The sequence below is a fragment of the Leuciscus leuciscus genome, assembly GCF_965113295.1.
Source record: "Leuciscus leuciscus genome assembly, chromosome: 19".
NCBI classification, from domain to species: domain Eukaryota; kingdom Metazoa; phylum Chordata; class Actinopteri; order Cypriniformes; family Leuciscidae; genus Leuciscus; species Leuciscus leuciscus.
Genome location: NC_138743.1, coordinates 10561140 through 10683035, shown reverse-complemented (window position 1 = coordinate 10683035; position 121896 = coordinate 10561140). Strand labels below are relative to the sequence as shown.

At 36.8% G+C, this 121896-nt stretch overlaps 7 protein-coding genes and 1 long non-coding RNA gene across 16 annotated transcripts in view; 3 read left to right on the top strand and 5 right to left on the bottom strand.

Annotated features, from left to right (window-relative positions):
- Positions 1 to 952: 952 nt before the first annotated feature.
- On the bottom strand, positions 953 to 15684 carry slc30a2 (solute carrier family 30 member 2). The gene is made up of 8 exons (XM_082147618.1): positions 15077 to 15684; positions 11591 to 11799; positions 10658 to 10804; positions 7098 to 7251; positions 6226 to 6445; positions 4986 to 5091; positions 3535 to 3669; positions 953 to 2527 (listed from the first exon to the last, which is right to left on the bottom strand). The coding sequence occupies exons 1-8, from the start codon at positions 15154 to 15156 to the stop codon at positions 2382 to 2384; spliced, it is 1197 nt and encodes a 398-aa protein (XP_082003744.1). The 5' UTR covers positions 15157 to 15684; the 3' UTR covers positions 953 to 2381.
- Positions 15685 to 16482: 798 nt separating this feature from the next.
- On the top strand, positions 16483 to 42328 carry LOC309482717 (uridine-cytidine kinase-like 1). 2 transcript variants are annotated; one of them, XM_082148248.1, is made up of 15 exons: positions 16483 to 16614; positions 19007 to 19203; positions 22247 to 22353; positions 22996 to 23166; positions 24832 to 24903; positions 29405 to 29594; positions 30133 to 30194; positions 31731 to 31747; positions 34218 to 34316; positions 35185 to 35278; positions 35491 to 35553; positions 37730 to 37852; positions 39210 to 39317; positions 40226 to 40382; positions 40464 to 42328. In XM_082148248.1, exons 1-15 carry the CDS (start codon positions 16496 to 16498, stop codon positions 40538 to 40540), a joined length of 1656 nt encoding a protein of 551 aa, XP_082004374.1. In that variant the 5' UTR covers positions 16483 to 16495; the 3' UTR covers positions 40541 to 42328. The 2 variants fall into 2 exon arrangements, with proteins under 2 accessions (XP_082004374.1, XP_082004373.1); XM_082148247.1 differs by having other exon boundaries at positions 16490 to 16614; positions 18977 to 19203.
- LOC309482796 lies at positions 42220 to 42594 on the bottom strand. Its single transcript, XR_014200376.1, has 2 exons — positions 42459 to 42594; positions 42220 to 42427 (listed from the first exon to the last, which is right to left on the bottom strand). It is a non-coding gene; the product is annotated as an uncharacterized lncRNA (long non-coding RNA).
- A 55-nt stretch (positions 42595 to 42649) lies between these two features.
- Positions 42650 to 63349, top strand: mpv17 (mitochondrial inner membrane protein MPV17). Its single transcript, XM_082148333.1, has 8 exons — positions 42650 to 42909; positions 43903 to 43985; positions 53216 to 53331; positions 54839 to 54931; positions 57344 to 57439; positions 62124 to 62156; positions 62250 to 62302; positions 62754 to 63349. Exons 2-8 carry the CDS (start codon positions 43913 to 43915, stop codon positions 62821 to 62823), a joined length of 534 nt encoding a protein of 177 aa, XP_082004459.1. The 5' UTR covers positions 42650 to 42909; positions 43903 to 43912; the 3' UTR covers positions 62824 to 63349.
- Positions 63350 to 64611: 1262 nt separating this feature from the next.
- uts1 (urotensin 1) lies at positions 64612 to 66458 on the top strand (the record flags this gene model as incomplete). The annotated part of the gene is made up of 2 exons (XM_082148336.1): positions 64612 to 65193; positions 66008 to 66458. Exon 2 carries the CDS (start codon positions 66030 to 66032, stop codon positions 66456 to 66458), a length of 429 nt encoding a protein of 142 aa, XP_082004462.1. The 5' UTR covers positions 64612 to 65193; positions 66008 to 66029.
- A 1664-nt stretch (positions 66459 to 68122) lies between these two features.
- trim54 (tripartite motif containing 54) lies at positions 68123 to 91010 on the bottom strand. Of its 3 annotated transcripts, XR_014200364.1 has the most exons (10): positions 90595 to 91010; positions 82771 to 82943; positions 79739 to 79913; positions 77932 to 78027; positions 77320 to 77553; positions 74855 to 74877; positions 72870 to 72994; positions 72652 to 72755; positions 71389 to 71461; positions 68123 to 68250 (listed from the first exon to the last, which is right to left on the bottom strand). XR_014200364.1 is itself a non-coding variant. In XM_082148271.1 (9 exons), exons 1-8 carry the CDS (start codon positions 90760 to 90762, stop codon positions 72670 to 72672), a joined length of 1080 nt encoding a protein of 359 aa, XP_082004397.1. In that variant the 5' UTR covers positions 90763 to 91010; the 3' UTR covers positions 68125 to 68250; positions 72652 to 72669. The 3 variants fall into 3 exon arrangements, 2 of the variants coding, with proteins under 2 accessions (XP_082004397.1, XP_082004396.1); XM_082148271.1 differs by lacking the exon at positions 71389 to 71461 and having other exon boundaries at positions 68125 to 68250; XM_082148270.1 differs by lacking the exon at positions 68123 to 68250 and having other exon boundaries at positions 71255 to 71461; positions 90595 to 91009.
- Positions 91011 to 92889: 1879 nt separating this feature from the next.
- Positions 92890 to 108715, bottom strand: dnajc5ga (DnaJ (Hsp40) homolog, subfamily C, member 5 gamma a). 3 transcript variants are annotated; one of them, XM_082148331.1, is made up of 7 exons: positions 108557 to 108715; positions 104054 to 104187; positions 100619 to 100832; positions 99712 to 99874; positions 97729 to 97811; positions 95542 to 95580; positions 92890 to 94952 (listed from the first exon to the last, which is right to left on the bottom strand). In XM_082148331.1, exons 2-5 carry the CDS (start codon positions 104176 to 104178, stop codon positions 97732 to 97734), a joined length of 582 nt encoding a protein of 193 aa, XP_082004457.1. In that variant the 5' UTR covers positions 104179 to 104187; positions 108557 to 108715; the 3' UTR covers positions 92890 to 94952; positions 95542 to 95580; positions 97729 to 97731. The 3 variants fall into 3 exon arrangements, with proteins under 3 accessions (XP_082004457.1, XP_082004458.1, XP_082004456.1); XM_082148332.1 differs by lacking the exon at positions 95542 to 95580; XM_082148330.1 differs by lacking the exons at positions 95542 to 95580; positions 97729 to 97811.
- An 856-nt stretch (positions 108716 to 109571) lies between these two features.
- Positions 109572 to 121896, bottom strand: part of cad (carbamoyl-phosphate synthetase 2, aspartate transcarbamylase, and dihydroorotase) — a 26782-nt gene continuing 14457 nt past the window's right edge. The window contains exons 25-45 of one of the 4 annotated variants that reach the window (XM_082148138.1): positions 119150 to 119254; positions 118784 to 119026; positions 118570 to 118651; positions 118294 to 118460; positions 118032 to 118196; positions 117591 to 117722; positions 117259 to 117460; positions 116337 to 116527; positions 116105 to 116245; positions 115388 to 115477; positions 115125 to 115281; positions 114804 to 114842; positions 113952 to 113990; positions 113484 to 113650; positions 113295 to 113369; positions 111883 to 112095; positions 111093 to 111218; positions 110731 to 110886; positions 110530 to 110631; positions 110346 to 110440; positions 109572 to 110203 (exon numbers count right to left, since the gene is read on the bottom strand). In XM_082148138.1, the coding sequence (XP_082004264.1) occupies positions 110104 to 110203; positions 110346 to 110440; positions 110530 to 110631; positions 110731 to 110886; positions 111093 to 111218; positions 111883 to 112095; positions 113295 to 113369; positions 113484 to 113650; positions 113952 to 113990; positions 114804 to 114842; positions 115125 to 115281; positions 115388 to 115477; positions 116105 to 116245; positions 116337 to 116527; positions 117259 to 117460; positions 117591 to 117722; positions 118032 to 118196; positions 118294 to 118460; positions 118570 to 118651; positions 118784 to 119026; positions 119150 to 119254 (2787 nt within the window). In that variant the 3' untranslated portion in view covers positions 109572 to 110103. The remainder of the gene's footprint in view (positions 110204 to 110345; positions 110441 to 110529; positions 110632 to 110730; positions 110887 to 111092; positions 111219 to 111882; positions 112096 to 113294; positions 113370 to 113483; positions 113651 to 113951; positions 113991 to 114803; positions 114843 to 115124; positions 115282 to 115387; positions 115478 to 116104; positions 116246 to 116336; positions 116528 to 117258; positions 117461 to 117590; positions 117723 to 118031; positions 118197 to 118293; positions 118461 to 118569; positions 118652 to 118783; positions 119027 to 119149; positions 119255 to 121896) is intronic. The other 3 variants (XM_082148140.1, XM_082148139.1, XM_082148141.1) reach the window with 3 other exon arrangements.

Below are 121896 nucleotides of genomic sequence, written 5' to 3'. Positions count from 1 at the left end.
TGAAAATTGGTACCAAAATAATAATTTTCAAAATCCATTTAGACGAAAACTGCAGTGAAAATGGAAACCATGTGTTTTGTTATTGGATGTTACTGAAACGTGTTGCACCACTTGCTGGAATGTCTTAGAGTCATTGCGGCAGTGTGGCGGCACCGAGAGATCAGAGATGGAAATCCTGTGCAAAAAGTGTGTGTGTGTGTCTAGAGGCTATTCCCTATACCTCAGCACAGAGCCAGAAGACATAAGCATATGGACGATGTACTATAGACTGTAGCATGAATGACTTTGACAAACCAGAGTGACCCACAACAGCATCCTAACAAGGTGAAGTGTGTAATTTCAGTGCCACTATACTAGCGCCATCCAATGCAACTGCTAAATTAATTTCCCCTTCATTATCAATCATTGTTCAAACAAATTAGTCACTTGCTATGTATGGAATAGCAGCTTATTGAATACTGTGTGTGCAGTGTGTACTGAATATACTACTGGTTTTCCTTTTTTAATCAATTTGTGTGTAATAATGTCTTCACTTTTGGCAGTTTGGCAACTATACACACAGATATTTGCAGTCCCGTCCCAATGTCACACAATTGGTTGGTTCAGAAGACCACTCAAAAAAAGCACTTGTTGGGATATTAACCCACAAATGTTTTACTTGTACTGGGGCTTCATTTATAAAATGTTGCATAGAAACCGTCCTACATCATTTTTCAAATATGCGTATGTGTGAAAGAAAAAAAGTGCGAACACCTCTCTTCCTCTCTTCAATTATCTTGAAATTGTACGCAGCTGAATGGTTTCAGATCTCCACCAGAAATGGTCTTATTATTGGGAGATATGAGGGTATCCGTGGGTCTACCATTGGAAAAAGCGTGACGGCTAACTTGGATCACGTGTGCCTTGATAACCAATCACATTACAGCCTTCCGAATTTCGTTCAGAGTATGCGTATGTGTGATTCAGAGAACAAAAAAACAAACCAAAAAAGTGCGAACACCTCTCTTCCTCTCTTCAATTATCTTGAAATTGTACGCAGCTGAATGGTTTCAGATCTCCACCAGAAATGGTCTTATTATTGGGAGATATGAGGGTATCCGTGGCTCTACCATTGGAAAAAGCGTAACGGCTAACTTGGATCACGTGTGCCTTGATAACCAATCACATTACAGCCTTCCGAATTTCGTTCAGAGTTGTGCGACAGTCAATCACTGTTTGCGGATACCACAGAAATGAATGAGAAGTGCCGTAAACTGAATACCTGTCGCACAATTGTTCGTGACTTCTCTTATAAAACAACATTTTTTTTAGGTGTAAACTCTAAAACTAGATTAATCCAAAACGAATGTTTAAGAGCAAACATGTTGGAAGATTAGCCAATGGGCTGTCAGTTCATTAAATGATAAGATATTTCCTCACAAAAGTGGTTTATTCAGTCATATTTTTTGAAATATGAACCATGGCGTGGATTTTCGCGCTCACTTTTAAGTTCAAATCTGTGCATACGCACATTTTATAAATGAGGCCCCTGGTTTCTGCTCATGAAACTGGGATAGAGAAAGTATTTAAAATTACACACTTCACCTTTAATATCATTCATCTGTCATTTTGTCTCTGCCGTTCTTTCAAAGCCGCATGAAGCCACGCTTAAAAACAACAACAGATCCTTAACTATCGCAACCAGTGAGGAAGAACAGAGTTAATCACCCACTTGCTTTTGCAGATAGTATTGTACCGTGAGACAAGACATTAGTGAGAGATCTCCAACAAAATCCATAATTACACTTGAGCAGAATCTCTTTTTAAGCCCTACAACAACACCATGCCGTAGTTTGCCGAACATTCACATTGATTACAGAACCGTGCTGACAGCAGACGCCAGGCTGGATGGGGCATAATAAACCCCATTCTAATTGTTTTTAGGGTAGTCACGTCAATACCCATCTTTTACCCTCCCAAGACCACGGACAGGTAATTACAGTACACTCCTGCAATAATGTACAATGCCAGCCATCCAAGCAAAACCTTGCAAAGTCACAATAAAAAGGCTCACAGTGATGCCTCCAGGCCTCATATTTATGTTCTGCCGCTCGGTTCACTTCATCTTTGCATACAGTATGTGAAGCTAAACCTCGCCACTTCATGTTAAAGCTATTCCTCCCATAAACCAATGCACTTTTAAGATGGCACAGTGTAAAATCTCTTTTTTTTATTTCCTTGGTAATCGATAGAAATGCATTTGGCATGTACATATTCATTATGATATGTAGATGATACATTTGCACAGTGTTTCCATTTCTGGCTTGGACCCTCAATGAAGCTTAATATGTGTGCATACATTTTATACAGGCAGCCTCCCCTCACCGGTCCACTCGGAGAACTTAGTCCGTAGGGTCCTGGCACTGGACGCAGTAGATCATGTCCTCACAGTAAGGCTCCACTTGAATGGTTGTGCTGTAAAAGCCAAATTTGGTCTGAAGGAGTTCAGTGGCTTCCTTTAAGACACTCTGAGGGTCAGCATTCTCCTCTAAAATGAGAGAGAAAGAAAAATTGTTTCGTAGATGACGCTGTGCTTTTAAGTAAAGCATGAAATGCAGAAGGATTTATTGTCATTCTTAGATGCCATTTGTTGCTAGAAATTTTTATAAGTTTGGAATTCAGATACATATATCTTATGCGTCAACTGTTTTCTGTATCTTTGACCCCCTTCCCACCAAAAAATAAATAAAAATCTTGATTGTGATTTAAAACAGTTGAAATACTGACCTTAAGGGGAGTAATATGTGACCCTGGACCACAAATTTTTTATTTTTTTGAGATTTATACATCATATAAAAGCTGAATAAATAAGCTTTCCATTGATGTATGGTTTGTTAGGATAGGAGATACAACTATTTGAAAATCTGGAATCTGAGGGTGCAAAAAAAAAAAATCGAAACATTGAGAAAATCGCCTTTAAAATTGTGCATTTATGTTCGCGATTGTGCTGCATTCACTCACAAAAATAAATGTTTTATATATTTACGGTAGGAAATTTACAAAATATCTTCATGGAACATGATGTTTATTTAATATCCTAATGATTTTTGGCATAAAAGAAAAAATGATATTTTTGACCCATATAATGTATTGTTGGCTATTGCCACGAATATACCTGTGCGACTTATGACTGGTTTTGTGATCCAGGGTCACATATAAGTCTAACAATAAACAATAAAGATTCATTTCCAATATAATTGTAAAAGCATGTTATTTAATAACAGCGAAATGTAGCTAAATTGATAAATGGCTAATGCAAATTGCTATTTGACTAATATTCTTATAAAAACAATCGTTTAAAAAGAAAAAGAAAAATATTTTATTAAAAAAATAGTTGCATTGTGCCCTAAAATAAAATAATTGATGTACCAAATGACATGTTCAACAGATTTAGATAAATAATATGAATAATTTGCATAAACCACAAGACAAATGAACATTAAAACAATAACAATATAACTGAGCTGTAAAACAAGTGTTATTTAATGCACTTACCAATAGCTATGTGAACAGACAGCAGACTCTGGCCTATGGTGAGAGCCCACAGGTGTAAGCTATGCATGCCCTTCACTGCCTTCAGAGACAGCAGCACCTCCTTCACTGAATTAAACTCTATTCCTTTGGGTACCCCTGAACACAGACACATGACACTGAATTTACAAAGCATAGCAGGAAACCTTCTGCAGAATTCATAGGTTGCATTTAAAGCTGATGTGTGTCATTTTCAGGCTTGGGAGGGTTACTTTAAAAAATGTATTCCGTTACAGTTACAAATTACTTCATAAAAAAAAGTATTCAGTAACGTAATCCAAGTACTATAATATGAAAGTAATGTAACTGATTACTTTTGGATTACTTCAAGGTCACGTATATAAATAAAGTCAAGCAAGAATAAATATTATTAAAAAAATATAAATAAACTTATTTATTAAGAATTTGGTCTAGTATACAATATTTGCAAAATATACACACAGGCCTGAATATATATTTATGTAAAGGGCTATACAGACATCTAGTGGCTAATGTATGGTATTACAGATTATTTTGTTTTATTTTTAACTAATTTTTTACAAAAAAATAAAAACACAACATTTAACATTTTTACACAATCTACATATTAGTTTATTTTAAAATAGGCCAACATGTTGACTAAAGCCGTGATCTTTCTTAATTTGCCTGACTGAACTTGGGGCGTTGGCAGTGGGAGTTCCCCTACGTTACCTAGACAGCGAACATCCCGTTACGCGAGAAAAGATTAAGAAAGGACATTTTGGGTACTAAAAAAGCTACTCTCCTAATTTCTACAAAATAGCAGCAGAATTTCCATGAATTAAAAGCAATTTTACCCCCAGGCAGCATCGTTTCTACTAGCAGCAGTGATTCAATCTGCGTCTAAGGAGATTGTAGAAAGCTGTTATTTGCGCATGCACCAGCGGGTGGCACACGTGAGTCATTACTGGCAACAGAACCAGGAACTACTGTATAATCAAGCAGCGCTTAATATAGTGTTATTATGCCAAAATACTTATTTATTTAGTTTTAAATGAAACTATTGTAATCCTGAAAGTATTTCCCCTTTTTTCAAAATGTAACTATAATCTGATTACTACGTTTTTTGACGTAACTGTAACGGATTACAGATACTGGATTTTTGTATCCTGATTACATAACGCCGTTACATGTATTCCGTTACTCCCCAACCCTGGTCATTTTCTTTTGTGGGACTGGATTGTGTTTGGGAAATTTGTTTGGAAACAGTCATTATTTCTGCAATTCCCTTTGGTGTCACTAGGGGTGCAGACATTACACACTTCACCTTTAAATAGAGATTTTTTAAATATGTGTACTATGCAGCTAAAACAAATACTGACATTGCATGCATATTTTAAGTTATTGAGAATAATGCAACTAATTTAATAGAGTCAATTATTGAATGTGAAAATTACCCTCCATGAGAATGCGGAAGACATCTCTTAGAATGGTAATGGTGGTTCCCAGGACGAACACAGAGAAGAGGAAAGTGCAAATGGGATCAGCTATTTTGTATTCTGGCTGTGTTAGAAGTTGGGTAGAGAACAGGAGGAACTGATGCATTAAAGAACAGAGTCAGATGGTTCTTTGCAAAGTGTCAAATTGAATTAGACTACAGATGTCAGAAGAAACAATCTCCACTGAGGTGCTTTCAAGAGTCAGGGAAAGAAATTAGTGTCCAATTCCTTATCATGGTGATTTGATAACTTAAAAAAAAAATTTGGGGTCAGTAGGATTTTTCCCATGTTTTTTAAAAACAGGAATCTTATGAAAAAAAGTTTCTTACAGGATAAAAAAAAAAATATTATAACGATTTAAAATAACTGTTTTCTATTTTAATAGAAATTAAATAATTTTAATTAAATAATTTTAATTTATTTCTGTGATGACAAAGCTGAATTTTCAGCATCATTACTCCAGTCTTCAGTGTCACGTGACTCAGTTCTGCATTTTATTATACTTTTTATTAGGATTCTTTCACTGTAAAAAAAAAATTACATCCCCAAGTCAAAAATTTCAAGTGACCGATAACATCTACATTTTTCAATTAGTCTGACGTATTATTTCTCATTGAGCCAATGTTAACAGACTATTGCAACAAGAATTTCACTTGGGCCAATTGAAAAATGTAGATGTTATCGGTCACTTGAAATTTTTGATTTGGGAGGGTTAGAAATTTTTTACAGTGTTGATGGATAAAAAGTTCAAATGAATAGCATATCAATATTTTAAATAGAAATCTTTTGTAATATTATATCTATATTATCTGATTGTTCTGAATAGTATTATTCTGAATAAAAAGTCTCCCATTAATATATCTTTCTTTAAAAAAAAAAATCTTACTGACCCCAAACTTTTGAACGGTAGCCTACTGAAAATAATTATTTCATAATTACTTTCTTAAAATAACAAATACATATATCATTCATTAACCTTTTGTTATGCCATTAAATAAAACAAAATATTTAAAGACAATATAATTGACCCCTTTTGCTTATACAAATATCCCTGGACCTTACTATTGCCTCTATAATATTTCTGATTCATAAGCAAATGGAAGTTAATTACACTGTAAATGCCATTTTATATTGTCTTTAAGGGCTTGACGGAGGTGAGACGTTTTTAAGGTGATTCTTGATGTTAGTGTTCATTTACCCTGAAGAAGATGATAATGGCGGCCACCATGACTCCAAAGCTCTGTAAGAGATCCCCCAAAACATGAATAAATGCTGCTCTGACACTGGTGTTCCCATGATTACCCAGGAGGCTGTGGGAGTGGCCATGGCCCACGGGGCTCATCCCATTCTCGTCAATCTTGTGGTAACCTGAACCGTGACTGTGGAAGGTCGTGGAATGGTGTAGAATATAGGCCATTCTGAAATATAAACAATAATGCAAACAAAAGCATATCAATTTATCGAAATTCTAGTCCTTAATGTTTAATAAAAAATAAATATATATATATATATATATATATATATATATATATATATATATATATAGCCTCTTGAACAGAATAGAAAATACAATCTTATTGTACAGTATCTGTACATTCCTTAATTGATACTTAAAGACTTTATTTCTAATAACTGAGATTTCATATCAAAATTATACAAAAAGTATTGCTACTTTAGCTTCTTGTAATTCCAATGTTAAAGTCACCAATTATACAACATTGACAATTCATATTTTTTTTATAGAATATTGCAGTATTTATTCTAAATTATTTATCCGTGCAGATCATTATATTTTTTTCATGTGCACTCGTAATCTTTAATAAAAATAACTTCTCGTGTTTACTGGCGCCAGGGCGGGACAACCTGTCACTCACATGACATCATAGCAATAGCAAACCACAACCATCCAATCAATTCCCGATGGACAAAATCAAGTCCCGCCCTACATTTTTTCTTGTTTGAGAAGCATTCAGTTACACTTGGATATACATCACAATAGGGGGAAAACGCTAAAAGACTTCTGTTTCATGCCAACTTTAATTAATTTCTTAGGAATGTCTGTCTACTCACACGATGTTGACCACGACTGCACAACCGGAGGTGACGAGCATCACACTGCCTTCGATTTCATAATCATTTTTTACTATCCTCTCAATGGCAAGGTAGACCAACACCCCAGTCACGATCCAGATGGACATTACAGATACCAGGGCTCCCAGAATCTCTGTGAGACGTTTATGTGAAACAAATAGGGTTTGGCATCATAGCTGGATATTGCAAAGTCTTCAAATCTGCTTTAAAGGAATAGTTCATGCAAAAAATAATGACTTAAATTTAGCTATCTTATAACCTCAGATGATGAAGAATATAGCACATCAATTGTATGGATTTCTTTTGTGATATTTGTGTTGTTTTTAGAGCTTGACAGACAGATGTGGTCACTATGAATTAATATTGTACGGAAAAAGTTTTTCAATTTCTCCTTCGCTACATGCATGCACTGTAAAAACAAACCTATAGAATCTACCCAATAAAATTGAGGTAACAATTTGCACTCACTTTGTTTGGGTAGATTTCATCCCATATTTTTGAATAGAGAGTACCTACATTTAATGGCTATGACATACTAAACAAAATTAGGTAAAGTCTACCTAATATTTCTCAATACATTACACAACTAATTACTAAGTAATAATTACTCTATTGTTAGCAGGCAAAAGTCCATCTATTTAATTTTTATTAATAATAATAAGTCAATAGAAATAATTAAAAATTACTTATTCAGAGATGGTTAAATTTACCTAAAAATGGCCAGACACAGGATATTTCATCTATATTACTTTTTTATTGACCAAAAAAACAAACATTTCAAACTAACAAAGGAACTACAAAAGAGCCCTCTTACATTCATATAACATAAAACTTCTTCAAAACATTCAATTTAAAAATAATGGGAAGTCAGAATATACATTAAAAGCAACAGTCTTAAATCTCTCTCACATTTTGTTATTTCAAACAGATCTCATTTACCTTAATGGACTGACATGTAATATGGATACAAACAAACATTACATTTGTTATAAACTTAACACAAATTAATGTAGGTAAAAAATAACCATTATTCAACATCCAATTTTAAGCGACATACAACTTCATTTCACTCACGTGATAACACTTTACAATAAGGTTTCATTAGTTAACATTAGTTAAATGGTTATTCACCCAAAACTTTAAATTCTGTCATCATTTAGGCTACTCACCCTCATGTCGTTCCAAACCCATAAGACTTACGTTCACAAATTAAGATCTTTTTGATGAAATCTGAGAGATTTCTGTCCCTCCATTTGCAGTCTACACAACTTTGAAGCTTCAAAAAGTTCATAAAGAGATCGTAAAACTAATCCTTATGAATTAAGTGGTTTAGCGCAAATGTTCTGAAGAAAGGCAATCACTTTATATGATGAACAGATTAAATGTAGGCTTTTATTCACATATAAACATTCATCAACTCAACATCAGTTGTGGTAAACGGAAGCTCAAACATGTTCCCTTGATGTGCGAGAACCAATGAGGTTCATTCTCGTGTTACGCAGCACGTTTGAGCTTCCGCAAGAACCAATGAGCTTCTATTTGTCCGCTGAACAATGTTTATGTGAATAAAAGCCTAAATTGAATATGTTTATCATAAAAAGGGATCGTCTCTCTTCAGAAAATTTGAACTTAACCACTTAATTCATATGGATTTGTTTAACAATCTCTTCATGAACTTTTTGAAGAGTCAATGGGTTAGTTGTAGACTGTCAATGGAGGGAGAGAAATCTCTCAGATTTCATTAAAAATATCTTTATTTGTGTTCTGAAGATAAAAGAAGGTCTTACAGGTTTGAAACGACATGAAGGTGAGTAATTAATGACATAACTTAAATTTTTGGGTGAACTAGGCTATCACTTTAACTACTTTGAATGAACAACACTTCTACAGCATTTATTAATCTTAGTTCATGTTAATTTCAGCATTTATCAATTAATTATTATAATAAAAAGTTGTTAACATTATAATGCACTGTGAACTATTTATGAACAATGAACGACTGTAAATCTTAGTAAAGATTAATATTGTATTGCTCATTAATAGTCCATCTTAATTAATGCATTAACTAATGTTAACAAATGAAACCTTATTGTAAAGTTTTACCACTTACGTTATAAAACTTCTTCAACACTTCCCATTCAAAATAAACACCTTCATGGGATGAAACAGTCTGTGGCTGAACTTATAATATTCTTCTTGCACGGTCTTCAAATGTTTTCATAAAGATCTTTCTGTGGAAGAAAAAGAAAGTAAGAAATGTTTTAATTATAAATTTTTTATTATAGATTTAATCAAGACATAAATTAACTGCATTTAGGCTTAAATCACTGTAAGCTGCATCTTGCTTAAAAAACAACAACACTGCTATTGCATGATGCATAATTACATCTGCATGATGCAAAATCAAAAGAGGAGAGCAGCAGTTAAAGCTAGGTGATATGCTAGCATTATATGTCAACAATTTTGTGTACGTTAAATGAGGATATGGATAACGAATTAATCACATCGCGAACCCAAGTGAAAACATGCACAAGTTGCCCAAATATATTAACATAACTAAGCTACCGTTTTTGACATACATTAAGATTTAGATTAAGATTAAGATTACTTTATGATTTGATGCCTTTTAACACAGAGATCATCATATAAATGCAAGGAAACCTTAAAAATAATTATCCAGCAAACCACAAACAGTTTTACTCTGCCTTGATCGCCTAACGTTACCCTGTCCTAAGGACGTCAACAGTCTCTCTCTGTCAAACACACAGATGCAATGTGCGCTGCTCTTTGTTCACTTATTTCAGCCATGTACATAACACTAATATTTTACTCATGAATGTAGATTTTTACTCGCATTTTGCAGGTGTATATGACCCTGGAACTACGCGAAATCGACCATCCTCAGCTATGGTTGTGTCGCCGCGCCCATACTGTCTATGGCCGCGCCGACACAGAAGCGAGCACATTACACAAATCTTTTGGTACACTAAATCTTACCATTAAATAAGTTAACATATGCGTTATGTTATATCAACACGATAAACAACAACAATAACAAACAAAACAAAACTTACCTTGAGCTCAAAGCTTCGTGGTCTCGCTATAAGACGTTGCATTTGAATTCCGTGATTCCCGCCTGGACGTTGAAGTTGGCGCATGTGCAATTTGCGACCACTGAACTAATAAATTGGGGGTATGTTTTACTCATTATTTTAAGGTTGCCGATATTACTGATAAAAAATAGGTAGTGTAGTTAGAATGTACCCATTTTAATATATTTTTCTTGCTAACTAATATACTTAAGTAAATGAAAACTAATTTACACAGGTTGAATTTAACACCCTCCTGCATCATTTTTTACAGTGTGGGAAAAAACAGCATATGGGTTTGGAACAACATGAAGGTGAGTAAAAACGTCTTAGTTTTTATTTTTGGGTGACATATCTCTTTCATTTATAGGCATGATTTAGATTTAACATTTTCAACATCAACCATGTTTGTAAAATTAATTTGTCAGGATTGAGATGGGATGGACTCACCTGATCTGTGCCAGCCAAAGTTCATTCTCTTGGTGGGTGGTCTTGAGGAGATCCACAAGGAAAAAATACTGACCATCATACTGCCAAAATCCGTCAGAAGGTGAGCTGCATCGGTCATAATGGCCAGACTGTGTGCTAGATAACCACCTGCAAGAGCAGCAGAGAAGAAGAAGAAAGAGAGGTACACTCCTAAAAAAAAAGGTTTTTGCCATAGAAGAACCATTTTTGGCTCCCCAAAGAACCTTTCAGTGAACGGTTCCTTTTTTTCTTAGTGTGAATAATATATTTTAAAAATCTAAAGAACTCTTTTCCACTATAAAGCACCTTTTGTGAAATGTAAAGGTTCCATGGGTGTTAAGGGTTCTGCATAGAACCATAGATCCAGCATAATGGAGCATTCACCATAAATGTTATTCATTCTGACATTATTTTATTATACTCTGAAAACATTACACAACGCTTTGTAAAGTGATTAAGGTGCAAATAGATTGGGAGAAAGCTTAAACATCAGCATAAATCTCTTGTTGTTTAAAAGAAAGAATGATATTTTAAAGTATTGCACTTGTGAATGCTGACATCAAAAAAAAGTGCTGTACAGGCTGAACCTAGAAAAGCCTTCTTATCACATTTAACGGATGAGGTTGTGTGATCCAGCATTTTTCCAAGTAATTTTGTGCTACAATGACAAATTGCTTACCGGTAATTCATCATTTTCTTCGTTTGGAAATGCAATCAGAGCATTTATCGTGAGAAGAACAACTTTGCACTCAAAGACAAAGCTTAATCGCATGGCTGATGTTTTTTATATGCAGTAGTTTAACTCAGTGGTAAGTCTTTGCCACAACTTAAAATGTGATTTAGCCTATTGTATACAATATATATGAGAAGTAATGTTACATTTATGCCAGTTCTTAATATACACTGTGTTCTTACCTATAACTTCTCCAATCATGAAAACCAGACAGACTATGGAGGCGATGTACAGTTTCTTCTTTGCTAGGAGTTTCTCACGGCTCTCATCGCATGCTGCTTTTTTTCCATGGCAATGAGTTCCAACGGGCCTCTTCAGCTCGATGGCACCAGCCATATCCCCATTTCCCAAAGGCAGGTCTGGACAACCTTCTTTGGAACCTGAGAATTCACTGTAAGAATAATCCATGATGTGCAATGAGACCATTTCAATGACTTTTAAAACTCTCACATGTAAATCAGCCTTCACACACATACTGCAATAACCCTTGGCTACTATCAGGCAGTTATGTAAAGTATATAATGCAAATTTGACAACATCATCAAATAAAAATCACCTGTGGCCAGCAGAAGCTCTAGCATCTCTGCACAACCCAAAACAGTTTGGAGGATGGATGGATGGATGGATTTCATGAAAGTTACATGATATCAATTCAGGCACACTAATAATAATATATAAATTATATATATATATATATATATATATTTATATATTATTATTAGTGTGCCTGAATTGATATCATGTAACTTTCATGAAATCCATCAGTATTATGTTTTAAAACTCAGTATAGTATATGTTTTATATTAAAATATGTATATTACAAGTGCTTTGTGGGGGGAAATACAGTGCATGACATGAACACCCAGATCAGCCTGAGTTTAAATCTGCTGACATTGTCGTTTTCGTCCCTTCTGTCTTATGTGTTGATGAGAGAGACGCAATGATGGAGCTAATGGGGCGGAAAGCGCAATGTCGGTGCGCATGAGATAACCAGAGTAGGCTACTGCATCACACGCGCGCGCGCGCACACACACACACGCGCGCGCACGAGCGCTGCTGAAAGGAGGCAGTCGAGTGGAACACGGCGTCTGTTTAATCACCCCACTGGGACACACAGACATGATACACTGGATAATTTTTATTTTATTTTATTTTTTTAGTCCAGCATAGTGCATACATCGACCAACAATATTCAGAAAACACATATTTTCTGATCTCCTGATATTGTATGAACTTTGGCCATATTCTACTTATTGACTTTTAAATCAGTAATAATTTGCAGCGTTGACCATTATTAAAATAGGCCTACAATAGAAATATAAGCGTGTTAAAATTAGGATGTGTCTAGGTTTATTTTTTTGTGTGCAAATTTTAAGATTTGGATCAATTTAGCTTACGGTTTTTGGGGTTTTTTTTTTTTAAATAGCGTAGGCCTATATGCTATGTAAAAATATAGAATATATAAAATAAATTATTTTATAATTTACTTTTACTGTAAACTATTGTTAAAATCCTGTTTAAGTAAAAACGCAAGGCACCTTATAATTTACGGTGCAAAAGTTTGTTCCCAGAAGCATCACATGATTTGATTATACTTTAATTTTAATCTTATGCACATTAGTTTGTTTTATGTTGTTTAATGCTTAATTAGTAGCCTATTAATACCACATCGGTGACATGTAGGCTACAGCTACCAAAATGAGTTACATTTTTTTACAGTGAATTTTTGGCACTGCTGGCATTTGAATGGGCTATGTTTAGATGATACAATTCACATTCCTCCTCTAACAATATCTCATCTGTTCGTATTGTATTAAATGCATGAATTAGCCCCTTTCGTGGTTAAGGTGCATATGGCGATGTTTCCAGTTTGGCAGGAGGTTTCCGCTCTGGCTGAAACATGCTGTCGATCCTGTGGCAATGCAAAGCATGACATCAGGGTCCTGCTTCTGAGAACTTTAATATCATTAGCTTACACCCCACTGGATCAAGACTGTAGAATGTGTTGTGCAGTGATTTTCTGTAATTGATATAAATGACGAGCATTTTGATATTTGAATATCAAAATTTGTATTTTTATTTCTTAAAAATAACACGTTTAAAATCGTTCTGCAGTTTAATTAACATTACATTTTTTAACATATGAGTGTTGATAAATACAATATTAATAATAGTTTAAAAAAGAATGTTTTCACGTGCATTTCTCCCTTTTCTTCTCTCTTAAAGACAGAAAGAGCAAGCTGGGAAGATTTTCAATTTGAGAAAATATAATAGAATATCCGCACGGGTGGAGTAACAACATCCAGTTCTACACAACACAATCTTCTCAGCTGCTTTGTTTCATGTCCTTCGACATTTGTTCAGGTGACCTGTTGATACAGCAATACCATGATGTACCATTCTCGAAATACCGTTTTTGTTAATGTAATGCAGGCTATAAGTGAGATTTTCTTTGTTTCGGCATGCTTAAAAAAAATGCTTCTGCCACATTCATCTAAATATTTCCCATTTCTTCAAGACCACAATCTAACTAATGCAAACAGCAGGATATTCATCTAAATTCACTGCAAACAGCTGGAAAACGACTTCCAAGGAAATATTACTTGCACAAACGTTTGTGGTATATCTCCTGCTGGACTCACTAATATTGTCGCAGACAGTTTTCTACGCGGTTGAAAAATCATTGTTCTGTTCCTCGATATCATCCTAAATGTCACAAAAATGTATAGGCTAAGCTACTTTATACAGCTTTGGTTTGTGAAAATTGTCAATGTTTTAAGAGTAATTTTACTCATACCTTTGTGTAATTTTATGTCCATCATTGTGTAATTTTATGTCCAGCGCAAATTGTGATGTTTTCGTATTATTCATGATAAATACAGACGGATTTTCGTTACGTACAGTGCAATATTTAAATGACACACTATTTATACATTATGAATAATGATGGGTTATCATTTCTGAGCACACGTTAAATTGTATTGCTCTTTTTCATATTGACAACTCAAGTGCGTCTGCCCATGGTGCTGAAACTCTTCTTTCAGCTTGCTTTAGTAGGGCGTTAAGGGAAAGGGGGCTATGAAGATTTTGATGCAATATGGTTTTATCTGATTTTATTGCTTCAAAGAAACATGATGAAAAGCTTACATCGTGTGTAATCTCCATATGGAAGTCATAAAATGTCGATTTTGCTCACTAAAGTTCCCTGAGGCTATTGCTCAAAAAGGCTACTGTCCAAAATCAACTCAAGCATGAAACTAATCTCTTCGTTAAAACTCTAAGCATCCCACGCACTGTATACTTAACACATTTAAATTATGGACTGTGTTAAGAATACACGTGAATGGCTTTCGTAAGGCAAGGGAACTAAATTTGGCGCATATATTGTTTTCGAATTAGTCACAATGTGGAAATATCAGACCCCATCTGCTCGCTACAACAGGTCATGTTGTAAGGGATTTTGAGAATTTAGTCGGAAAATATCAAAAGATTTATATGTTTTCAATAAGAACTAAATATTTTAAATTTTTTTAATTAAAAATGTTATTGTGCAAATTTCCAGACCATGTATTTTCGAATCACACTAATATCTCCAATGCAAAAATGATAATAACAATAATAATAATAATAAATAGGTCTACATTAAATAGATGAATACATAATTTTACCTGTTAAATTTTAAGGAGTATATTTTGGCATTTCTTTCGTTGATGAGATGCGATTTCTCTGAAGTCGGTGGAGGATCCATGGTCCCTGTGCAGCTTCAGTGGCCAGTAAAAAAAAAACAAAAAAAAAACGAATTGCGACCGAAATTTTAAATATGCGTTTTAATTTAGACGGCAAAATAAAAATTCTTCCAGGTCATTTCCGGAGGATTCAAAAAAATGAGTGAAAGCACTCATTGCATCAGGTCCACAGAAAGGAGAGAACAGGATTGCGGTCAGTAATTCCGATGCTGTTTGCGGAGCTGGCAAACTTGGCTGTGGAGGAGATCGGATGGATGTGGTGCAGAAGATTCAGCAGCAGTCCAGTAAACTCATTTACGAATCTTACTATGGCGAAGGCATGGCTATATTCATGAGCTAAAGCCGGAGAGCAACGTCATCATTACAAACGTGATATTCACAAGCCAGTCGTTCGCCATTGGAAAGCTTCCAAGCAACGTCACCAGGGCGTAATAAGTAATTAAGGGCTAAAAACCTCAGCTATAGTAGTATCCACAAAAGGAGGCAAAGCTTGGTTTTACGTGAATAAAGTCTGCGTCTGTTGGGAATTAACGAGTCAGTGGTTTTCAATCCTGGTCATGGGGACCCACAGCTCTGCAGTTTGTATGTCTCCCTCCCTCACTTAACACACCTGATTCAGATCATCAGCTCGTTAGGAAAGAGCTCTATATGAACTGAACTGGGTCTGGGTGTGTCAGATAAAGGAGACACATAAAATGTGCAGAGCTGTGGTCCCCAGGACCAGAATGTGCTGCGCAATTCTGGCTGCAGTGCAAAGGGGTGCACGTGTCTGTTAGACGGAAATGGACACGTTCTTTTCAATTCGAGGCGATTTGTAAATAAGCATACACAGATTTAGAAAGAGCCCCATGACGCAACCAGTCCACACAGAACGTCTCACATAGGCCTAAGCACTGTTAACATTTTTGTAAGCATACTGAGAGTATTAAAACTAATTTTGCAGAAGTTTTATTTTACTACATGTATTCCTGTAGACCAGGGGTGTCAAAACTTAGTCAGAGTTTAGATCCAACCTGCCTGGAAGTTTCTAGTAAGACCTTGATTGGCTGGTTCAGGTGTGTTGGATCTAAACTTTGTTTTATACAGATGAGCAGGATTGGACACCCTTGCTGCTGTAGATCTATCTACAAAATGGAAATCAACTTTTTCATTTTTTTCTGAACAAAACATATACTATAAAATATATAATTGATTTATTCAAATAATAAACAAATAAAATAATAGGATTGTAATCTATAGTATTATATATATAAAGTAATACAATAAAATTAAGTCGATTGAAAAAAGAAGCGTCAAGCGTTTCCTATGCGCCACCAGCGTGACGTAAACGCACTTCCGGACATGCGTTTCCGCGCGTTCGCGGCACAAAACATGGCGATGACAACGAGCCAAAACGATGTCCAGGTGCAACAGAAAGAAGAAGGAGAGGAGGATGATCAGTCGATGTCTAGATCTGACAGGTTAGTAGACCAAGTGCCTGTCGAGCTCAGGTAATGTGATCAGTAACTGATCCGGTTGACAAATAAAGGACAGTGTTGTTTTGATCAGTGGCAACAGTATATCAAGGGACACAAGTTACACAGTGTAACGTTACCTGCTGGTTTGCTATTAATTTTTTGTCTGTTTGAGATTTAGAACTTTCAGAATGAGCTGCTTCTTTTTTTCTGGAGCTGCTGGCGTGGCAGATCTGAGTCGAATGAAGAGGGCTGTGTTGCAGTTAAATTTAAAGCAACATGCAGAATTAACATATGTAAACCCAGGCATTACATTTATTTTGAATGCTAATAGTCGATATTATCCACTTTTATTTGTCAAAGGCAAAAATACAATAAAATTAAAAATAAATAAATTTGGGGTGTGTTTACATTAAAAGATGACGATAAAGATATAGTTCTAAAAAATCGTTCTCAACATTAAAGAATAGCGGAGTCCACAACACAGCTATAACGATAATGGCACAGAGAAACGATTTCTTTGGAATCAGTTTCAGAACGATTTTATCCAGTTTATGAGCAATAGAAACATTGACAGCCAATCAGAATCCATCCTGCTGGAACGAGCTCGCGCATTTAAAGTGACAGACAAGCATAGAATTAACAGAACGATATTGTCCGCTGGTGTGAAAGCTAATATAGTTATCTTTATAGTTATCAATCTTTGAAGTGAACGGGTAAGGTAATTGAGCATAACATTCCCGTTAGAGTTTCATGTGTATATAAAACCTGATATTGAGAAAATATGGATATTTATAAACTTATAATGCATATTTCCATTATCTTATCACAATTTTTAATCGCCTTTTAGCCTTCTTTGTATCAACAAGAGCTTAATGTGACACACATTCCTTGTATTCCTTCCAAAAAAATCCAAAGAATCAGCAAATGCACAACATGTACAGCAGCACAGACAATAGAATTTCATGTCAACTACCCTTAATCCACATAAGCCTAGTCTTTCAAAGCAAACATCCTGACCTTTTCAGCACTGCCATTGTGTAATGGACTGTACTTCAATTTAATGATTCATTAGCGCCAGTGAGTGTCCAGTGTCTGTCCATGTGATGAGAGTCTTACTCAAATGAGGCTCCAGGTTTGGCTGAGCAGATGTGTGGTTTCCTGGACAGGATATGAAGAAAGCTCCTAGTCCCTCTACCACACTAACAGAAATGATCATGTGAGCAGCTTTTTCTGAGGGCATCTCTAAGACCTAGATTTCCTCAAGCTCTCTATGAAACAGTGTCCAATAGCTACGCTCAGGTCAAATGGGGCCGTTCATGATTATAAAGGCATGTCTGATGGCGACGTGGACACTCACACTTACTTCTTTGCTCTGTTCAATGATAAAATGTATCAGTTATTGAAGATTGTTAAAGCTGCAGTCCGTAACTTTTTTTGGGTTAAAAATGATCCAAAATAAATTTGAGCAAGTACATAACCAGCCAGTGTTCAAAACTATCTGCTTGCCTTGGCTCGATTCAAAACGGTAAGCTTGTAATAATGTTTTTGTTTCCAGTGGTACTGGTGGATTTCCACGGGAAATTCGAGCATGTCTTTGCGTCATTACGTCACATCTGTACACATAACGGAGTCTCGGCTAGTAGGCTATGTTGCATGTGAGGATGTTGGAGGTGGAGATTTATAGCCTTTTCTCACAGCACTTGATATAATTAAACTTATCAATTTGATGGCGGATCCAGAAAGGTTCAAACGACAATCACCAGTGACAACTGGAGATTCACCCGTTGTAAAATGCAAAAGACTTCGGACTTCGGAGTGGCTACAGAAAAAAGAGACTGCAACCGGCCCATGCGAAAACAAGGATAAATATCGGAAGGACATTAAATGTTGTCACGCAATGCTGATGTTGTTAACATTAACATTAACAATTTGAGAACAAAGTATAATTTGCGCGGTTTGACGTGATATGATAAGCGATCGTTAGATTTAATCAGTGCGATTTACAGCAATGCTTTTTTTCCCTTAGTTGGTCAGAACAAAAGTGGATGTTATTTGTTCAGACGACATTTTCCGGTGAAAATTCTTATATTGGTCATACTTCCAAAAAGTAGAATTTGTGATTGCGAATGACAGTATCCACACCGGCGCGGTGACGGAGAGACACACATTCTCCTCAAAACATTGGATTCATCCGCGCTGTGCCGTGCCGAGGCACAACCCACGTAAAAGTTTATAATTCTGCGAATAACTGCAATAGCAGATTTCGAACAGAGATGGCGACAAAGAGGAAAAACTACGGACTGCAGCTTTAAGTGACACAAATTTTTTCCCATTGTCCTACTTTATAAAACATAATGTTTTGCAGTTTGATTTGTTTGTCCTTAATTCGTGGTAGTGGCGAGGATTCTCTCGATGGCCTCATGAGACCCAGATGTCCCCTTACCCCTTCGCTGTCCCCACGGAAACGGACCACCAGCCAAAGCAAAACTGAGCCTCCACTTCTAAGGACAAATAAGAGGACCATTTACACTGCAGGGCGACCACCCTGGTACAACGTTACTGGGACCACCTTTAAAGAAGCCTTTGTCATAGGTACGACACGCATGCATACCTTTATTACATTTGATTACCACAAATCAGTCTTATTATGTAAAGTGCAATGAATTATCACATTTGACAAAAGATTATAAAAACATTGCACAATACGTCATTTTCATTTATTGAGAAAATTAAATGGGTCTAATTTAGGTTGAATATTTTATTAATACTTTATTAAACTCATAAGGGACTCAGAGATTAGCAAGTATTAAATAAAAAAGCACAAATGTAAAATGGAGCATAAATAACAACTCGTAAGGCTAATACAGAATTAATGTTTTTGTTTTTTCTTGTTTGGAGAATATAGACATTGCTTGCTCTAAAAATGAGACATGAAATATACACTATCGTTCTAAAATTTGGGCTCAGTAAGATTTCTTATGGTCACTATTGCTGCATTTATTTGATCAAAATACATAAAACAGTCATATTTTTGAAATTCATATTATTTCCATTTGAAATAACTGTTGTCTGTTTTTAATGTATTTTAAAATGTAATTTATTCCTGTTATGGCAAAGCTGTCTTCAGTGTCACATGATCCTTCAGAAATCATTCTAATATGCTGATTTGGTGCTCAGGAAACATTCCTGATTATTATCAATGTTGAAAACAGTTTTGCTGCTTATTAATTTTGTGGAAGCTGTAATACAGTTATCTTAGGATTCTTTGACAAATAGAAAGTTCAAAAGAACATCATGTGATCTTTTTGACATTACAAATGTCTTTTCTGTCCCTTTTGTTTAATTTAATGCATCCTTGCTGAATAAAAGTATCAATTTCTTGGGGGGAAAAAAATCATATATATCTTAAAGCGTGTTTACATTTTTTTTGTGTGGAACTTTCCCAGAAAACATTAGTATTGCAGGGTTTATACTTTTGTGGTGTGAATCTGGTCTGAGAACATGAGCTCTCTCAGGACTGAGCTCTGAGGTCATTAGTATGCAGTCCATTACTCACAAAGAGCCTGTCGTATGGCTTACAATTTCACACTTGGATGTGCTCCAGTCAATTATTCCTGAAAAAAAAAAAGAAGTCGTCTGGTGTGACTGTCATCCCTGCTCGCTCGGTCAGAGAGAAACTAATAAATCCACCCAAGTGGAATGATCTTCCTTTAACCAAAGGTCAGACAAACAGGGGGTGGAGAGAGGACATGAGAACACTAAAGCAGTTTTAAGTAACTTTACTCCATGGGACAACAAGAAGCTTTTTGTTATTCCCACTGGTGGTGTATCTTTTTTTTCTTTTTTCTTTTGCGTTTTCTTAATGGCCTTTTATTCTAGAGATCTATCTGATACTTAAAACTTTAGTATCTGAAATTGTAGTGGTCAGCATAATGTCTTGCGTGACTGGCTTTTGTATAATGTTGTCAGATGAGTTGTGTAATCCAAGCAGATTTTTTTTTTTAAATTGGGGGGATTTACTTCACAGCCATTTTTGCAGTAAAAAGTTACCTTGATAATTATAAAGTAGCTGCAAAATTAATATTTATATATCATGATTGTTGTGACAAGTAAATGTTTGCATCATAGTGGATGGTGGAAAATAACCAGATTTGCAATTGCAACTTCAAGAATTATACAAGTAAAGCTGGGTGACAAGAAAGATACATATATATTTATTTGCATTGTGGCACATTAATCATATAATATAATATAATATAATATAATAATGATAAAAGTAATTTATATATATACACTACTGGTCAAAAGTTTGAGATGTTTCATGTTTTTAAAAGAAGTCTCTTCTGCTGCATTTATTTGATAAAAAACAAACAAACAAACAAAAAACAGTAATATTGTGAAATATTATGACAATTTAAAATGACTATTTTCTATTTTAATATATTTTAAAATGTAATTTATTTCTCTGATGAATTTTCAGCATCATTACTCCAGTCTTCAGTGTCACATGATCCTTCAGAAATCATTCTAATATGCTGATTTTATGCTGACCCCAATTTTTTATGGTAGGTTAACTAGGTTTATTTTAACGGATAGAGACAGGATATCAACCAAAAACATTTTTTTGTTGTAAATTGATTAGCATTTGATCAAGTGAAATAAGTATCTGATCCCCTACCAACCAGCAAGAATTCTGCCTCCCACAGATTGGTTATGTGCCCATGTGAAACACAGATTAGTCCTGTCACTTTAAGAAAGTACTCCTAATGTCAGTGGACACCTGTCCACAGATTCTGTATCCTCCATTCCAACCTCTCCACCACCATGGGCAAGACCAAAGAGCTGTCAAACGTCAGGGACCAGATTGTAGACTTGCAAAAGGAAGAAGCACATTAAGGTCATGGAGTGGCCTAGCCAGTCTCCAGACCATAATCCTTTAGAAAATCTGTGGAGGGAGCTGAAACTTCGAGTTGCAAAGCGACAGCCAAGAAACCTTAAGGATTTAGAGAGTATCTGTAAAGAGTAGTGGACCAAAATCCCTCCTGAGATGTGTGCAAACCTGGTGACCAACTACAAGAAACGTCTTGCCTCTGTGCTTGCCAACAAAGGTTTCTCCACCAAGTACTACTAAGTCATGTTTTGCATGGGGATCAAATACTTATTTCACTCACTGAAATGCAAATGAATTTAACCTTTATTTAATGTGGTTTTTTTCTGGATTTTTTGGTTGATTTTCTGTCTCTATCTGTTAAAATAAACCTACCATAAAAATTATAGACCCTTCATTTCTTTGTGAGCGGGCGAACTCACAAAATCAGCTGGGGATCAAATAATTATTTCCCCCACTGTAAGCTGTCATATTATTTATTATTGTAAAGCACAATGAATCTAAAAGCATGTTGTTGTTTTTTGGGAACCTCAATAAAAATTAATTCAAGGTGTCTTGTATTGGTATAAGTTTCTCGAACATGCTTTTGATAAGGGGGTTTGCTTGACAGCCCTTTTTGAATTCAGATGTTCCCTTAATAACTGCAGCCAAATTCATGGTTGTGCCATGATTGTGGTCAAATAATGTTTGCATTAAATATTTGCTCTTTGTGCATTTGAACAAGCTGTCTTCTGGTGTGTCCTGCAGGTCTGTGTGGAGGGAGTGCCTCTGGGAAAACCACCGTGGCCAATAAGATCATAGAGGCTCTTGATGTTCCTTGGGTTGTTCTGCTTTCTATGGACTCTTTCTACAAGGTACTTTTTAAGACCCAGAATACATCTGCTTTGCACTTCCTGTCTTTTTAAGTGAGCAACTATTGTTTCTAGTTGCATTTGCAGACCGCCGTGCCTTTTAAAGTGCTCTAAATGGAACTACTTCATGTGTTGAAACTATTGAAGCATTAATATAATTTGGTCCTGCCCCTGTTGGATGTGCTGAAACACTATAAGGTCTATTCATTAATCCTTATTTGATTTAATGGCATGTCCTTCAGCCTATTAGTGGTCTAATTAAGTGGTTCAATCAGTCAATCTGTTTCTTTATGGTGGGAATTGTACAGGACACTTTCCTTGAATATATCCTTTTTTGTTATTGTCAACCTCACAACATTTCTGCGCCACCATCATTTTTTTTTTGTTTAATCTTTAAGGCCCGGGTATACTTCTTTTAATTTCTGCATTCCACTTATTCACTCAACTGTGTGTGAGACTTTCAAAGTATATTCCTTTAAGCCATGAGGACTTTTTCAAGTCACTCGCACAAGCGCTGTTGTACACTCTCCGTCCATGTGGACTAAAAAATTAGGCTGCACGCAGACAGAGATGACACAAATTTTTCTTCTTTTTTTTTCTTCTTTTTCTTCTTTAAAAAAACTTCTTTTTCTTGCTGACTTGCAGGTTTTGAGTAAAGAGGAGCAGGAGTTGGCAGCCAGAAACGAGTACAACTTTGATCATCCTGATGCCTTTGATTTTGAGCTGCTGGTAACTGTGTTGAGAAAACTGAAAAAGGGCAAAAGCATCAAAGTGCCTGTGTATGACTTCACCACCCATAACCGTCGCAAGGAGTGGGTAAGCATGTGTGTGATTGCCCGGTTAGTATGCATGAGCCTATATAGACTCATGCATGCTAGTGATTACTTTGTTTTCCCCTACAAAATATAGCTGTGTAGTTTCTGCATCACCCAGTAGAATTACCCAGTAGGGGGGGGGGGGCCTACAAACAGTTTACTTGCATTTGCCTTTGTGTATTAATCTGGGATAGAATAATGTTTTTAGCATAGACGAAATTACTAGTGCTTTATTGCTTTAAGTGTGATGCAACAATGCAATGTAATTGTTCTATTAGTATATGTTCTAGTTCTATGATGCCTTAAGTTGCCACATTGTGGCAGAAGAACATTACCATAACATGAATAACTTATATTTTTCCTGCATATTGATGTTAATTTATATGGATTTACTGTCTAAAACCGATTATTATGATTATTATCTCTGTATTGATTTAATTTGACTCATATACTTTTATTTTAACACAAAACAAAACCAAAAACTCAAATCATTGAAGTGTCAACTACTTGGTACAATGTTGGTTGGATTTTTTTCTTTAGGCAACTTGCATTTTCATGCCTGATAGAAATAAAGCAGTACCAGTTAAACCACAGCACTATAATTACGTCAGTTCAGACATGATTATTTATGGACTATGCTGCCTTTGTCTTCCTAAAATTTAAGGTTTCATTTCTCCTTAAATTGATCGTAACGTTGATGAGTGATAAAGGGAGATTTCTGGTTCTGTGGCATATACAGGCCATGTGTGCTGATCAATACAGAATGATTGGCCATTGACGGGAAGCCTCATGGTAGTGCATCTGTCTTAATGGGATCATGACACCATCAGGGTTCCCCTCATTCTGAAGCAGGGAAGCATGGAGGAAATGCATCACTGCACACTTCCACAGTCTCTCCCTGCACTGCCTCAGTTTATTAACATCATATTTGAAGTGAAAAATAGTTGTAGTCCAGAAAAAGGCATTTTTCTTGGTGCTTTGTGTACCTTATTTTTGGATAATTTGATCAGTTAGAGTATAAATCAGTTTTTATATTAAAAAGCTAAATATAATTGATTTAATTATTATTGAAGATTTTATCAATGCATTATTATATTATTTTATATCAGGGCTCAACAATAAGGACTGCACAATGGAAAACGCTCGGGACAGTTGATGGAATTCTCACTTTCCCAGTCGGGCCAGTGCTGTGTTGTCGCAGAAGTTTATCATTTGCTCATGCTTTTAAGTCTGGTCAATTTAAACATTCTAGTGATTTTTAACCGTTCAGATTTAAGTGCAAAAATACACAAAAGAGAACTAATTTTAGTACTCGCATGCTGTTTTATGTGCGCTCGTGCACAGAGAGCCGAGTCTGAAGACATGTTGAACTTTATATCAGTTAGGCTAGGAGTTTTTGCTGGGGTATCGAAATTGGAATCAATCGAGAATTGTGAAATTTCACTGGTATCTAAAATTTTGGTGGCTTATTTATTAGAATATAATGTTACATGGGTCAAAACAACAAAACGTTATTTATTTATTCATTCATTCATTTGGTGGGGCCAGTGAAAATTTTGGCAGGGAAAAAAATCCTTAGAGTTGAGCCCTGTATATTTTATTATATTGTGTTATATGCTATGTTATTACTGGTCATCTGATATTCTGTTTATGATCCTCTGTGCAGAAAACCGTCTATGGGGCCAACGTTGTGATATTTGAGGGAATCTTGGCTTTTGCCAACAAGGAGCTTTTGAAGGTAAGCCTCATATTAAACTTGTCGCACTGGACATTATATGAAAGAGGGGAAGAATTACGGAAAGTTTCATAGCCTGATATATAGAAGAGCATCAAGGGAGTCATAAAGCAGAGAGTGAAAAATGGAGGTGTAGTAAAAGATAAGGTCAAATGAAAAGGGAGATGTGTAATGATAGGAAGAGACGAGAGTGAGTATTATGTATTATATATTCCCACAGGTTAGTCATGGATGCCGAATGACCATAAGACCTTTTTTTTCTTCTTAAAGGACAAGTTCGGTATTTTACACTTAAAGCCCTGTTTTCAGATCGTTTCTGATGAAATAGAACGGTCAAGATTGAAATTTGGACACATGCTGCTGGCCCGAGAATTTTCGGTTTCTGTGGTAGCACCCCCCCACCTCCACAATGGCTGCATAGGTGCACTGTAACAATCCTTCCTAAAACGCATTAAACTTTCGTTTACAACGACGTGAAACTCACCGAGTGGTCAGGGGTGTTCACTGATATGCTCACACAAAAATCGCTGCAAAAGATGCTTTCCAACAGGTGTTTTACCATTCGTTGTAAAACTGTGGACTTATTTTTCCAAACGCCTCACACCCGTACATTCTTCCGTTGAGAGCTTGAATAATAGACACTCCAGCCCGGCGGCGGAGTAATGCCGTACCTCACAGCACATCCAATACAAGTCAATGGAGTTGGACAAAAACTACGATAAAACCTGTTGGAAAGCATCTTTTGCAGCGATTGTTGTGTGAGCATATCAGTGAACACCCCTGACCACTCGGTGAGTTTCACGTCTTTGTAAACAAAAGTTTAATGCGTTTTAGGAAGGATTGTTCCAGTGCACATATACAACCATTGTGGAGGTGAGGGGGTGCTACCACAGAAACCGAAAATTCTCGGGCCAGCAGCATGTGTCCAAATTTCAATCTTAACCGTTCTATTTCATCAGAAACGATCTGAAAACAGGGCTTTAAGTGTAAAATACCGAACTTGTCCTTTAAAAGTACTGCGTCCATGCTGATGACATTGATTTCCCCAACATGCAAAATATATATTTTTTCTTTTCATTAAGAAATTCTACAGTAGCCTAATGCATGTAAAACCCTATAAAAAATGACATATTTAAATTATAAATGGCAATTTAAACTATGCATGATGGTTTTGATCTTGCCTTTTATTTATGCAGTTTTTTTTTTTAAATGGCCTGTGTATGATGGTTGTATTACAAGTCATGAGAATGAGATGTTTTATAGATAGATAGCCATGGAAAAGTTTTGGGTTGTTAAGATTTTTTTAATGTTTTTAAAAGAACTCTCTTATGCTCATCAGGGCTATATTTATTCCATCAAAAATATATATTTGGGGGTTCTTTTATGAATAAAAAGTTCAAAAGAACAGCAGTTATTTGAAAAATCTTTTTGTAACATAAATGCCTTTGCTGTCGTTTTTGATCAGTTTAACGCTTCCTTACTAAATAAAAGTATACATTTCTCTACTGACTCTAAACTTTTGAATAGTAGTGTATAACATTTATGAGAATTATTAGTTTTTTTTTATTATTGGTGTAATGAAAATGTGCTTGTGGTCATGAAAATATTGCAATGCAAAAAAAATCTTTATGGTCTTAAAAGCAGGCTTCATTATCGCTATGTAAATTATAATGTCTTAATTTTTAGAGCATGAGCACAATGGTGCGAGGACCCTCTTGGAATTGCTCTGATTATTTCTTTTTGAATTTGGGGTGAAATGATCCTGAAAATTTCACCCAGACTGGTGTGTCTCTGCCTCTGAGTAAAAGACCTCATTGCCACAACAACCCAACCAGGAAGATGAGATTCCCTCTCTGCAATACCATCTCTGGCTCTTTGCAGCCCTGAATATACATGAATACTGGTTAATGGTTAGATAATGAGTCCTAGTTGTCTCTTCAATCCTTTAGGGGAGAAACTGCATCTCTGGTTCAAGAATAGATTTATAAAATCACGGTACTAAAGCCTGGTCCTATTAAAACTGCACAAGGACTGTCCTCGCTTGTTCGGTTTCCTCTCCTTGTGTTCTATTCCTCTTGCATCTTGTTGTTTTCCTCACACAATGAAGATGACTGATTCTTTTCTCTCTTTAATGGTGAAGGTAAGGACTGGCTACAGGAAGTGAATAGGCGGCGTTTATTTACACCAGCGTTGACTGTTCCCATTGCCGGGTTTCGATTCTTCCCTGTGCAAAGTTTCCGGAAATCTATACAAATTAAAATTGGGAGTTATTGTGTACGCATTGGCAAAGCAGTTCATCCTGATGTGATTTATGAGCACCTTGCAGCAGACGTGCCGCAGAATGAATGAAACTCAACAAACGGTAGACACTTTTATATCTGTCGGCTAGAATAGATCAGGGTTTTCTCGTGGCAGGTCTTTGTGAATACAGTGACGGCTCACATTCATTCTTTTATTTGAGAAATTCGTCAGGAAGGATGAGAAATGACTTCCTGTCCTGTACAAGTTGATATACACTCGACCCTTTACCCCATTCTTATGCTATTCTTGCATGCCTGCACACAGTCCTATAAGTTATATTTCACCGTGTTGGCAGGGCTGCTTGCACTGCTGTTTAAGATTGTTGGATTGTTTATCGTTACCCTGAAATGTAATGCTTTTGCCGTATTTTGTCGGCTCACTGAATGATATTCATTTTCAGTGTCAGTGTCAGCACCAGCGGTATGTCTTGGCTAGTTGCCGTCACACTGCACTAATGTTTTGATTGATCCTGACTTCTACTTTGCTGAGCCGCTTTTTAAAACATCCCATCACTTCGCTCCTTTGAAAGATCTTGCGCATGTTTTCAGTAACAAGAACCGTCGAGGAGAGACAGTAGTAGTTCCTGGACAGATTGTGACTGCCTTGCAAAATTTCATCACTTTGGACTGGAGGAAAATGAGGTTTTACCTGATGAGCCAAAACATTATGACCACCTGCCTAATATGCCATTGGTCCTCCGCGTGCTGCCAAAACAGTGCCGACCCGTCAAGCCATGGACTCTACAAGACCCCTGAAGTTGTTGTATCTGGCAAAAAAATTTTTTTTAGATCCTTTCTTGTAGTTTGTGAATAACCACTGTGGATCGAACTTGTTGGTCCAGCACATCCTACAGACACTCAGTTGGATTGAGATCTGGAGAATTTGGAGGCCAGGGCAACACCTTGAACACTTCATCATGTTCCTCAACCATTCCTGGACAATATGTGTCAGGGTACTCAGAAAACTGGACTCATCGGACCAGGCAACCTTTATTTCTGTGATGGCAAAACTGAATTTCATCATCATTACTCCAGTCTTCAGTGTCACATGATTCTGCAGAAATTATTGTAATATGCTGATTTGCTGCTTAAGAAACATTTCTTATTATAATCGATGTTGAGCAATTGTGCTTAAGATTTTTGAGGAAACCATGATATTGTTTTCAGGATTTTTTTGATGAATAGAAAGTTTTAAAGACATTTTTTGAAATCGATATCTTTTGTAACATTATAAATGTCTTTACTGTCACTTTTGATCAATTTAATTAATCTTAAAAAATGGCGAAAAAATGCTTACGTTTATCCGAAGCACAGGAAGACTTAAAAGTCAGTTTTGCGGTGCACAATGCTCTCACACATCTGGACAGGAAAAACACCTACGTGAGAATGCTGTTCATCGATTACAGCTACGCATTTAAAACAATCATCCCGGCCAACTTATCGTAAAGCTTGAAGCGTAAAGCTTGAAGACTTAGGCAACTATGCAACTGGATTTGGGATATTCTGACGAACAGACCCCAAGTGGTGAGAATTGGAAACTGGCTCTCTTCCACGCTGACCCTGAGCACGGGTGCTCCACAGGGTTGCATTCTCAGCCCCTTACTGTACTCCATGTTCACGCACGACTGTTGCTAAACACAGCACCAACATCATCTTTAAGTTCGCTGATGAAACCGCGGTACTATCGTCAGCGACTACTTCCAAAGGAGGCTCAAGAAGTTTGGCCTCTCCCCCCAAAATCCTCACAAACATCTACAGATGCACCATTGAGAGTATCCTGACAGGGTGCCTGATCGTCTGGTATGGAAGCTGTGCTGTCAGCGATCGCAAGGTCCTTCAGAGAGTTGTGAGAGCAGCTGAAATTATTATAGGCACCAAACTCCCTACCTTACAGGACATCATCCACACGCGATGTCTGAAGAAGGCTCGCAAAATCATTGCACTACTTCAATGTATATATTGCACTACTGTTGAATGCCTGAGCCTCAACCAAATGCATTTCAGTGTACAAATTGTCTTTTGATATGTATATATGACAAATAAATAAACTTGACTTGATTAAACCCTTAAAAGTGCATCAGAAGGCACATAGCTGTGGCCTGTCAAAGTATTTGTTTGTTGCAGTCCTAACTGTTTGTCTCTCTCAGACATGTTGTCAGTTTTTGACATTGTGTATTGTATTTCTGTCTCTGTGTGCCCTTCAGCTGCTAGACATGAAGGTGTTTGTAGACACCGACTCTGATATCCGACTGGTCAGGCGTCTGAAAAGGGACATCACGGATCGAGGGCGTGACATTACAGGCGTCATTAAACAGTACAACAAATTTGTCAAGCCAGCGTTTGAACAGTACATCGAACCCACTGTGCAGGTTGCAGATATTGTGGTCCCAAGGGGTAGGTGAATTTGGAAATTGTCAAAACTGCAAAACACCCACCAGTATTGACTATTAAACATATTTTAGTGAAATGTTACTTGGCAATGTTTTTATTCAGTAATGTAATTAATAGATAATAAAAAATAAAAAAGTATCTTATAAATAATTTTTAAAAACCTTATATAGTTGTAATTGTGTTGTTATAAGAAGTCAAACCAAAAATGATTCAGACATCAGATATCATTTTTGATATTTTTTTACTAATGGGTGCAGTTGACAGCTATTCAACATAATTCATTTGTGAGACAGTCTAACAGAAGGATGACCAAAACCAGTGAAATATCAACTGATTTGATAACTCAAATATTGAAGGTGTCTGAATAAATTTTGGTTTGACTATATATGCGCAATGAATATAGCTTTTGATGGTGATATGGCAATTAAATGCATAAAATAACTGTAAAATATCCCTAGTTTATTTCAGTATAATATGCATTTGAATTCATTAAGTTATTATATACATTAAAAAAGGTTGCCCCTTTCCATTGTTGCCCCAGGTGGAGAAAACTTTGTAGCGTTGGATCTGATTGTTCAGCACGTCCACAGTCAACTGGAAAAGGTACGTAATAAAAATGGCTTTTCTTATTCTCTTCTGTTTAACATTGAGTGAAAATTGTTAGTTGGTCTGTGCATATTAAAGTGCTGAGAATGGTCAGCATGCATGTTGTTATCCCTGCTAAGTGATCCAAGTGCTCCTAATACACACACTCAAATGTTGCATGCATGTGCATATGAATCCCATGCCATGGTATAAGTATAGTTTGCCCTCTGGTGGCCATACTGTACCTGTTATAAAATATATATTGTTCTAAATAGTGTGGGCATTGGTTAAAACAAGAAAAGGTCAGGCCAGTTATCTAGATCTTCATTTTACAGTCCGTCTTCCCCGTTATAGTCCCTTTTAATTAGTTTTCTGGACAACAAGAATCATTAGGATTAATTTCTCATAGTTTAGGACCATATAGAGTAGTGTTTTTTTTCTTTCTTTTTTTTCTAATTATTATCCATGAAACATCAACATAAAATTTCATTTGCAACCTGTAAAATTCTGAATGGTCATTTCTAACACTAAAAAAAAAAAAAAAAGGAATGCTGAAATGATGACCTTATTGTATCCAAAAGTGGACATTTTGTTCCAGCATAAAGCCTGGCCTGATTGTGAATTTGTTAAAATTGTGTCTAAATGGCTATGTGGTTATTGGTTAACATTATCCACTTTTTACATGCTCTGATGAATCATTCAGGCAATATTCTGCGAAACCAGGAGACGTGGATTAGGAAAGCAAATGTAAAGTCAATTTTGATTTCATGTTTACTTTAGATGTCTACCAAAGTAATTATTAGTAAGACAAAGATGTTAACACTAATGAACGTTTGGTGAGTGATGTTCATGTGCATGTATTGATGACAGATGTATTCTACAAAATGGGTTAAGAGCCTCTTTGAAATGTAATCCTTTTCTTGTCTGGCAGGCTGAATAAAGTCATGAATTATCCTGAGATGGAAAATGCTTTTCTCTTCTTCACTCGATCAGTCACAGTGAGGAATGATCTTTAAGACTAATGAACCATGTGCTTTTGTACAAAATATATCATGCTCTAAAGCCACAGTGCCGCATTGTGGTTCTCATCCTATAGGGGTCAGATTTGAGGAACTTGACGGTGTGGGTTTTTAATATTGTGCATGATGGTAATGATGGTGGTATTGACATTTTTTACTTTGAGAGAAAATATTAGATGAACCTTAGACTTGCTAACATGAGTGGGCAGTCTACTGTACATGCCCGCACTGATAAAGACTGGTATATCAGCCTGAGACATTTTATTTGCAGTGATGTAAATATGAGAAACATAAATGTAAGAATGTGATTTATACCAGGTTAAATGTAGGGTTCAAGAATAGCTGATATGGCCATGAAATATTTTCCAGTATACCATGGAGAGGGGCTGACTGTTTGGAATGGCTTTTTCTGAGTGAATATCTCATTTCATGAGTTTGTCTTTTTTTCCTTTCTTTTTTTTATTCTTCTCCTCCTTGTGTGTGTTTGTAACGAAATACTTGCTAAAACCTCAACCGATTGCTCTAACCATCCCAGCGTGAAATCACAGTGAGGTATGGCTGCTTTTCCCCTCAGTCCCTTCCATTTATCTTTTCTTCATTCTTTAAACTTGTGCTTCATCTGTCCTTTCCTTTTTTTCTCTCTCTCAAGCCTGCAGAGATGCAAATAGAGACAAAAGGAATAGCCCAGCTCTGGCTATGGTGTTGGAAACACGACTACGCTAAACAAATTAAATGTCGAAGTGTTGTCGAGGCCGCCGTATAAACGGATACACAGCCCCGCCCACTTTGTAATCTCATTGGTCTAAAGTCTTGGCTGTTCCAAATTCAAACAGCTAATACATTTCAAAAGTTTGTGGCTGGTTTTTTAATTAACTGTTTTTAATGTTTTTAAAAGAAGTCTATTATGCTTGCCATGGCTGCATTTATTTGATCAAAAATACAGTTAAGTGAAATATAATTACAATTTAAAATAACTGTTGTCTATGGCAAAGCTGAGTTACTCCAGTCACATGATCCTTCAGAAATCATTCTAATAGGCTGATTTGGTGCCTAAGAATCATTTCTTATTATTATCTATGTTAAAAAAAACAACTGTGCTGCTTATCATTTTTGTGATGTATTTTTCAGGATTCTTTGATTAAATAGAAAAGGTCTGTCACTTTTGAACAATTTCATGCATCCTTCCTGATAACAAAAAGTGGAGACTGTTTGTTAAGGACCTGAATGAATTGCACAAAATTGACGTGAAGACAAAAAAATAGTTTTGCAGGGCAAAAACACACCATAGCTTCACGGTGTACCTTTTGTCTCCACCTCCACTGTTATTTTGATGCTGTTGCTAACACTGGGATGGGCCTATTTCAGTGGTTTTTCTCTTCAGGTACTGTGCAGCGTGCAAATCCCATCAATACATTGTCTCTATTGAGACGTGTGCTGTCCTTTTATCACTTTATTCAGGCCAGCAGCATCATTTCTGCTGAAAACCACTGACATACTGCCCAGACCTGAGCTCATCTTGGCTGTGATCTGTCCCATCTGTTCCATATAGACTTTAATCAAGTCTTGTTCTTTTCTCCCCCTCCCTCTCTCTTTTCTCTGTCCCTATCTCGTCGTCATTGTCTCCCAATGATCATTTATTCCCTTCTTCAGAGGAAACTCCGCTGGGATATGTGAGGATAAATTCTTGCATCCTCTCGTCTTTTCTTTTTTCTGTTTCCTTCATTTTATTTGTTTTTTTATCCATCCTCTGCATTCCTTCCAACCATGTTCTGCTCCTTTAGTAACAATCAGCTTTTTTTTACTATTATTGTTTGACTTTTTTTCAACTTGCTTGTGTATGTTTAACTCAACTTCATCTTTTCAGAATGGTCAAATAACATTCACACTGTCAATCTGTCAGTGTCCTAACCAGTCTTAACAGCGACAGGACATTCTGTCTCTTGTTTTTCAATTTTTGTGACATTTCGCCTATATAGCCACACCCACAATGAAATCTCATTGGTTCAAAATCCTGCTCCTCAAAACTTCTGATTGGCTATCATTGCATCACGCTGCTCAGCAGTTTAGTGTTCAGTGTAGACAAGTTTTTGTCGCTGAACACATTTCACATCACTCCTGGTTAGGACATGGTGTCTTTCTTTATGGGATTGTTGGCTGAGGTTTGGTGAAACTGGCAGCCACAATGAAGAAAATTTAGCAGCTAAATATATTTCCTAATATATTAGCTAAATAAAAATGTCTCTCTTATGTGATTATTGTAGGCTGTAGAGAGCAGTGGTGGCTCTCTCAGTCCTTGCTTAGTTTTTCCACATTTCCAATATTGTAATTTTAAACAAATCAATTAAACACAGTGATTTAGTATAGGTTCAGCCCTAAACCATCTTGTTGGTTTTATTTAATATCACATTATTTCACTGTTTTAAAAAGTAGTTTACCCTAAAATTCAAACTGTCATTTACTCTCCCTCAAGTATGACTTTCTTCTCCTTTGTGAAGAAAGTTAGTCATGTGTTTGGAAAGAAATGAGAGTGAGTAAATGTAGTTTTTAGGTGAACTGTTCCTTTAATGCTTGTACATCAGATCTTTGGTTGCAATACCCTCACTTCTGCCTACTTCTAATTTAAAGGCCCATTCACACCAAGTCTGACTTATACTTATACTTATCACACTGCTCCTTGTACTTAGAAACCAGCCAACACATAACCCAAGTTAATATCTTATTGATCAGTGAAGTTTCTTTTTTGAGTGAGGGCGATTAATTTGTGTAAATTATGCCTTTGTTTCATTTTAAAAATGTATTCATAATGGAAATTCTGACTTGAAGTGAATCGGCCTTAACTCTACCTTGACCTGCTACCATAACACGTCAGGCTCGCTTTTCAAACCATATTTGCACTGGGGAAAAAAGTCAAATATTATCATATTTGTCTCTTTTCCATTGACAAACTGTGTTGTGTGTTAGTTTTTGTTTGCAACCCATGGAAAAAAGGAATGTTTACATCTCATATCCATGTGCCATATAGATCAGCCCTGGCATCTGCCCATCAGGGTCAACCTCTACCCAAGACTCTGAGCGTCATGGAGAGCACACCACAGGTCAGAGGAATGCACACTATAATCAGGTACGACCTCTCTGTTCTGGTGAATACTCAAGTACTTATTTAACATTACTTAAGAACTTTTATTGTTCATTTACACTACCATTCAAAAGTTTGGGTCAGTAATATTTTTTTTTAAGAAATTAATACTTCAGCAAGTAAGGACACATTAAATTGATAAAAGGTGTGAAAAACTATTTTGAACAGCTTTTAGTGTGTCAGATGTTGGTTCAGTAACCACTCTGACAGATTCAGTTCATTCAGTGATGGATTCATCTGACTGATTCTGAGTCTTTTTGAGTGATTCATTAAAAGAACCGGCTCACAAGAATCATTTGTTTGTGAACCATACTGTGCTAGTTGTGCTGCAAGTTTGTTTTTGCATGCACCTAGCAAAGCCAACATAATAATAGAAAGACTTGTTGGCGTTACTTCATGGTGCACATCTCATCACATGAACAAACTGATAGCTCGCAGCTCAGATAAAAAGAAATATATTTTACCGTGATGCTGTAGATTTAGAAAATGCTACTGTAGAATCATTCAAAATGGTGTGGATGTATGGTTTTATAACTTCAAACCCAGCCAGAATCATCACCATTGTACTCTTTAGGTGTACACCTTGGGTTACTCCAGTATAAGTATAGTGTAAATAAAGAGCAAAATTTATCATCGTGAGTTGGACTTGAGCAGGCCGGCAGCAGCTTGATTTGTATTTGTATGTTTTTGGCCACTGATGTTTTGTAATTGGGTAATTAAAATAAAATAAGGATTGTTTTCTCACTTTATCTAAACTCTCAGACCTGTGTTTCATGTTTACAGTATCATACTCTCCTCCTCAACGCACATCATCTCTGTTGTGTATTATTGATTGTGTCCCCTGTGCCCCCAGGAATAAAGAAACCAGTCGGGATGAATTTATTTTCTATTCAAAGAGATTAATGAGGCTTCTCATAGAGCACGCCCTGTCCTTCCTGCCGCTGAAGGTGAGTGGACCGTCATTATTAATGACCAACTACCAAATTTTAAACCTGATGTTATGAGCTCTGGATATTGGTCATAATACAGTGATGCATACCTGTGCCTAGCAGCGCCCTCACGGACAAATAAAATTGTTATGGTGTGAAGTGAAGCAAGTCTTCATTGATTATTGCACTAGTTAGTTCCATCACTGATTCTTATGTCCTCTTCTCTCTAGCCGGTGTCTGTTGAAACTCCTCAAGGAACTGTATATGAAGGGAAGAGGCTGAGCGGGAAAAGGGTTTGTTTATTTGAAGATTAAAATGTGTACATGCTTTGCTGAAAAAAAACAAAATGACTAGATCAAATCAGGGTTATTATCGTTAAAGGTAGGGTAGGTAATCCTGTTCAGAAACACTTTTTTTTATACTGGGTGAAATGGTCCTTCCATCCTGATAGTAGTCAATACATTATGTGTTTAGAAAAAGGAATGAAAAAAATCAGACCTCTGTAGCAGCTGCAGGACAGTAAAAACTCTGACCAATCACTGCCATTCGGTGCGAATGTAAAGAACCAATCAGATGCCTTCATGTCTCGTGCCCGCCCCGAGCCCCACTGCGCGCGCTGCCCGGCGTGCACTCATCACATGTCACCGTTCCCGGAAATATTCAGCTCAAAGCACCTGCATATGCAGTCAGCGAAGGCAAACAAGGCAAAAACTACTTCCTCGGACCCTGCCCGCACTCTTGAACGACCTCCTCTGCTTCGCCCTCGACCCCGGACCTGTCCTCGAACCGACGATGCGGTACTTTTCTCCGGACTCGGAGTGTACGTTAGTCTTCATTAGAGTCAACAATGTTTTCATCATGGAAACTCTTACATGCAAAACACCGTATATGTTATGAATCTTACACGAAATTCATCTTCATCACAGTGTAACTGATGGTAATGGAAAAACGTGTATCAATGCAACCTGTTTTTAGTTTTGCCTTATAAATATAGCTCGTTACCAAATGAAACTTTACCATTATCGATATGCTAGCTTGATAGTGAGTACTAAAAGAAATCTTATTTGTTTATATTCATAGTGATAAAGTTAGGTATTTTATCACATGTGATTCTGACATGATGTCACTGTATGTACTGCGCTCCTTCCTCTCCACTCGTCTCAGGTAATAAATGCGTCTTGTTCCAGCCTGAGCGTTTGGCGTCGCGCGTTCATGTGTTTTGGGGGCGTGGCTTTGGAAGGAGCTCAGAAGGGAGGGGGTGGAGTGAATGGAAATAATGAGCTGTGTTTATTGCAGATTAAAAGGTCTACAGTCACTCGATTTTTAAATTTTCTTTTTCAGAGTACTTACATTTTAATTATGTATTGGTATATAAAGACAGTTTAAACAAATTTGGAATGTTTTTTTTTTAGAAAAATGATTACCTACCCTACCTTTAACTAATGGTGTATTCACACTTGGCATGTTTGGTTTGATTAAAACGAACCCTGGTGCGATTGCTCTGTTAGTGCGGTTCATTTAAATAAATGTGACCGCTTTTAAACGAACTCTGGTGCAGTTCAAATGAAATATGAACGCAACACTGACCAAAGACATGTAAACGAACCAAAAACAGGACATGATGTCACAAGATGCGACCCTAAAAAAAACCAGAATGCTCAAGCATACCTGTTTTTTCTTGTCATAGTCACAATGTTGCCCATCACAGTTCGGTACAGGCATCAGAACCGCATCTCCTCGCAGCAGATCTTCGTTTGTGTGTGTGACGGAGGGTTTCCGGCCCAGTTTTGACTCATTTACACATTTTATAAGCTCTTCAGGATTTGTAAGCACCAGCATTTGTAATGTTACGCACATACAGCTAGCGCATACAGCTAGCACACAGCATTGTTTTGGATGTTCTGTCGCAAAAATATGTCATAAAAGTTTTTTTTTCTTTTCACACTGTCATTTTTAACACTGATCCTAAGCGAAACAGGACTAAAAGTATTGTTTTCTTTTTTTGGTCCGGACCAAAAGAGCCAAGAGAACCGAACTATAAGTGTGAACACACCCTGAAACTAAAGCTATGAAAAACTTTTCTGTTGATTGAAATAAAGCGGTAATAAAATATAAATATTAGTTAAACTTATTTCAGTTTATTGCAACATTTCAGTTTAAGTTGAAGCACTAAAATTATTACCTAAAAATAAATAACTAAAACTGAAATAAAAATAAATTAAGACCAAAAAAAAAAGACATAAGCACATAAAGAAATCACTAAAAATTAAACAAAAAACTTTAAATAAAAGCTTATTAAAAATATTTATTGAACTGTAATAAAACTACGATAAAATGACTAAAAAGAACAACTAAAATAACGATGGATCAAATTAGTTAGCATGTCTATATATTTGTCACATTAGTTGGTATTGCTATTATCTATATGGCAGGACTTTATACCTGTGTTCTTGTTTATTCGTTTGATAGATCACTGGTGTGTCCATTCTACGGGCAGGAGAGACCATGGAACAGGCCTTGATGGCTGTTTGTAAGGACATTCGCCTCGGAAAGATCCTCATCCAGACCAATCACGACACAGGAGAGCCTGAGGTATCACATCTTCACCCATCCAACTGACACGCATGTCTATAAACAAGCTGTGATCAAGAAATGTCCGTGTTATCGTGTGCCCTTGTGTTCTCAGCCTTGGTAAGACAGAGCGTATGAATTACTCATACCCTACTGTTCAGGTCACGGTCTGTTTCACTTCAGTGGTTTGTCAGATTTGATATCTATGCCTTGGATTCAACCTGATGTATAACATGTGTCGTGATATACATGATAAACTCAACAACTGTGCTGACGCTGATGGATTGTTTTGTAAATGTATGATGCACAGCTCCCTCTAGTTGTACTTTCATTTTGCATTTGGTATACTACTTATGACTTATTTTAGCATAATTTATATACTATTATGGTATTTATTCATATTTTGGATTAGCTTATCATTATTTTTACATTTTTTAGTTTTAATTTTAGTTTGAATAATTTTAATGTGCTTGTCATTTTTTTTTTTTTTTTTTTTAAATGTCTATTTAGCTTTTTTTTTTATAGTAATTTTAGTATTTAAACTTTTGTTTAAGTCAGTTATACAACATTTGTAGTTTCCGTCGACATACACATATATATATATATATATATATTTTTTTTTTTTTTTTTTTTTACTTCATCTTTATTTCAATTAATGAAAAAGAGTTTCGTTAACAGCACTGCTTATGATTTGACAGTTATAGGATATTCCTGATATACTTGTAGTGATAAAATTACACATTTAGAATATCATTGATTTTGAATGCGCTTTTTGTTTGGCCAATAATTGAGAGTTGGTAAGTTTAGTTCATTTCATTCACAGGAATCAGTTCAAATTGTCCTTTTCATTTAACTGATTCAGACCTGAATCCAAAAAATTAGTTTGCACCATCACTCAATTTTTTCCCAACATTTTTATGTTGTTGTGAGAAACTGCAATGTTTAACTATTTATTTACTCTGTATCGTTATATTAGAGAATACAAATATCAATATAACTTAAAATGATTGTATAATTCTTATGTTCATTTAGTGAAAAAGTATTTGGAAAAAATGCCTTATTTCAAGATTTTTACTGATCAATATGAATACACATAATCAATATTTACATGTAGCAAAACGGCTTAAAAATATATATTTTTTGTAACTTTTTAGCTTTATCACCCATCTCCAAATCTGTAGCATCTCATTTGCATTTCTTTGAACTTCAAGTTCATCTGATGTCCTTTTTAAATATAGAACGAAGTCTCAGTTCAAAACCACTCTAAAATTCCTTGAGGTCTCCATCTGTTTTGCATGTTTAGTGTACTACCTAATGGCACATAAAGCTCTGCTCAGTCTAAAAGCTGAGTCTTATTACGGTCTAATCTCCTCTGCAGCTCCATTACCTGCGTCTGCCCAAGGACCTCAGTGAGGACTATGTCATCCTGATGGACAGCACCGTGTCAACAGGGGCGGCAGCTCTCATGGCTGTCAGAGTCTTACTTGTAAGTCACTTTCGCAGACACAAAGGTCATAGTGCATTTTAATTTTTATTTCCCAAATGAGTACAGCTATTGATAGGATTTTAATTATTTATTTTTTATTACATTTTCAGTGCATTGTAGAGTAGTTTATGCCTTTTTAAGCCTTACTTTTAAGATGTACAAGATAAATGTCAACATCTCACTATGCTGAATGTTGTGATAAGTGATGTTAATCCTAAAACTAATTTTTGATCTGTTCGGACTGATCTGTTTCAATGGACACCCCACATTCCTTTCTGAATGAGCTTTGACCTCTCTCTTGCATTCAAAACAAACAATCCTGGTCAAATTTCTACATTTTGTGGGTACAAAGTTCACATAGGATATGGGTGTTTAAAAAGTTCTGTCTGGCCTATGTTCAATACTTCTGTTATCAACGGGGGAACTTGGGAATATGTTGCACATTTATAAAAGATAGGTAGGGGATGGATGGATAGATAGATGTGTTGCACCAGGTGTTTAGCCTATTTATATATATGTATATGTGTATATATATGTGTATATATGTGTATGTGTTATATCAACTGTTCTATAATCTGCTCTAGATATAGATAATAGATATAGATAATATAATCAAATTTAATTTAATAAAATGTATTCCTGAAATATAAAAAAACATGTATGTGTGCATGTATATGTATGTATGTATGTATGTTTTTTATTTTTATTTTATTTCAGGAATACATTTTATTATATTAAATTGTTATATTCTCTCTCTCTCTCTCTCTCTCTCTCTCTCTCTCTCTCTCTCTCTCTCTCTCTCTCTCTCTCTTTTCTTTCTTTTTTCTTTTTTTTTAACAGACCTTGAAATCTACATTAGCACAGTAACTGGTTTAAATAAGAGTGATTTACAAACTCATCTGTTACAGGATCATGATGTCCAGGAGGATAAGATCTTCCTGCTCTCTCTGCTCATGGCGGAGATGGGGGTTCACTCAGTGGCCTACGCCTTTCCCAAGGTGCGCATCATCACCACTGCCGTGGACAAGAATGTCAATGATGAGTTCCACATCATTCCAGGGATTGGTAAGATTTCTTTGATTGACAAAAACAAAGGGAAAAGTGGAACATTCAGTATCTTGTAATCCAAAGCAATTGTTTTTGCAGGTAATTTTGGGGACCGTTACTTTGGGACAGATGCTCCTTCAGACTGTTATGAAAGCGATGATGGGATGGACTACTGAATTTAATCGAGACGTGTATGTGAGCAACTCTGTCTGTATGCATTGGAGAAGGGAACATTTAAGCACTTATCTCATATGATTGTGGACCCAATGCCCTGCCCTATTTTAGCTTAAGCCTTAGCCGTCTTTTGCTACTGGTTCTTGCAATACTATGTGCTACACGTGTGCCCATGCTCAATACAGGTCAAAGCATCAACGGACCCCCAAACATGGGAGATTACTGCTCATTAGCTTACCTCAAAGTGCCCACATGACCATCACAATTTGCAGATTTTCATTACTACCTGAAATGATGGAGATTAATAATAAGGACACAACACAGTTTGTTCATGGGTTTGTTTGAAATGGCATACTACCAAACTACTTGTACTATTTTTCAGTAGTATGAGTATACAGTAAATACTGTGTAGAACACAGTATGTATAATTGATTGCAAATGCAGCACGTACTCACCAATGTTTGTTAGCTGTTTTCATGTTGTCTTGACTTTCCTTTGTATGTATATATGGCATACATGTGCATTTGAAGTGCTTGACCAAATCGACATCTTATCCTGTTCATACGCCCGCATTTTTTCAGCTTCGATTTAACCTGCCTTTAATATAGCAGCTTTGCTAAAACTGTGCAGAAATGTTACTACCTCGAATAGTAGCCCATGGACAAAGTAGAAAATTTGAAGATTTGGTTCGGACATCATTGTTTACTACAATGTTGCAATCCTACTCATAAACAATACGTTTATTGTTTAATTACTTTGTTGAAGGCCGATAAAGATGCTAAGTGCCAATCAATATATCAGTCTACTTGGTGGTGTTTGTGTGGATGTAAAAATGTGGGAAATTAATAAAATATTGAAAAATAACTTTTAATTTATAGGAAATTAAATTTGAACAAAAAAGGAGTCATTTCCATCTCATCTTTGGTTTTAGTATTTAGCACCACAGTGTCACAGAGGGCAACAAAATCAGGGTTATAGTTTGTTGCTGCCATTTTCTGTTATGTACTTGAATTTTAAAGATAATGTAGATGATGTATATTTATTTTTCATCAGTTTACTTTTCATGCCTGATTGATAAGAGGCAGTGACTGATTGCTTTGCAATTTCAAAAGTTGAGAAAGAATTATTGGAGAACATGTTGGAGGTATTTTTAGCAGCAATTAAACCAAGAGAGAGCAAAACATGTGCTTCTGAAGTTTCACTGTTACATGTCATCTTTTTTTTTTTTAAAGCCTGATTATAGTAATAGTGCCAATATGCACATACAGCAGCCTCTGATGCACTTAGATTAGTCACACTTATACCCATTGGTGAGTGAAGCACATTATTTAAATTTAATTTAATGAAAAATGAATTTGTCTATTTGGTCCCACTTGACAAAATGTACTTGAAATTGACGTCTTTGTCTCAGGACCCTCCATGTAATATATCTTATTTTTCGTTGTGTGTTTGTCTCCTATTTGGAACTGCCTTTTGGTTTTTGTTTTGTATACAGAGATTGTATGGCTTGGTTATGCGTTATTCTTCTAAATAAAGCATAACCAAATATCATTATTGAATTTCAGACTTCACTACATTGTCAACATTGTTATATGGAAAATATATATTTCTCTCCCCTTTTCTCTCTCCAGAGATGTGTACTGTACTTGCTGATTTTGTTGTACTTGTATGAATATCATAGTTTATCTGTTTACATGCTTCAAACTGACCTCCAGTGCTGTAAGCCATTCCACTTATGTTGAACATTTTTGTGTCTATATAAAAAGCGCAATAAAATATCTTGTGCCTAATGCTATTTTTTTCTTTAATAATATATCTATTTTTTAAAGTATTTAATGTTTTCATGAAAAATGTGTGCCCTGTCCATAAACCGTCTTAATTGGTAGTAGCTCTTTATTTAAAAAAAAAAAATGCAAGTACTCTTTGCTGTACATCATTATTTTTATTTATTTATCATTATTTTTCATGGTCCTTTTAATTCAAATTTTTATTTTAATTTAAGACTTTTAAACAGTGTTTTAAAAACGGCACACAAAACCGTAATATTTCAATGGTCATTAGACTTTTATTTTGAAAATCTTGTTGCCTTAGCTTGAACCTTTAGCTTGCTTCACACAGACTGCACGCTCAAGCATCACGCTAAATTGTTGACTATGGTGTAAAATTGTATTGTCAACCACTTATCAAGTTGTCCTGATGCAAGACTGAATTAATTCAGCGTGTGTGTTTAAACTGCAGCCACATCTTCTGATCTGAAGTCACTTTCTGTCCTCTTTTGACTTAGTCTTTTAAAGCAGCAGTCATACCGCTTTAATTTCAGCAACGCCAACATCTCGGACACTCATTGTACCACTTCTGTTTACGTGACAAGGTAGGACTAAACTTCTAACATAAGCCACAATACCGGTCAAAACTTTCTGTGCAGGAGTCGGAAAATAAATTACATACAATTACGAAAGATTGGTTACGTGATAGTGTCTGCACGTGTAACGTTACAACGGATAGTAACTTACATCATTAGTTTTATGTGTCACTAAAGTAAGAAAAAGATTTACCCTTATCCGACTGAGTAAAACATAAATTATCGTTTGGTTTTGAAGTTTGGAAATTCATTATGATTTTTTGCACGCGCTTTTGATCAGCCAGAGCGCGCCCCTTTCCTCACTGTACGGATGCGACGGGACTTTTATAAAATCAGTTCCGTTAAAAGTTCTCGAAAATACGTTTTACCGCTCTAAAATACTTTGACATAGATTCCTACATTTATAGCGAGAATGTCTATAGTCCGAATGAATGACTATTTTGAGCCGATTCTTTTCATTGAATCAAAAATGTACAATGCGACATTGTAGTCCAGTTTCCAAATGAAAGACTGTTAGTGGTTGGAGATAAACTCTGCAGGAAAGTTGATCTCAAGGGCCAGAGTTGTTTTATGATTATGCCTTAACTTACCTTTACTTGTAGAGCTATTGTATTATTTTATGCTTTATGCTTTAGAATTCTTAATAATAATAATAATAATAATTATTATTATTTTATTTTTATTCATTTCGCACTGTTCTAAATGTGCAATTTTAACTGGACGCAACAATCGCTGCAAATGCTTTGGCAATAGGAATGTAAAAATATTTGTCATAGCAATAAAGCACGTGTTGCATAAATCTGCATAAAATTACATGTTGCATTACGTGTTTCATAAATTTACAAAGAGATATTTGTTTGAATGTTTTTCTCTAATTAACTGAATACCATGACATGACGTTGATATTATTCTGGCCAGCCACATACTAATATTAAATAGCTTTAAATTGTCAGCAATTTTTCTGCTTCATTGTAGCAATTTCAGTGGTCTTGTTTTTCTTAGACTTTGTCCCATGGCGGGTCTTTGGAGATCTTATCAGCTGCTGATAGCCAAACGTCCATGGACAGTACAGATTATAACTGCGGGTAAGAGCAGTATTCTTCCCTTTTTCACCACCTTTTCTTTCTTTTTTTGTAGTCCTATGGTTGATGTTCCCAATTCCCTTTAGGTCAACTCCATCTCAGATGCTATTGATTAAATATTTATCTTTCCTGTTTGCACTATCACTTCTAAACAGCAGGATTGTTTTTGAGCGTCAATAATAGATCAGCCATATAAACAACGGAAAGCCTTTCTCAGCAACAGTCTGCTTAGCTGTTTGCTTGAACTTTGTCACTGTGGGTTTTACAGGGTGGGAGTATAGATTAGGGGGGGAGGGTCTATTTTAACTTTTGTTTTCAGTTTAAATGCTATTAAATATCAAAAAAATTGAAACAGGAATGTTTACATTATCTATCACCTTTTGCATCCAAGACATTTGTCCCCGGTTTCACAGGCCAGGCTTAAGCCTAGTCCCAGACTAAAATGCATGTTTGAGCTGTTTTAATGGAAAGCAACTTGCACTGACATATTTTCAAATATGTTACTGCCATTGTTTTGTCTCAAGATGCACAAGATGTTTTTTTGTTTTTTTTTAAAGGCACGTTTATGAAAGCTACTTAAAGGGATACTCCACTTTAAAATGAAAATTCTGTCATATACTCACCCTCATGTTGTTTCAAACCTGTATGAATTTCTTTCTTCTGCTGAACAGAAAGGAAGATATTTAGAAGAATATCAGTAACCAGACAGTTTCTGGTACCATTGACTTCCATAGTATATTTTTTTCCTACTATGGAAGTCAATGAGAACAGAAACTGTCTGGTTACTGACTTTCTTCTAAATATATTCCTTTCTGTTCAGCAGAATAAATACATTCATAAAGGTTTGAAACAACATGAGGGTGAGTATATGATGACAGAATTTTCATTTTAAAGTGGAGTATCCCTTTAAATGTCCTAATCGAACTAAGGCCTAATCCTGGCTTAATCTAAGCCTTGTCTGTGAAACCGGGCCTTGAGACAAAACTATGGCAATGACATATTTTAAGACATGTCAGTGCAAGTTGCTTTAAGTGGAAACAGCTCAAACATGCATTTTAGTCTGGGACTTGGCTTAAGCCTTGTCTGTGAAACACGGGGTAAGAATTGTATTTTCGCTGCAATTACACCATTGTGCCAGAAGATGACAGCACAAAACAACATATTTAATGAATGGTTAAAGTCCGAGTTGTTCTGCTGGAGACTTTCTTTTTGGCTGAACACAGATGCTGATGTCTAGATTAAAACATTCAGGTGATGAGGAATCAAAATTTCCTTTGCCTTTTGAGATCAGAGTTCAATGTACTATGGAAACATATCAACACTTTCAGAACTTAAGTGCAGTTTAAAAAGGCTATTTATTTTATTGAAGCCAAGCGATTGGGGGAAATGTCTTGTTCGAAAAGTCTTCTGAATGATTTTACATTATTTTTGTCAGGTAAGACTGATCAATTGACCGTTTTTCAGAACAATGGCAGACGCAGGGAGTGTAAAGTTTATTTGAAAACAATCACTTGCATTTTGGTTTGGTGTCACCGTAGGGCTGAAATGACACACCCCTATGCTTTAATTTCATGTGTGATTACTGTGCATTAACTAATCAGTTTGACAGGAATCTGTTCACCTTGTTTAACAAAATGAGTGAATGAGAATACATCTTATTGTTAATCAATGAGCCTGCTTAAACAAGCTGTTGGGTGCATAATGAGTCATTCAAACTGTAGCATTAGGATTAATTAGTGCTTGGCTAGACTGCCACTGACAACTTGGCCAACATGCTTAAAATCACCAGTGGCCTCGTGCCGCAGAGCGATTGAGTTTTATGTAATCAAGATTACAGACAAGAGCTATGATTCATCGCCTTTGTTTTCCACATCAGGGAGTGCTCGAGTATTTATAGAAACTTTAGCCTTATGTGGGTATAGGTTTAATATTAGACAGCAAGATGCTTTAAATGAGATGGAAGCGGGGTTATTTCAAAATTAGATAATAACTGGATGTTTTCACAGACGTGTGGACCAGCGCTTATTCAGAGACCAAGGGACGTGATCTTCCCTTCAAATAAATCGAATGCAATAAAACTTGGCATTCTCGGGCAAGGTGAACAACTTGAGTGAGTTGGAAGTTCAAGGGTTATGTTTTTAGGTTAAAATAGACCTAGTTTTTCATAAGCCAGTTAAATATACAGTCAACTATTTGTAGGTTGTTTGAGCATCCCGTTCAGCCCAACCAGTGACACGAGTTTAGACATGAGCGATGCCATTAGTCTGACCAATGGCAGACGGGGAGTTTGAAAAGAGACATTATTTTAATTGTCATTTTTTTCATTAATATAGTCGGAAAATAAATCTGATTTAGTCACATTAGATTTATACACTACTGTTCAAAAGTATTTTTAATGTTTTTGAAATAAGTCTCTTATGTGCACCAGTGCTGCATGTATCTTATCAAAAATACAGGAAAACAGTAATACTGTGATAAATTAAAATAATAAATAATACAATGATTGTTTTCTATTTTAATATATGTCTGTGATGGCAAAGCTAGTTTGTCAGCAGTCTTCCGTGTCACATGATCCTTCCGAAATCATTTTAGTATGCTTTTTTGGTGCTCAAGAAACATTTCCTATTATTATCACAATTAAAAACAGTTGTGCTGTTATACATTTTTATGGAAATAAAATTTTTATACAAATACAAATTTTCAGTATTCTTTGATGAATAGAAAGTTCAAAAGAACAACATTTATTTAAAATGTATTCACTTTACTGACTTCAAACTGTCTATTATGTAGTGTATTACCTTATGGAACCCATAACCATGATAGCTGCATTAAAAATGTTTGCATCCTGCACACTTTATATCCTCGAATAACTGCATGCAAACTGGGACTAATTAAACACATTCATTCCACTGCATTTATTTTAGTCAAACTCTATTACATTGATGTTCACTTGGACTGATTCTCACTTAAGATAGCTGAACACCCTGTGAAGTCCTCCGCAGGGCACTACAGGCTGATGGGAATATACCCATTGTTATTGCAATTCCGTTTATTTGCCACTAGTGGCACAGAGATTTCACACTTCAGCTTTAACCGATGCACTTGGTTGAAGTGACAAATGGATTTATTTATAACAGGTACAGATGTTAAGAGGAAGAGATTAATGAGCGAATGAATAAATGAATGAATAGAGGGGATGAAGGCGCTACATTTCCGTTTTTCAAGTCATTAGCGATGCATTAACCCCATAATCTGTGCTAAATGTAGAACTGAAAAAATCAATGTCATCCAAAGAGGGCAAATCTGAATGAATGGGGCTTGTAAATGTTTACTGTAGCCCAGGTAAGCCATGTCACACTGGTCTCATCAGCTAAATGGGTAGGGTTGCCGTAGCCTGCCGCTGGTCCCCATGGAGAATGTGCAGATCCCTGCCAAATTGATCACAGATAATTTCACTAAGCACAAGATGCGTCAATCAGGGCTGTTCTTCCCCTGAGACTCTCCCTCAAGGACAGACGGTGGGAAGTGTTGAGCTGACTTCAGCATATTTCGAGATGCATTTAGCATAGATGAGTGCCATACTCCAGTTGGCACGAGGTACGGGGCAGATTGCACCTGAGTGTGTGGTAAATTGCATTTTATTTGGCACAGCGTAATGACAAGCAACCATGTTTTTGTTTGGTTGGGGTCGTCGTCTTTGCTAATTTAGATAAATGGACATTGTTTTCCTCTGAAATTGGTGTTTTTTTGTAATCAGAGACCCGGAATATAACTTTTAAGCCCCTGTTTTTCATGGTGCAAATGAGAAAAAGTCCCTACCAGGACAGGCTATTCTTAACAGATGTTTTTAGAGTTTAGTCTTCAATGCTTCTCAACCTGTTAACGTCAAGTTGAACCAAGAAGTGGAAAACATAAGTGTTTATTATCACTTCACAACATGCTGTTAGCTCTCACTCCGCCTCTGCCCTCCTGTCCGCCTGGTTCTGCCTACCATGATCAATAAGCTGGTGCTGTTTTGATAAGATGACCCAGTAAAAGCATGGCAAAGGTTTCTGGCTCTTTTCAGTCTGCTATACTGGATTATTAGTCTTTCCTTGACATTTTACGAAAAGGTTAGGTCACTTAAAAGGGGCTACGTTGCCTCGCTTGGCTCTGTTGTTAAGGCAGAATGTCCTTTGTAAACCATGATATTTGGGCAAGTGTGAGGAAGCAGCTGTCCGCTAAATTTAAAGGCAGTTGCATTTTTTTTTATGTGTTGCTCCATTTCTCTTCCCTGGCAGTTCTGTATTTGGCTGCAGAATAATTTTTTTAAGGATCCTGCAAATTAGCTTGTCAAGGTGAAACGTAATGAGTGTTTAGAGATCGGGGGTGTTGATGTGGAAACATTGTTGTCATTGTAAACAGCTTGACTTTATATAGATGTTTTTTCATTAGGCATGCACCAATATATGCTATGTATTTATGTTATGGCTGATAATCGAGATGATGGTCGATATTAGGCTATAGGTCTGTCTTATTTTTTTTAAACAGTAGCAGTCTAATCAGTGATACTTATAATACTTTTATATATAATGTTAGTATATTATATATAACTGCTATTTCATTTATACTAATATTTAAAAGTTTAGGTTAAATTTTGTTTTTATCATCTTGGATGCAATGAATTTATCAAAAGTGACAGTAAAGGCATTTATAATGTTACAAAAGATTTATATTTTTAAAAAAGCTGTTCTTTTGAACTTTCTATTTTTCAAAGAATCCTGGAAAAAAATGGATCATGGTTTCCACAAAAAATTTTTTAAAGCATAATATTCTCTGCTGAAAATTCAGTTTTGCCTTTACAGGAATAAATTACATTTTAAAATATACCGGTATACTAAAATGGAAAACATTTATTTTAAATGGAAACATTTATTTTTACTGTATTTTTAATCAAATAAATGCAGCTTTGGTGAGCATAAGATACTTCTTCCAAAAACAAAATCATACCGACCCCAAACCTTTGAATGTTATAGATTTAGGTTTTGCATATATTCCCTGTTTTTGCTGTTATGTACTGTTAGAATTGCGAAAAATAAGTGGCAATATTATCTGCTTCCAACAGAAGTCTAATACTAATGCCTATAATAAAAAAAAGCAATGGATGTTGTATAATTTATTTTTGCTATTATAAGCTTTAAATAGTGACCGAATCACAGATAATTATTTGTTACAGCATATACCCGATATGGTGTTTAAAAGGTCTATACTATTTTGCCTTTTTTTTTTTTTTTGGCACAAAAAAAAAGTCTTCTTCCAAGGACTGAATCCTCCCAATACATATAATACTAATTTAAAACCCTGTTAAACTTAACTTCAAAGGTTTGTGAACTTGCGGCTTACTCAGGGCTTTCTGTGAACTCAATGGTATTTCTGAAGAAAGAGATAATCTAGAAGCAGTGTTAGTGTCACAAACCCACTGCTGGTACCATCAGTCCAGTGCCTGTGTACAATTAGTCATGTCATAACACTGAGTCATTATGTCAGGGTTTGCAGTGCTTGTAAAATGCAATCGGAGAGTCCAGAGTGTTTCTCTCACAGATCAGAAAAGGCTTTGCCTGCTGTGTTTGTGTGGGGTTGAGTGAGAGCATGACACAGTCTTTCTGTTGGTGGATCACCCCGCTGTGCCGTTAACAACCTGCTGGAGAGAGACCAGAGTTCCCAGCATTCTCCTCTCTAAGGCATTTCAACTCTCACCACCCTCCTGCTGCTATGGCATGCTGCGTACTATAGCGGCTTCTCTCCAGCTCGCCATGTGTTTTGAACAGTGACCTCACTTAACAGAAGTGAATCCACCTGATTCAGGTTATATTGCATCAGAATAGTTGAAGATATGTTGTGTAGTGTGTGCTTTTTTTTAACTTCATGTGTTAATGCAGCTTTTGTCCTAGAGACACTTGCGAATCATTTTTTAGGCAGGTTTCTTCAAGTGACCTGGAGACGTTGCCATAGTTCTTCTGGATTTAGTCTGTCTCATTTTTTTCTTTTGTACACAGATTAAATCCAGAAGAACTGTGGCAACATCTCCAAGACACTTGAAAAAAAACCTTCCTCCAAAGCTCCTTGAAAAACTATGTGCAAGTGTACCTGGACAAAAGATGTTTTAAGCGCAAAGGGTGGTCACACCAAAAATGTATTTCATTTAGTTAATAGAAGTTAATGGATGAATAAAATCTATTTATTTTTCAAGGCATCCTCACTTTACAGCATTTTTTACGCAAGTGCATAAAACTTTTCACAGTACTAGTAGCTTTTCAGGTAGGATTCTTCAGGCGCCTTGGAGACGTTGCCGCGGTTCTTCTGGATTTAGTCTGTCTCCGTTTTTTTTGTTTCTTCATGTAATCCCAGATGGACTCTGATGATGAGATCAGATCTCCGTGTGGAGCACGCCGGCTGTCATCAGACTTCTTTTGTATAGAAAAATGTCACCGGATCATTACAAGTAATGGCAAAAGGAATGTTTGGAAATGTAAACTGATATTTCCTTTAGACACACTACAGCAAATTATATAAATAACTAGCTTAAAACCATTTTTTTGGGGTGAAAATGCTTAAGACTTTTGCACAGTTATATTAATTTAATTAAATGGTCTCGGTGTGACAATCCACACAGTGTTTTTTTATGTGAAAAAAAAGGTAAGAAATCTCCTTTTTGATGGTCTCTATTGGTTTTATTTCTTTTGTTGAGGTTTGTATTCTTTTTGGGTTTGCGATACATGTCAATATCCAGTGAGGTCTCTGTTTATGTACACATGCATAATGCATGGCTCTATTTGCTGCCCTCACGGCTTTGACTGCAGACGATCGAAGTGTGTGTGTGTAGAGAAAGGAGACCTGTGACATTTCCAGCAGTTAGGAGGAAACCGCTCTGTCAATGTGATTGGCACACAGTTTGTGTGAAAATGGGGAGAATGTGATGAGCTGCAGTCTATCTAAAGCTTTCAATCACTCACATTCAACAGCTTTTGTTCATTCAGTGATTCCTCAAGGATGAATGGATGAACGCACACATACAGTAGTGGCCAAAAGTGAGGTCTGGAGGGCTTCTATGCTTTTAATGACATTTCAGGTTCTAAACAATCAGAACATGAAGAGTACAAGAATACAATAAACTTGGTTAATGACAAAATTATTTGGCAAGTAAGGCAAACTCCAGCATACAATTAAATATGGTTTTGTATTATGCAACAACAAAAAAATCTCACTAGAAATAAAGCATGCATTTACCACAGTGTAATCAGGTATTAATATTTTATTGGTTCTCCCTTGTTTTTGACATCTGACTCACTAAACTTTGCGCATGTGTCATGCTTAACTTCTTTCCAATCCTCCTTAAGTTCTTCCCAAAGTTAAGTTTCATTGGAAGACCTGCACCTGATTCATCGTATCACAATTTAGGTTTATCATTTCCCTAAGGTTTTCAATGGCCTTAAGGTCAAGGGACTGAAGAGACCACTTGAAGACTTCAAAATGCTAAGCATGAACACTTTCATTGTGCGCAACTTTGTTGCGTTCACGGTGTGTTTGGGATCGTTATCATGTTGGAAAATACACATCTGCTCTCCAAACAGATCCTCCATTCTTGGCTACATTGTGTTCAGCAGGATTCCCAAGTATTGGTCCATTTTCAAAGTGGATGCAACTTTGTAGCTCCTTCCAACACTTGCTGCAGACATGCATCCCCATTACCAATATGTTTCCCTTGCCGTGCTTAATGGCACCATGTGTTCATTTGGTATTAAAACACTTCATTCATCTTCTACGAACATACCTGACACCATCCAATGATAGGTTGTTAAATTTGACTTGTCAGACTGCAGAATACCCCCCCAATCTTCCACTCTCCAGTCCTTGTTTTCTTTGGCAGATATTTTTTGCAGTAGATAAAACTAATAAATGGTTTCTTTACTTGTACACAACCTACCAATCCAGCCTCTCAAAGCCATTGGCTTACAGTTCAAGATGAAATTGGAGGTTTGAGTTCTCATCCAGGTCTTTAGAAGCTGTTTTGAGGTGGTCCCACATTCAGTTGATTTTTATCCTCCTGTCAAAATGCTCACTAGTCTTCCTTGACCAGCCACAGCACTTTACATTCTAGTTGTCTCACTGTGGTTTGAAATAATTCTGTGGACATTGTGACCATTCACATCCAGAACATGAGCAATATCCAAAACCGATTGACCATGGGCATACAAAATATTTAATTATTATTTAAAAGTTTGAATAAAGTGCGAAGGAGCCAATTTTCCTTGTTTTGACATCACTTTTGGCCACTACTGTACTAACGTTTAAAGGTGTCTCTTGGTTTAGTTGCTTAAACACTTTGAGATGAATTTATTCATGCATCCAATACCGGTAATAGTGCAAATGGACAGTACTAAAAAAGACGGAAGACTTTTCAAGTTGGTCTGTTAGAGGAAAAGTTGTCAAATATATCTTGCATCAGGTCACATTGTGGAGCTTTTGAAACATTTTGATGAATAAATTAGAGTTTGGTATTACTTTCTGCAATGGATTAAAATGTTTCCGGAGTGTTTTCAGAAATTTGTTGCATGGCTTATTTGACTAATGGTGTTTTACAGGATAACATCTGTCCCTGCTATTAGAAAACAACCTCCCATGGTGTTCCAAAGGGGGTCTCGATGCAACGTGAAGTTTACAATGTGACATTTAAAGGTCATTGTGGAGTGACTGGATGGATTTCTTGAAGTCTTTGCGTCTTTGTTTTACTATAGTTATGATCTCTGTTATTTTGAGTTGTCTACTGTTATTTTTATACAATTACTAAATAATACGTTTTTGAATCATAGTAGAAGTATAAATGTAATTAAGTCAGTACATGGTAGAATAAAAAAAAAGAAAAAAAAAGATTGTAATATTATGTACACTACTCAACTATATTACTAATTATTTTATTTTTTAAATACTGACCCCAAACTTTGGAACGGTAGTGTGAATGATAGTCTAAAGGTCAAAAAGTCAGCATTTGTTATCCTTTACAACTTCTTTCTGTTATCCTTTAGCCTCGCTCTCTTCTCTCAGTCAGTATGGAGTGAATGGGGCAGCAAAAATCTTGAAAGAGTCTTTCCTGTCAATTCTCTTTTGGCATGATTACCTGAGTGCGAGCCTTCACGCTGGGCAGTGGGGGCAAACAGATGCCTGACTGGCACCCCCTCTTTCTCCCTCTCTTCCAGGCTCTCTGGTGGGTGTGGGTGATGTCATCTCCCAGCAGCTGATTGAGCGTCGTGGACTGGCCAATCACAGCATGAGACGTACCGCCAAGATGATGAGCATTGGCTTCTTCTTCGTCGTAAGTCTCCTGTGATTCTGTTTCATTTGCATGTGGTTCATTGCATCTTGAGATCCTCCAGCTTTGGAACTTTGGATTGATGTTAATCCATTATAATTGATGTTATTTTTGCAGAAACCATGATACATTTATTTGAAATAGAAATCTTTTGAAAGATTATAAATGTCTTTACTCACAAATCTGATACATTTAATCCATCCTCACTGAATAAAATAAATTTCTTTAAAAAAAAAAAAAAAGTACGGTAGTGTATACCAAACTCTTCCTTTTTTTACAATACATTTCAAACGATTGCATGACTGTTAAAGATTTGAAGCCACATAATCCTTGCAAAATCTTTATTGATTTTTTTATTCATTCTCAAAAGCACTCGCTGTTTTAACCTGGAAATAAAAACAACTATTTCCAGGTCAGAATTAGTTTTACATTAGATGATAACAATACAATTTCACAAAGACAAAAAAGAATAATGATATGTTGCAAAATGTCAGTTGTGTTATGACTGTTGTGTTATGGCCATTACAGATCATGTGTAGGGTGTCATTTGTTGGAACAGGCGATGAAGTTGCATAACTGCACACAGTGATTGACATATTGATCATCCTGCTCTTCCCTTCCTTCCTCTCTCTCACAAACACAAAGCACTAATGCACTTGTTCTGTTCAAATGACTTGAGGACTAATCTGCAAATGGCCTGTATGATTTAAAGCTTTTACAAGTCTGAGTGTTTTAAACATCAGTCCTCAGTCGTTATTATTAGTGCAGTAAGAACTGCGTTTAGAACAAAAGTGCGAACCATAGGTCAGAAGGTAAAATTTGTCCTGTATCTCCTGTGGAAATTTTCTGTCCATTGAGCTGTAATTATATTGCATTTCTGACGTGCTTATTTTCTGTTGCCGGTTTATGGTTATAGGCTGTGTACTTATTGCCCAATCAACCGAATTAAGCAGAAGCTCAGTATTAATCATTTAATGTGTCGTATGACATCCTTTATTTTGCAAAAAGGACAGGAAACAGAAAAAAATGCAGAAAGATGGCATAAAACTGCTATATATCATCACTGCTTATAAAAATGACAAACGTCTTCTCAAACAAGTGCACAGCTGTTTGTTAAAGACACCCATATGCATAATTAAGCATTGGTGGGTGATTTTACATCGATACTGCTGAACCACAAATTATAATTGCATTAAAAGAAAGATTAACCAAAGAATTCAGTTGTCATCGTTGACTGAAACACCCCCGGTGGACACTGTTTGACACATTTATTGATCAGTTTACTAATCAGGCCCAGACTGAAACCACACTGGGAAATGAAAAGAAAGCTCATTAATTCACAGAGGATTGGAGCTAATTACAGCCCGCTGTTTTCAAAATCACGTCATAAACAAATTAAACCACTGGCACGACCTCAATGTTCTGAGCTTGTGTTCATGATTGTTTACTGAAGTGTTTGAATTTTACTGAAGTGCTTCACATATTTAATTATGTTTCCTGTGTTTTGAAGGGTCCATTGGTCGGTGGATGGTACAAGGTGCTGGATAAACTTGTTACTGGTGGTACTAAAAGTGCAGCTCTGAAGAAAATGCTGGTTGACCAGGTGAGCAATGTATTGCAGTAATTTTGTGTGTGTGTGAGATCTACATGGTATTAATATCTTCAGTATTAATACACATTTGTGATGTGTGTGTATATTATATATGTATGTGTATGTGTACCGGTATGTACTGTATATACAGTGGGGAGAACAAGTATTTGATACACTGCCGATTTTGCAGGTTTTCCTACTTACAAAGCATGTAGAAATCTGTAATTTTTATCATAGGTACACTTCAACTGTGAGTGACGGAATCTAAAACAAAAATCCAGAAAATCACGTTGTATGATTTTTAAATAATTAATTTGCATTTTATTGCATGACATAAGTATTTGATCACCTACCAACCAGTAAGAATTCCGGCTCTCACAGACCTGTTAGTTTTTATCTAAGAAGCCCTCCTGTTCTCCACTCATTACCTGTATTAAAGGGATACTCCACTTTAAAATGAAAATTCTGTCAAATACTATCAAATACTTGTCATGCAATGAAATGCAAATTAATTACTTAAAAATCATACAATGTGATTTTCTGGAGTTTTGTTTTAGATTCCGTCACTCACAGTTGAAGTGTACCTATAATAAAAATGACTGACTTCTACATGCTTTGTAAGTGGGAAAACCTACAAAATTGGCAGTGTATCAAATACTTGACAAATACTCCCCACTATATATACATACATATGCAGGGTTTGAAACTAACTTTTTTCACCCGCCGGCCAATTTGGCTACAAAATTAAGTTACCGGCCATTCAGAACTTCTACTAGCCAAAAAAGAAGAAATAAACCAGATTATATATAGAGACACACACACATAATATATGTATATTTGTTTGCGTAGTGACGTGTGTTCAAGTAAGCCAGATATGTGTAGATTCTGCGCAATATGCTGTTTTTAATATATCCTGATGACTCACGAGTTGAGTATTTGCACTAAATCTGCGCAGATTTGTCTTGCATGAACTTCCCCAGCAAAGTGAGTAAACACAACGCGCCAACTTGGCTAGTGATTTGAAAGCGTTACCCGGTGTTCATTTCAAACCCTGTGTGTGTGTGTGTGTGTGTGTATGTGTATATATATATATATATATATATATATATATATATATATATATATATATATGAAAGTGTTACAATATATTATTATTATTATTATTATTAATAATATATAATACTTTTAAATAAGAGATTGATGAACATTGTCGATACTCATTCAGATGATCTGCATTCAAAGATGAATATTCCCCCATGCTGTCCTCCCTCTTCTCCCCTCCGTATTAATAAAAGCAATACAACAGACCAACAATAAAATCAGATCTCAACATTCGGTATGTTTCAAAATGTCTTTTCTGTCTTAGTTATAAATAGACCCATGGAAAGTTGTCCTTGGAGCTGACTGTTGTCTTTTTTGGGGAGTCTGCAGACACATTTAAAATGCTTAGAAGCTGCTATTTATTTTGAGATTTATAGTTGGCTCTGCTACGTACTTTATCCCTTTTGGGTATCCCATCTGAGCTCTCCCTTCATGCATGTCAAGTAATCCATCTCCTGATAGGCAGTCAAACAAATGAGTGTTTGCATAAGTCATTGTTTACATGATTGGTGGAATGAATATACAGGATGAAGCGGACAAAGGCACGCAAGACAGGCCCTCTCCCCATCACCGGATTACACCCAAACAACAGCGCTTGCAACGCCAGCCTGCTCTCCCACATTTATTCAGAAAAGAGATTCTAAGGCTATTTTTAGAGACCCACTTTCTAAATTTCTGTGTAAACCTTAAGGAAAAGAGGTCCACAGATGTTGAAGTCATTTGATATTTCAATTGTCCATTTTGTAAAATATTATGAATCAAATTTGGCTTAATAGCTAAAGATTCCAACAGTCAGTAGCAGGTAATGCCAGCATGTCCATAGCTTACATCACTTTACATGCCCTGTAAAAGGCCTAAATAAAAATTTAAAAACATGTCTCTTGGCATTTAAAAATTATAAAGGATAAAACATTGTGGAATTTCTACCCTAAAGTCAAAGGAGAAGCAAATGGGCTGGTTTTAGTTTGTGTTTGACAATTTTTTTTATGATGATATCTGTAACAAATCTGCTTGGGATGTCCTTTGGAAAACCACACATGAAGGAATTCCAGTGATCTAGTGTGCTAATAATAAATGGATGCATCAGTCTGTCATTGTCTCCTTGATAGCTTTCAATATGCGCATCGCATGCATATTTCATCAGATGTGAAAATGTGCACCAGTAGTCTATAAATTAACAATTAGGCTGGATTAGCTGTATAATGGTATTTATTATGAACACTGAACTTGATTGATCATGTACATTTATATGTCATCTATAAATGAACAGTTACAGTTACAGTAGGTGCTCTCTGATCTAATCAGGTCTTTGTATATCCACAGGTGTGCTTTGCGCCGTGTTTCTTGGGTGCTTTCCTGGGAATATCTGGAGCGCTCAATGGACTGACTGTGGAGGAGAATGTGGCCAAACTCAAGAGGGTCAGTTTTCATCACAAGCCTGGATTAAAAATTAGCATTGAAACAAAACAAATGACTAGTATTATTCTAGTGGCGCAAAGAACTGAGCAGATTTGGCAGAAACTGAAACCCCCAAAAATTGGATACACTGGAATGTAATGAAAACCGAATGGAATGGAACCGAAAATGATCATGTAGCCGTGTATTGGAACATTTTATGTAATGTAAGTAATATTATAAGTTATTTTTTTCAGCATTAATATAAAATAATTGATATAATAATTAATAAAAACAAAAACAATATACAAATAAAATATATTCTACCATTCAAAAGTTTGGGGTTGGTAAGATTTTAAATGTTTTTGAAAGAAGTCTCTTATGCTGACCAAGGCTGGATTGATTTGATCACAAATATAGTAAAAAACTGTAATATAGTGATATAGTAACTTTTTAAAATGTAATTTATTCCTGTAAAGGCAACGCTGAATTTTCAGCATCATTACTCCAGTCTAATATGCCGATTTTCTGCTCAAGAAATATTTCTAATTATTATATATGTTAAAAACAGTTGTGCCGCTTAATATTTTTGTGGGAATCATGATAAAAAAATGTATTATCATGCCTAAGACTTTTGCACAGTACTGTATTTCCGGGGATGGAGGGATGAAGGGACGGAGGGCTGGACCAGCGAGGAGTGACTCATGGGCTTGTAGGAACAACGCTTGACGCAGCAGTGTCTCTGAGTGTGGCCATCAATTATTTATGTAGGGAAGGTGGCGGAGTTAAAATGAGACTGAAAGGTCAGTCACCTAAATGCCAGAAAAGACAGAAAGCTAATGATAAATGCTCTCATTAACCCAAACAGCCAATGTGAGCTGAAAGCCAATCACTAACTTTGGCGATGCTACTCCGCGACTCGATTTAAAGAATATCACTCTGATCCATTAAAACACATTTTGTACCTGCTAGTTATTAGTAGGGCTGTTTTTGTTTTAAACGGGACCCCTGATGCTGATTAAAACCCATGGCTTGTTGTGGACGGCGTCTACCTTTGTTTATAATGGCTATAGGTCAGGCAATTTGGTGATACAAGAGTGACAAGAGGGCAGTTCAGATGCTGCTCGCAGAAGTGCCCTTTAAAGCAGAGCTACTGTTCTTAACCCAGAGGAGATCTCCAGGGAAACTGGGCTTCAGTTAGTCAACTCTGTGTCGCTTTAGGACAAATGCAACTGCTAAATAAGTGGAAAGAATCCTTAACCTGATCTTCTCTTCTCTTCTCTTCTCTTCTCTTCTCTTCTCTTCTCTTCTCTTCTCTTCTCTTCTCTTCTCTTCTCTTCTCTTCTCTTCTCTTCTCTTCTCTTCTCTTCTCTTCTCCTTTTTTTAGAAAAGAAAATTCTGTCTTTTCTTTTGTATTTTTCTGTCTTTTTCTTTTGTTTGTCCTTTTCTTGCTTCTTTTCTTTTTACTTATTGATAATTAATAACTGTTGTTTATATTAATATTATAATTACGATTAAATACCTCCTAAACTGATTTAAGTCACATGCTGATTTAAGTCACTGATTTAAGTCACATCTCTTCTCTTCTTCTCCTCTCTTCATCTCTTCTCATTTTCTCTTTTTCTTCATCCTTTTTTCTATCTGTCTTTTTCTTTTGTTTCTTTTTTATTCTTTATTTTATTTTACTTGAGTTTTTCTTTTTTTCTTTTTCTTTTTCCTTTTCTTTTTTATTCTTTCTTTCCTTTTCTTTTTATTCCTTTCTTTTTTGTACTTCTTTTGCTTTTCTTTGTATTTTCTTTTTTCCTTTTCTTTTGTTCTTTCTTTCAAATCAGGGGTTCTTAGGAAAACTCAGAGGATAAGCAAACATATTTTACTATAAATCTAAAAATTATGACTAAACATATTTGTCTTGTCGATGTCATTAAGAACGAACCAGGCACCGTTAATATAATTAATATTTAATATATAGTTAATTAAAAAGTTCCTTTTTAAAGGTAAAGTGTGTAATTTCTGTGCCAATAATGGCACCAAATTGAACTGCAAAAAAATATGTTTTCAAGCTAATTTAAGTAATATTTTATATATGTAATAATTTATATAATTATATTTCTTAAAAATGCACAGCTAATCTGAAGTAAATCAACATAACTTTGGCAAAGACATACAATTGCTGAAACAATTAGAGTTGCCTACATAATCTGTCAAGTCAAGGTAAATGCCATCTCCCCAATGACTACTTTCTCTAACTTTACCAAATGACAGCAAGTGCAAACATCATCATCAAGTGTGAGTCTAGAGAGTTGCGCAGCTTTTGATGTTATATTGAAAGGTTAAGTGCACATTAGCTCGCTGAAAATCCAAGATTAGAACCAACAACTCATCCGCTCATTATTGTTTTCATCATGAGCCGTTTGACGCTTTATGACCTGGTGCTATAATAGATCAATATCAGAATGAATTGACAAGAACACGGCACATTCAACTCTTCGGGGTTGTTCTGAACCTCTGGTTTGATCATTGTTAACAGTTGCTTACTGCTTGTGGGGTTTTTCTAGGGCATTCAGGATTTGGCTGGTTTTTGATGTTGCTCACTTCTGAAGATGTAGAATATTAGCATCCCTCTTGTGTTCTCTTTCTTTGTGTATTCAAAACGGTCCAAAAAATGAAACGCTCTCTCAGTGCCTCTGGGGCTAAATTCCTGTGACGTCAAATTCAGCGGGAACAATATAATGACGTCTCGGGGCCCGCGGTGGTTTCACCCCAGGTGGCTGATGCCTTGTTCGTTCTTAATTAGAAACCGTTAAGGCGAAGAGTACAAACAGAAAGAGCACAAGTTTCTAATACGGGCTTCTTTTTACACACTCAATCTCACTAAGATGACCTTTCAAAAGATGACACTAGCAGAGAAAAGGGCCTTCATGTTCCAGATGACTTGATTTTTATATGGCACCAGGGATAGGAGGGTGTTGACTTGTGGTTGATGCGGTGGGACGTAGTTGTGGAGCTCTTATAGCACTTAAAGGGAACCGTGGCCACTCTCTGCCTCAGTGGAGACCCTCAGGCTGGGTTTAAGAACCAGCGTCATTACATGATGAAAGCATGAAAGAACAGGTAACAGGTAAAAAAGAAAAGGAATTATAACCAGTGAATTTCTACTTCTACCACAGGATAACTTCAGGGGTCTTGTAGAGACCATTCCTCATGCCTCAACGGGTCGTTCTGTTTTGGCAGCACGCGGAGGACCAACAGCATATTAGGCGGGCGGTCATAATGTTTTGACTCATCTGGAGCAAGCAGAATAATATCTAAATGTTATTGTGTATTCACTGCTGTTCTAGTTGGATCTGTAAAAGCAGCTGCCATGGTTCTCTGATTAGGTCTTTGCAACAGCATGATTATTTTTAATTACATGAAAATTGATATTAATCAAAAATTTGTATTAAGGTTCTCACATAGTCCTTCAGCTTATGCTTGAAGAAATGTCAATGAGCTCAAAACATTGCTGGGAATATTAGATGGGAACAAGCAGGGTCAGAAACACTTCATATTTCATTATATTCTATTCTAAGCCTAGTTATGATCCGTTGCCTGAAAATAATGAATTAAAACTAAGCTTTTTTCCCCCCAGTTTTCTCAATTAAATTGTGTGTGTGTGGAAGGCCACAGTGGGTGTTGTGAGTGGTTTCTAGGGCTTTGCTATGGTTGTTAAGATGCTCAACGTGTCTTTTATGCCCGGTGCACATTGTGCGATTTCGGGCTGTCCCAGGCGAAAGATGACCAATCGTGGAGATTTCTGTGGTCATGGCTCCTAAACGGTGGTCCTACGTCGTACAGTGAGAGAGGTTCAAAGTCGACTGTGGTCACGGTCCTGCGCCCAAAGACAGCCTGTGATGATTTTCTGACAGTGTCATGAATGTAGCATGATCATCTCACAGTGTTTGCTGCTACGACCTACGTCTACGTCTACTGACTAGCCAATAAAAATGCAACATGAAATGGTGTATTGATCAATGCGACATGGTGTAAAACTACTTACCTCAAACTCCATCTGCAAAATGCATGCCAAGTTGGCCTCTTTTTCCTAGCCATGACGCGTCCATATTCTCCTCTTTTTTTCAGCGCACATAAAAAACACAATTGCCAAAGTGTGATTCATCTTTCTCTATTTGTTTACCACTAGCACATGCTGATGACGTTTTGTGTTCTATACTAACTTGCGTCATAGCCTACGATTCAATAGGTTTCATCATCGCACAGTTTACATACATGTCATACCCAAGTTTATTAGATCCATGTCGTACAGTGTGATTTGTAATGATCTTATAGGATTGGTGAAATCGCAGAGTCTGTGATTGCTAGTGCAGTTTCTATGGTGTTCTACATGGTTAAGTGTTTGCCTACTGGCCCAAGTAAAAAGTGCCAATGACCTCTATGATGCTCTATGATGACATGCTCCTTCCTCAAGTAGAATTTGGGTTTTTATGTATTTTATCGTCCAGTAAGTTAAAAAAAAGTCTGATTGCTTAGAAATGTAATGGCACACCTCTCCTCAACGAGCCACATTTCTTTTTTCCCCCACCAAAGTTTAATACTTCAGGTTTAGGGTACTTGGGTTTGGTCACATCTTTAACCTGAACTATGAGCAATAATATTAAACAGCATTTTTGTCAGATCATATATTTACTCTGCATTTTTCATATCCCAATAGGACTACATGGATGCCTTGATCTCCAATTACTATGTAAGTGGCGTACCTGACACCCTTTTTTGTTTTTGTTTTTTTCTCAATTCATTGTTCAGTTCTATTTAATGCAACATGTCTTCATTTTTCCAGCTTTGGCCTCCAGTGCAGATAGCCAATTTTTATTTCATCCCTCTCCACCACAGGTAAAGCTCTTTTTTTTAATGTATTTTTTATATATATATATATATATAAATATGAGCCTTTTTAGCCTCATAAGTCAAGTGATTGATGTCCATTGCAGCAGGGCACTAATCCAACAGTGCTGGAGATTTAAGGGCATCACTGGGAAAAGAACGTTCACGACGTGCCTCAGAAACCCCGTGTGCAGCACAGCATTATGAAAGGAGTTTAAAGCTGGGAAACTTTAATTAGGCTCTTATTTTTATTTTGAATGTTGGGATTTTTGATGCGTGCATTGTTTGATGTTACTTCTTTCTGGCACCTTTATTTCCCCACTGGGTTTAACAACTAGAGTCAGCTGGTCTGTTTTACCTGGATTTAGATCATGCTTTTTGTATTATTCTTTTAAGGCATGTATATGTAACACATATATGAGTTCTACTAGAGTAATTTGTTCATGCTTGTGTTTTTCAGATTAGCTGTTGTTCAGATCGTGGCTGTTGCCTGGAACTCTTACCTGTCCTGGAAAGCCAATAAGATGTAACGAGATGTTTCAGATCTTCCACTACCTCGCATATGGGATTATTATTTTATTTTTTTTAGGTTTTTTAGCAGTTTATCTTTTACAAGTAAATACAGTAACATACTCATTCAGTTTACATTGTAGCATAAAGCTTACAGATGTAGTTTGCACAACAAAGGTCAAAGTTGACAATAATGTAATTCAGACTTTTTATTAACAAAATTAATGCTATGTAATATTTGTGATTATAGATTATGTAAAGAATGTATATTAATTCTATACAGTTGATGTATAGGTCTATTTTACCAAAGTTTTGATGGTGAATTATGCTTTATCAAAGGCCATAATCAATAAGAACAGCAGGACTGTATGTTACAAAATGTGTCTCCATTTTGAGTTTTTTTCTTTTCTTTTTTCTTCTTCTGTGAACTCACGGATGTGACGTCATCTACTGGGGCATTGAATAGCATGTCAATACACTAATGTGAATAAAATACATCTTTTACAATTGCCAGAACATTATTCATAAAGTCACTCACACCCTGAATGTCTGATTTTTTTTTTTTTTTTTGCAAAGTGTATGACAAATTCAGACAGTAAAAAACAAAAGTATGTTTGTTTTTTTGTTCAATTCCTTTATCTGAACCTTGTAAACCCATTATTAACTAATCCTTGCGTCATGTATCGCGTTTATGAACTCTGGTGAAATTGGTGCTGTAGAATAGATAGTCCATATTTCAAAGGAAACAGCTGACACTGAAAACATGCTGAATTTACTGTTTTCCTAGCACAATGTTGAACTAATAGACCCTGTTCTTTGCTGCCCTTGCCAATAGGATGTAGGGCGGCTGTTCCTCAGCTTGACTGCAATTCACAGCTTCAGTCTGCAGATCAGATTTTTAAATTGTGAACAAAGCTGTCACTGGATAACCAGTGTATCTGCTAATTGTCATGCTTCCAAAAACATTAAATCACATTAAGAAATATAACGGCTTTATTATTTGGCCCTTCACACTGATGAGGAAGTTAAAGCCATGTTTAGGAATTTCCTTTAGAGAGAGTGTCAGGCTTATATAATATAAATATCTTTGTTCAGTTAATGCTGCGTCACTGGGGAATTGACGGCTAGCCAGAAACAATACTCAACAGTGACTAAACCTCTGCATCTGGCTATTGGAAACATTTTTCTCAGCCACGCTTTCAAATGTTATCTTTTGACAGTCACAAAACATTTTAATTCATGACCATGTGGTGTATTTTTACTATTATTATTATTGTCAGTATTATTATTTACAGAGCTTAACTTGAATTATATGGTAAAGTTCTCAAATGTTGGTTATTTATACTGTTACTATGGCTTATGTAGCCTACAATTACTCTAGAGCTTGTTCTTACAATGTTTATAAATCCTCATAACTTTATAGGCTATTTGAAAAATTTCATTTTTTTCCAATTTCAAACAATATTTTGTATGTGTACTGAAACAGCCATATTGCCACTGTATATGTGTAATTTATTACAATGTTTACAGTTTCTCCGTTACTGTTGCTATATATATATATATATATATATATACAACACTTAAAGGGAACCGTGGCCACTCTCTGCCTCAGTGGAGACCCTCAGGCTGGGTTTAAGAACCAGCGTCATGACATGATGAAAGCATGAAATAACAGGTAACAGGTTAAAAAAAAAAGGAAGAAAAGGAATTATAACCAGTGAATTTCTACTTCTACTTACTAATCTTATTAGTAATTGTTAGTAATATATATAAAACAAACAAACAAACGTAGAAACACCTCACCCAGTATAGAAATATGCAAAGAAATGGTTTTATTGTAATATAATGAAGCAGTGAGGTCTGGCTGCGTCTTGAAGGATTTCAGCACCTTGGACAGAGTCTCGTGTCCCCGTCGCGCGCTTCTGCTCTCCTTCTGACCACAAATGACCATCCATGCAGAAATCCATCACGACAGCAGCTCCTCAGCTCACTTTGCTCAGGTGCATTTCAAACACAAGTCTTTTGATTGATTGTCAAAGTATCACCATCCACTGATCACCTGTCTGTTCCAACTTCGGATGCATTTTCTTTGAAACTAAAGTTCATGACTTTGCAACGGCATCAAGATCATCTTTGCTGATTGAAAACTTTGGAGAGACCAAATATAAATAAATAAAACGCCTCAGCTTGTCCTTCGGATCTACAGCACCTTTACTCCACTCTTCCTTCCAGTTCAGAATTGCCTCATTTACAAGCAGTTTATGCAGCTCCACTGACGTCAATGGAGCGGTGTGTGATGTATATAACCATTGAGCTACAGGAGCTCCACTCCAGTCTGTCAGCAAACACTCTTCCTTACAAGTACTTTTGAAGCAACAGAAGACGATCGAGTAAGTTACCTTCAACTTCTTGACTGAGGCCATTCAAGCTTAGGTTCGAGAATGAGATCTTAGTGTTTATATTGTACAGGACTGTCATTATTGTTCATTCATTGAGCTGATTGTTTGGATTTCTTCAAGATTCGGTTTATCTGTCTATCAGAGTAGATTAGGTATTATTGTTAGTTGACGGTTTTTGCTCGTTTTTAATTCAAACACAACGGTACAAATAGGCTAGACATTTGCTGTGATATTGACGATCATCATAGTTATTAAACCGTGGACCAGCGATTTCATTTTTTTGCTTTATAAACGAGTTGCAAACTCTTTTAACTCTTCACCGGTATTGTTTGATGTACGACTTATAAGTGTATATTGATATAAATTTTTTATATATTCTAATACTTATATTAGCCTATATACATAATACAAAGAAAATCTAATTTATATTTAAAAAATGAACCTTTTGGAATTATTTTTGGAAATAACATGAATAGCCTACTTTGGGAGGGGAAAAACGTTTGTCTAAAAATCTAAATGCTTGAAAGAATTATCTCAAAATGTATCTATTATTTTTATAATCGATAGTAGTAGCCTACTTTTATAGTAGGCTAGTCTATTTACTACAAAAACTAACTTTTCTTTTCTTTGTTTTGGCCTAAGCTTTTTTGATTGATTTATAATAACTCTTTGCTAAATAATGTCAGTTTTGTTATTTATACTAGGCTACTAACAGCTTACTTAAAACAGCAGAAAGTATTTCATTGTCAGCATGTATCAAAGTTTTGTTTTGATGTGAAGTAACACACCTGGGTGTTTTCCTCAGGAAGCGCGCGGCTGTGTCCAGCATGAAGCCCGTCCCTTTGGTCCTGCTCATTACTTCAGTCTTACTGATCACCCACATCCCGCTGAACACCTGTCGACCCCGCGAAATGAGCTTTATGAGCAGCCAGCTAGACGACGTGCTCCTGAACAGGGCTGGAGACGACGCCGTGTCGTTCCTGCTGGGCGAAAAACTCCTTCAGTATTTGCAGAGAACCGTCGGAGCGCAGAAAGCAGGTGGTGTCCTGCATCTCCAGCACTTCCCCACGGCGCAGCTGCGCTCTCCTCACGAGGACAACAGCTTAGAGGAGTTTTCCAAACGGAACGACGATCCTCCGATCTCCATCGACCTCACCTTCCACCTGCTGAGAAACATGATAGAAATGGCGCGGAACGAGAATCAAAGGGAACAGGCGGGACTGAACCGCAAATATCTAGATGAGGTTGGGAAGTAGCTGTAGTCCAACGATGATGCTTTCAGTCGGAGAGTAAAGATCAAGCTCAATGCACTCTTTCACACCCCCAAAACTCTCGCTAAAGCACGACATTCACCGATGCCTCCTGCTCGACCCACACTCTTAGAAATAAAGGTTCTTCAGTGGTTCTTTGCAGCCTCCTTGTCGTTGTTGAGTTGGCTGTGGTTCTTTGGAGATGACAAAAAATATATATATCTTCTTCTGATCAGGCTATTGGTTAGTGGGTTCTTTAAAGCAACCCGGCTTGAAGACCTACAGAATAAAAAAGTTCTTCAAAAAGGCTCTCTTGTGGCATCAGGGTTATGTGGAACCTTTATTTTTAAGAGTGGCATCCATCTGTTAGCCAGAAGAGTTTCTGGTGACCTGCTGCTGTCTCCATGACCTCTGGACCATTTCAGAACTCGGGAAACCACATGCAAAAGCCACAACAGACCTGTTCAGGACCTCTAAACGCTGTGCAGGAGGGTTCATATGTTACCAAATCAATCAATCAATGTACAATTGCCTGGTACCCCTTTAGTGTTTAAAGTTATTGGCCTCCTAATTAGTGTTATGAATGGAAGAGGTACAGTACTACTAAACCATTACAAATCCTATTACTGCTAATTCTATAATATGGTTTTCATCAGATGCTCACTTCCACTTGTAAACGGACCACTGTTAGGGGTCGTTTTTTTGTATGGCTGGTTTGGTTGCAACCTCTTATTTTGCCAACAGGAGTGTTCTCATGACATAAAATGTTATACTTTGGTAATAATGCCAATATAATCCCAGATGCTCACTGTATAAGTGCAAAAGTATGTTCTCCTCACATGGTGGGAAACAATGATCTTTGCACTTCAACCAAGAGGCTAACCCACGTTTGTGACAATAATGTTGGACATTACAAAGTGGTAGAGATATACTGTACATTGTATATTGCTTATCATTATGTAAATGACATCTTATATTGCACCTAAATGCATAAACATGACTTTGTATTTTGAACATGAATCTGCAGAAATAAATGAGACTACATGCCTTTTACAAGTAACTGCAAACATGTAAACCTCATTATCACCCATTAAAAGTGGTAATGATCACAGCACACACGGGTTGAATTAACATTACATAAAACACAAAGTGGTGAGTAACAGGAGAGATGTCATAATAGAAATGACTCTATGCTCTTTTAAAATGTTAAATGCATATCATGAATTGAAGGGCTGCAAACGGTATTAATTCCAAAAGCTTTTTTTACATGTGATACTAATGGTTGAGCTAGATATAGTGACATTTCAAATTCAATTCAAATTAATCATTAATCATTATTTTGAAATAAGGTTGGGTGTATTTGTAGATAAATACAGAAATATCAGCCCATGTTATACACATCGTTCACCACTTTTAATGAAAACACAAAGCATCTTTATTTGAAAATGAAAAATATTGATGTATAGATTACCAACAAAAGAATGCAAAACTATATATATATATATATATATATTTGGACAACCCAAAAATGTTTTCTGGTTTCATATGTTCTCCTCTAACTTAATATCAAATCTGCTAAAGTTATGTGATCAAAAAAGACCAAAAGCTGCATCATAAACACATATTTTTAAACATCCAGAAAGTAAAAGCTATGAATAAATTTGTAATTCCTCTTACTGAACTATAGCTCAGAGTCTTAGGGCCACAAAATGCCAGATGAAAGAAGCTCTTGCCATGTTGAAAGGATTAAACAAAACCTCCTCCTTATAGTCTCTCTTAAGTCAGCTCAGGAAATACCCTGGAAATGAAAAATAAAATAAATGAGTTAAATCTTCCATAATCTTACACTCAGTCTATTTTAGTCATAAATGGGGCAAGTGGGAGAGGACAGTGTGTGATTTGCATTGGCAAGAACATATGTTGACTGAACACTCATTGTTTTTGGGACGTGTCATTGTGCACAACGTGTTACATAAGTAACGGTTAAACAAGTCGCATCTCATCCCGCAGATTGCCTCTTCATCCTGCTTCTGACACCTGCAAAAAAAAAACAACCTTTTTCTAGGAAAAATTACAGCTTTAAATTACGCGAAGGCCGGTACGTCAGCTTGTGACGCATCACATCCTCAAAATAAGATCCATCCTCATTCCGAGTGGACACATTCCATGTGTGGAGTAGTTCTGCACATAATTAAACCGAATGCTGCATCTCCAAATGACTCTTTCCCTCTCCTTCCCTCCATGAATTGATCAGTGAGCTGACAGCACGAGTGACAAGGTCAGCGTCCGTGAGCACGTCATATATCTCCACTGCCATATATCCATAGCTGGTGACACAGAGACGAGCGGTTATTAAGTAATGGGTGGAAGTGGACTCACGGCTCCAGCACAGGTGGGGGTGGATGGACCATCAGAAGCCAAGAGGTAAGATGCAGAGTGCCTGCCACTGCGATTTAGCCCTGTTCTCAACGCTGCACTTACTCAATGGACACACAGTCCTATTAGATCAGTAAAGTGCCAGAGAGAAAGCTGCATGCTGCCCGATTTATAGAGGTTTCTGACCTTTAAATTGAAGTAGGAGGAACGGTTATTTAAAGAAAGCTTGCAGAGATGGGGATGCCCCTGCATGACAGGATACCCACCTCTTAAAGAACAGGATATGTATTTTGTAAGTTGCAAATACTAATTTTCCAAGTTGTATAAATCATGAATCTTAGAAACAACTTTTACACCTTGGTTGGTAAGTTTTTACTGTTTACTCACACACTCTTAAAAATAAAGGTTCTTTACTGGCATTCCATGAAGAACCTTTAACATCCATGGAACCTTTCCATTGCACAAAAGGTTCTTCAGATCATTAAACTGTTCTTTACTCTAAGACAAAAATGGTTCTTTTAAGAACTGTTTATTGACAGGTTCTTTGAGGAACTAAAAATGGCATCACTGTGAAAAACCCATTTTAGAACCATTATTTTTAAGCGTGTATATGCTGAACAATACAATTATAAATTAAGCATAATGATCACACTGTTGTCTGTACAATTAAAGTGAATGGGGACCAGGGGTTGTCATGCTTCAAAAATGACAAAAAAGCACATTAAAGGTGCATTGCGCAAGTCTCTGAGTTTTTGCAGAACTATGCCCCCTCTGGCGGCAAGCGAAACTGCAGCCAGAAGTGTGCACGCTCACGGACAAAAGTTTTCTTTTTTTTTTATCTTACGTGGAGTTTGCGTTGGTGTTTGAAATGAACTACAAGCCGGTCTCTTAGAATCCATCTTCTACGGAGAATGGCGGCGAATACACAAACCTGCCAGACAGCCAGGTGAGCGTGCCGTGAACGCGCATGACGTCACGCCCAGTCTAAAATTCCGGCCCGAATCCCTCTTATTTATTTTACTTTACAGGATTATAGAGACAATCTCAGTGATTAGAGAAGGGCTCATTCAGCCCATCAGGCAATTGTTTAAGCATGTATGGGTTAGAAAACGGGTATTTTTAACATGAAAAGTTGCTTAATGCACCTTTAAAGGTGCAGTAAGCAAATTCTGAGAAATATATATTGATATTTGAAATCAACCCAAATAACACACCCAAAAAACAAACGTTGGGCGGGGCCCAGTGTGGTCCATGTGCAACTGGCGCAGGGCCCCGAAAGCAGCACTGTTGCACTGCACCACCCTAAGGATGGCCCTAAACACACACCCCTCCCTTCATTGCTCCGCCCCCAAAACGCATGAACATGAGTGGATGTCTCTTTATCATAGCTGAAGCGAAGCAAGATAATGCTTCACGAAAAATAAAACGAAGATGAAGAACGAGAAGGGAGAACAAAAATGAACATACGATACATGATTATAGCTCCAGACAAACAATTACACCCATACCTGTTCTGTTATAATAGCAAACATTACAACAACAGAATATCTTGGTTCTGTGAAACAAAGCAAAGCCAATAATACTCATGTGTGGAGCTGAAACAATGCAACCTCAGCGACCTTTTCCAGGCTTTTCTAATATGGGTCCTAAAGCTCTTCCCTGATCATGACCCTTCTTTTTTCAGTGATATTCCCCTGGCCTTTTCTTGTTTGCAATGTCTCTCAGCCATCTCTCTTTCTACAGTCTTCAAATCTCCCTCTTGCTCGCTCTCTTCATGAGAGGACACTGCTGCTGATTGGCTACAAGTGTGTTGGGTGCTCGGTCTGATCCACTTTCAACAGCGTTTCTCAGAAATCGCTTACTGGACCTTTAAACATAATCTATGCCCAATATTCCAAGTCCTCTGAAGCCGCATGAAGGCTTGAAAAAGAGGCAGTGAGAAAGAGATTTAAATTTAAATCAAAGGATCTTGACAAGCAAAGATGCATCGACTGAGAATTAATGAAGAGATTCAGAAGGGATAATGATTTCATATAAGCACATGGAATATTGCACATGACTCATAAGAACTACTTTCATTGACTTTTAAAGTGATTTTTGTTATTTTTGGAGCTCAACAGCTCCTTACAGATAAAAATGATTTATTTGCATTGATGGTTCCATTAAGAACTCTCCATTGCACAAAAGGTACTTTATAGTGGAAAAGGGTCCTTTGTATTATTAAATTTTTTTTTTGATTTTTTTTTTACATTTCACATAAAACATTTTTTTTTTACATTTCACATCACCTATGTTTTCCACACTAAAAAAATGTATTGTATCAGATAAAATACAAAATTATTAAACCAAGTGGCTACTGCAAACAAATTATACTAAATAATCTTTTCTCAGCCATTTGCAATTTCTTAATAACTGGTGTTAAGGTGATTTTTATGGTTCACACAGGTGGAGTGCATCACATCAACATTTCACCAGATCCAAATGTTTATGGACCCCTTACAGAGACTTTAGTCAGCACATTTTTAATAGAGTTTGGTAGGAGATGACGAGTATACTCAACACAATGAGTTCCACTGTTGCCAAGAATGTTCACATCACAGGATGGGACGTCTGCATGATCTGCCATATTCACACTAATAGAGAAGAGAAACACTTTAACCCTGTAAAGCCTGACGTATGAAATAATAGTCAGAAATTCTAATGTTCTGAATTGGAAAAGTTTATTCAACTTTTAGACAAAATATTTAAAAACATCTAAATAAATTAAAACCTTTGCAGGTGCGTTTCGCTGAGTATCATATTTAATACATCAGGCTTTTATGGCTCATATAGCATGATATAGAAGAATATGGAGCTCATATTTAAGGAGGAAAAAAACACCCATTTTATTCATACGCCCAAACTGAGCAATATGCAATTTGGTGCAGATGCTAATATTTATATAGGCAAAAAACAATATGACATTCTGATAGCTTGTAATGTAAATCAATGAGATCTTTAGAACAGTATACCAGACTATTTACATAAAATGCATATAAATATCAATTGTCACTTTAGATCTCCCGATAATGTGTTAGTAAGATGATATTTAAATGGTTAGTTTTAAAATCAAAGCTCTGTAGTTTTTATTGTGGGGGCAAAACATATAATGCTATGCAATACAATGATGATCGAGAAATGTTCACATGAACCTTCATCAAAAGCCTGATGTATCATATTTGATACATGTTAACATGTTGTTGTTTTTTATGATGAATGGATAATTAAGTAAACCTAAATTGCTTCAGTCCAATAAGTATTCATCCTAATATATAACTAACAACATAAAAGTTATTCTTACGTTTACTGAATAAAAATCAGAAAAGATTTCACAGCAAAAAGACACATGTACCACAACCTGAAGGTGGACATTTATAAAAATTACACTACAAATTTCTGAAAAAAATCAGGCATATAGTAGAGGATGTTGATAATTTAAAGGCCTGAGAAATGTGTGTATCAAATATGATACAGTAGACTTTATAGGGTTAAATGGTTTTCAGACCATCATGTACCAATGTTAGAACAATGGAAAAAGTAAAAAAAAAAAAAAAAAGGCTAATTCCCCCCTAAAATTTTGAGAAATGTCCTTTTATCCATCCAAGCCAATGGGCTCCAAAGTTGTTTGGCACCCAATGTTCTTCAAAATCTCTCCTTTTGTGTTCCACAGAAGAAAGAAACTCATACAGGTTTGGAACGACATGAGGGCGAGCAAATGATAGCAGAATTTTCCTTTTTGGGTGAACTATCCCTTTAAGGCCATGCTTTCATCTTTGAAACTAACCTTGGGTTTAAAAATAAGTTAGCATCTCCCTGATTCACCACTCTGACCAGGTGAGTTGGTCAGGTCTCCAGGAGCTTCATCACTGCTGTCTTCCCCATCTTCACCTGCAACAAAAGTACATTTCACCACTAAATACATTCCAATGCAACTTCAACTTACCAATGTAAATAACTGGACATATGAGAAAGATGATGTCATCATAGTTGTGAAGCCTTTACCTGATTGGAAGTCGATGCCTCTCAGCATGTCGGCCACATCCTCCGTGTTGATGATGAAGTGGTCCATGCTCTCAAAGCCTGCCTCCGTCTGCTCAATGTTGGTGGCCTTGGCAGTGTCTGTGATCCTGTCAAGGACAGAGCGGTGAAGTTGCTCGGACAAATATAAAAGTGACGGATAGCGTTAGGTCCCAGTTCCTCCATCTCCCCGTGGCTGCTGGTGACGCAGGTGCACGAGGCACCACTCGCAGTCTCCGCAGGTGGAGGGTAGCATGAAACATAAGACACAGCTAGACAGCGTTGTAAGCGTAAGCATTTTTCGAAACAGTTAGAGGTTTTGGGGGAAAATGTGATGAATGCTGATTCATACGTTATTGCCCACGCTGCATAAAGTTTCATTTTGCAAAGAAAAGTTGCTTTTGGAGGCAATTAGCACGCAGCATCAATGGAAGACTTGCATTTACTGAAGGAAATACCTGTGAAAACCTCAATGTTGAACGTTCATGTCTTTCAACTTGCAAATCATATTTTCCCAAATATGCTCGAAGTAAAAGTTTTTTTCAATAGCCGTTTCTTTAACTATTACCGCCAATTCTAAATATGTGGTTACAGCATTGTAAAGTACCAGTTATTTATCATTATAATTTGAACAGATAAATGTGCCTCAACAAATGGCACATTATTAAAAAAAAGTTAATAATCCATGATCATTTCTCTTTCAAATATTTTTTTGGGTACAAATATGTTACATTTAAAAAAAAAAAATAGGGTTGAATGTTTAGCCAAAATGGTTATATGCACTTATAAAATCGCAACATATTACAATCTCTTCTGTTCATATTTTTCAACTTTTTGTAAAAAGAAAAAAATCTGCATTGATTTTTCCCATAGCAGAGTTGAAATATTGTGCTTGACAAGGAAATGATAAAAGTAATCTTCAACTATAGTAAAAAATGAAATGCTGATAAAGAATGTAAGAGAAAAATAGTCAGCATACGTCACTGAGGGATTTTACATTTTCATCTTACATTTCTTTTAACATACACAGTTCAAAGGTTTGGAATCAATACGATTTTTTGTTTACACTTTATTTTGATGGTCGACTTTAGACATTCTACTAACCATAAGTAACTTTTCAGATAAATGTCAACTACCAGTCAGTTGAGTAGCAGACTGTTAGGTTATAGTTAGATGTTAGGGTTCGGGTGAGTAGAATAATTTGACATGTACTTGCAAAGTTACTTATGGTCAGTAGAGTGTCTTTTGGGGGAGTATTGGGGGGAGTAAAATGTGCTAGCAGATAAGAAATTAATATTTATATTCAGCAAGGACGCATTGAATTGCTTAAAAGTGACATTAAAGACATTTACAAAAACAAAAGAAGCGGCAAAACTGTTTCAACTGATAACAATAAGATATTATTCTTGAGCAGCAAATCAGCATATTAGAATGATTTCTGAAGGATCATGTGACTGAAGACTGGAGCAATAATGCTGAAAATTCAGCTTTGCCATCACAGGACTAAATTACATTTGAAAATACATTAGAATAATACAGTGGGTCCACAAAACTCTACACATTAAGCGTTTGGAGCTGAATTACACGCAGAAGTCAGCAGAAGATAAATAAGTGGTAGGGTGAGGGATTTCAATAAATCCAGAATCTTTCCAACAATATTGATGTAGATGAATGTTATGAATCAATGCATAATACAGTGGGTTGTTAGGGGTGGGAGGCTGGTTGAGTCATTGTCTGTGATGTTGTTAATCATGATTGTTAGTCTTTAGGAGGCATCAGATATTGATGAAGCACACATGCTGAATATGGTTTAGTTTAAAGGGACAGTTCAACGAAAAATAAAAATTCGGTCATCAAGAAAGTCATACACGATATGTAACATGATATCAGTAAATGATAACAGGATTTTTATTTATGGGTGAACTATCCCTTTTAGACACTTCAAAACACATCACTCATAGCTGACTTACTTCTTGAACACTTCTTTTGTACTCTGTGAACACAGCAAAGAAGAACACTCGTTTTAGGAATAGCGGATTCTGCAGCAGATTAAAACATAAAAACCCCAGTCCTCTTCAACATAGTTTCATGCGCACATACTAAATCACAGACACTTGTTAGGCAGCCTCCTTTGACACTCTGTTTGCACTGAGAAGTGCTAGTTAAAAAGAGCAGCGCTGCACCTGAGGCTTTATAGTGAAAGCTGTTTCAAAAAACCATTTCACCTCTCCATCACCTATGTTTAAAAAGTCTCTTTCTGCAGAGTGCAGCTCTCAGCCATGGTGAAGTATTGACCGTTTGAGCCACTAGTCAAAGGACAGGGATCTGTGTTCCTCCGTCCCCAGCTGTGGGAGGTTTTCGCTAATCAATGTCAGCCCCCCTCCATGGGCCTTGTCATTAAAGGATGCTTGAAATGTAGCAACAGGCACAGTGTCGATCAGCAAACAGCATACGCAAGGACTGGGTCATTTGCATCAAGCATCTCTGGGCGGCTCTGAAAGCTCCACACAGCTCATAAGTCCACGTCACATATTCACAAGCACCTGTACCACCGCCAGAGGTTTGCGTGAGTTTGATGTAGAAACTTAGAAAGTGATCATTTAAGACAAGGTAATGTTGTCTGTATTTGCAAACTACTTTGAGGCTAATGATCTAGACTTTTAAGGGCAAGACACTACAGGGAAAAAAAATCCATGCACTGGTAAATTAAGAATCACGACTTGCTTTACGGCACGACATCAAATACATCAAAAACATATGAAGCAGCCTCTATGGAAGACACTAGCGCGCATTTCAGACGTGAATCATGGCTGAGTCGACGAAGAAAACGGAGAAAGCGCGGTCGGAAGAGTGCAGAGACGGCTCTGCGTGAGTGGTATTTAAGACAGTAATGTTAAATACAAGTACTCCACAGCGACTCTGTGGAAAAACGGAAACTGCATAGTGTGCCTTTAAAAGGCCGTTTTCCACTTCATTAGCACTTTTCAGTTGTATTTATTCTAAAAATATTTTTGTTCTCAGAGGAGGCAAGGGAGGCCGTGTCTCCTCAAAAAAATTGGATGAGAAAATAATTGATATTACAAAGAAAAAAATTACAAAATGTGACATTAAAAAGGTCTCTCGTGCCTCCCCTGAGCCTATTGACTTTTAACAGACCCCTTAGTGTGTGCTGGGTTTGGTGGGGGGTAACTGAGAATGAATGGGGGAAAGTCACCTGAGAGGAGGCAATGCCTCCATCACACTATGATTGGATATGATCTGTTATGGTTGGATATGATTGATTTGTGCGATAAATCCTGCCTCTTGTTTTCATGCACGTTCGCGAATGGGCCTAAATGAGGAAAATGATGGTGTTAATGGGAAGACTAATTAGAAAAGTAAGTAAACAACTCTCCCACTTAGATATCACTGCTTTGTCACGAAGAACAGCTGAACTTCATTTCACAACTAAAATATATTTGTTACTGCCTTTAGTTATTATTTTGGAATAAATGTAAAAATGCGTAAAAACACTAACTTGATGAGATTTATACTTGGTGTTAATAAATAGAACAATAATTATATAGTGTAAAAATACAAAATAGAATTGTATTTGGTCTTTATGTAATGCTTATTCAACCAGGAAAATGTAAAAACTACATGTAACAGGTACACAAATTTACATTTGATATATATATATACAGTATATATATGTGTGTATATGTGTGTGTGTGTGTGTGTGTGTGTGTGTGTGTGTGTGTGTGTGTGTGTGTATATGAAGAGTTCAGATGCAAAAGCCTCTAAGTGCCATCTGAAATTTTCTTCTAGAATGATCATTTTTATCAAGCTCATATATTTAAGTTAACTAATTTCACTGAAATGGCAATGCAAATTACCTATGAATTGTCATTTAAGTGAAATTACTGAACTTAAATATACAAGCTTGATAAAAATGATCATTCTAGAAGAAAATTTCAGATGGCACTTAGAGGCTTTTGCATCTGAACTCTTCATATATATATATATATATATATATATATATATATATATAAAATGTAAAAAAAAAAAAAAAAAACTGAGGACTTTGCCTCCTCATTTTAAAACACCACAGCAAACCACTGGTTTATTCATATATCATTCAACTGATTTTAGGCAACATTTTATCCCAACAGTGAAAATGTATTTTTTTTTCTGGCATATTTTATGATTTATGGAGTGATACAAATATCCAAAATCCAATCTGTAGAAACCTTTAACTCTTAATATGTTGAACCTGACAGACAGACAGACAGACAGACAGACAGACAGATAGACAGAAAGACAGATAGATAGATAGATAGATAGATAGATAGATAGATAGATAGATAGATAGATAGATAGATAGATAGATAGATAGATAGATAGATAGATAGATAGATAGATAGATAGATAGATAGATAGATAGATAGAGTTGTACCTGCAGAAACACAGCCATCTGAGGTTCCTCCATGGACTGGATGGCTGTTTCCACCAGTTTGATGGACATCTCTAAGTGGTCTCCTTGGAGACGGATAAGGGAGCGAACATGGCTTAGTTTTTGGTCTTGCTCACGGCCGACAGTCTCTACTAGTTCCCTTTTACGCTCTTCTAGGATGGCAAAAAGTTCATCAAACTTATCAGAGATGTGCTGCATCTGTCGACGACCATTTTCCTGCAAAAGATTACCAGCGACTGTTCTTTAAGTAAAAGTTAAACATCAATAGTAAAAAATAAATAAAAAAAACATAAATAAATAAATGTTTTAATTATTTAAAAATCATCACTGTCAAGAGATGGGCAATATAGCAAAAAAAATTATCTCGATGGACGGAAGCATTTACGGATACTTTTGTAACATTATAAATATTTGCCCTAAAATGGCTTAAGATTGCGAATCAGAGGATCCATCATTTTAACTAAACGGCCACTGCAGCCAAGAAGATTCAAAATGTTTAATCATCATGAATATATCTTGAATATTTAATATATCACCCAGTCCTATCACACAATATCATAATTGTTGTGGTTTACAGTAACATTTCTTTCTCACCTTGACAGTCCTACAAATATCCTCCATCTGTGAGATCAGGGCCTGTATTCTGTCATTTCCTGCCATCAAGACGGCTATGGCATCATTTAGCTCTGTCTGAGACAAAACAGCAGAATATAACCAATTGTGACAGGTCTTCATAAAATAAGGGGGGGGTGCATTGGTCAAACACATGACCAATGCACTCAACGTGTCATCTTTCACAAGAAAGCCATGTCAGACTTGGCTATGCAACTTGTGATAACCACACTTACAGACAAGAGAACAGCATGTGAACTAAAAGCCGAGATTGTAGGAATGTTACCCGTCATGACTGATCAAACTTAGCTGATTTGCATTTGAAATGAGTGATTCACTGTTTATAGTGGGCCATGACTAAAAGAGAAAATGTCATCAAAGCCACCTGGCAAAAATTATGGTGGTTTGGGAGCCGGTTTGGGCATCGACCACCAAATATGATCCTTCAGCGTTACGTCATTCTGTTCCAGTTCCCCAAAACCAAGAGTCACAGAAGTAGATATACTGTAGATATGCTACAAGAAGAAAGAGACTTTTTCTGATGATGAAAATTGACCTTCAGCATAGGAACACTGCAAATAACAGATCGACATATGGTGTCCACCATGCACATGCTTTTCTATTGGGAAAGGCTGATACATTTAGTCATTGTTCATCTGGTGGCTTCTGAAGGGAGAGAGAGAGAGAGAGAGAGAGAGAGAGCTGAGAACAGGCACTTACAGAGGACAAAACTGACAAATAAAAGGTAAAGACCAGAAGAAGCTGCTATGACTCAAACACAACAGGGAGGAGTGACTCATTTCTCAGGGCCAGTTGCACCCTGGTATGAAGACCTTCATTACTAGCCATTTCACAAGAGGTGCAGTAGGCCAAGACCTCAATATCATGTAGGTTAAGAAAGCATCCGAACGTGACAAAACTGCTGTGATGCTGCACGTTTTTTTGTGTGACGAAACACATTTGTCCTGTTTTTTTTGCTTTTTAACAACCATAATCTCATAAGTATCTTGATCCTATGTAAGATGTATTGTCTGTTCTGTGATGTGCTATTATTAGTGCTTGCTATAGAGCACTGCAATTGCTCATACTTAGTCAAGTCAAGTCACCTTTATTTATATAGCATCTTCACAGTAATAAACAGGTAAATTCCGATGTAAAGCAATAGTGTCATTATTCAGCTCAAGTCGGTTTTGTTCAGCTCAAGTCATTGTTGAGTCAGTTCAGTTTAATAACCAAATAAAAGTTCATCAGTTACAGAGAAGAAGAAGGATAGATGATGTATTGACTCATTATTTAAATGTTGATTTTGAACAAAAAAGTTACATAGTGCACCTTTAATATGAAGGAGGGATGCGACTCTGAGTCATATTTAGGGGCCGGAATATCATACAGACTGGGTGGGCTCTTTTAAACTTGACTTGTTGATTATTCTCTTCAGAAAACATAAATAGCTCATTTGTTAGACAAATTAGACGCAGCAATAACTGAAAAAGTAGGTCATTGGTTGAGACAGGAGTCAGGGCTGCTGGTGGTCTGTGTACTGTATGTGTGTTCACGTGTGAGTGAGTGTTGATGCGAGAGAAGTTTGGTGAGATCGAGCCACTTGCAATGTGTGAAACCTATTGGTCAGCGTGTCATAAACACATCTGTCTAGTTCTCAGTGTCGCACCACAGCCTCAAAACAGCCTGTGTTTTATTCTGAGGTCATTCACACCACAACAAACTAACTTTAAAAACAAACGGATTGTCTGGTTGATGAAGTCAATTATACTGTATGCAAATCCTCTACCTTTTGTCTCTTGTAGATGACCGGCAGTGGGGCCACATCACAGTCCTTGTGAGCCCCGAACACCTTGCACATGGAGCAGGTCGGTGTCTCACAGGTGAGGCAGTAGATGTTGATCTTCTCCTCCACGTGCTGGTCACACATCAGCTGCTGTTGGTCTGTTTTGGGCAGGAGTAACCTGTAGAGTCAAAACAGAAAGAGATTTATGGTGTGGTGGAAAGGTTAAAGATTTGCATTGGTAAATCAGAGATTGCAAAATCTCTGTGCCCTTTAGCAAAGCGCTGACCCCAGGTTTCTCCAGAGGAAAAAGTAATTATGAATATAAAATATAAATAAATATATTATATAATATTACATTTTTATTTAATAATTTCTATTTGATGACACAGCTAACCTACTATTGGGGCATGTTGTCAAACAATTTGAATATGGATCTTTTTTTAAATGTAGTGTTTCTTTTTTTTCTGGGCAATAACAGTTGCAAACAATAGCTTTATTTTAAAGTCAACTTCTGTATAGACACATATTGCACCTTAAAGTATAAACGAAAAATATAATTTTTCTTGACCGTTACAGTTTAATTACCTAAAAGTTTTGAACAGTAAAATACCGTAAAACAATTATCAAAGCAATCAAATTTTATTTTCATGTTGCCATACAGAACAACACAATGTCCAGCTCATTATTTTAACATAACTATAGATGGAAATTCTAGAATTCTAAAACTACAAATAAGACTAGTTATATACTGCAGAATTCAAATTTGAATTAGAATTGTACAATAGAATTCTTCCAGTTTGCTACCTTCAAAATTTAAAAGACATCCTTAATTAAATTCTGAATAGCAAATGTCACTGGTTCTAAATTGTGCATGTAATGATAGACTACACACAACAACAAGCATTCTTTCTTTGTGACATGGGAGGTGAGATATCACTTCCCCTGAGGTGAATCACTATATAACGGGAGATGATGCGAAAATCTGACGTTAAAGGCATTTGCAGCAGGTGCTCCGTTTAAAAGTGATTGATGCAACTAATATGATATTCTGTCCTAAAATGGGCACATTACTCACATAGACCTTTTCAACAAGCATCTGTCCTAATCTGTCTTCTCAAGTGGAAAGAGATGGTTTGTATGTGCAGTGTGTTGGCAGCAGGCCTGTTCAAAACAGAATATGTTGATGAAAGACTGCCATCCAGTGGATGCCTGCTGATAGGGTAGTCATATGGACCCATATTATGGTGAATGGATATATTACTACAGGATCTATTTATAAGTTGTAATTAGCATTTATAAGTTTGAATAAAAAATTTTTTTATCTCATTTAAATAACCTAACTAAATAAAATAAAATAAATGAAAACATTTTACTTCCATAATGTGATGTATTTCAGAGTGAAGCAATATTCAACAAGAAAAAAATAGGATGTGAATTAACTAGACATTTTTAAATAAATGTTTTGTGTCGACTTTTTACAAATGTTTAAACAAAACACATTTACATCACATTTAATACGATTTATTTTTCTTACCCGCTGGGCAATATTTTTTCTTGTTTAAAAAAAAACACAAAAAAAAAAAAAAAAACATGACCTAGCCGATATCACAAAAAAATATGGTACATTTTAATTGATTTAATCAATTTTTCTTGTATATATATATATATATAGAGAGAGAGAGAGAATTAAGAGAATTAAGAAAGAAAATAGGATTTGAATATATATACCCATATTAAGTGTTTGCTGCCAAAAAGCTCTTTTTTTGTTTGTTTCATCTGTCCATAGAACCTTTGAAAAGTAACTGACACTACTGGAACTTCAAACGGGACGGGTTCTATGGTCAGATGAAACAATTTTTTTTGCTTTTTTGGCAGCAAACACATAATACGGGTTTGGTGCACACAGGGATAAAAAAGTACCCCATGTGTAAAATGAAATACTCTGCTGTATCTTTAATGCTGTGGGCCTAATTTTCCCAGTAATCCCAGTACCCAGACCTGAACCCTATAGAAAATGAGTGGGAGATTCTGTAAGGAGGAATGGTTTCTTATCTATTTGTCAGGTGTTCTCCAAACTCATCAGGCATTTTAGGAGAAGACTCAGAGCTGTTATCTTGGCAAAAGGAGGTTGCAAAAAGTGTTTAATAAAAGGGGGCAAATAATTTTTCCCAAAGTGTTTTGGAGAAAAACATTTATTTCATAATGTGATTTCCCCCCCACTTTCAATTATTTTACTTCAATGAAAGTTTTTTTTAAGTAAAATATCAAAAGGATTAACAATGCAGATTTATTTTTTACAGCCTTCTTTGATCATATTTACCAAGGGGGCAAATAATTCTGACCAGCACTGTATATGTAGAGGTTGTTTCAAAGACACAAAAGATCAGTTGTGTGTGTATATTCACACAACTGATCTTTTGTGTCTTTGAAACAACCTCTACATTCAGATGACCTGCTTTCCATCAAAGACACATTACTAACCATGTTACATTACGTATTCATGATAAGCACCTCAGCGTTTGTTACAAAAGGCCTCAAAATCTATCTGTCTTATTATACCCAATTACGCATATTTTTCACAGGAGGTCTCATGACACATTGTTTATTGCCACAGGGATAAAGCGTCCTAGTTATATTTAGGGTTTTGGCAAAGGATTGCAGCAGTCACCAGAGCCTCAGGTCGCATGTCTCTGTTGTGTTTACGTGGCGTGGCAGAAAATCTCCCACATGGGTAAATCACATATTTGTGTCACTACACAGGGTTTAAGCCTCATTGATGAAACCGAACAAGTGTCGGTTAGTGGCGTGTCACTAGACTTTTGTAACAATTTAAATTTGTTGGCATACAGTGTATTTTTGCTACATAGCTCAGGGGGGTTGCTGGATCTCTATACAGAAAGGACTGCTTTGAATCCTCTACAACAAATAGCTTTCATTCATATCAGTGCTTCCAAAACAGATATGCTTGTTCTTGGAGCTTGGAACAGGCCCAGAAAAAGCCAGCGCTTTGGAGATGACTCCATGTCGAAACTGACCTGGTAGACTCTGATTTGTAGATATCAATGATATTCTCCACTAACAGGTTCCTCTGAAGGCCATATACACCATGCCGGTCCAATATCACTTCATGGCGACAAGTTGGGCAGCGGAAGCGTCCCCCTGTAGACAGAGTGGTAGAGCCCCGGTTTTGCCAAAAAGAGCTAGAGGCCTAAACCAGTAAAAGAATTTTAGTAAAACATTAGTTAATCGGCCATTGCACACATCAGTGTACTTTCTGTAAGCTAATGGGTGAATCAACAATATATCATTTATGGCATTTCACATATAGGCTAGTTATTCCTTTAAGAATGTTTCATTTTCCACGTGGCTAATGTACAAAATGAGGTAGGACTAAGAAAAGAGCAGACCTGCAGTGTGGCCAAATTAATAGGTGAATGAATGGATGCCTTTGCCCACCAAACGGTGTAATTTGTCTGTCAGTTATCTTTGGGTAATTGTTTCAAGTTAATATAGATGGAAAGCAGCTCTCAGTCATGGTAAAGTCTGGCCCAACAACGTCACCCACTCTGAGAGGGAATACTAATGGCTCCACTGAGAACGTCATCTTGATGATGAGATGTCTAGATTAATACCTCAAAGGAACAAAGTAAAAGAGTTTTTGCATAAATCAGAAATGCTAAATGATTATTATCTCTATTTGTCTGCTTTGCCTCAAAGGTGTTGTTTCAATCGCACAAAACAGTAGTCAGCTCAGAAATGACTTTAGTAAATTAAAAAAAAAAACTTTTAAAGTAGCCTAAACGAGGTTGAGGAATAGAATAACTTCGGGGAAATAAAAATAACATCAAATTTTTCATATTTTACGCTTTAAATGTCCAAATTCACAACAGCACACAACGAATGGACTAAGTTAGTTGCACCAGAGTCATAGAGAGAGAGAGTTGCGACACTCCCATAGACCTCCGTTGTAAATAATGGCGGCGCTTTTAACCGCCTACTTCCGGGATATGAAGATCGGAATAGTTCCAAACACTGTCATTTGGGCGTTGGACACCATTCACTTACATTGCTGCGCGTCGAGTTGTTCCAGAGTTAAGTTGCCGAAATGTCGACCTCTTTTGAATTGTCAACTGTCTATATTGTATCAGAGGCCCTTTGCGATGCTTATACTGGTCTTCATTTGTACATGCACAGCGTAATTATTTATATTTTATGTTGGTTGTGTTAGCTAGCGCGACTTCGTCAGCTAAGAGTTCGGTAATGAATCGCTACCACCTTTATAGCAACTTTTATTTAATTTAATTTTTTGGGATATACTAACTTTTCATTATGTTATTATTGTCTTGAGTGAAGCGGCTTGTGAGAACAATGCTGGACCTTTAGGATTGTTATGGCCATCACCAGTCCTGTCTGTTTCATGGATCACCTGCCCCTGGTTTTTGTTTTTCTTGTTCACACACACAAGCACACATTTTTGTTGTCTGTTATTGTTTAATAAAAAATATTTTATTTGAAAACCTTCATTTGTATCAGCCATGCTTAAATTCGTTTTTAATCTGTTATAGTTTTGATAATGTGTATGGCTTAATCTTAAAATAATATTCTTAGTCTTAACATGATTATGTTTCACGTTATGGTCCTGGGGGTGGCCACTTTCATCAGAAGAAGTGAGCTAGCTTCTAAGCGAATTCTGAACGGACCGCCACGGCAGACCTCTTTGCGTGATCACAAAGGTAGGCTAATGGCTAAATCTAAATTTATAAGCAAAATCACGGGAATCAATAGCCTAATACAGCCCAGTTGTGCTAAAATAAATATCATGAGACGTCCATCATCAGATGAATGATATGGAAAAGTTAAGTTAGAGCCGCTAAAGCCAGTGCTACTACCCATGCGAACATGAACACTAAGCTTTTCCCTCCAAAAATATAGCTTAAAACTTATCTCCAAATGCAAAACTGACATTAACAAAATGCAATAATGCAATAACAGCTGAAAAAGTACTTGGGTGTGTGTTTTATTTTATATTTACCGTTCAATAATGCAATCGCTGCTGTCTGTCCCATAGAAGAACATGACAGCCAGCGTACGTTTTGGAACTATTGGGGCTTACATGAACCACGTGACAGCCATAGCGGCGACATCAAAGAGTGTCGCAACTCTCTCTCTCCATGGCTCTGAGTTGCACGCAGAGCCATAGAGAGAGAGAGTTGCGACACTCTTTGATGTCGCCGCTATGGCTGTCACGTGGTTCATGTAAGCCCCAATAGTTCCAAAACGTACGCTGGCTGTCATGTTCTTCTATGGGACAGACAGCAGCGATTGCATTATTGAACGGTAAAAATAAAATAAAACACACACCCAAGTACTTTTTCAGCTGTTATTGCATTATTGCATTTTGTTAATGTCAGTTTTGCATTTGGAGATAAGTTTTAGGCTATATTTTTGGAGGGAAAAGCTTAGTGTTCATGTTCGCATGGGTAGTAGCACTGGCTTTAGCGGCTCTAACTTAACTTTTCCATATCATTCATCTGATGATGGACGTCTCATGATATTTATTTTAGCACAACTGGGCTGTATTAGGCTATTGATTCCCGTGATTTTGCTTATAAATTTTGATTCAGCCATTAGCCTACCTTCATGATCACGCAAGAGGTCTGCCGTGGCGGTCCGTTCAGAATTCGCTTAGAAGCTAGCTCACTTCTTCTGATGAAAGTGGCCACCCCCAGGACCACAACGTGAAACATGATCATGTTAAGACTAAGAATATTATTTTAAGATTAAGGCCATACACATTATCAAAACTATAACAGATTAAAAACGAATTTAAGCATGGCTGATACAAATGAAGGTTTTCAAATAAAATATTTTTTATTAAACAATGACAGACAACAAAAATGTGTGCTTGTGTGTGTGAACAAGAAAAACAAAAACCAGGGGCAGGTGATCCATGAAACAGACAGGACTGGTGATGGCCATAACAATCCTAAAGGTCCAGCATTGTTCTCACAAGCCGCTTCACTCAAGACAATAATAACATAATGAAAAGTTAGTATATCCCAAAAAATTTAATTAAATAAAAGTTGCTATAAAGGTGGTAGCGATTCATTACCGAACTCTTAGCTGACGAAGTCGCGCTAGCTAACTAACGTTAGCTAGCAGGCAGTGCTTGAAAATTGGTTGAAACAACCAACATAAAATATAAATAATTACGCTGTGCATGTACAAATGAAGACCAGTATAAGCATCGCAAAGGGCCTCTGATACAATATAGACAGTTGACAATTCAAAAGAGGTCGATATTTCGGCAACTTAACTCTGGAACAACTCGACGCGCAGCAATGTAAGTGAATGGTGTCCAACGCCCACATGACAGTGTTTGGAACTATTCCGATCTTCATATCCCGGAAGTAGGCGGTTAAAAGCGCCGCCATTATTTACAACGGAGGTCTATGGGAGTGTCGCAACTCTCTCTCTCTATGGCACTGGTTGCACGGGTTGATGTATTTCTATTTCCGCTTTATTGAGGTTACGCTTGTACACTTCCGGTCCCGAGATATAACAGACGATACGCAGGATGGCGCTGTTTTACTCAAGATGCCTTCAAGACCTACCGAAGATTACCATCAGCGATGTGCACCGGCTAGTACAACTGCTTCTCGGCGATGTCACCGAATGTCCTTGTCAACAACAGAACGGTGTTCTTGAATTTGAATGATTGAGCGGCATCAACTGACAATTTTCTCTGCTGTTTGTATCACTCCGCTTGTCTGTGCCCCTCCTACTATACATGGTCAAATATTATGAATTTGCTTTTGGGGAAAAGGATCCTATTTTTCTTTCTTTCTAATCTATAAGTATTTACCTGTTTATCAACCGTCTTTTACAATCTTATGTAGCCTAACTTTCAATAAAAACATAAAATAAAAAATTCACTGTGCTTTTGTCAGTGGTTGCATATTCCAGACAAGATGTGCCATTTTCAGTGGCCCCTTCTGCAGGTTACATAGGCCCTGTCCCAAATGGCACACTCCGGACTTGTGGACTTCCTCAGAGTCCACACTTTGGTGACGTCATGTAGTGCAGACCTATAGGGCCCTTGGCGCGAGTCCACGAGGGCGCATTGAGAGGTATTTTTGGGACAGACTCGATCGGCATGCCGGAAATAACGGTCTGGTTGTTGTTGGACAGGAGAAATCACATTCCACTACACAGCCTAATTTGACAGTTCTGTATTTTGTTATTGTGCATATCACCTGGGCATTAGACAATAGATAAATCATGCTTATTTAAATGATGTATACAGTCAGGGCCGCGGGAAGTGGGGGTGCTGGGGGTGCTGCAGCACCCCCTGTTTTCACAGAATTGTAAATGCAACGCATATGTTTGTTCATTAAAATGTATAAATTTTTAGCATTTAGTCATTTATTTGTAATAAACACTTTAAGTGGGCTATTTAAAAATTGTTATTTATATGTTAAATTATCTTTTTAAAACATAAGCGCAGAGTGTTACGTAATATTGTGTGTGTGTGTGTGTGTGTGTGTGTGTGTGTGTGTCGAAAGAATTTGTCCGCAGCTGCTCAAAAAAAAAAAAAAAAAAAAAACGTCAAAAACCCCACTGTCAGTGTTTTGTAAGGAACAGGCAAATATGTAAAATATAGCAGGAGACATTTTAATTGTTTACTAATAAAACAGTTATTTTTTTATGTCAGTGTCGGCTAGACAGATGAAGTTGACGACTCGCGATCTTCGCAGCGCCAGAGAGAAATGCACATTTCATACGAATTACATAAGCAGCGCAGTCTGTTTTCTTTCGTTTTGAATTGTTCTGCTTAAAAGTAGACATTTCAAGCTATCTTTATGTCTCAGGTCTGTGAGGCAATAGGCTACCTTATAGGCCTACGCTGAGTTTCATTATGAGACGAGCTCCAGGTTCGCCAGCGCCTCCGTATCCTGATTATTTATTTTCTAATAGCCTATATTTAGGCTACTACTTCTTATTAAATCCAGACAATTTGTTGATGAAACATCGATTAAAATTAAGATACAATTAATACAAAACGAAATTAAATTTGAAGACAGGCTTTGTGCTTTCAGTTTGAGGTCTCTGTGAAAGTTTTAAAACATTATTTTAGTGCCGCTTTAGAGCGCTCACGTCCGTAACGGAGAACTGTCTGTAAAAAAAATTTATTTATTTTTTGTGAAATCAATTTTTTTTTAAATGCGACTTAGTCCAGTGCGACTTAGGCTATAGATGTTTTTTTCTTCCCCGAGGCGCATTTTGTGACTGATATGCGACTCCGGAGCAATAAAATAAAAGGGACTCCGGAATAAAAGCAGAATCAATAAAGTCAAAAATGTGATGTGCAGTCAGGTTTGAGTGTGTGCGCGTTTTTTGAGGAGTTTTATAGTCTTGATATTGTTTCTTAGGGTGTACTCACACTAGGCACGGTTGCCATGAACCGGGCCCGAGTACGATTGTCCCCCCTCCCCACTCCCCCTCTGGCCTGCACTCATATACCCCTTTTCCACCAAGGCAGAGCTGGTGCTGGTTCGGAGCCAGAGCCTAGTTTCAAATCGGTTCTTTGTTTTTCCACCGCCAAAGCACCAGCTCCGAACCAGTAAAACTGGTTCTTAAGTAGCACCAAATCATTGCAGGGTCTAGAACGGAGCCAAGAAAGAACCGCTTGCGTCAGAGGCTGGGGGCGGGGTTACCGTGGCCAACAAGACTGAAGAGAAACTTGTGACCGCCATTTTTAAATAGCAGCTAGTCGAGCTAATAGCAGCTCGATTATAATATCCGTCTATGTAAGTTACGGCGAGCTGCACGAACGCGTTGGATTCGCCGTGTTTGGATGCCGATTTATTTTCGCAAACCCATGAGCATCCATAGTAACGCAACGTCTATTATTGTTGATGCCTTGTTCGAGATGCATCGGAGTAGCGTGGACCGATCAGAGCTGCGGGAGTGTTTGGAGATCATACGACTCCTTGTGCTTTTTGATCGCTTTCGCAGTGCTTTGATTTCATGTGCTGATCGTTCTGCGAGAAGCCGATGCATCTCGAACAAGTCTGGTGTGTTTGTGTTTGGCGCTGCCGCACTAGCGTTGCTGTGCAACATGATACGTATGCAGTGACGTAAGATATAGCTCTGTTGTGGCTCTCTGGCCGGTGGAAACGCAAACTGGTTCGTTAGTCGAACCAACTCCGAACTGGCAATAGCTCTAGCTCTGAACCAGCACCCGGTTCTTGTTGGTGGAAAAGGGGTAACATAGGGTTTCAGCATTCGTGCCGGAGCACGCTTACTTCATTATGGTGCGACGGTTTCGGGATAAATAGGAAGAGCGGCGCTCTCACTGAACACAATGGAGTCCAGCACGGTTAGCGCTCACACTGCATGCGAACCGCGCCCGAGTCCAACTGAACCGTGCTCTGGCCCACCTCTTCCAAGCGGGCCAGGGCCGGCTAATCGAGCCGCGCCCGGGCACGGTTCGGAGCACTCACACTAGTCAAACGAACCGCGCTTTGGTGGTCAAACGCACTCGGGCACGGTTCAAACTGGCTAGTGTGAGTACACCCTTATTCAAAAGTGGTGACGCCCCTATCCTCGTGGAAGACCGCTTCAAGGGTACAAAGGGGGCGCTGCTGAGCACACTTCAGAGCGGTAAAATGCTGAATGGGACGGCCTACGGACTCGTAGACTCGGTTCAATGGAGACAATTCAAGTCCACGAGACCGAAAGTCCGCATGAAGTGCGCCATTTGGGACAGGGCCATAGATATGCCACTATGTCGGCACACGACTAAGCCAAAAACCAGTTTATTATGAAATGTAAAACAAAAATTATGTTTTTAGACATGAAAGCAGAGAAACACCTTATGATTCATTGAATCATTCACTCAAGCCATTTGTTCATTCCAAACACCCCTGTTTGATCACTCACAGCTCTGATACGCAGCTGATTCTGCTTTGACTTGGAACTATTTACTTGGCGGAGAAAAAATAGACAAAATAACTGCCAATAATTTGACAAGTTACTACATGAGGTATAGCCTACAACAGTTGCCCAAATCATAAGTCCTTACACTTACATCTTTATGGTAGCTGCAGCCATAGGCTGGTAGTTTATCTTGTAGAACAAAATGTGGAAGTAATTTTACTCATAAATCCAAAACCACATTTTCAAAATCCAAAGAGGAATACCAAATCTCTTCCCGATTTTAAAGGGATAGTTCACCCAAAAATGAAAATTCTGTCATTAATTACTCACCCTCATTTTGTCCAAACCCGTAAGACTTTTGTTCATCTTCAAACGTGCTGCGTAACATGAGAATGAACCTCATTGGTTTTTGGTGAAGCTCAAACGTGCTGCGTAACATGAGATTGAACCTCACTGGTTTTTGCTGAAGCTTCTGTTTACCACAACTGATCTGTGAGTTGATGAATGTTTATATGTGAACAAAAGCATAATATTGAATCTGTTCATCATTCAAAGCGATCGTGTCTCCTCAGAGAATTTGGACTAAACCGCTCGATTCATATGGATTCGTTTTACGATCTCCTTATGAACTTTTTGAAGCGTCAAAATGGTAGTTGTGTAGCTGCCAATGGAGGGACAGAAAGCTCTCAGATTTCATCAACAAGATCTTCATTTGTTATCCGAAGATGAACAAAAGTCTTACAGGTTTGGAACGACATGAGGGTGAGTAATTAATGACAGATTTTTTTGGTGAACCCTTTAAGACTTCAAACTGAACAGCTCTATGTTAATGGAGTTTCTGGATGCTATACAGAGAGAATGACCATTCAACCTGACAAATATGACACTAGAACACTATAATAGGAATGAAGCAGTACCTGGTAAACATCATTGGCACACTTCCTACAGAGGTTGTGCTGGCAGGGTAAGATGACCACAGGCTTAGTGAATATCTCCAGACAGATGGGGCAAATGAGCTGCTTCTCCAAGTTCTCCATTGAACTTGAGTCTTCCAACCCTGCTTTGAAGCCAAGAGGGAAGTTCATCCCAGCCTGCTTTTTGGACACCTTTCAGCCAACAAAAGTAAGATCCTAAACTTTCTTTCCTTCTGTTATTCTTTTTGCCTCTACTCTAGTGCCAGTCTTCATCCAGATGCCCATTCGATCCCCGACCGCAGAGTGGCTGTGGATATATTTGGGCTGTGTTTGTACTGGCTTGGGTTACTGTCCAAACTGCACACCCCCTGATATTCCTAAGAGTCCACGCTTAGCGCTCTATCATAGGGGCCCGGGGCCAAGTGAGGGAGGGGTAGGAGAACAGATTTCTCTGAGCTGTGTTATCTCTGGTAACTTGAGGAGAGGGTGGGCTGGACTGGCAGGAGGAGACAGAGCAGCTGGCATACGCGGCTCAGAGCCTAGCGAGACAACCGGGCCCATGAGCCTGAGCTGGCGCCGATGACATTAAACACTTAAAACAAAATTAAGTGCATCAAACACACCCTGAATTCTGCCACTGGATAACATGGAAATGACATGGTTACCTGCAAACCAAATCTTTATGTATTCCATATAATAAATGACAGCAGCAAAAACTATTATATAATTAAATGTTAGACGTTGACAATCATGCAATGAATTATGCATCATACAAACGTTTTATTTAAATTCAATTTGAATCATATTAACTTTTTATACGCATAAATGCCAAATTTCTAGGAAAGCGTTATTTCCAATGGTCCTTATTACTGTTGACTGTCCATTTTCAGTTGGTTTCTTTCCTAATGAAATCTACATCAGAAATATAGATTCTGGCCAAAAAGTCTGGAAGGGATATTTGTTTTAATGACCCTACAAGTTTGATTAAACCATCAAAATATGAAGTAAATATATTTTTTAATGTATTTATATATATTTTTTGTTTAAAAAAAAAAGGTAATCTACAGCTACAGGTTTAGAAAGTGCATAGAAAAACAATAAAGCTCAACGGCAAAAGCATAAAAAAAGCAGTTATTAATATTTTGTTGGTTCTCTCTTGCTTTTGCATGTGCTCATAATTTCTTTGTTTGACAGCCTGGCCAAAAATTATGTCAGCACAATTTGGCATGTTTCATTGACTTCCATCTCAATAATATACCTACACATTAAACACATTATTTATTTATTTAGATAATATTTGAATAAAGGGAGATGTTGTATATTTTCCTAGGCCGGACATCTCTTTTGGCCACTACTGTATAGTAGACACATTTTTTATATTATAAAACTTACAGTTCAGGTCCTGGTTGCTGATTGGAATGCTAGGTGTGCAAAAATACACAGTATATTGATTAAAACATTTAATGAAAAACCCTTAAACGGGATGGGTCACCCAAAAATTGCAAACCAAAAATAAAAATATCTACTTGACCCTCATTTCGTTCCAAACCGGTGTAACTTTCTTCTGTGAAACATGTACGATATTTTGAGTGTTGTATCTTTGTCCATACATTGGAAGTCAATATTAACCAAAACTTGGTTACCACCAGCATTCTTCAAAATATCTTCTTCTGTGTTTCACAGAAGACAGAAATGCATGGTTTGAAGTGACAATTCTCATTTTTGGGTGAACTATCATTTTAAATATTGGCATTATGGCTTTTAGAAAAGCAAAAAAAGCACTACTGACAGGCCATGCTATATTGTGAATATAGCCTTTGCTAACAGGGTTACATACAAACTGAGTTCACAATTTAGCACAGGCTGCTATACCTTAACGCTTATAGAAGCAGACCTTCCCCACACATCCAGGAAATTTGACAAATCATTTTTGTCCCACTGTGAGCAAAGGCATTGAAACTTGGCTGCCACTGCGGTGTCGACACACACAGGAATCAAACCTTTCCACATGACCCTCACCATTATTAAATCTGAGTCTGCACTTCCTGTTAAGTATGTTATAAGGACTGTTACTGAGTGTGTGGAGTTGTACTCTAAGCTGATTACAAGCTTATGGGTACAACTATAGCACATAAAGCAGCAGTGTGAAGTTAACCAGATAGCAGACATACGTGCTACCATTCATTTCCAACCACAGCCTAATAGTACCAATTAAAAAATGAAAACCTGACAGCCATGTAATCGCAACATGGACGTAAACTTGTGAAAAGCTAGTTCACAATAAGATTCACTCAAATGCAAGTTTTTACAAATCCCCATTTATTTAATGAATTCAGATTCAATAATATAAACACAATTAAATATGTGATGCATTACGAACCATGTTGAATAAAACAGGAGGAAAGTAACAATGTAGTGCCGTGATTCTTGGCTTAGTTTTGGCCATTGGAAAATTCAGACCAGCCTTGGCTTTTCCCCCTCATCATCAACAAAGTATTACGCACAGCATCATAAAACTTAATATGTGCACTGGTGAAGAGGCCAAAACCTTTCAAATGCTTTAAAATCATTTGCACCCAAAACAAAGTGCCAAAAAAGTAAAAAACAAAAGAGAGAAAAGAATTGGTTGCTGTAATGTGCCTTGTCCATTGAAATGAAATGATCCAGTCAGCATGGAAATGTACCATTGGAAAAAACGAAGAGAAAAAATATTCTGAAATAATGTAACCGTTGGTTTGGAAGCAGATATCACAATGCTTTCTAACGAATGACTGCCCTCATCTCTTTATCTTTTGGCAAGTTTATTCTCTGAAAGCAATATTCAGTTTTTACAGGGAAAAAGAAAACGTCTTGGCTATAAGAAAATGCCCCCCCAAAATGACAAACAGAACAGACAGATGAGCATACACTACTTGAAATTATTACATACTTTACTATTTGCACACAGAAACAAAATGGTGTACAATCCAAGTATATACTATGGCATTCGGAACAACAATTATAAGGGAGAACATTTGGCATCTAATGTACTGACTCTAATGTAGGGTTTCTAACAGTAACCTGACTATGGTTGAGTCTTTCACATTTAACACAACGGGCATTTCCTTATTGCTAAAATCATGAGTCTCTTGCAGATCCCAAATTTCAAAACGAAGTTTACACAGTGCATCGTTTGACTCAGAACATGTCATACACAATCTCAATTCTGATATATTAAAAATAAATAAGATCATTAAAAATATTTGCGTTTTGTTGTCATGTACCTAAGGGCACGAAGAAAGCATAGGTTTGCTCGATGATTTGGGATGGCGTTCATCAAAAGCAGGGTTGATCCCATTTGAACAAATAATTTTTTTTTTTACATTTACAGATATTCTTGCTTTCTCAGTTGATAAGTAGCCATAAGGGCTGAAGCCATTAGAGTTGCATTAGAAGCCTCCTATGAAGGTAGTGGGTAAAAAAGTGCATATATAAAAAAAAACAACACCTTTCACCAGCATATTCAAGCGATTTGATTTTAGGAAAATGTACGACCATTGCATACGGCTTGGAATACCAAGCACGGCACATCAGATGACATTTGAGGCGTCTGCCTTGGCTTTGGTCAGAAAGAGAAGTTACGATGTAATGTCTTGCCATTTGATTAAGATTGACCGATCAATCTTAAACGATATGCAACAATGCAAATGTAATTTGAGAAATGACTGCCCTCAACAATGCAAAACTCCAGTCTGAAGAAGCAAAAAAAAAAAAATGATGTGCCATGTTATGGCTCCACTTTTGGATGGAGAAGTGGGAGGGGTTTTGCACACGTTCCTATGCTGTATAGTAGAGGCATGCTGATATTGCTTTGCATGCACTCACATGGTCATTCCACTCACATCCATGCTTCTAACACAAAACAAAATAAAAAATTAAATAAATAGCCAGAACCAGAAAGAAACACCCCAAAAGTAAACCCACTTCCCTCCTGGAGCACTGCCCAATGGCACCAGTCTCATAGCTTTTGGAAATGAATGTGTGGTTACATATAAACAGACAGACATACACACCAGTGGAGACACAGATAAAGTGAGATTGGCTTCCTTGTCTTTTGGCAAACTGTCACTTGTTTGCAGTGGGTCAGAGTCAGAGTATGACGCAGTGGCACAGTTTAGTCCTGGTGCCGTGATGCCCTGCGATCAGCATATTATAACAAGGGCCTTAGAGTCCATCAGCAGGACCCCCTCGACCTGATGACCGGGACCAGGCAAGGGTGGCTCATTTCTGGGTGTTGTACACGGACTGGCTGGCTGTGAAATGCATGGACTCTGAGGTGTTGACGGTGGGACTGGGCTGGATCCAAATAGGGAGATTTGAGCCTATAAAAAATTAAAAATAAAAGGAAAGAATTAAGATCTGGATATAATGCCTTCAATTACTTTAGCAAAACTACAAAGCAGTGGCCAACATGTATGGGTTTTGGACAATGTCAAGACGTACAAGTATGTATATATTTATGTATAATAAAAAGATCAAATTTGCAGGATCAATCATCCATTGATTGTTGGTATCATGCTGTTTTAATACTACCAAGAGAGAAGAGACGAGAGAGAACCACCACTTCTTTTCATCTTCCAAGTCGGCAGAATTATCAACAGGTGGTGATAATCTCAAAATGTCCAAATATCAGCTGACATATCGGTACTATGATGCAGATAAACGCAGACTCTATTTGTTTCCGTTTTGCATGAAGCCATCACTTTTGAGGATTAAACAGCAAGAGGTACAGAACATACAGTTTTACTGAGACTCATTACCAATAGGTTTAATGGTATGAATGATAAGTGGGTTTCGCTAGCAGGAAATTTGCACACTAGGCCTACACTGTTCTCTACAGTTAAGCACATCAGATGTTGTTTCTTGGGAATATGTCCAATGGTGGTCACAGCTCTGCTCCAAGAAACGTACCTCCCTTCCCTGATGCAGCTCTTCCAAATCACCGCCCCACTAACGGACAGCATCCATGTGCAGCAAAGAATAAAAATGGAGAATTTCTTAATCAATTTGTCCATTACAATGAATCACTCCTAGCAAATCATTAAAAATGAAAACAAAACACTGTAAACCTTGTTTAAATAACAGAGAGCTAAAGAAACAGAAGTGTGACACGAAACAGTGGTGGGGAGGTGAAATGGGCTATAGATGGAGATGCGAGGTGAGATGAAGATGACATTGGTGAACAGATGGCTGCGATGACAGGCCAGCGGTGCCTCAGTGCGAGACGGCTCGTGTTGATTGTGTTTCTATCGATGACATGCACCTGCTTTGACAGCTTTGCTTCATGCTGACGCAACCTTTCCAACAGAAATCCCATTTCCTGCTGACTCATCCTCGCACTCACTGGCATATCCTAAGATCCTCTAACATAGTGGTTTTAATGCAGGATAATAATAATAATAATTTATGTAGGAATTCCTCATCTTACCAGTGTGCCGTTAAGTTTTATAATGAACCAAACATATTTTAAAACTTCTCATAATAACATAAAAGGTCTCTAACGGTGTTTTGCGCCATTGCTTTGGCCAAGTATGCGTCAAACGAATCAATATCGAAAGTGCAATATGGCTTTGTGCCCACAAAATGCAAAAGACGGCGATTTATTGAAAATAACTGAAGCTCTCAACTGCAGTTTCTGTTAAAATAATAGCTTAAGGGTTTATCTTTAGTGATGAAATAAGGACAAAAGTATTATAATTTCCCTACTGTAGCGTAAATTAAAAATATTCATTTTCATAAACAGTGCATTTGTTTTAGAATATATGGCTATTACTGTCATAGGGATACAAATAATAATAATTATTATTATTACTACAATTTTAATTGTAAGGTGTCCTAAAACACTAGTGTGAATGTAATGTAGACTGAGACACAATCACAACTAAAAAGAGGGTTGAGGCCCCGCTAATGTCAAGTCACTGACTTTTTTCTTTGTTCAATTTGCACAATGAACATGGGTTGGAGATCTTAATTTTGAACTCTCAATGAGCACCAGATTGATGAATTTAACTTTAATCTTCTTATATATATAATCGTTAATCTTCTTCTATATAGTATATACTAGTGTTCAAAGGGCCAGTTAGAGTTTTTAAGCGTTTGAATTAAGTCTCTTATGCACACAAAGGCTGCATGTATTTGATAAAAATAATATAGTAAAAACAGTAATATTATGAAACAGTATTACATTTTTTAACACTTTTATATTTTAATATATTTTAAAATATAATTTACTCCTGATGGAAAAATGCATTTTCAGCATCATTACTACTAAATTTTTTGTGTGCATATTATTTCAGGATTCTTTGAATAGAAGTGTTTTATAGATATTTTTTATAGAAATATTTTGCAACAATGTAAAAGGCTTTAAATGTCCCTTTGATCAATCAAATGCATCCTTTTTAGCTTCTTTAATAAATAAATAATATTTACAATAATATTTGAATAACTCTTGATATTAATACTTTTGTTAATATTAATCATGTTAATAAATTAATATATTAAATATTATAAAGTTATTCATTTCTCAGCTGTGTGGTCTGACAGGCACTATCATAAACTTATGATTATAATGGTCAGATGGTGTCCTTCCACCTCCTGTTCATCAAACTCCAATACCTACAGGAGGATCAAAGTACTTGGCAGAAACAGGATCGGCCTGACAACATGCAAAAACATGGACATCCACAGCACGCACATGCAAAGCTTTAAGTCATGCATGTGCCTAGTAAAGCAAACGCAACTCAAGATCTCCAGATAATGCAAGTCACTGGCTTTGGGTTTCAGTTCATTGCATAGTGCTTCAGTGCATAAAGTTCCTTAAAAAGTAAAACATTGAATCTACTGAAAGTACTAGCACCGATTAATAAGCCTCAGTTAGGTTGTCAAGAGGTTGGGCCTTACAATATTTAATAAAGTCTGAAAACCAGATCCAATGACTTAATATGAAGCCTTAGTAACAGCAAATGCAAATATCAAATGCTGCACAGTAATCCAAATGTTAGTGAAAGACAATGGTGTGAATCATGGACAAACACAGGGTTTTGTAGGTAGACATTCACAGTGGAGTGACTCATGCTGGCGATAAATATTTAGTCTTACAAGTCATTTTGAATCCGGTAAAGTTTCACTGCAGATTTCTGGAACAGGACTAGGTATAGGCTGGACAATAATTATTGTTTCACCTGTCGAGTAAAAGAGTAAAACCATTATCTGACATTAAAGGTCACATGAAAGATTTCATTGTAATGTACTCTCTCACAGCTGAAAAAAAAAGGGTGGTTTATACGTTTAAATGTAAGCTTTAAACATGTAAACAATTTAAATCCACTTAGTTTGCACTAACTTCACATTAAGGCCAATACCTGTATGATTTACTCTGTATAAAAATTTATATAGTTTTATCATTCATAAATATAAAAAATGGCACTTAAAAATACTGAAGTTGGCATCTTTAAGAATAACAGGAAATGTAAATAAAATCCTAACCACAAAAATACTCAAAATATATAATACTCAAATTTTTTTATCAATATTACAGGACTGCAACATGCCAGTATTTCTTGTCTACTTAACTTGACTGTCATACATTTGCTAGTGCTAAATTTAGACACAACAAAATTGACCAAACACCTTGCGCTTGCACTCTATAAATAATATAAAAGCCATATAAGCATCAGGAAGACAAGAGGCGCTCAGTACCCAATGTCCTAGTTGACTGATACATACGCATCTTGAACGATCAAAGCCAAGACAAGTGAAATGAGTCCTGTCTCATGTGACTCTTCATTAACTTCAACAAGAAGATAAACTGCAGACACCTTCAGGTCTTTTCAAACACTAGATTAGACTGGAATACAAGACTGGACTATTAATATAAAATGTAATGCAACATTTGAAGATGATGGGTGACTTGACGTTTCAATTTTATATGAATCTGAGGCAATCCATCTTCCATCATGTAATATTATTTATCCCATATTTAAAGAACTACACAGAATGATCCATCAGAACTGATTATACTTGACAATATCCAACTTCTTTATTTATTTTTTTATGTTGAAATCCCTCTCTCTGAGTATGAGAATAATAAACAACCCTCAGAGGGCAACCCAACAAAAGCTCTGACACCTATATAAGCAAAATCAGAGTTATAAATAGCTGCATGTTTATTCTTTTTGCTTGATCTGGTAAATTTGTTCCTGCTGTACATGCCACCTGAGCAACATCACGTGTCTCTACCGAGACACCTCAACTGCGGAGACTTTAGCAAAGACTATCTAGTCTTCCCTTGTAAAATAGAGACATTATATAGTCAGCAGTGCTATATATTAATAAATGAACTCAGTGTATATAACTGCAAGTTATTAATTTCAAAAATGTCTGCCTACAAATTTATACATGAAAAAAAAAATTATATTCCATTTGGGGTCAGTAATATTTTTTTTGCAAGACATTAATGCTTTTATTCAGCAAGGATGCATTATATTGATCAAAAGTGACCATAAAAACAATTGTAATGTTACAAAAGATTTATACTTCAAATAAATGCCAAAGAAAATTTAAGCAGCAAAACTGTTTTCAACTGTAATATTTCTCAGAAATATTTCTGAAGGATCATGTGACACTGAAGACTGGAGTAATGATGCTGAAAATGCATTTGAACAAATTCAAATAAAAATCATAATATCTCACAATACTACTGTTTTTACTGTATTTTTGATCAAATAGATCCAGCTTTGTGAGATTTATTTAAAAAAAATAAAATCGTACCAACCCCAAAACGTTTAAATGGTATGCTATGTATATATAGAAATAAAAAAAAGCACAACTTGCTGAAAGTAATAACTTGCAGTTCAATAATAATGACGTCGATTCTGTGGCCATTCTGACGGATTAAGTGAGTTAATTCAGTGAAAGATTCATCAGCAGAGTGATTCAAACAGCTAATTCCAGAGTTCAGAAGCCTTTTGAACAATCCCCGACATCAACAAACTGCCAGATAAGCGATACATTAGTCATCCACCTAGTGTTACTAAAGTCAGACCAAAACATGCTCCCCTTCCTAACAAACTCCAGGCTCACCTCCTCCTCCATCCTGCTCTGCTTTGATCTGGGCCTCCAGGTCTTCTGGGTCCACGTATTGGTAGTTGTCATCCTCCTCTGGTGGTTTGCACTTTCCACAGCAGAAACAACAGCAGCAACAGCAGCAGCAACAGGAGAAAACGGCACAGCACATGACCGTAGCCTGCGGAAAAGACAGACCTCGGATCATGGATCTCTCTCTCAGAAAGGCACATGTTGGAAGCTTAATGCCACGGCGACAGGGATGTTAGCAAGATGCTACCACCATCTACTCAGTCACTATCATGCTAGAAAGTTCAAGGAGCTTGTCGATAGCTTCTAAGCTGAAACACAAGGGAAATGATTGGCAAAACAACAAAGCACATCAGCAATTATTAATAGCTAAAAAAGAAACAAAAAACTGATGCATTTTGATCAGACTCAGCTGTCTTGCTTTCTGTATCAAGCCTATTTGAGAAAATGATTGCATGTGGATCAAAAGCCACCATCATCTGTAAAGTAGCATTTCAAAGAGAACAAAGCTTGCTAAATAACATCTGTTCTGCTCAGATTATGGTAGTGGATTGGAGTGACAACAATTTCCTTCTGAAATCATTCTGCTCTTTTCTCAATGCCAGGTTTTCTATTGGCCACTAATCTCTTCTGGTGACAGAAACCCAGTTCGCAGTCTGCATTGTTTATTTTTGATCACTGCATTTCCAATTATATTTCCAAAAATTCTATCTTAGAAAAGAGATTTTTTTTAAACGTTTATTTTTTTCTTCTCCTAAGCAAACTCATTTCATCGAAACTGCATGTCACCAAAGAGTGTCAGTGTACGGTTAAAGTAAAGACGGTCAGTAATGACTTTTTTTTCTTCATGCAACTGTAACATAAAACTTCTGTTTATAGGGAATCGAGCTCTCACCTTGAACCACCACTTTGACATGAGGAAGTAGTATTTGACACTCTCTTCTCCAAACTGCTCGGACACGTAGAGCCCCATGGAACCGTACTCATCGTAGATTTTGCGTTTGGTCTCATCTGTGAGGATTGAGTTGGCATTGTTGATTTCTTTGAACTTGTCTGCAGCTTCAGGGTTTTCTGGATTCTTGTCTGGATGGTATTTCAGAGCTAGTTTTCTTTAAAAACAAAGAATTGTGTGTGTCATGAATCTTTTGTAAAACCCTTTTTGCAGTGCAAACAACTCAATTGAAATGATAAAAAATTGTTAACAGATATTTTGATATGGCTTCTATCATGGTCAATGCAAAGTACATACAAATTAGTGTTTATTTTAATAATAATTACTAATCACCAAACTTGTTCCCTGGACAAATTCAAACAAATTGAAGGGGACAAAAAAAAATGGAGCAGTTTGTGTCAGAATCAAGTCAAATGCTTATTGCCAAGTAAAAAAATAGAGAAGTAAATAATATAAAAAAATAATTTATTGATATACCAAATTTTTTTGCTAAATTGAATCGCAATTTAAATAACTTTTTTACAAGTTAATGAAAAGAACATTACTAATCATTATTTTAAAATCTTTTTTGTATAAAATGTTTATAGTGTAAAATATATTGAAAAAAATTATATTGATATCCTAAAATAAGACAAGACAAAATTAGGTATTATATTTTGTTTAATAATTGGTACTATAATAGCAGTGCTATGATATCAGCACTGGTGAATGTCAGGGATGGAAATTAGCACCCGCCACCAGCCAAATGCGGTGATTTTGTGTTGTGGCGGGTAAATTCGCTTCACCTACCGGCCACCGTGGCGGGTAAATAAAAATATACTGTTTCACACAGACGGCGGACACTTTTAGAGGACATAAGTGTACGCTGAAATAAAGTCTTTCACCTCAGAAAAACGGACTTTCTTGTCCTGTCACGTCAGCCGTTATCCTGTTCTCGTAGCGCACACTCTTCAAATGCACGCGCAAATGTGGCGGCGCGCGCTGTGTATCGCCTCACTGTATATAAAGTGCAAAATAAACTACGAGCATGCAACGCCGTTACGTTGTAAATTACACAAAATAAAAGTAATGCAGGGATGATTTTCATACTATTCACCAGGAGCAGTTTCCATGGTTCATTAACAGTTATTGTTAATATTGTGTATTCACCATGGTAACTGTCGTTTCCATATTAACCCCAAAATGCCACTTTATTTTTCTTTGTGTTATTTTTTATATTTTTAAATGACTCTAGTGGCTCATACCAACATTGTATTAACAAAAACTAGTTTGGAACTGCTATTTAATAGCTTTAGCATAGGCCTAATGTTTATTTATTAGTACTAGTCTTTACTATTAGTCATATTCTTACAATTTATGTTAAGTAAAGGGGGACAGTACTTGTGTGTGTGGAAATAGCCGGTTTCAATAAAACTACTTGTGACATGTCATATTTGGCTTAGACTTTGACTGAACATTTGCTCTCACTTTGCGGAAAAAATACCGGGATATATATCGTATATCGATATTCAGCCTAAATAATCGGGATATGACTTTTGGTCCATATCGCCCCGCCCTAGTTTCATTGTTGGGACTAAAAACCTAAAACTGGAAGCCATAAAAGACCACGAATCATTCAAATGCACCATCCAGGTAAAAAAGAGAAATATATAAGAGAGAAAGAGAAAATGTCAGTATTTCATTGAGACTTGAGATTAAATAAACTGCTTAAGTATTGTAGATCTTGTAGTATTAATTTTCACATGCAGTTACACATTGTCGGTTAAAAACAAGAAAGTGGCTGGTAAAAACATTGAGTGGCTGGTAGATTTTGAAATCCACCAGCCACAGTGGCCGGTGGACAAAAAAGTTAATTTCCATCCCTGGTGAATGTACTTTCATCTTTATAAACAGGTTAATGAGATTATTTTACAACCATTTCAAAATAATTCTGAAATAGCAAATTAAAGGGGACGGGGTCATGACATAAATCAAATTTGCCTTAGAAGAGCCTTAAAATGTCCTCTTCATTACAAACAAAGCATTTATTTAATCAAAGCATTTCACATGTACACACAAGGGACGAGCATGAGAGCGTTTTCTGCGTTGAACACCGCAATGAGTTTAACAGCACTCACTTTATTTTAATGGTGTGCCGGATTGCCGGATATGTTTGTTCAGAGCGTTTTGTTTTGTAAACGAGTGTAATGGAGAATTCACAAGAAAGCTTTTGTTGAAAGATGAAGTGCCAACTGTATTAAATCTGATAGCAGCTTCATCACAAACCACAAGTAAGATTTCATACTGTTTAATTTGTCTGTAAATAATGGCTTTATATGGATAATGCTTTCCAAACACTCGTCGCATGCAATAGCGAGTGGCCCTTGATACCGTTTCCTATGCAATGGCACTAGCCAATCATAACAGTGGCCGTTTACTGACAATCCTTAAGTGAGTTGTCCCTTAAAAAAGTTGTATTGCATATATTCAGTGGTAGTACTTGAGTTAATGTACAGATAACTTAAAACATTACTCCAGTATTTTACTTTAAATTGTAAAATTTAAAGTACTCCTTTCCAATTTTAAAAGTAAAAGTACAAAAGTAAAGATTTTTAATGTACTTAAGTATTAAAAGTAAAAAGTACTGATCAATGAATGTTTGTTTTGTAATTTTATATATTTATGGTATATACTTTTACATAAATTTTATATCATATATTTTATCTAATCCTTCTGCTCAAAATACCTGGTTGAGGGGGAATTGCTGGGTCTAACATCATTATGAATTATGAATTGTTGTCAGTAGCCAGCATTAGTCAGTAAAGAAGATTATTGGATGCAGATACATAATATGTAATGTGTGTTGTGATAAAATTGTGATTATTTTAATGTTATCTTGTGTTTTTTAAACTTAAAATCTATGCCGTTGAGATGGTGATATGGACACGCACTCAAGCATTACAGCTTACCCTTTTACAGCAGATTTAGTTCACAAACAACTGACAGTTGTGACCTAAAGATGAGTTTCATTTACAATAATCAATCCTAAAATTCATCATTTGTAACTTACTTTTCACTCCATCAGTTGCATGCGCACTAAAGTTCTGAGGATGTCCTGGTTCTTTGCTCATTTTGAGTTGTATTGAGATTGAGTTAACTAGAGACTCGCTCTGAACGGATCATTGAATCAGTGAGTTGTAGACTCGAGAATAGTCCAATTCGCAAAAGAATCATTCGTTGCGATTTGCAAACCGATTTAGCAGGTTCATTGAAAAGAATCAGCTCATTCACGAATCGGACACGGCTGTCTCAGAGCACCTGGTGATTTCTTCAGTTAAAAAATAAATAAAAAATAAGTAACAATATGTTTTTATGAAACGTGGTGGAGTAAAACGGTACCTGTAGGCTCTTTTAATGTCCTCTGCTGTGGCCCCTTTCTCCAGTCCCAGCACCTTGTATAAACTGTCCCCTGTAGTGGACATCTTCCTCTGAGGCCTGTCAGAGGGCGGCTTGACATCTGCCATGATTCAATGCTAAACAACAGCAAAAAACCAGAAAAATTAGGCATTAAAAAAATTCATTGCATCCAATGGGAGCTTCTCTTCAAACTCTTCAGCGGCAGCCAATTATTGACACATGGAACAATGTACACAGCCAAAGCAAGCAGAAACCACTCGGCTCTATTTTAACAACACACTGTGCAAGTACAAGGTGTGGTGAAGGTGAATTCTGTTGATACTGAAATAACAGGTGCAGGTTTCGGATGTTTATGAGCAATCCATCAGGAAATGACTTAAACACTACTAAGAAAACATTAATAAGATGTTTGCACTCATAATCATAGCATATATGTACCAGCATGCAACGGTGGGCAGAACAACGGCTTCCTGATTCTCATTACGCCTTTGCTAAAGAAGATTATGTTTTGCTGATCTCACAAACCCTATATTGACAAAGGCTAATAGACGCTTGCATACACATGACACCTTTCCTGATCATGAAAGCCCATTTTAAGTGGTTTAAACACTGAACATGGATCTTTCTGAGAAATACCTGCATCTGAACCACATCACCACCATTGTGAAAGTAATGCTTCTAAAGTTTAAAGGAGAACTCCGGTGAATTTTTAAGTTAATCTTGATCGTTTTACCTTTGTGAGTACTGTCTATAGAAAAAAAAACGAACCGGATCGGTGCTTGCAACGCGGAGCTGTTACAGTTAATGCCCAGAGCTCCCATTCAGCTAAAACGGCAGTTATGGGGGCATAAACCTAAAGAGTGTCTTTGTGCCTCTTAACAGACACAAAATGCAATTAAAATGTCTGTCCAACATGAACAGGGCCCTTACATGACAACAAGATGCGTTTAGCAACTTAGCCATTGTTTAAACTCACCTAAATAGTGTTTTAGACGGCTAGCTGTAGTCTCACGCTGAAGTCCCGTGGGAACTCAGTTGTAGCTGGAACACGACGCTCCTCCCACCTGCACTATGTGCGCGATTTTTTCCCCCAAACCACTTCAGCGGAAATCCCGCCCTGCAGCTGATTTAATTGGTTTAGGTTACAGTGACGATTGACATGACCAATGAAAACCTTAGAATCAGCTGCAGGGCGGGATTTCCGCTGAAGTGGTTTAAAAAAAATAAAATAAAATCACGCGCACTTTTTCCGGCTACAACTGAGTTCCCACGGGACTTCAGCGCGAGACTACAGCTAGCCGTCTAAAACACTATTTAGGTGAGTTTTAACAATGGCTAAGTTTCTAAACGCATCTTGTTGTCATGTAAGGGCCCTGTTCATGTTGGACAGACATTTTAATTGCATTTTGTGTCTGTTAAGAGGCACAAAGACACTCTTTAGGTTTATGCCCCCAAAACTGCCGTTTTAGCTGAATGGGAGCTCTGGGCATTAACTGTAACAGCTCCGCGTTGCAAGCACCGATCCGGTTCGTTTTTTTTTCTATAGACAGTACTCACAAAGGTAAAACTATCAAGATTAACTTAAAAATTCACCGGCGTTCTCCTTTAAACTGGCAAAAACACACATCCTGTAGTCATTTATAATGTCACAAAAGAATTGTATTTCAGACATATCTGATGAGCGCTTGAACACAATGGCCAATCAGAGGTGTTTTATGATTCCACTTAACGGCACTCAAAGCATCACAATTTTTTTATTTCAATACCGACTTTTGACAACTCTAGTCAGTTTTGAACTTTTCATTCATCAAATAATCCTGAAAATGTACCTATCACGGTTTCCACAAAAAAATTAGCAGCACAAAGGTTTTAACATTGATTGATAATAAGAATGTTTCTTCAGGCAGCAAATCAGCATATTAGAATGATTTCTGAAGGATCATGTGACACTGAAGACTGGAGTAATGATGCTGAAAATTCGGCAAAATATATATAAAAATAGAAAAGAGTTATTAAAAATGTTTAAAGTTGTAATACTATCAGAATATTGCTGTTTTTACTGTACATTTGATCAATAAATGCAATCATGGTGATCATAAGAAACTTAAACATTTAAAAACCTACCGACCAAAACTTAAATTATTTGGTGTATTTATTATTCCAAATGCAAAACAAACAATAGACACTTGAATACATCATCCGCAATGCTCCATGAGGGAGGGCGGTTGCAGCTCACGTCTTTTACAACAGTTTGTTTCCATGGTAACAGTGATTTCTCTGATTGGAATTATGGGTAGTAGTACTGTTCTTCAACAAAAATCTGCCAATTAAACTCTGAGGTGATTTCTACAGAAGTGACTTGCACCTTTTACAGAAGCTTGAAAGGTTACGTTCTCACATTTTGAAATGAATCGAATTTTACATCCAAAACTCTATTCCAGTCTTTCCAAGTTGCAAACCCCTAAGCCACACTGACTTTTAAATCTTGAAATAAAGAAAGGTTTAGAGCCAGTTAAGAGATGATCACACAACCAGAGATATAATGACAACCTGGTAAAACAATCAAAAGACAGATTCACATCTTCAATTAAGGTTGCATCCACTAGAAAGCTAACCGATCACCCGTATCAGACTGCAGCTGTGCGAGCTTCAGATGAGCCTCTGTTCATCAAGCTGTAAGCTTATCTCAGGCTTAACTCTACAGTCAGTGTATTTTGGATGAATCTAGCGGCTGTGCCAACGTCTGATGAGAACGCACACTAATCACACAGGTCACTTTCTTCCAGATGATGACAACTGGCTCAATGCTCTAAAATGAACCAGTCCGACATGATAAAGCTGACAACTTTATACGCCAGTTCAATTCAAAACTAATGCAACATGCGCCAATGCTCTCAGACCAGTTCAAAATCGTTAGAAACATGATCAACAATACCTTTAAAAGTCAAGGCCGCTAATAATAATAATAACAACAACAACATGATTTTCATAAATCTGCTAATCATTTGAAGACACGTTGCTTTGGAAGTCCTAATCTAGTTGTAATACCTATATTCAGCAAAAATGCACTGAATTGATCAAAAGTACCAACAAAGAATCATGAAAAAAGTATAACAGTTTCCACAAAAATATTCAACAGCACAATTGTTTTTAACATCGACTGATATCAATAAGAAATGTAGGAGCAGCAAATCAGCATTTTAAAAGACTAATGAAGTAATGATGCTGAAAATTCAGCTTTGCCATCACAGGAATAAATTAAAATAGTAAAAACAGTTATTTTAAATTAAAATATTTCACAATATTACAGTATTTTGATCAAATAAATGCAGCTTTGGTGGTCGAGGAGCAGAAGATATCTAAACACCTTTCCTGTATTTGTTTTTTTTCAACATTTGATAGATTGTGAGACTTTATGACCAATGCAAAGACATTACTACTTTAATTTTAACAGAGGACTTAATGTATTTTAAAGAAACAGTGGGTGATGTAATCAATCTGAAATGAATTCACATAATAAAGATGTATTTACATTTCATTTGCACACGTTTGGGCCTGACATCAATGTTCAATCTAAATGGTCGAACTCAACCCCACTGTTTAGTAGTAAATCATTACCTCCATCTCTCAAAGACCAGGTAAACATGTGGCTTGTTCAGCCAACCCGTATTGTGTAGATTGAACAAGATGTCTAAAAAAAAATGACACTACTCAAAACAACAAAAACAACTGTTTAAAATGGAGCAGAAAAACTATTTATTAGAAATACATGTGAAATAATTTGCTCAACTTCATTGGCTTTCACAGTAGTTCTACATCAACAGATCTGAACAAAAACACGTGTTAACTCTCCAGTCACCGCATCCAAACACATCTGGGATGAGTCTTGTGACGTCACGCGTTCATTGATAAGGTTTATTTTTATCCTGTCGTGGATATGCATCCGAGTTATTTTCATAGTCATCAAATTTACTTACATTACTTGCTGGCTAGTAACGGGCAAGTGTCCTTGTAAAACTATAATCCAGTCTTAATCCACCAGTACAGATTACTATCCCCTTCAGACCCAGTATTTTCCTTCACTCTTCACTTTAACCATGACCTGTTTGGTTTGACCTGAGCAACATCTAATAGAAACAATATCTAAGATCAGTTAACACGGTACACATGGAGTTTATTCATCTTTATTTGGGATCATATTATTGGATCTGGGAGGAAAGCACGAAATTCGACCGTCTAATTCATACCTAATGTCAACAATACCACTTTGAATATAAATCTTCTAGCAAATTTACATTCATAAAACAACTAATATGAAATTCATACACGATGCTGACTGGTTTATAGGGTCATTATGAATTTGCAATTACTTTTATCGATGAAGCAAACGGCTGACTAGGCAGTTAGCATTAGCAGGTTTAGCAACGATAGCAATTTTTTGTGGATTTTAAGATGCAAATGTGAGCACAGTCGATTAGAACTCACCTTGAACAGGGTGGTAATGTGATATAGTCAATTGTGGCTGAATCATAGAGGACTCAGCCGAATGGTTCTTTAGATATCCTATGTACAGCTCCTCATTGCTATCGCCGCATGCATGTCCTCCCTGCCTTGAAAGCGTAGAGCGCTCTGAGGACGCGCTTGATGACTGGAGTCGACTCTTTGAACCGAGTCTCCAGTATGTTCGGCTCTCTTGAAATAGGAATCGCGAACAAAGGCACGACCTGGGAGTCGATTCTTTAGCGCAGTCAATTCTTTAGCGGAGTCGACTCTCGTTCTATGGATTAAGACCATAGAATGCCATTTGGACGTAATCGATGCTTTGACTTTGATTTACTCAAAACGACTCCAGTCCAGGACGGATTCTATCATGTGTAGCTGGTTAATATAGCCTTTTTATCAGTCAAAGAAAAAAATACTTCACAGGTTAAACACACCGCACATAAGGCGGGGTTGAATTTAAGACTCAAAATCATGTGAAAAACAATAAGGGTTTATGTAGTTTATTTCAGTTTTCAAAATAAAAGTCTGAAGAAGCGTTCTTTAGCGCCGACGTAAATTTGTAGGCCGTGAGTTGCCATTTTTTTTAATAAGTTTCTTTCAGCGGGGTTTGGCTTATTTACACACATTTTAAATAATAATAATAATAATAATAATAAAATAAAATGATTTTGTACTCTATTTAAAATTCAGTAATAAAAATGTTAGATTTCGGGGTGAAATTGTGGATTTCAATGTTAATTTTATTTAAGATGTAAACTCATAAATTCAACAGATGTCATTTTTGCGTACTTGAACTTTTTCTTCATGCATTTTGATTGACAATTTCACCAAAGCATTTATAGCGTAGAAAACATCAAATACAAATTTCCGTCTTACAGTCTAACAAATGTTCAGATGCTTTATGATTATATTGTCTCCCTTTATTAGGACTTGTACATTTCGGCAGCCAGACTGTATGATGTTGCAGTGGAATGACATTAAAGAGCAGAGAAAGGTCTGAGATTGCAAATTTTTTTTATTTACTAAAAATACAATTACAAAAGTTTTACTCCAGGAGGATTGAGTATCAAAAGTCTGGTTTCCAAATGGAACGTCAAAATGAACGTGATGTCTGTACTGTTGTAAATGCACAACAAAAATTAAAGAATTTACAATTATAACAGTAAGAATGTAGTAGTAAAATTGTTTCTCTGTTTGCAAGATTTTTCTTACTCTGAAGTGAAACGAAACTGATCAACTGATCTATTCTAGAGTGCTACATTAATGTAATGATCTAAGATATTCAGGATGAAACTAGGTTAACCACACTCCACTGTGGTTGCATTAGTTTATATCACATAGTCAGTATATGGAATTTTATTGTCAATACTGAAAGGAACAACACATCTGGGTACTTCCCCTCAAAAATTACACCTACTGGATCTAAACAGAGGGTATACAGAATAAACAATAGTCATAGAATCCGTACGTTGCCAAAATTTTTTTTCCCTTTACTGCCAAATGTCCAAGACTAAACCATGACGGTCCTTTCACCGACCCAGCACAGTAGCCAGAAGTGCCATCCGGATATACATCCCGTTCTCCGCCTGCCGAAAATAAGCAGCTCGAGGATCCGTGTCCACCTCCGCACTGAAAACAAAATAGGATTACAAGAGACTACAAACAAAACTTTGTATTCAGCACTCCAGTTTATGTAACTTCCGATATTTGCCTTGACACTCCTCCTGAAAATTAGATTTTAACCTGACGGTTTGAACTGAGAATAGCAAACCTGATCTCATTGACTCTGGGAAGAGGATGCATGACCACCATCTTCCTTTTGGCTCCCGTCATGATATGTGGGGTTAGGATGAACTGCCCGAAACACTGTCAGAAAAAGTAAATCTTTTATAAAAACTTAAAAGATGCAATGTTTAGATAAAAGATGCAATGTTCTCATTAGAAAATTTGCCCACCGCTTTGTACTCTTCTTCAGAGGCGAATCGCTCCTTCTGTATTCTCGTCATGTACAGGACGTCAGTCTCTGGGAGGGCCTCTTCAATGCTGTTAAACTCCTCCTGTGGACATAGACACATTTAAGGGAAATGCAGCAATGCAAATATTAAGCACCCAAGTAACAGTCCACTCCTGAATACATATTTTTGATAGTGACGCACCTGTTTAATGCCTTTAGAGGCCACAAAGTCAATGATCTCAGCGGGCATGGTGAGGTTTTTGGGGGCCACGTAGCGCAAATTGATCCTGTATTGAGTGAGAAGTCTAGCCAGAGAATGCACAGTGCGGCCATGTTTCAGATCACCAACCATGGTAATCTGAGATTTAAGAAAAAAAAGATCCAAAAATTAGAACAAGAAAGTTATTAAAGTCATAAAAACTGAGCATCTCATCCAGAACACAGCAACATTGGCTCAACTTTGAGAGTGAGTTTGAGATGGGATTCTCAGTTTGTTGGTTTCTGTTTGGTGATATTAGTGGAACAGAAATTGGAGAAGACAATATTTTTCCCATGTGAACTCACAGTCATGCCATTGACTGTTCCCAGCTCCTCTCGGATCGTAAAGATATCCAGAAGGGCCTGAGTGGGATGTTCTCCGACTCCATCACCAGCGTTGATCACCGGCCGCCGACAATGCCTTGCTGCACTCTACAAACCAGAAGCACATTTCAGTTTAAACTGAGGTACAAATTAATAAAAAAAATTAACACTAAAATAATTATGATATATAATAATAATAATACTTTTAGAAAACATGCACAGAAGAATTGTGCACAAACAAGCAAGGAATATTTATGAAGAAAATAGTCAATTTATATGTCATGTCTTAAAACTTTCCCTATCAAAAGTTCACTATCATTTACAAGCCTGGGGTTAGTGATTGTTTTTTTTTTTTTACGAATGTATATTTTTATTCATACACTTTTATATTTTCTCAAAAGTGATTTTTTTGTCTCTAAAGACATTTATAATGTTACATACAATTTCCATTTCAAATAAATGCTGTTCTTTTGAACTTTCTATTAAACAAAAAAAAACCTATCCCGGTTTCCACAAAAATATTAAGCAGCACAACTGTTTCCAAAATCGATCATGAGAAATTTGTCTAGAGCATCAAATCAGCATATCAGAATGACTTGACTTCTCAAAGAAAATGTTAAATTGTGATAATATTTCACAATATTACGGTTTTAACAGCATCAAATAAATGATACTTGCTGGTGAGCGTAAGAGACTTTTCAAAAACATTAAAACTTTTCAATGGTAGTGTACATAAAAAAATAAAATAAAAAAACATTAACGTGTGGCTCACTTCTACAGCTCCAGGTATGGGGTGGCGCAGAACAATGACATCAGCATAGCAACTCATGGTGTGAACCGAGTCGGCCAGAGACTCGCCCTTCTGTGTGGAGGATGTGGACTCGCTGAAATGCACAACTGAACCTCCCAGACGCTGCATGGCTGCTGCGAACGAACTGCTGGTGCGAGTGCTCACCTCGTAGAACATGGAGGCCATGACTTTACCCTGGGAGAAGAGGAGCAGAACAGAATTAAATGAAGAGTTTACAAGAATTTACTCCATCTATGTTAATTTGATCTCCTTCTGCAAAAGGTTCTGTTTCCAAGGGCCACAGATGCCCATTTCTAAAGGAAGATATCTACTTCAAACTGTGACACGTCACTGCCAGATTGAACACCATCCTGACTCCAGACTGCTGCTGAATTGAGCAGTTAAATACTCCTGCTGGGGGAGGTTTATGTAATGCTCAAAATGGGCTGTAATAAACTACAAATCCTCCAGTGACATCAACTCTGCTATTGGACCGAATTGCACCATCAAAAATCAAAAGATAATGTGGTCTACAAGACTGGTTGAATCAAGGTCCAATCTGCAAATTCTACTTTGTTCCTTAATGATTCTCTCAACAATTGTTTTAGTATGAGACCCACCACCCACCTTGAAGCAAATAACCAATCCTACTTCTACCATTCAACATTTTAGGGTTGATACGATTTAATATTTTGGAAATGTTCTCTTTTTTTTTTAGTTCTGCATTTTTTAAAATCAAAAATACATAAAAAAAACAGTAATATTGTGAAATATTATTACAATTTGTTTTCTATTTTAATTCATTCCTGTGATGGCAAAGCTACAATTTCTTTGCATCCATTACTCCAGTCTTCAGTCACATGATCCTTCAGAAATCATTCTAATGTGCTGATTTCAAAATACCATTTATTTGAAATGGAAATCTTTTGTAACATTAAACATTTCTTTACAGTTACTTTTAATCAATTTAATGTGTTCTTGCTGAATAAAAGTATTCCAAAAAAACTCCCAACAGAATCTAAATAGTTAAACAGTAGAGTATTTAATAACAATACTACTTTTTTGTGCACATTTTAAAGTATCTTATGACAGAACTCTGTGAATTTGTATATTTAACATGAGTCAGTAATTATTATACTGATTTAACTCTCATGAACCATTAGTTCTCAGAGTTTTCAATTCAAGATGGACCTGATGAAAGTATTGACGTGATTCAACAAGTCAAGAACCACTCTGACCGATTCAGTCAACAAGTGAGTCATTAGACTGATTCTAACTAACAAATCATGAGCTGATTTGAATCTTTTTGACATTCATAGAAAATCACCAAATTTAATACATTTCTGTTTTTAACAAATATCACTTGATATTTTTTTTACTAATAGTCAGTGTACCTTCAAAATATCCAAGGGTCTCTCTTTCTGCACCATGAGACGAAGAGTATGTGCCACATTGAACAAGTGTGACATCTGAAATCCCAAGACAGACAGGAAAGATTGATGAGCCACTGTAAATACAATTACTTTACATGCACAAAAGCAATATTTCTGGACTCGACAACAGGATAGATAACATGTCGTCACCTGTTCCTTGCTGAACTGGCGCACGGACAGGATGTGCTGGCCCACCAGCGGGTGCAGCAGCGGGGAGGTCTGGGGGTGGGACAGGATCTGCTGCTGCCCAGCTTGAGGTGACAGGATCCTGGCCAGGGGAGGAGGGTGTGCGTATGGCTCTGCTGGAGGAGCCAATTCTGATAATGGAAGCAAAAGAACGTCACAATCAGCACACAATATTTCACTGCCGTGTGTAGCAGTCACTCACTTTACACCAATAAACAGGACACTGCATAAGAGCTCATTGAGAACACAAGGAACAGCATGCAAGCAAAGCACAGGCAACAGATAAATAGACCATCATGTCTTGTTTTGATTATGCTTGTGTAAAGGCTAAAATATGCCCATGAAATGAATCCAAGAACATACACAGATTGGCAAAGAAAACACAAGGTAAGGGTGGCAAAGCTCTGGTAAACATCACTACAAATGTCAAACCTGTATCATACGGTGCTCTAAATGACACCTCCTCTTCAGCTGCTCGAACGTTGAGGCACAAAGTAGAAATCGATTAGTAACTGTACAATTATAACTACGTTTTTCATTAATTGCCAATGAACTTTGTAAAATGTTTAGTTTTCCAAAAAACGGTTTGAAAGCTGGAAACTTAATAATATAAAGCAACACTCCTCTTAAAGGTGAGTCATGGATATTGCACACTAGGGATGAGGATAAACCATGATAAAATTCCAGATGGTTAGTATTACCCTTTCATATTTTAATTAAAACAGTGTTTGACTAGTCACTCACTCAATTAACATTTTTTTTTGTTCTTTTGAAACCCGGCCTTCGTTGTTATTGTTATTATTTTATTTATTATTATTATTATTTTTATTATTATAATAATAAATGCATTTTCATGCAAACAAATTGCACAGTGATGCTAATTTTATTAGTTTTTTTGGTTTTCGATATAAGACTTGGTGAAATGATTTCCGTGTGTGTATCAGTAACTTTTGAACATTTCCAGCACATTAAAAACAAAACCATGATCATGTTGGTCACTAAAATAGTCACGTGACATTTTCATAGTTTCATTTCTAACTCACATTTTTAAATATCTGCCTTATCGCAGCATAATCTGCAATATGTTAAATGTAAAAGTCACCAAATTAATAGCTTCTAAAAATCTGGCTTTAGCAATATTTTGCATGCATCCAATTGTCTTAAATGACCTTGAATGAATGAAAATAAGGAAGATGGAAAAAACAGATATGAATGAATTCAGACAGTTGCAGAATCATGAGACATATTGATTTGATGAAACTATACACATCACATGGACGTTACCCATTGCCTTTTGGCGCTGTATGGTAGATCTTTTGAAACCTGCATATCAAAAACAAGTCTTGCTTGAAATGTGAATTTAGATTAGCAAATAGTTCAGCTGAACCAGGTTTATGGGACATGCAAGCTCAAACAGACAAACAAACAAATGACTAATGCTAGCAAACAAATACTGCCATTGTCCAAGTGAAGCACTGTCTGAATTTCAAAGTTTGTCTTACAAAAATAAAGTAATTGTTAACCGATCACTGTCAGTACAGTGGTTCATTTGGCACACAAACTCATGCACAATCTCTGAGCGAATACACTGCAGGCCCATAGTACCTGGAGGAAGACCAGGATCAGATGCGCGGTGGATCCGAGGAGGGAGAATGAAGCGTCCATCCCCAGCTGAACGGCGTGGGCTCGGTGCACGGCTACGGACCACATCAACAGATGTTGCCTGACGGGGGCGCTCAGGAGTTGTTGCCTCACTCCCACGCTTTAATGAACAAGCATGGTTATTTATTAGCCAGTACACATCAAAAAGCAAGAGCTGAACTGTGAACAATGCATGTACAGGGTGTTGAACATTTATGGAATGTTACCTTAGAAGCATCCTTTATCACCTCGGTTGTTCCTGCCGGGGCTGTTGACCATGTCTTCACATCCTGACCATAACCTGGAGGTACAAACACCTTAAGAGAAAGAGGAACGATTAAACCTAGAAATTGATGAGCATGTGCTCCAGACAAATTTAGCTGGGCAGCTAGTAATTACATTTGTGAGAAAAGGTACCAAGTAACACGCACTATGGTTCAAAGGTTTGGGGTCAGTAATATTTTGTGTGTGTGTGTGTGTGTGTGTGTGTGTGTGTGTGTGAGAAAGAAAAAAATACTTTCAGCAAGGATGCATCAAATTATTAATAGCAAGGGAAAGTAAAGACTTTACAAAATACATACTGACATGCATTTCAAATACATGCTGTTCATTCTATTTAAAGAATCCTGAAAAGATGTTTCCACAAATTATAACAGCTCAGTTGTTTACAATTTTTTTTTTTAGCACCAAATCAGAATGATTTCTGAAGGATCATGTGACGCTGAAGACTGGAGTAATTATATTTTAAAATATCAAAACAGTTATTTTTTAATTGTAATAATATTTCACAATATTAATCAAATAAACAGTCTTGAAAAGTACAAGAGATTTCTTAAAAAAAAAATTTTTTTTTTTAAAAAAAACACACAACACGATTATACACATCTATATCTTACTGACCCCAAAATTTAGAATGGTATAGTATACAAGCATTAGCTCTTTACCTGTCCATCAATATAGGCCAACTCTCCTCTGAGCACCACCCTCATGACCTTTCCCTTCACTTTCATGCCCTCGAATGGCGTCCACTTTGACTTGGTGAATTGCATGTGCTTCGGAATAGTCCACTCTTGCTCCAGGTCCACCTGAAAAATTCAAGCATCACTTTGAAAAATCGAAAATATTTTACATTTCCAGCCAGCAATTTACTATCTGAACTTTGTAACTCTGAAATACCTCAACATAAGTGTCTTCTTGAGCAGGAAGAGAGAATATTCTGCTGGGGTTTTCGTAGAGCCTCTTGATGATGTCGTCAATGGTAAGGCGACCCTCGCTGACAGCTGTGAGCAGCAGAGGAAGCATGGTCTCCAGACCCGGGTAACCTGGAGGTGGTTTCTCAGAGTTCTTCTCCTCTACTGAATGAGGGGCTGCAAAAAATATACATACGTAATATAAGCGTCCAAGAAAAATGTATGATGTGGCCATCATAAATTGATGTACACGACCAATCAAATTTGGGGGCAGTAAAAGTAAATATAGAAAGAAAATGCTGTTCTTTTTAACTTTCCTTTCATCAAAGAATGCTGAAAAAGTATCAATGTTTTCACAAAAACATTAAGCAGCATAACTGTTTTCAAAATTCATAGGAAAAAGTTATTGTAAATAGTAATTACTATTTACAATAACTTTTTCCTATGAATTTTTTTCTTTCTTTTTTTTTTAAATGAATGCAACCCTACCAACCCTAAACGGTATTGTACAAGTGATTAAAATAAATTTTAAACTTTGAGTACATTAGAATTTTAAAGGGTAAAATACTTCAGGATAGTTTGAAATGGGATTTGAAGGTGTATTTTGAACCTAAAAATAAAGCCTATGATAATAGATTATCGTGTAGGACTGTGCCAGCTTGTAGGACTGGGGATAGCTTGAAAGCCTATGTGTGTTTTTTGTTTTTTTTATCAACCACAGGAAGGTATGTCTGTCTAATCAATTAGAAAAGATATAGAACACTAGGGAAAGAACAGGCCGAAGGTCTGTACAGGGTTTTTAATTTTCTAAAAACAATTTGGGTCTCAGGTTAGTGTTTTTGAAACTGTCAACCCAACATTTGCCTTTACACGTGAGGCATAGCAGAGAAATCTGATCCTATTATTACCGTGGTCTGTTGCGAAACAGTCAATGATGTCTAGATTTTCCCACAACGCCTCCATGTCCTCACGTGTACCCAACATGGGCCGCACTTGTGCTCTGCCGTTCCCAATGGCAGGCACATTATCTTCACACAGGAAGAGATGGTGAGGTGCCACTTCACACGTCACCTGGATACCCTTTAGTTTAGCAGCTCGAATGATCAGAATCTGAGAAACAATGCATAATTTTAGTTGGTTACAAATCACAGGAACATGTAAAGAAACTGGATGAAAGCTTGACCATGAAGGTAAAATAAAATGCAGTTGTTAGACCACCACAAATAACAAGGATTCTTACCTCTTCCTTCTTGGCAATATGGCAAATATGAACAGGTCTCTGATACAGCTGCGCTACCATCAAGATGGCTGCCACTGTCTGCTTCTCAGCATGTGCCACAATGGGCAAGTGCTTTGGCCACTTTTCAAAGTGCTGCATGCAAAGAAAATGATACTTAAGATGTGACATGAAAAATTGCATCACCAAATAAAAAAATAAGAAAACATTCAAAGCAAAGATGCATTTAAAATAAATTTAACAATTTAAAACAAATGTATTTATGCTTTTACTTTATATGCATTTTGTATTTAAAATAATAATATAATAAATAAATAAATAAATAGTTTAAAATAAAATGATTTTATTTTAAATAAAAACTACATGCATTTAAAATAAAAATATAATAAATTAAAATGAGACTGTTGTCAAACAGGTTTCCTCAGCCTCCTCAGGTCTCCTTACCTCCATCCACAGAGAAACATTGTCCATTTTTAAAGTGGAGTATGTGTCATTCAAGTACATCTTCAGACCAGCTGTAGAGCTTGCAATGGACGGAATTAGTGTAGCGTTGTCAGATGACGCCCCCACGAAAAGAGCATAATCACAGCGGCACCCAGCTTTGGCAAGCTTGACATATTCATGACAGAAAAATAGTCCATAAACACAACTTCCCCATTTGTTTTCATGTTAATAACCAACCAAATCTGTAATTTGTTGATGTTACCTTCTGTGCAACAGTGAAGGAGCTGGGGTCAATGATTGCAGGGTTAGTGTTGGGCATGGCGCACACCATGGTGATTCCTCCAGCCAGGGCGGCAGCAGTGCCCGAAGAGAAGTCCTCTTTATGGGTGGCACCAGGCTCCCGCAGATGCACATGGACATCAATCAAACCTTTCGACATACAAGTATGAATGGCATCATCCATCGTAATTAACCATCTTAATTTATTTGTTTTGACAAATTAAAAAAATAACATCTGAAAAGATGCTGCCATACTCACCAGGTAAACGGATGAGTTTCTGTGAAGTCATGCTGTCTACATGAGTCTTTACACGAGGAGCCCGACCAATTTGCCCCAGCGCCTGCCAACCCCACATACATTTCAATCTTTCAATTTTTATGGATATAAGTTAACAGCATGTAGTTGATTTCAAAGTGAATAATTTTTTTTAACTTTGTGGGGTTGTCAGCAGTGTGAGAGTGTCACTGCTCACCTGAACAAACAGCTTGGTGCATTTGATGTCAGTGATGAGTGGTACGGAGTAGTCAATGGCCATTCGACGAGTGCGGTAACCTTTGGTCACAAAGGAGGACAAGCGTCTTCCACCAGAGTTCCTCATAGACAGATTAATGACCAAGTCAAAATGGTTCTCCTCTAAATAGTCCATGATGTTCCTCTGTTTGTCCTTATTATGGCAGTCACTCTCCTCTTCAAAAGGCCAGTCCACTGCCATCACCTGATCAGAGACAGATAAACAACTGGAATAGTAAAACAGCATATTTTGCCAGCTCAAACACTTTTAAAAAAAGTTAAGCACTAGACATTTTAAGTTAGGGTATGTTGTGTTATTCCACGGTACCTTAATTCCATGTTCAGTGTAATAGTCAGCGGTGCCTACACTGGCATACAAGTTATAACCCAAACTCTCCAAAGTCTGGACTGTGGGCAGAAGCTCGCTTTTATTCTGAAAGAATTTAAAATGAATACATTTTTTCCATTACAATCAGAAACTTGATTTATACATTCTCTAAAGAGAGTGATAGTGAATGTGCAAAACGTGCTCCACTAATACAGCACTCCTGGGTGTTGCTATGTAGTTGCTAATGTGTTCCAAATGGTTTTAAATGTGCTGATATGCAGTTGCTAAGGTGATCTTGGAGGTTGCTAGGATGTGATTTGTTTGAAGCCCAATTGCTTAAAGGGATCATTCACCCAAAAATATTAATTCTGTCATTACTTACTTCCTCAAGTTGTTCCAAACCTATACGAGTTTCTTCTTTTGAACACAAAATAACTTATTTTAAATAACCAGACAATGCAACACGACTGGGTTGTTGGCAAGAATTAAAAAAATTACACAAGCATAAAGGCCAATAGAATGGTGCATAAAACAATAGAATGGTGCATAAAACAAACTCTTAAAGGTACAATATGCAATAATTTTTTGCTGCTAGAGGGCGCTACATTCCAAACAACAACAACGGCGTAGCTTGATGACGATGTGAAGGAGTGTGGAATGATGGGAACTGTCGTTTTAAACTCCACCGTGGATGTAAATCAGTCAGACGGGAATCGAAAAATCAGGTTCATGGATGAGGTTAAGTTCTATTTTTATAAATGTTGCGTTTAATGACATGCTTTTTGTGGCGAGGGGGGCGTGGTTCAGCGCGGTCTGTGATGGGAGAGAAGAGACGAGCAAGTAGGTCAAGTGCAAATGACGAACACCTGTGTCTTATTGCAGTATTATTGGCGTGGAGAGACCGCTTATAAGCCGCGCTGGAACGAGAGAGAGACTGGAGAGAAAATTGGACGCAGAGGAAGAAAACCGGTGGATCCGAGCTCTCATTTTTGGACTGTTTTGTGCCGTCGCGGTTGCCACAGTGAATGCGCGTTGTGCGCGGCTTTTGTTTGTTTTGCTTTATTTTAATAAAGTACGAGTCCCAGTCACGACGATCCCTGTCTTCTTCCTTCCTGCCTCTTGAACCTCATCACACTTTTATTTCATTAAAATGAATTAACAGCAAGAAAAGTAAGGTTTAATACTAAATTGGTTATCATAGATGTTACTGTATTTGTTGAATTCATTGTTGTGATAACGCTGCGCAGTTTTACGTGTTCTAAACAATTGTTGTAAAAGTACATTCGAACATACCCACATCATTTGCCAAAATACTGATTAATCTTTATGTATAACACATATACATATATCGTGCTCGTGTTTCTGAAATCGCTGCTCGCGTTCCCGAGATCCTGAACGGTGACGAGCGCGTCGGAACTGTGGTCCTGCACGCGGGAGTGAACGACATCAGGCTGCGCCAGACGGAGATTCTGAAGAAAGACTTCAGGAATCTAATCGATACGGTACGCAGCACATCGCCTGAAACAACGATCATTGTGTCAGGACCGCTTCCCACGTACCGACTAGGGCATGAAAAGTTCAGCAGATTATTTGCGCTAAATGAATGGTTAATGTCATGGTGCAATGAGCAGAAACTGCTCTTTGTAAATAATTGGAATCTGTTTTGGGAGCGTCCTAGGCTTTTCCGTGCTGATGGCTTACACCCAAGCAGATTCGGAGCGGATCTTCTGTCAGATAACATCTCCAAAATGTTAAATACCCTTTGACTAGTAACCAAAAGTCCAAATCATAGTCTTTGCTGCACCAATTCAACTGATATAAATACTAGTGTAGAACATTGCATAGAAACCGTGTCTATTCCTCGTTTAGTGAGATCAAATAATAAATCTAATGCAGGATCTAGGAAAAATCTAATTGTTATTAAAACAGAAAATGTTGCTATTAGTAAACAAAAACTATTTCTAAAGCTAGGTCTTCTAAACATTAGATCACTCACACCTAAGGCAGTTATTGTAAATGAAATAGTCACAGATAATAGCTTCGATGTACTTTGCCTTACTGAAACCTGGCTTAAACCAAATGATTATTTCGGTATTAATGAGTCTACTCCTCCTGGATACTGTTATAAGCATGAGCCCCGTCTGATTGGCCGTGGCGGAGGTGTTGCAACCATTTATAAAGATATTCTAAATGTTACTCAGAAAACGGGTTATAAGTTTATTTCATTTGAAGTACTTGTACTAAATGTTACGCTCTTAGATGTTAGAAAAACATCCCTATTATCTCTAGCCTTGGCTACCGTATATAGACCGCCAGGGCCTTACGCTGATTTCCTAAAAGAGTTTGCAGATTTTCTCTCAGACCTATTAGTCAATGTCGATAAAGCATTAATTGTTGGAGATTTTAACATACACGTAGATAATCCAAATGATGCGTTAGGAGCAGCGTTTACAGATTTATTAAATTCATTTGGGGTCAAGCAAAACGTCACCGGACCAACTCATCGTCTTAATCATACACTCGATTTAATTATATCACACGGAACCGATCCAACCGATATAGATATCATTCCACAAAGTGATGAAGTCACTGATCACTACATGGTAACTTGCATATTATGTACTGCTGTAATATGTCATGCGGCGTCGCGTTATCAACCAGGCAGAACAATCCTCCCATCCACCATAGATAATTTCTCAAATTGCTTATCTAATCTGTCTCAGCTGCTGCCTGAACCCAAACAAACA

Bases quoted from the DNA above. Each gene is read 5' to 3' on its own strand.
- slc30a2 (XM_082147618.1), bottom strand. From the start codon at position 15,156: ATGGATCCTCCACCGACTTCAGAGAAATCGCATCTCATCAACGAAAGA. The intron at 10,805-11,590 runs GTAAGAACACAG...CTGCTCTTGCAG, and splicing joins CATGATTGGAGAAGTTATAG to GTGGTTATCTAGCACACAGT. The intron at 3,670-4,985 runs GTAATTTTCACA...GTCTGTGTTCAG, and splicing joins CTTCCGCATTCTCATGGAGG to GGGTACCCAAAGGAATAGAG.
- LOC309482717 (XM_082148247.1), top strand. From the start codon at position 16,496: ATGCGTTTCCGCGCGTTCGCGGCACAAAACATGGCGATGACAACGAGC. The intron at 24,904-29,404 runs GTAAGCCTCATA...TGTGCCCTTCAG, and splicing joins CCAACAAGGAGCTTTTGAAG to CTGCTAGACATGAAGGTGTT. The intron at 34,317-35,184 runs GTACGACCTCTC...CTGTGCCCCCAG, and splicing joins GGAATGCACACTATAATCAG to GAATAAAGAAACCAGTCGGG.
- mpv17 (XM_082148333.1), top strand. From the start codon at position 43,913: ATGGCGGGTCTTTGGAGATCTTATCAGCTGCTGATAGCCAAACGTCCA. The intron at 43,986-53,215 runs GTAAGAGCAGTA...CCTCTCTTCCAG, and splicing joins AGTACAGATTATAACTGCGG to GCTCTCTGGTGGGTGTGGGT. The intron at 57,440-62,123 runs GTCAGTTTTCAT...ATATCCCAATAG, and splicing joins ATGTGGCCAAACTCAAGAGG to GACTACATGGATGCCTTGAT.
- trim54 (XM_082148271.1), bottom strand. From the start codon at position 90,762: ATGAACTTCCCTCTTGGCTTCAAAGCAGGGTTGGAAGACTCAAGTTCA. The intron at 79,914-82,770 runs GTCAGTTTCGAC...TTGACTCTACAG, and splicing joins TACAAATCAGAGTCTACCAG to GTTACTCCTGCCCAAAACAG. The intron at 78,028-79,738 runs GTAGAGGATTTG...GTTTTGTCTCAG, and splicing joins TCATCTACAAGAGACAAAAG to ACAGAGCTAAATGATGCCAT.
- dnajc5ga (XM_082148330.1), bottom strand. From the start codon at position 104,178: ATGGCAGATGTCAAGCCGCCCTCTGACAGGCCTCAGAGGAAGATGTCC. The intron at 100,833-104,053 runs GTACCGTTTTAC...TTGTTTTTAAAG, and splicing joins GACATTAAAAGAGCCTACAG to AAAACTAGCTCTGAAATACC. The intron at 94,953-99,711 runs GTGAGCCTGGAG...AATTTTTTATAG, and splicing joins AGAGCAGGATGGAGGAGGAG to GCTCAAATCTCCCTATTTGG.